This window comes from Candoia aspera, chromosome 1, assembly GCF_035149785.1.
Source record: "Candoia aspera isolate rCanAsp1 chromosome 1, rCanAsp1.hap2, whole genome shotgun sequence".
In the NCBI taxonomy this organism is placed as follows: domain Eukaryota; kingdom Metazoa; phylum Chordata; class Lepidosauria; order Squamata; family Boidae; genus Candoia; species Candoia aspera.
This window is the reverse complement of record NC_086153.1, coordinates 231,351,127-231,494,678: the sequence shown is the minus strand read 5'-3', so window position 1 is coordinate 231,494,678 and position 143,552 is coordinate 231,351,127. Positions and strand designations below refer to the sequence as shown.

At 39.3% G+C, this 143,552-nt stretch overlaps 6 protein-coding genes across 9 annotated transcripts; 2 read left to right on the top strand and 4 right to left on the bottom strand.

The window, feature by feature from the left end:
* The first annotated feature begins 2,047 nt into the window (after positions 1 to 2,047).
* BTBD18 (BTB domain containing 18) lies at positions 2,048 to 25,267 on the top strand. The gene is made up of 4 exons (XM_063289114.1): positions 2,048 to 2,201; positions 16,681 to 16,842; positions 21,940 to 23,959; positions 25,132 to 25,267. Exons 1-4 carry the CDS (start codon positions 2,150 to 2,152, stop codon positions 25,163 to 25,165), a joined length of 2,268 nt encoding a protein of 755 aa, XP_063145184.1. The 5' UTR covers positions 2,048 to 2,149; the 3' UTR covers positions 25,166 to 25,267.
* A 3,928-nt stretch (positions 25,268 to 29,195) lies between these two features.
* Positions 29,196 to 40,202, bottom strand: SELENOH (selenoprotein H). The gene is made up of 5 exons (XM_063289113.1): positions 39,954 to 40,202; positions 37,897 to 38,049; positions 36,621 to 36,766; positions 32,606 to 32,737; positions 29,196 to 29,474 (listed from the first exon to the last, which is right to left on the bottom strand). Exons 2-4 carry the CDS (start codon positions 38,046 to 38,048, stop codon positions 32,637 to 32,639), a joined length of 399 nt encoding a protein of 132 aa, XP_063145183.1. The 5' UTR covers position 38,049; positions 39,954 to 40,202; the 3' UTR covers positions 29,196 to 29,474; positions 32,606 to 32,636.
* A 1,744-nt stretch (positions 40,203 to 41,946) lies between these two features.
* Positions 41,947 to 53,477, bottom strand: TMX2 (thioredoxin related transmembrane protein 2). Its single transcript, XM_063289110.1, has 8 exons — positions 53,176 to 53,477; positions 50,856 to 50,916; positions 46,771 to 46,884; positions 45,933 to 46,009; positions 45,686 to 45,792; positions 43,765 to 43,830; positions 43,250 to 43,379; positions 41,947 to 43,109 (listed from the first exon to the last, which is right to left on the bottom strand). Exons 1-8 carry the CDS (start codon positions 53,362 to 53,364, stop codon positions 42,963 to 42,965), a joined length of 891 nt encoding a protein of 296 aa, XP_063145180.1. The 5' UTR covers positions 53,365 to 53,477; the 3' UTR covers positions 41,947 to 42,962.
* A 253-nt stretch (positions 53,478 to 53,730) lies between these two features.
* On the top strand, positions 53,731 to 60,441 carry MED19 (mediator complex subunit 19). Of its 2 annotated transcripts, none has more exons than XM_063289111.1 (5): positions 53,731 to 53,972; positions 55,837 to 56,093; positions 58,171 to 58,267; positions 58,406 to 58,500; positions 58,683 to 60,441. In XM_063289111.1, the coding sequence occupies exons 1-5, from the start codon at positions 53,768 to 53,770 to the stop codon at positions 58,749 to 58,751; spliced, it is 723 nt and encodes a 240-aa protein (XP_063145181.1). In that variant the 5' UTR covers positions 53,731 to 53,767; the 3' UTR covers positions 58,752 to 60,441. The 2 variants fall into 2 exon arrangements, with proteins under 2 accessions (XP_063145181.1, XP_063145182.1); XM_063289112.1 differs by lacking the exon at positions 53,731 to 53,972 and adding an exon at positions 54,137 to 54,583.
* Positions 60,442 to 73,204: 12,763 nt separating this feature from the next.
* On the bottom strand, positions 73,205 to 132,525 carry ZDHHC5 (zinc finger DHHC-type palmitoyltransferase 5). Of its 3 annotated transcripts, XM_063289107.1 has the most exons (12): positions 132,385 to 132,525; positions 116,479 to 117,754; positions 89,751 to 89,872; positions 89,038 to 89,195; positions 87,389 to 87,561; positions 87,120 to 87,222; positions 86,957 to 87,048; positions 79,540 to 79,672; positions 79,032 to 79,155; positions 78,211 to 78,323; positions 75,724 to 76,613; positions 73,205 to 74,846 (listed from the first exon to the last, which is right to left on the bottom strand). In XM_063289107.1, the coding sequence occupies exons 2-12, from the start codon at positions 116,580 to 116,582 to the stop codon at positions 74,681 to 74,683; spliced, it is 2,178 nt and encodes a 725-aa protein (XP_063145177.1). In that variant the 5' UTR covers positions 116,583 to 117,754; positions 132,385 to 132,525; the 3' UTR covers positions 73,205 to 74,680. The 3 variants fall into 3 exon arrangements, with proteins under 3 accessions (XP_063145177.1, XP_063145179.1, XP_063145178.1); XM_063289109.1 differs by lacking the exon at positions 116,479 to 117,754 and having other exon boundaries at positions 132,385 to 132,503; XM_063289108.1 differs by lacking the exons at positions 116,479 to 117,754; positions 132,385 to 132,525 and adding an exon at positions 102,057 to 102,079.
* Positions 132,526 to 136,278: 3,753 nt separating this feature from the next.
* Positions 136,279 to 141,722, bottom strand: CLP1 (cleavage factor polyribonucleotide kinase subunit 1). Its single transcript, XM_063289106.1, has 2 exons — positions 141,078 to 141,722; positions 136,279 to 138,546 (listed from the first exon to the last, which is right to left on the bottom strand). Exons 1-2 carry the CDS (start codon positions 141,681 to 141,683, stop codon positions 137,875 to 137,877), a joined length of 1,278 nt encoding a protein of 425 aa, XP_063145176.1. The 5' UTR covers positions 141,684 to 141,722; the 3' UTR covers positions 136,279 to 137,874.
* Between the last annotated feature and the right edge of the window lie 1,830 nt (positions 141,723 to 143,552).

The following is a 143,552-nucleotide window of genomic DNA, read 5'->3' as shown; positions in this document are numbered from 1 at the left end:
GAGGGAGTGTCAGGTATCTTCGCCACCGTGAGTTATTTATAAAAAATAATAAAGGAGGGATAGAAAATTAATTAATTAATTAATTAATTAAAGCCTTTAAACAAGAAGATTAAAAACTAACACAAACTAATAGAAAGGAAGAAAATAAGAATTCTATTTTGGTCCTTAGGTTAGGGTTACTAAAGCTACACACTGAAAAACTAAGGTACAGTATAACTTTCTTTGGATCTTTGTATCAAATATGTGGGAAGTAGAATAGGCTGGAAAAATTAATATGGTAGGAAACAGTCTTGAAGAATCCTTTAATTAAATATTGGTTTATTCACATACAGCCTTCATTTTTTTCTTATATCAAAAAAGATATAAGGATTACATGTGTGTGTGTGTGTGGGTGGGTGGGTGGCTGGGTGGTTGTATTTCCAAACTATGTAGAGTGGCATGAGTATTTTTTGTTGTTGTTGTTTCTGCTTGCTGTTTTTTAATGTTTTGCTTTATGTTATTTTTTATTTTCAGTATTTTGTTAATCACGGTATGATTTTAACAACAATCTAGATCAATAAATTCAACTCTTTAAAGACACTGGAATGGTCGAAACTGAAGTGTCAGAACAGAAACCAAGCTTGCCTTCTGAGCCAATTAAAAATTCTCCATGTGTCCTTTTACAATGCGAGTAAAGTGCGTAAACATTCCTTTTGACCACAAAACCAAAACTAGGCAGGATTATTGCGTCCTCTGACAGATTTCAGCTCTGTAATTTGGGCAGGTTTTTTTATCACCCTTTTCTCCAGCTTTGCTTCTGTCAATAAAACACCATTCTGACACACATAAACTTTTTATCTTTACTGTCAAAAAAGTATAAAAGCTGACTGATGGTCTTAAATATTTTGCTACTGACATCTCTTGCGGTTAATTAGGCAGCATGGTTGTGAATAAAGGGGACATCCATCCCCTTCAGGACCCCCTAATTAATCCTCTAGCCTTCTCCTCATGATAATAAAGATGATGGATACACAAATACGGTATAAGCCACTTTCTTTTGCTCTTACTTTGCTTTGCTCTCTTACCTCATCTGTTGGATTTAGCTATGTTGGAAACGATGTTTTGGCTTTAATTAGGGTTCATATACATCATTCTTTGAGTGCAGGATGTACCTTGGTTAAAAACAGCCTCGTGCCAATATAACATGTGTTCACATCTTGTTTGGGAAACTCTGTCTTCTGTAGTTGGACATAAAAATGTAGCTAGTTTATGCTGAGAATCTATTATTATTATTATTATTATTATTATTTTACTAATCACACAATAGATATTTCTCATGTATTATAGGAATAAATGTCTCAGCTTACAATGTTGTTGTTACGTAGTATCACAAGATTGTTTTGCATAAGTGTAAAAAGGTAGAAATTTTTATTTCTAAGTTCTGCATCAGTTATCATTGCAATAAAACCAAAAAATAGGAATTATCTTTCTATTGGCACTTTAAAAATATTTTGCTGTTTTATCTACTATTATTGCTTGCCTATTACCAAGAAACAGTGTAAGTGGCATGCTGCACACCATCTTGAATACTCCCCAGAATAGGGAACTAAGATATAAAGCAAATAAAGACTTAATATTTTATTTCATTAGATGGTGATGTTAGTATTCCCTAAGATTATTTGGGTGGAGGGGGGGGAAGTTGTAGTGCTAAAATAGGCTCAGTTTACTTTAGTTTTGCATTGACTTAACGGTTCAATGGCTGCAGCTTCTACCTGCAGTTTACAAATACTTTCCATTACTACTATGAACAGCGATAAGAATCTGGCTACATTTAAACTCAGGGTGCCTTAACATACCAACATCTCTACCTTCCATCTACAACTGTTTCTATAGTTCTACAATCCAGCAAGTTTGTTGAAATTCTCACCGTACCCAGAAGGTTGGCTCCCTGCAAGACTGAATACTGTGCTACTTGCCCTTGGGTAAGTAGTTAATTTTTGTGCACTCAGTTTCTCTGCTCTTCACATGCTACTGTTCTGTTTCTATTTTCATGCCTGTACCGGCTTTTGACCCATTTAGCTGTTGAGTCAGAAATCACTCACGGCGGCACAACATACATAGCTACCTTTATAGAAACAGTCGAACAGCAAATGAGTGTACGGTATAAAGGATGAGGCCTCACAGGAAAGACCATGGCGGGTACTTTCTCTGTGTGAAGAAAGGTGAGTGTATGAGGGAAGCATAGGTGCCATCTGTTGGAGAGTGTCTATTAATTCAGCTCAGGAACGGTTTTCTGTTGGGGTGGGTACAACAGCATTGAAACTTAAGTTTTGGAATTAGTAATTACTAAATATCTCACCCAAACCTTAAAGGCCATTAAGAATGTGCATTAGAATTAATCCTGAGAAGGGCATTAAGATTGATGATACATAAATGTCATGAACAAAGTATTCCCTAGGGAAAACTATAAAGGGAGTTTTACAGTGTTTATTGGTCGACTTTGTTCGGAGTATCAAAAATAATCACTCTCTTGCCCAATTTTTTATCGGTTCCTGCGTCTGGCTTCCTAATGCAATGGCAGCAGATTCCACTGAAAAGAAGGGCAGTGTTTTGAGAACTGAAGTGTTGTGTTCAATTGAAAAATTAGATTCTCAGAGTTCAATTTACTTTTTTTCCCAATAGCCTACTATGTTTATAGTGTTACATGATGATGATGATGATAGTAATTATGTAATTGAACCTCAGAGTTTATTTGCTTTAATAGGCTTTTTGTCAACCAGGTTTATTGCAGAGGTATGCAACAGGTGGCTGCTGAATGCCATATGTCATCTCTGGCATTTCATGTAGCCCTTAGCTTAATTTTGAAAACTTATGTAAGAGACCAGTTCAACTTTTTGATGAAAACTGTTTGTGTTTTGAAAAAGAGAGAAGAGGGTGTCAAAAAGTGAAATCAAATGAAGGACAGGAAGAAGAAGAGTATCCATGACAGAAAGGATGTCCTTGTCTGTTTTTGGCTCTGGCCCCACCCTTTCCATGCACTGGTCCTGCTCCTTAAGAGCTCCAAGCAGAGGACCTGTGAAAAAATTTCTTGGATAGAAAAGCAATTTTCCATTGTTGACCCTAATAGTTTGAAATGAGAATCAGCATCGGCCTTTTTAGGAGCTGCCTAAAAATGAAAGTGGTTCTTTCCAAGCAATAAGCCTCCCAGGATTCTCTTTAGTAAGATTTGTTGAGAAGAAAGGGATGGGATTACAAGAACTAAAAGTAATAGAACTGTTTCCCATTTAGAAGCAATATATCCCTGCCTGCATTAGGGCAGAGACTTTTTACATTTTCTTTCTAACAACCTTCCTGTGAGCCATCAAGGAGGTGAGTCTTTTCATGATCAGATTCCTGGATCTCAAAACATTTGTGCACTTCCTTCACATATAAAACCATTCTTCCCCCCATTTTGTCTGGCTTATTCCTTTTGAATAAGCTATGTCCTTGAATCCTTGCATTTCACACACGTTACGTCACATCAGATTTCAGTAATGTGTACAAAATCTAATTCACCAACCTGCATTAAAACTTCTACAGGTAGTCCTTGCTTACTGACTGCCTTGTTTAGCAACCATTTGGTTATAATGGTTGAAAGAAAACAGCTTTGCAACCAATCCTTGCATTTACAGCCATAGCAGCATCCCACAGTCATGTGGTCACCATTCAGGCACTTCACAACCACATGCATTTATGACCATTGCAGTGTCCTGCAGTCATGTGATCACCATTTGTAAGCTTTACAACCAGCTTCCAACAAGCAGAATTAATGGAGAATGCAGAAGTGAAATCACAAGTCATGGTCATGTGATATCTCGCTTAATGACCGCTGTGATTCACTTAACGACAGAAGTGGAAGTGACGTTAGTCTGGCATGGTCAGTCATTGGGTGAAGGGGTCACTAAGTGAAACAGCAACTGTGCTTATGATCTTACTACAGTTTTCCTTTGCTTTACAGATCTGTGAAGGTCGTAAATGAGAGGATTGGTCGCAAAGTTACTTCTTCCTCATCGTTGTACCTGCAAATGGTTGCTGTCCAAGGCAGTCGCTAAACAAGGACTACCTGTATTTACGTGTTCATTATTGGATGCAAGCACAGTTTGTGTGTGCACGTGCATACGCATGCTGAAAGATGCGCTCCTGATTCCTGATTATCATGCCAGAGTGGGAAACCATGTAATCTTTGTTGCGCCAGTGGTAATGTTTTCAACTGTCACCAATGAAAGTTTTAACCCCAAACTTTTGGTGCAAAATGTTTCAGTATCTCACATGGAATCCCAAGAACTGTCCCAAATTCATTTTGTAATGAACAGATCAACTATGAAGCAATCAAAGAGAGGCAAAATTCACTTAAAACTAGAATCAGAATAAACTAAATGCTTGCAAATTTATTATATCCCAAGAATCCTGGATGAAAGCCCAGCCTGCTCCAAAATCCCCATTCAAAACTAAATGCCATCCACAGTACAAATATGAATTAATTCCAGTTGGGTTAACTCATGCAAATCCATTGATTTTTTAAATAAAGACTTAACTGAATAAACCACAATTGGTTGAATTCATACAACACGCTAAGCCATATACCAGAGTTTATAAACCACCATGGCTGGCTTTTCACAACACACAAAACTAACGCCAAACGTAACATGTTTGTGCTTAGCTACATGATAAGTGAATTTATTCACTGAAATGTGCTTTGCTTGTATTTCCTTAGCCAATCTGGCTCAATTTTGATGGAAAGTACTCAGTATTTATCTGATTTTTTGAAATGTAGTTACTGTAATGGATGTTTAATTGCTTGGATTTTGTGGGCAACATCTCCTCCTCTATCCAAAGCCATGTGGTACTTTGGACACACATGTATTATTGGCCCTATCTCAGGAGACTGACTACTTCTTTTTCAGCAACAATCACCGTCCTAAATGTCCAGCACACACTGAATCCTGCTCCTATGTCCAGGTAGGCTGAACAACGCTAGTATTCCTGACATTAGAAAAGTCCTCTGTCGAAGACTTAGTGAGCGAATGGCCCCTGGAAACCTGGCTGCTAATTCCCATTGAGATTGATTGATTGATTGATTGATTGATTGCATTCATTCATTCATTCATTCATTTATTGGATGCATATCCACTGTAATTAATTCAGCCCTCAGTTGTTTATATATCACTGAAATGTAATAATCTTTTGCATGCATACTTAAATGCAAACATGCTGTGGCCTGCATCCCACCAACTAGGCGGTGTATGTGGTGTACTGACTCAGTAGCACAACTCTCCAAATGTTTATGGAATCTGCTTTATGTTAAACAAAAATTCCAACCTTTTTGTTGCCCTGGGATAGTAAAAGTGAAGGGCAATGTGCTTGCCCACATCTGTCAGCCAGGAGACCAGGGGAACCTCATCCCCTGCTTTTCTGCCTACCTCTTTCTGAAATGTCTGAAAAAGAAGAATGTACTACTTCCCATACAGGGAACATTTTCTTTCTGCTATCTTCTTTAGGAATCAATTCACATGTTTATGTTCTATGTGACAAAGTCAACACATAGAGACTCAGTTTTCACAGATATCTAAATTATAACCCATATTTTTCAAAATCTTCAGAAAAAAAAACCAGGAACATGATATTGATCATAAACACACTTGTATGATATTCAGAAGGATGGAAAGGAAGCGTGCATATCATTTGCACATTTTATTTATTTATATAACAATATTTAAAACCACCCCCAATCCTGATGAACTCTGGGCAGGGTACAACAAAGTAAAAAACAAAAAAACAAAAATAGACAGCTAAAATAACATTATAAAAACACATCAATAAAAATAATAGGTGCCACAACTAATTTAAGAGGCAAGGGCACATGGAGACTAAATTGCTTTGGCTTTTTTTTAATAATAATTTTATTAAAGTTTACAATTACAAATATAAAAACAACTAACACTAAGAAAAATATAAAAGAGTGAAAAGAAAAAAGTGCAAAGAAAAAATAAAAAAGAAAAAAATTATAGTAAAGAAAAAAGAAAAATGTATAAAGAAATGACTTCCCCTTTCATCACAAGTACAAACAATATCAGTAATTTATCACCTTCTCTGATACTTACAACAAAAGATCTCTTCTTTCCATATCTCATCTGTTATCTATAAACAAATTCTTAAAGCAAAAGTCCATTAAGAGTTACCAAAAGTAACAACATATATATTTTAACCTTAATCAAATAAACCAACTTTCCTTTATATTCCTTTCCTTTCGACACAGTGACTTATCACTTTCTCTGAAAATACAACAAAAGATCTCTTCTTCTCATATCACATATCTTATCTATAAACAAATGTTTAAAGCCTTGTCATTTGGTCCTGGTCAGCAAAAGAATTACCAGAAACAACAACATATATATTTTAAACTTGATCAAATAAATCACTATTATATTCCTGCCCTTTGCTTTTAACAATCTTGATCTTTAATCCCTTTAAATAGTGTCCCAGAACTTGATTTCTTTTCATTTTCCCTTTGTCCCTTCTCAGAAATTCCTTCAAAACTTTAACATGTCTCTTTTGTAAATCCAAAATAAGAAAGTTATCCAAGTCACTCTTCTGGTTTGTTATTTATACATCCCTTTTAATTAAGACATCAACCGGTTTCATTTGTATATCCAGTGTAACATCTTTTTCCATATCATTCTTGTAACCTGTCATTTTTAAATCCACATTTGAATCAGCCTCAGTCTCACTCATGTCCAGTAAAACTTGTTCTTCTTCTATAACCTCTTTTAAATCCATTTTTATGATCGCAGACAATCTTAAGAGTAACCTCTGAATTCATTGTTCCCAAATGTCCTTGAATTCTTCCAAAGTTAGACTATTTTGCTCCATTCTGCATTAGTTGGTCTCTTCTCCTTTAATTATAATCTTTAGTTCTTTCTAGTTCCCTCTAGTATCCAACCTGCAAAGTCCCGTCTTATCATCTTTTTTTCTAATCAACAGCATTTTACCATGGGAAGGTTTCTTATACTTAATTTCAAAATCTTCATATATTTTTATAGCATTCTAAACAACCACAGGAATGATTCTTGTAATTAATTTCAAAATGTTATTTCAAATCCATCTGGCCCCTTAGTCCGTTTATAACTTTCCAAAATCAACATTCCAATCACCCTTTTGCTGTTTATTCCAAAATAAGAATTTTTAAAGTCCTTAAACAGTCATAAAACGTTTTTCACTAAGGATTGAAGGAGACTCACCCGGTATAATGAAACTTGCTGTTCTGAAGGTTCCTAATATCCAAAAGACAGTTAGCAAGTTATTTCCGGAAGCGGTTAAGAAAGGAAGTATGCCAAGCTTGTGCCATAAAGGCACTGACCATGGCTTGGGCAAAGATGACGATCCCTTGGTTCCCAGAGCATGAAACCTGCTGGAGACCGCAGTCTTATGGTCTCCTCATGGGGAGCTACTGTATGGAGCACTTGTGGGCGATTCCGAGTCCTCTCCTTGTCTGGAGAGGAATTCCGAGAGGCCAATCCATTCGCTGGCTCCTTGTTCCGTCACAGTCATCGGAGCTGTCTTCTGTTCACCATTGCTTTAGCTTGCTTATGAAATGTCAGTAAGGTAAGGGCCATTCAAATCTCTGGGAATAGGGTATCTCATAAGATAGGGCTGCCACTGAGAAGGCCTGACCCATGCCCCAGGTTCCTTACAAGGAGAGAGGACTAATACAGTCTCCATTACTCCTTTGTAATTAGAAAAGTAATTACATTGCCAAAGGATTCTGATTTGTTAAAATTTTTCTTGCATTTTTGAAATTCCGAGAGGCCAAAAATGTGGTCTAATTTTTTTTTAGTTTTCTTCTCACCCCTATGGGTGGTATGTGTCTTCCTCAACCTCAGGTCCTCTACCAGAGGCCTGGGAGTTTGAGGGTTCTGTGCAGTATCTTAGCTGTTCCAAGCACAGCACTCTTCTGGACAGAGAGCTCTGATGTTGCTCCTGGGATCTGTTGGAGCCACTCTCCCAGCTTGGGAGTCACAGCCCTGGGTGCTCCTACCACCACTGGGACCACTGTGGCCTTTACTTTCCACATTGTCTCTAGTTCCTCTTTCAGGCCCTGGTACTTCTTCAGCTTCTCATACTCCTCCTTCCTGATGTTGCTGTCAGTTGGCACTGCTACATCTATCACCGCTGCTGTCTTCTGGTCCTTGTCTCCTACCACGATGTCTGGTTGATTGGCCAGTACCTGCCTGTCTGTCTGGATCTGGAAGTCCCACAGGATCTTAGCCTCGTCATTCTCCATGACCTTCTGTGGAATCTCCCATCTAGACTTCGGAGGGTCTAGCCCATATGCTGTGCAGATGTTCCTGTACACAATGCCAGCTACTTGGTTGTGCCGTTCAGTGTATGCTGTTCCTGCCTGCATCTTACACCCTGCCACTATGTGTTGGACTGCCTCTGAGTCCTCCCTGCACAGTCTGCACTTTGGGTCTGCTTGATCTTTCTTCCATGTCTGCTGCTGCTTCAGGCATTCTCTCAACATCTCATCTTTAGGTGCCATCTTACTGATATACTCCTGGATGCTCTGGGACTCATCCAGGACAGTGGCTTTGACACTCACCAGACCCCGCCCACCCTCTTTCCGGCTGGTGTACAGTCTCTGGGGTGGAAGCCTTCGTACATTGTGAGGAGCTTCTGGGTCTTCACATTGGCCGCCTCCATGTCCTCCTTTGGCCAGCTCACTATACCAGCAGGGTATCTGATGACTGGCAGGGCATACATGTTGATGGCGTGGATCTTGTTCTTCCCATTGAGCTGGCTCTTCAGGACCTGTCTTATCCTTTAGTGGTACTTGGATGTTGCTATCTTCCTTGCCTCCTCATTGTGGTTCCCATGTGACTGTGGAATACCAAGGTACTTGTAGCTGGTCTGTATGTCTGCTATGTGGCCTGCTGGTAGTTCCACCCCAACAGTCTTAACTACCTTCCCTCTCTTTACTACCATCCAGCCACAATTCTCCAGTCCGAATGACATCCCAATGTCCTCACTGTAGATCCGTGTCAGGTGGATCAGTGAGTCAATGTCTCATTCATTCCTAGCATACAGCTTGATCTCATCCATGTAGAGGAGGTGGCTGATGGTAGTTCCACTCTTGAACTTGTAGCCACATCCAGTTCTTGTGATAATCTGGCTGAGGAGATTCAAGCCCATGCAGAACAGTAGTTGGGACAGTGCATCACCTTGGTATATGCTGCACTTGATGACCACTTGTGCAGGCTATCTTGAGTTGACTTTCTGTGTTGTCTTCCACAGTCCCAGTGAGTTCTTGAGGAAGGTCCTTAGTGTCCTGTTTCTTGGCGGTCCCAGCAAATCAGCATGCCTCATTACCATGTGGATGAGTTCGTTCTAGGATGCAATTCTCTATGCGCTTCTGGCGGAGGCTGTTTGTTGTCCCTCCCACATTCTTTAGTCCTATCTTCTTCTACCATCTGAGAAGGAAGCATGCTGCTGCTGCTCCTTCCATCTGGGGGCCATGCATGGGCCTAGAGTCAGGAGGTTCCCCCTTTCTGCATGCAGCCTTTAGCAGTGATAAGGGCTAAGAGTTAAATCAGTTTAGGGAAAGAAAGAAGAACAGGAATCATTTTTCCTGAATGGATGTAACTGGACCAAATAAATGAATAAGACTCTTTTTGCTTACTTTTGAACCTACTTTGTCTAAGCGTGTGATTCTTTATGCTTGGGTGGGCTCTCTAACATGCTCATTAATGCTATTTTAGATAATATTCTTTTTTGTACACATATTTTCGCTGTATTAAGCTCTGCTCCATTCAGTGGTCCTAGCTGTCCACTAATGGCTTCACTGTTGACTTTGTATAGCACCAGGCATTCACAGATCCATGTGTGTGGCATTGAGTCGTAGGCTTTCCTGTAGTCAATCCTGGCTGTGCTCAGATTGGTCTGTCCTTGAGTCTCCAGTGACTGCTCTATCTAGGAGCAACTGGTGTTTGGAGCCTCTGGTGTTGTTCCCAATGCCCTTCTGAGCTGTGCTCATGTACCAGCTCATATGGTCCTGCAGCTTGATGACTATGATGCCTGATGGGACTTTCCATGTTGTGGGGAGGCAGGATATTGGCCAGTAGTTGGATGGTGTTGTTCCCTTGTTGAGGTCTTTCATGATCAGCACTGTCCTATCTTGTGTTAGCCAGTCTGGGTGGGAGTCTGCTGCTAGCAGCTGGTTCATAGGTGCTGCTAGGCATTTGTGATATGTATGTATGTATGTATGTATATAATTTAGCCCACATTTTCCATTCTAAATACCTTTAACGTAGCCAACAACATAATTAAAATGTGCAGATTTTATGCCCTGTAAGCAGAGACTTATGGGGAGAAAAAGATAAGAAGGAAAGGTCTTCTTAATACTTGCTGTTCAAACTGAGAATCAAATAGAAAGTTCAATGGCTGTAAAACTAAGAGTGGCTGGGTTCATAGTATTGGATTACAATCAGGAAAGGACATACAGTATGTCTTGTGATGTAATGCTGGTAGCTGGTTCCTGATTAGACAAATGAGTGTATTATGTAGAAAAGGAAGACATATATTTTGTAGGAAAACCCATGTACAGGAAAGGTAAAGTGCCCATTTGTGTTTTTACTATTGATAAAGAGATTTCTGCTTAACCGTAAATAAGGAAATTTGCCATAATTTTGAGATAAGAGAACATCTGAATAGGATGTGAAAAACAGATGTCCATGACAGAAGGAATAGGATATGAAAAGGGCAGATGTTCATGCTGACAGAGCAAAGGTTATTGTAATAGGCTGATGCATTCTGATTGGCTAAAATTTGGCCAAAATACCTATAAAAGGTTGAAGAAAATTAATCCCTGGCACAGCCACCCACTCAAAGAAATTTGACAACTTTGGGTGAATAAACATGTTTTGACTTTCCACTTATCGTCTGGTTATTCTGATTAAATTCCCAGCTTGGGATAGAACAATGAGAAGGAAGGAGTTTCATCCTTCTGACAATTTGCTATCTGTGATTAAGCATGTTGCATGTTCCCATGCATGTATTCAGTAAATCATGATTAAGCAAATCATAGTTGTGTGGTGTGAAACCGCCTGGTGTTTGCAATGTCTGAATTCCCTATTACGTAGCAAAGTTTACACTACATCGTTTCTCTGTAATCCTAAGCATATTTTACTTAATATTAGGGTCCACGGTATTCAGTAGAGTTTATTTACAAATAATTGCATTTAAGATAAAGGTCCTATCCCTATTTTAATGTGTCAGCAACTAGAGAGAATAACCTTGATTTTAAATAGATCATGTTGTTGTTTCTAGGAGGTGAGTTGGTACTCCTTGGCAGAACAGGAAGAACTGCAAGAGCTTACTTTTAAGCGCGCGGCTGCATTTTTCTGCTGGAAAGCGTTGCATGTTTTCCTCCTGATCTGCTGCGATTTACGAAAGAATTATTCTGGTAACTCTCATCTAGCCCCTATTTACTCTCAGATACTGCCCAGAATCGTTGAGAGTCGGACAGCATACAAATTTAATACATTATTAAATAATTATTATTATTATTGTCAGCTTAGTTTCTTTGCTAGTTAGGAACCGAACAGAACGGGAGCCCACCCGAGTCGTGGTTAACAACCGGGAAGGAACGAAATGATGGAGCGCCCCTTTAACAAGCTGAAAAACACTTTTGCTATTGATTCCTCCCTTCTCACGTCACTATGTACAGTTGCTAAGCGGAACTTTGACTTATAAGAGCGCTTAAAAAAATAAACAGCCGCAATTTAACTTCCCACCATTTACCTTAACACTCCCTCTTCCGTTGCTCTTTTTTAAAGCCGTGATTCATCCCGCCAAAAGCCAGCCTCTCTCTTTATTGGCTGGAGCTACAGCCAATGGGAGGGCTGTTTCTGAGACGAGGCGCCGGGAGGGGGCGTGACCGGCGCGTGCGGGTACGGTTTTCCCCCCTCTTTTGCTCGGCTGCTGGGGACGTTGCCCAGGCGGCGTGGTGAGGGTGGGTGACGGGGAGGGGCTCGTGCGGGTCTCCGCGCTCTCGAGTGTCGCAGGCGCCACTCTGTCACTGTCGGCCGCGGCTGGAAGGCAAACCCACGCGAGCGTGGGAATTGGGGAGCACGGGCAAGGGAAGGTCCCGTAGTGAAGGTGGGAAAAAGCTTCCGTGGGACTTCACGAATGAATGAATGAATGGATGGATGGATGGAAAGAAGAGTAGGGAAGGGACCACTGCCTTCTTAGTTTTACGTGGGGAAGGAGTTGGATCGAGGCAATGGAGTATTGGAGAAAATGGAACCTTCCCTGGTAACTATAAACCAGTCTCTCTCCAAGCTAGTGCCTTCTAGGTATGCCCTACTACAACTCCTATCATCCTCAGCCTAATGTGATGGAGTTGAAGAGAAAGGTGCTATAGATTCTCATTTAGCCATTCATTTTACTTATTTATTTAAAATTTTTGCTGCCCCTTTTCTTTCTCCATTTTTTGGGGCTATTTTTAGTTTGTTAGTTGTGAAGGTTGCATCTCTATTTTAGATGGGTTGTTTGCTGCTTTGGAGAGACATTTTTAAATATTACTTTAATCAAATTTTATTTAAAAGACAAAATTCAAATTAGAAAGATTGGTTATTACCAACATGGATAAAATTCCTTAGGTAAAAAATAAGCTAGTGTGGTTTCTCCCTGGTGTTAACCATTTGTGTATGTGTGTGGTGGTGAAGAACAAAGCATCCATAACTAGCAACTGCCTTAACTTTGGTTCAAAGATATAACACAAGTTACTGGTGGACTTTTTTCTATCCAGACATCACTTGTGGTGCACTCATACACATGTTCGATTGGAAATAAATTTAGTGGGACTTTTTCTCAGGTAAGCATATACAGGATTGCAGCATTAATGTAGATAAGTGCTGCTTAATGCCCATTAGCAGCTCCCTTGCTTTTAAAATGAGAATATGAGCAAAGATAGATTTGGGCCATTAATGCATATGTCTGAAAGATTCTGCTTCCTATTAGTGAATGGGCTCCAACTAAGAGCTACTACAATAACAGGAAAAATGCAAACTTTTAGCTGTTGGGTTTGCTGAATCTGCATGTGCAAACCCATCTGGAAGTGCTTCAGATGTTGCTAGATCTGCCTTATGACTAGAATGTCAGAAACAATATAAGTATGCAGAAAGGTCAGATAGGAAATGTATGATTGCCCTCATCTGTAATTGTTATAGAAAAGGTCAATGAAAATTATCAAGAGCACTGGAACATTTTCCTTTTTCTTTAAAAGTTCATGGAATTAAGAGAGGATTTTAGAGGGAAGAATGATGAGATGACGAGATTGTGATAGAGCGTGGAGAAATTAGCTAGGAGTTTTCATTCAGTACTAGCTTTATTAAGCACTTTTAATTAAGTGTAGGAGAGACATGGAATAAAACAACTGATACAACAGCATTAGAATCAACTGTATGAAATAAGGAGCCTCTAAACTAAAGTGCCATGGCATATCAGCATCTATGCATTTAAAAGAACAGATAAAAATTTTAATTTCAAGAGGACTGAAAAAGGAGCAGTTTTACTTTTACATAATGATAAACTGAGAGTTTACACAATGAAACTGGCAGGTTGTTGAGCACAGGCAAAAGGAAATTTTAGTTCACATAGCATGCAGTTTATAGACTTTGTTGTCAAAAGATGAGTTGATGGCTACTCACTTGTCTGCCAACAAGGAAACCCAGATAATATACCCTCTAGATTAAGGTGCATATTAAGTGCCAGGTAATGGGATTGGGAAGGAGGGATGTAGTGGCTGTTTTGTTTTGTTTTGTTTTGTTTTGTTTTAGAAAAAGCAAGTTGAAAAGAAAGAAGTTTACAAGCACTGTAAAATTGACCAAAAACATGTAAATGACATTGATATAAATTTACATATTAAAATGTCTTGATTTGAAAGTTAAAATAGTTAAATCAATATTAAAATCAGATTATTATATGGTAATTGACAACTTTAACCAGTATGATTGAATTTATAAATTGTAAGATAAAAAAATTACAATGAGCTCTATCTGAAAAAAATTGACAAATCAGACAAAAAGGAAAACCTAAATGTTACAATCTTATGGTAAGAGCAACCCAATCTTTGGATATGGTACAAACCCTTTTAGAAGATTATAAAGTGTGTGTGTTTGCATGACCACTAAGACATGTTATTGAACAGTATATCATGTCATGTGAACCGTGAACTTGGTCAAAATATGGTTAAAGTAGGGCGCCTAAGCCATGCTTTTTATTTAAGGTTTGTTACTGGGTAATTTACCTGGAACTGCCTATGTAACTTGTATGTGGAAAAGGAAGATACTGTACTTTGAGGACAGTCCAGGCTACTGGACACACAGGCAGGAAGCCAGAACAGCTGCTAATTCGGGCATCTCTACCTGTGCCATCTGCTTCCCTTTCTCCTCCCACTCCCAGTATCCAGGAGGAGAGGAACAAGAAGTTGGTGAGGGAAGGCAAACTGTTCAAAGCAACCCCTTAAAAACTGGGAAGTAAAGATTGCTGGACCACTAGCAAGAATTATTATTTCAGTATAATCAGAGCATGCCTGAATTACTTTGATTTTCTGGTGGTGGATTACTGCGTAGGTCATTTATTTGCAGGTAGTGCCAGACTTCAGAAGACCTGTTATGTGAATGTGCCCAGTGAATGGATTCATATGTTAAGCCATGGTTTGGTTAACCATGAAAAAAAACAACAGTTGGCTGAGTTCAAATGCTAAGCAAAAACCAAACAAAACATGGTTTAGTGTGTTTTCTGAAGGCATTCCATTTACAACAGTATAACTTCTGATAAAAGGGGACTTTTTTATTACTGAAGTATCAGGTTAAAAATATATTCTGCACAACTAGTCTGTTAAATAAATTAGTGAATGTCTTGCCTAATTTGATAGTTATAGGACTACTTTAACAACAGATTTTGGTGAGGAATATTTGACAGTTTTCTGATTTCTTTAATTATATGCATATTATTTTCTTGTTCAGTTGTGACTCTAAGCTTTAAATGAGTACAGAACTTACAATCTGTCTGCTTCCTGTTTTGGTCATCAGTAGATGAAGTGAAAATTTTGCTCCCTTTTTTGCATTGTTAGTGGGTTTGAGATAAAATGCTTAAGCCTTGCAAGAATGGATACGCCTTGAGTTTATGAAAGTTGCGTGGCCTCACTTTAAACAGGGATGCACAGGCCTAAGTCCCAGGGCCGTAAGTACCTTCCTGAGCCCCTCCAAAATTCTAATTTTTAATGTGATCAGAAAAGGAAAATTATCAAATATGTGGGAAATAATCATAACTTTATTTAGCAAATTTAATTTAATGGGATTTAATTTTTGTTTTAGCTCCACTCATTAAAACTTTGACCCTGTGCCACTGAGAAGCTGAGGCCCTTGCCTCCCACCCCAGACAAATCACATACCCCTGGCAGTAGAATGTGTGCCTTCCAAAAGTGGCAAGTTTTTTTTTCACAGTAGACAAAATTTGAACTATAGCTGCAAATGTGGTGAGAGGAAAAACCCTTCTATGTAAAGTTCAAATAAAGTTTTATTTATGTGATGTGAAGGAGTACAATTTAGAGCAGTGTATTACTCATGGAGTGCAATGGTTCTGAATTAAGCAGTGCCTTCTTGTTGAAGCCATTAGTGGACAGCTAGGACCACTGAACGGAGCAGAGCTTAATACAGCGAAAAGTCGTGCACAGAAAAGGAATATTTTCTAAAATAGTATTATTGAGCACGTTAGAGAAATATAGGTTATTGATCTTACACACTTAGCATAAAGAATCGCACGCTTAGACAAAGTAGGTTCAAAAGTAAGCAAAAGAAAGTCTTATTTATTTGGTCCAGTTACATCCATCCAGAAAAAAATTATTCTTGTTCTTTCTTTCCCTAAACTGAGTTAACCCTTAGCCCTCATTGCTGCTAAAGGCTGCATGCAGAAAGGGGGAACCTCCTGACTCCAGGCCCATGCATGGTGCCCAGGACGGAAGGAGCAGCAGCTGCATGCTCCCTTCCCAGATAGTGGAGGAGGAAGGACTGAGGAAATGTGGGAGGGACAACAAACAGCTTCTTCCAGAAGCACATAGAGAATTGCATCCTAGAATGACCTCATCTGCATGCTAATGAGGCATGCTGATTTGCTGGGACCTCCAACAGTTGTTTCATAAAGCTTTGAATAGAGTTGTGGCATTTAGCAAAATTGATAATACAGCAGTTGCATACCAGATTTAATGATGCCTGTAGTTTGAATTGTTCTCGTCCTGTGTTTTAGGACTTGTGCTTAACATCACGATCAGTCTGGCAAGATTGAAAAATCCACATGTCTCTTTTCTTCCAGGCTATTTAGGCAGTTCAGAAATGCTCTTTTAGAATATATTCATTGAGGTAAAACTAATATATTTCTCTGATGTTAGCAGAATACTGCAGGTAGAATTAAAGGCAAACTTTGACAGAATAACATGAAGGAAAATGTGCATGTATCTTTCCTATGCCAAGTAATGTGCAATTAGACAGTAAATTCTGAACATACTGTGAATTTACTTGGAATAAATCCTATTGAACGCAGTTCAGTGAGAATTAAGCATAGACTTTAGGTGCAATGCTAACCTGGGCAATATTTATTTCATAGAAGTCTGGTATATGATGAAGGAAGGATCTGCTACCATGAGTTCTTCAGCTGCAAATCCCAAGATTCTGTACAGGAATTCTCGTCTACTCCGTATGGTGTTCCTACAGCTCCATCGCCAGCAAAGGGCTGACTTATTTTGTGACGTTGTTCTACAAGCAGAAGGTACTAATGCTAAAATCTGAGAGACAGATACCTAAAATAAATAGAGTGGCTCAAGTTGTGGTATTTTGGCTGAATAATTTTTAGGGCTGTGCAAGTCCTGTAAAGAGGTGTTTTTCAAGTTGTAGAAGCCTATATGCAACATGTGTTTTTGAAGAGAGACCTTTTTTTCAGGCGCTTTTATAAGTTGTGCTATGTCTTTCCATATATGTATGTAAGCATAGCTGCTTTGCTGGATAAAAAAAGAGCAGTAGCTTTGGCTTTTTGCAGAGTACCCCTTTTATAGGATTTGCATAGCTCTAATAATTGTCCCAAAGATCTATTATTCATTTTGTTAGTGTAGTGGTTTTATTTAGAATATGGTGGAAACATGTCTTAATTGCCCTGTTCTCAATGCCATGACTCGCCTTGAGATTTGAAGTAATATGAAGTGCCCGTGAAAGCATTCTTCTACCTCCCCCAGTCTGATACCCCCCAGACTGTGATTCCTAGAATTTCTCAATCACATCCAGAGGCTATCGGGTTGAGGAAAAGTGGTATTTAGAATACTTTGTCCTTCCACCAAATACTTTGTCCTTCCACCCTCATCCCCACCCATTTTAAGGAAAGTGGCTTGCAATATGGAGGTTGGGTTCTGAGTAGGCATGGAGTATTAAGCCCTTGCACTTGAAACATTTAGCCATAGTGAAATTTTGCAAAGAAATACATGATAGATTCAGGAAAGTTAAGCCAGCAAAAGTTTGGAGTGCTGTTATTTTTACTTGTGCTTAATTCTTCCATTGAAATCTACGGGGGCCATTTGAAGTGCTTAATTTTAGCTGGGGCATGCCTATGGATTTGTTTAGTATATCTTATTTGTTGTGAATAAAATACATAATGGTAGTTTATACAGTCTGAAATTGTTTTTTGTTACTCAGTTGTCCCAAAATAACTAGAACAAATTGCTAAGCATTTGTCTTAAAGAAGCATCACTAACCCCGCAAAAATCAAAGCAAATTTACTTTAGGGAAGGTGTACTTATGCTTTGATGATGATGATGATGATGATGATTTTTATTAAGTTAAAAGAGATAAAAGCTACGAAAAATCAAAAAAACTATAAAAAAAGAAAAACTAAAAAGGTGTGAAAACACAAAAGAAAAATTTTACAACATTACAGAAAGATGTGACTTCCGACTTTTAACAGCAAGGATATACAAAAATTTTCCATAATCAATCTCTTACTCTATATTAAACCAAAATCACATTATTTCTATAAATCATTCCCCTTTAGCACATTATATCACTAAGTATAGTTACTCCTTCCCCTTATATTAAAATAAAGAAAAAAAATCGTATAAACCTCCTAAACAACTTCCCCCCCAAAATAACATTTAATTATTCCCTTCCTACTACTGTTCTATACATTTCTGTCTACTATAATAAAAGTCAAACTAAAAAGCACATAAATTGTCTGCCATTATACTCAATACTACAACAGTTTTAATAATCTTAATCTTAATAAACCCCAAAAAGAAAAGCAATTTGAAACATAATCATCTTAATCCATATCCTTAAAAACAAATAAACCCTAAAAGCAATCCAGGTAAACATTCTTTAACCCTTATCCCACTTCAGAATAAACCAGAGCATTTACATATCCCCACAATGTGCACAGAGCTTTTCTCTTGAAAAACGTCAAACAGCCCAACTGCCCCCCTCAAAAATTCCAACTTCTCTTCAGAAAACTTCCCATACATAATGAGCCCTTCTTTTTCATAACATTTCACCAAAAAGTCAATTTTATTTATTGCTTGCAGATCCCTCCCTCCGCTGAATTTCTCCAACTCCAGGACTTCTGGTGAGGATATGGTGAACAGCTGTGCCTGCAGGCTTAGCAGGCAGAACTGACAACGCAGCATTTTTTTGGGGCTCAGGCAGGTTTTTCCTGAAGCCCAGGAGTGTTTTTCCGGGAAAGGAAAACACTTGGAATCACCCCATCTGTCCTCCAGACAGCGGCTTGAAGCTAGAAGATCACAGTGTTCATGCTCGACTGGTAAGAGTAGCCGGGAGGCTGGGACATCACCATTTTCCAAGCCATGCTATAGCCTTAAAGGGACATTAAGACCGGCCACCCTATTTCTAAATCACCCAATTTATATATATATATTTTAAGTATATGTATCCTAAGAGAGGCTTTCTACAGCAAGGAGAAGCAGGTTCTCTTGGTGCTTATCATTATTTTTGGGATTATTATTTTTTTTAAAAATTATTTTTAAGCTTTGGCTTGTTTTCCATCCAAATACTAAGGAGGATTACAAGTAAATAATTGTCTCCCTGTTATTATTTTTGTACTAAATTTGAAGATGTTAGCATTTTCCTACACGTTGAATTGGCTGTTTTGAACTTTCAGTTTTCTGCTTCTACTTTCTCTGGGGAATTGTCTGCTTATACTTTCTCTTGTGTAAACACATTCTTTCATATCTTCGACTTCTGCTGGTTAAGCTCCTGGGGGCGCCGTAATCTACTGCTTGAGTCATGGAGGATCTTAAACAGACTCTCTGACTTCCACTGAGATTTTAAACAGATTCTTTCTGATTCTTGCCAGGTTTTTATGCAAGGCATTCAGAACATTGTGGAAAATATGAGTTTTAAAATGTGTCATCTGGTTGGGGATGTCATGGATGAAACTGAGGAATTTAACAGCAACAGGAATGTCTCTTTGATTTCTGTTGAAATGCTGGATGAAGATTGGATAGTTCAGTTGATTAAAGGGAGAAATCGAGTTGCAAGGCATAAGTGAAATGGATTTTTTGATGGAGTGCCTTGGAAAAGAAGGAGTTATTATGTATGAGAGGATTTCTGAAGAGAAGTCAGAGTTTTTGAGGGGGCAGTTAGGCTGTTTATTGAAGTGGGATAAGGGTTTAAGAATATTTACCTGGATTGCTTTTAGGGTTTGGCTGATTTCATTTATCTTTAACAATTTGGATTAAGATTAATGTATATAAAATATTGCTTGGTTTGGGGTTTAATATGATTATTAAAATTGTTGTATTATCAAGTATAATGGTAGACAATTTATATGTTTTTTAGTTTGATCTTTATTATAATAGACAGGAATGTATAGAATAGTAGTAGGAAGGAAATAAATGTTATCTTGGGGGGGAGTTGATTAGGAGGTATTTCATTCATTCATTCATTTAAATATAAGGGGAGGGAGCAACTGTATTTAGTGATTTTTATAATGTGCCAATGGAATGATTTATAGAAATAATGTGATTTTGGTTTAATATAGAGTAAGGTATTGATTATGGAAAATTGTATATCCTTGCTGTTAAAAGTCAGAAGTCACCTTTCTGTAATTTAAAAAAAATTTCTCTTGTGTTTCTGCACTTATTTAGTTTTTTCTTTTTTTCTTTGTAGTTTCTGTAGCTTCTATCTTTCTTTGAAACTTAATAAAATTCTTATTAAAAAAAAAAATTCTCCAACTCCACTATCCAATCTTCATCCAGCATCTCAACAGAAATCCCAATCTCATTCTTAGAAGAAACATTTCTATCATTGTTGAATTCCTCAATTTCATCTACTACATCCCCAACCAGATGACACATTGTAGACTTCATATTTTCCACAGTGTCCTGAATGTCTTGTATAAAAATTTGATAGGAGTCAGAAAATATCTGTTTAAAATCTTGATGGAAGTCCAAAAAAATCTGTTTAAAATCCTCCATGTCTCAAGCAATAGATTATGGTGCCCCCTAGGAGCTTAACCAGCAAAAGTCAAAAATATGAAAAAGTTTCAGAGTATATTTACACAAAGTGAACGAGATAAACAGGCAGTTTCCAAGGGAAAGTAGAAACAAAAAGCTGAAGGTTTAAATCAGCCAATTCAACATGTAGGGAAATGCTAATATCTTCAAATTTAATACCAAAATAATAACAAGAAGACAATTACTTACTCTCAGTCCTCCTTTATATATGGAAGGGAAAAGAATTCCAAAACTTCAAAAAGAGTTTTTTTAAAAAGTAATACCCAAAATAATAAGCACCAAGAAAGTCCGCTTCTCCTTGCTGTAGAAAGCCTCTCTTAGGGTACGCATACTTAAAAATATATATATAAATTGAGTGATTTAGAAATGGGGTGGCCGGTCTTACTGTCCCTTTAAGGCTAAGCGCGACTTGAGAAATGTGACGTCCCAGCTAGCTCTTACCAGTCGAATGTGAAAAGCTGTTCGCGATCTTCTGGCTGCAAGCAGCTGTCTGGAGGGCAGATGGGGTGATTCCTGGTGTTTTCCTTCATCCGAAGAACACTCCTGGGCTTCAGGAAAACCTGCCTGAGCCTGAAAAAAATTGCCCCATTGTCAGTTCCGCCCATGGAGCCCGCAGGCACAGCTGCTCAGTCTGCCGTGTCCCCACCGGAAGTCTGGTGAATGTATTGTATGCTTTTGTTTATTAAAATGCATATTCTAACACCATCCAGTAAGTTGATGTAAACAGGAAGGATAGAGTGAGCTAAAATATCCCCTTTTATACAGGAACCCTGTTCTTGCAACTTTATTTTAGAAGTATAACTATTTTAAATTAACAGCTGAAAGATGCAGTTTAAAATACCTAAACTTACTTAAATACATTATTTAAGTTAGTGTGATTAAAATATAAACCAGCTCAAGCGATCTCTGTATTGGGAATGGCAATATCTGGCTAATGGACCAGGCTTTTTCCTCCAGCCTGCCATCTTCCAATGAAGTCCAGATTCTTCTCTGACACCCTGCCCCTTCTGCTCCTTTGCACTTCCTCTGTTCTGTCAGAAAAAGGGTACAAAAGCAGTTGCTTGGGGAGATGTTATTTCAAGATGCATGTAGGTATTTGATTTAGCCAGGGCAAGTGAAATAGCCTTCCCAGAGAGCTGGAGTTTGATGATTCTAACTAGCTTCTGGTTAGCCACCCTGGGAACAGAATGTAGGACTAGATATGTCTTTGCCATGACCCAGTACAATTCTTATTTTTCCTGAGATTATGTATTCACTGTGGGAAAATTTAAAGACTAGCCCATGAGGAACATCCTCATTCAAAATTGATGGTCCGCTAGTAACATACCTGCTAATAATGGTGTTCTTTGTAGGCGAAGCCGTTCCAGCTCATTGTTGCATCTTGTCGGCCTGCAGCCCCTTCTTCACAGAGCAGTTGGAGCGAGAAATGCCCCCCAAGGGACACAAAGTGGTGCTGGAAATTCGGGGGCTGAAAATTGGGACGTTGCGTAAATTGGTAGATTTCCTCTACACGTCTGAAATGGAGGTGTCCCGGGAAGAAGCCCAGGATATTATTGCAGCTGCACGACAGCTTCAGGTGTCAGAGCTAGATTCTTTACAGTTAGAGGGAGGAAAGTTAGTAAAAAAAACACTGGGCCGGCGATTGAACAGGAACTGTTTGCAGCTAGCCAGTCCAGTGTCCATGTCAGAGACAAGTTTAATTCATTCTTCTCCCTCTGGAGGTAGCTTGACATCCTGGGTAGCTGCAGGCAAGCAAGCAACATCCAGCAGTGATTTTATACCATGTTCCAAAGAAATAAGTAGCCACAACAGTACTGATCAGAAGGACGTAAAGAAGCAAAAGCTTACTGCAGCATTGCTGAGTAGTGACAAACAGATTTCAAAGGGCCAGACAATTACTGCTGATCCCCTGAAAACAAAAGTTAAAAAACACCCTTCAGGCATGGTAAGGAATATAGAGGGCAGTAATGAGAATGGTGGTCTGCATAGAAAGGAGGCTGAGGCTGGAGATGCACACACTAGAGCCAGTTTGCAGGATTCAAAAAAGATAAAGCTCAGCCGTCCAAAGCTTTCCTCACTGCCTGTATCTGTGCCTTGTGCCACCAAAGACCATTGCACTGGGACATCCAGGAAATCCTCAAGGTCTGTTGGACGTCTCTGGAGACAAAAGTGTCCCGGCAAGGATGAGGCAAAAAGAGAAGATAGTAACCATTTGCGTGGCTTCTGGAGCCCCCCTCTCCTTCCAAAATCTACTAAAGGCAGAAAGCGCACCTCCAGTGAGCCAATGTCCAGCTCAAACCGTCCCCAAGAAGTAGGTCAGATTGGCCGGGTAAAGCTCAGGAAAGTTATCAACGGCAGCTGCTGGGAAGTGGTGCAAGAATCACCTGCTATGCAGCCCACAATGGTGGCAAATGCTGTGTGCACTTTGAAAGATGAGGGTTCCCAATCTCAGCCCAGACGTCCTAAACCAGAAGGAGCAGATGTGCAGCAGTTGGCTCGGTCTGCTAAACTGCTCCCTGCAACTGTTGAGGCTGCACCAGGTCCTGAAAAGAGTGTGGTAGAACTACCTGAGAACAAGGTGGCCTTAGATGAAGGAGATAGTGCTGCTGGGAATCATTATGACATGAATGCATTTATGCTAGACCATCTGACTAAGGGAGAGCAGTATGATAGTCTTGCTTCAGCTGGAGAGTTGGAACAGATGCTAGACTTGCTTCTGGCTGATGAGGATGCCACTGCGGGAATCCAGAGCACCACTACTGCACAAGGTCTGTGTGCTTCACCCCATGCAAATGAGAATGCCCTGCGAACTTTTGGAATTGAAGAAAAAGAGAAGTGTTGTACAGTTGGTCCACAGTTGGAGAAGATAAAAATTAGTCTCCCACAAGAGGCTCCTGAGCTGAAAATCACCAAAAATGCCGGTGGCTCAACAAATGGGGGCCCTTTGTTGGACCCTGTCCTTAGCTATCTTCCTCTTGTAACAGCTGAGCCTAACGGTGACTGTCTTTCTTTGTGCATGTCAGCCTCTCCCCAGCTGGGGGATTGGACAGCGGCTCAGTGTCAGCTGTCTGAATCCACAAATGGGACTGCAAAGTTTGCTGAGCCTTTGCCTGTCACTTGGATGGGTGATGAGAACCAAGGGCTTCTAACCTATGATGTGGGAATCTCAGATGCAGAAATGCAGTCACTTACTGAAGCAGTGCTGAGCAACGGTGTGCAGCACCACCTGGACTGCAAGCTGCCGTCCTTCTTAGCCAGCCTAGAAGAAGAAAACATAGACGTTGGTGGGGTAGAGGAGCTCTTTCTTAATATCGAATGTGTCCGGCCAGATCCTTCTCCCATATCTGAAACTGAGGTGGATGTTCTGAGCTAGTGAGTGCAACTGGTGGCAAGGAAGTGCTTTGACTACTTGGTGAGGTGGGGTAGCGGTCAGTACTGCACTTAAATTCCATGGCAAGTAGTAAGGAATCTGCCACAAAAAGCAGTTAATAGATTCCATAGCGTTTTGAGTATTTTGATCAGATGATGGAAAAGCCCCCTTTAAAATCAAGCTGGGGAAAGGCTGCTTCATTATCACCAGCTCTCAGCCTCTAATCGTGACCATGACATCGATATAATCTATTCTTGGCGTACAGGCCGTTCTTCCAGGATGCCGGGGTTCTTCTGGTCTCTTGTGGGATAGGTAACCTACAGGAAATCTACAGCATTACTTCTGTGAAAAGTAGTAACGAGTTATGTTGTGAGAGACATCTTGGGGTTGGTAATAATTTCACACAAATGTGTTCTATTTAATTTCCTTTATAGATCAGAGCATAACTGTCTTAGAGTGAACAGAAGACTTTAACTCCAGCCAGAGTTTAAAGCATGCCCTATACTTCAGGGGACAAAATTATGTTTCTTGGGAAGAGCTCTGTTGTGAAACAGTGTTATCCTTAACTGTTTAAGCTCCTGCTTCCCTTCAATATTTTTTTAATATTTTATTTAATGGCCAGTGAGTTAACCAAACCTGGAAATAAAACTCATTGCTGCTAGGATAATTGTTTTCTCCCAAGCTGGGGAGCTATTACACCGAGTTAGCAGTTCAAAGGCAATACAAAGGACTTGGCAACGGGGTAAGAACTGCTGCCCTCTTTGTACTGGCTCCCATCAGTTCCATGCTTCATTTTTTTGTCTGAAGGTCAGATTGGAACTAGGAAGAGCAGCACTGGGTCCGCTGATCTCACTGCTATGTTTCCCAGTTACTGGGGGTTGCACAGTACCAACTCAACAGCATTTACAGGAGCAGGTGCCTGGCTGCAAATGTTAATTCTCTCTCAAGCCAATGCGTGGCAGGAGGCAGCACTCTTTTCTCCTGCTACTTTTGGCCGGATTGTCCACTTGAACCGAATCTTCTCCTGTTAAGTGGCCTGCAATATTTAAACACTGATATAGGGAACTGAGTACCCTGCTGATTCTCTGTGTTTTAAATAAGAGAAGGCTCCCTAGAGGCTTGAGAATACATGCCAAGTTGCTTTTCATTGAAACCATCTCCCTTGTGTTTGCAGCTTCTTCACAGAGAAGTGTATTCAAGTGCAGTGACCCATACCTCCATGAAGCTGTGCCAAATACTTCCTTCTCTCACAACCCAAAGCTCTTCATGTATGGAGAACATTCTGAAGAGTAGATGGCACAAAGACTGGAATAAGTGTTGAGTTGTAACTTGTTCAAATAAAATTGCTAAGTTTTCCTGGTACTTTTGTATCTTATTGACACTGGAGTCCTCTTGTGGAGTTAGCTGTGGCTAAAGGAAATAAACTCGTCCCTGGGGGAGCTGGGGGTGTTGACGAGCGACAGGAAGCTCTGGCATGGGCTGGTCCATGAAGTCATGAAGAGTTGGAAGCAACTAAACGAATAAACAACAAAAGGAAATAAAACAATATATACACACAATACAAATTGTGGGGCAAGCACAGGGAAGGTTTTTAAACTCAGCATAGTAAACTATAGCAGAAGGCTTTTAATACAGCAAAGTTAACTATCTTGAGCAGGTATTTTGTGCATAAAGGAAAGCACGTGGATTAAATGAAACTATTAAAATCTCAAAGGCTGAGGACTGCTACCAGTAATGCAATAGGATAATTAACAGGAAATGTGAGCATTGAAAACTAAGTCATTACTCTTTTTGTTAGGAGAGAAAAATAAGTTTGTTGTTTATTCGTTTAGTCGCTTCCGACCCTTCATGACTTCATGGACCAACCCACGCCAGAGCTTCCTGTCGGTCATCAACACCCCCAGTTCCCCCAGGGACGAGTCTGTCACCTCTAGAATATCCATCCACCCTGCCCTTGGTCGGCCCTTCTTCCTTTTGCCCTCCACTCTCCCTACCATCAGCATCTTCTCCAGGGTGTCCTGTCTTCTCATTATGGGGCCAAAGTATTTCAGTTTTGCCTTTAATATCATTCCCTCAAGTGAGCAGCCTGGCTTTATTTCCTGGAGGATGGACTGGTTGGATCTTCTTGCAGTCCAAGGCACTCTCAGAATTTTCCTCCAACACCACAGTTCCAAAGCATCGATCTTCCTTCTCTCAGCCTTCCTTATGGTCCAGCTCTCGCAGCCATATGTTACTGCGGGGAACACCATTGCTTTAACTACGCGGACCTTTGTTGTCAGTGTGATGTCTCTGCTCTTAACTATTTTACCAAGTTTTGTTATTGCTCTTCTCCCAAGGATTAAGCGTCTTCTGATTTCCTGACTGCAGTCAGCATCTGCAGTAAGCTTCGCACCTAGAAATACGAAGTCTTTCACTGCTTCTACATTTTCTCCCTCTATTTGCCAGTTATCAATCAAGCTGGTTGCCATAATCTTGGTTTTTTTTAGGTTTAGCTGCAAGCCAGCTTTTGCACTTTCTTCTTTCACCTTCATCATAAGGCTCCTCAGTTCCTCTTCGCTTTCAGCCATCAAGGTGGTATCATCTGCATATCTGAGATTGTTAATGTTTCTTCCAGCAATTTTAACTCCAGCCTTGGATTCCTCAAGCCCAGCTTGTCGCATGATGTGTTCTGCGTACAAGTTGAATAGGTAGGGTGAGAGTATACAGCCCTGCCGTACTCCTTTCCCAATCTTAAACCAGTCCATTGTTCCATGGTCTGTTCTTACTCTTGCTACTTGGTCGTTATACAGATTCTTCAGGAGGCAGACAAGATGACTTGGTATCCCCATACCACTAAGAACTTGCCACAATTTGTTATGGTCCACACAGTCAAAGGCTTTAGAATAGTCAATAAAACAGAAATAGATGTTTTTCTGAAACTCCCTGGCTTTTTCCATTATCCAGCGGATATTGGCAATTTGGTCTCTAGTTCCTCTGCCTTTTCTAAACCCAGCTTGTACATCTGGCAATTCTCGCTCCATGAATTGCTGAAGTCTACCTTGCAGGATCTTGAGCATTACCTTGCTGGCATGTGAAATGAGTGCCACTGTTTGATAGTTTGAACATTCTTTAGTGTTTCCCTTTTTTGGTATGGGGATATAAGTTGACTTTTTCCCATCTGATGGCCATTCTTGTGTTTTCCAAATTTGCTGGCATATAGCATGCATTACCTTGACAGCATCAACTTGCAAGATTTTGAACAGTTCAGCTGGGATGCCGTCGTCTCCTGCTGCCTTGTTATTAGCAATGCTTAAGGCCCATTCAACCTCACTCTTCAGGATGTCTGGCTCTAGCTCACTGACCACACCATCAAAGCTATTCCCGATATTGTTATCCTTCCTATATAGGTCTTCTGTATATTCTTGCCACCTTTTCTTGATCTCTTCTTCTTCTGTTAGGTCCTTGCCATCTTTGTTTTTGATCATACCCATTTTGGCCTGGAATTTACCTCTGATGTTTCTAATTTTCTGGAAGAGGTCTCTTGTCCTTCCTATTCTATTGTCTTCTTCCACTTCCGCGCATTGCTTGTTTAAAAATAATTCCTTATCTCTTCTGGCTAACCTCTGGAATTTTGCATTTAATTGGGCATATCTCCCCCTATCTCTGTTGCCTTTTGCTTTCCTTCTTTCTTAGGCTACTTCTAGTGTCTCAGCAGACAGCCACTTTGCCTTCTTGGTTTTCTCTTTCTTTGGGATGTATTTTGTTGCCGCCTCCTGAACAATGTTGCGAACTTCTGTCCAGAGTTGTTCCGGGACTCTATCTACTAAGTCCAGTCCCTTAAATCTATTCTTCACCTCCACTGCATATTCCTTAGGAATATTAGTGAGCTCGTATCTAGCTGATCTGTGGGTCTTCCCTAATCTCTTTAGTCTGATCCTAAATTGTGCAAGAAGTTCGTGATCGGAACTACAGTCAGCTCCAGGTCTTGTTTTTACCGACTGTACAGATGTCTGCCACCTTTGGCTGCAAAGGATGTAGTCAATCTGATTTCGGTGTTGTCCATCTGGTGAAGTCCATGTATAAAGCCGCCTCTTAGGTTGTTGGAAAATAAGTTTAAAGATCCTAATTAACAATTTATGGCCCTTCACAGAATGATTTAGATACTCCAACTCAGTTTTTTTTTTTTTTTTTTTGGTACCTTCGTCAGTTTTGACTCCTGGTAGCTGCCTGGACAAGTCCCTGCAGTTTTCTTGGCAAGGTTTTCAGATGTGGTTTGCTATTGCCAGCTTCTTAGGGCTGAGAATGAGTGACTGGCCCAAGGTCACCCAGCTGGTTTTGTGCCTAAGGTGGGACTAGAATTCACGGTCTCCAGGTTTCTAGCCTGATGCCTTAACCACTACACCAAACTGGTCCCTGGCAGAATGGTTTAGATACTCCAACTTGGCAAGTCATTTAGCCACCAGGGAAACTGAATTACACTTAAGAATTGCTATATCAAGCCAAAAGTGCTCAAATATGGATAGGGCAGCAGTAGCTGCCTTCTGCTGTTGCTATTTAAGAGCTGGTATTTGAGGCTTGTTGCAACTGTGGTTCAGGAGGTAATAAGCAACTATTAAGATAGCTGATCTCTGCAAATTTGTCCCATCCTTTTTAAAACTAAATTGAGGGGTCAGCAGTGTTAGAATGTGTTAAGTTCTGATTCCTTAGTCAAATATTGAAGCCCCCACCAAAAAGGGGGGGGTTGGGTTTTCAGGACTCTCATTCTGTCATGACCCTGGAATTGAGGTAAATATATGCCAATCCTAACAACAAATCTCATTAAGAGGAACAAAATGGCAAAGTAAAACAAGTAGTTGTGAAGAATTCTCCCTTTTCTCTGCTGACACAAATTGGCTTCCAATTTGGATTATTTTCCTTCAATTCTAGATAATAAGGGACCAACTACTGTAAAAACTTTTAAGTACAACTTCTAAAAGGCCACTAGCAAACAAGCACATAAAATGTTTTAGGTTTATTGGGAAAAAAACCTAATAAAAATTAGCATTAAAATTTTTTAGGATAAAAAATTAACAAGGTAGCCTAAAGTGATGGGAGGGAAAAAATGCAATAGTGACAAATGTCAAATAATGTTTTCAGAAGTCATGTATATGCTTGGGAGGGCAATTTTAACACTTCAGCAGATAAAACTGGACATGTTAACACAGATGTATAACTTTAGTTTGCAAAACAATGGAGACTAAACTATGCCAGGACAGAAAATATTGTGACACCTTTATTTCATGGAACAGAATTAAGTAAGAGATAGAGGAGGCAGTCAAGCTTTACTGAAAATAAAGTTCTTCCCCAAAATGTTCCCAGGAGTAACAAACATTTCAAAGGATGGGGGGGGGGGGGCAGGAAAGAATAACATCTGGTCCATTCTTCCTTGTGAGGGAGGGGCAGCAGTTTCAGAGATATGACCAGAGTTTCTTTACTCCACTTCATCATATCCCATCATGAATGCTCCAACTCACAGGACAAACAGGGTCGTCACAGAGGCTGCAAAAAATAAAAGATAGTCATTGGCCACAGATCTTGCTCCCCAGTTCAAGAGCATCACTTACAAATTCCAGGTGGACAGTGGTCTTGTTTCCGTTTCTGAAACAATGTATTACAGATGCACATGGTTATCCATAGTACAATTATATACCCTAAGAGGCATTCCCACAGTGTTAAGAATTTAAGGTTCTACAGATGTAAACTACAACTCAAAATATTTAGGTACTAGGATCAGTGATGGGTGCTGGATACTACAGATTACCCCTCCCCAAGTATGTTTCTTCAAATACTGTACAGGACCCAGTTGGCTGACACAGGAGGTTCAAGACATTTTCTTTCAACAGATACTACTACAACCATGTAATTTCTGTATCACAGCCCAGTCATTTAATCTGGAACCTTCCACTCTAACACAATGACCAACTGTCACACTGGTACTACGTTTTAAAGAAGGTAAGTAACCTGTCAGCCTTATTTCTGAGAGGTAGATGTACAGTTCCATTTTCACAGGATAGTTAAAACAGCGAACAATTATTTCACCACCACCCTGCTTCTGTCTTTGATAGGACTTTTCCTAAAGGAAGAGGTGGCAATAGAGGAACAGCAGTGAAAGAGAGTTCCATTTCCCACCAATTAAATACTTAGGAAGCATGCAACAGGAACTGCTGGTAATTTTTGGCAATTGTACTGGGAAGGGGCTCTTGGCCAGATACTGTCTTGGATACTTGGGCTGAAATGAACATGGATTTTTTTTTTTTTTTTGGTCCTGCATTAATTTCTAGCAGTTCACGTGCTTTCCATAGTTCCTGAGACTTGCCTCTTGACCATAAAACCAGCTGGAACTCTTGAGGGCCTATTCATGCAGAACCAGTTCAACTCAACCATTTTGGATTTTGGTTCAGCAGGATGCCTGGTCTGAAAAACCCTGTGTGTGTAGTATCCATATTGTTTTGATATCCTAGCTGTTCTTTACTATTCTGAAATTCAGTCTTAAAGCCTGATGATTATTAAAAAAAAAAGGGGGGGGGCAAATTTGTCAACAAAACTCAGACAAGCATCAATAAAACCTTGTCTGGGCGTATCTGAACTATGTAAACTGGAAACATCTGGCTATTTGTATTTTGTCATCCTTGCAGCATTAGAACATTTAGATCTACTGTGGCTTTTTGATTCTTTGAGGGGCTTAAAAAGATGAAGCAGCAGAGACAGCTAGAGTATTGCTGGAGGAGGAAGACCTTTCTTGAATCTGTCCAGTCACTGGTAAGAGCTCATGTCTGAAAAAAGTATATTTTGCTGCTCATCATGTCTGCTGAATACAATCCAGCAGCTCCTTTTATGGTGATCTGCTCCTTCCTACAGAAGAAGGATCACCATAAACACCTAATCACCACTCTGAAAAATTCTTGCATTTGAGAAATAGTACCACCAGATTCAAGCCAAGCAGGACTCTAGCTGGTCAGTGCCAATGGCAATGACTAGGGCTTTGCCTTGTGAAGTCATCTGGGTTTAGTTTGAGTGCTGAGGAAGTAGATAGGGCTCTTTGTTGTGTCAGCTCCACCACTTCGCAGCTGGATCCATGCCCCATATGGCTAGTTAAGGCCTCTGGGGCAATGCAGAAAGTTGGATTCAAGCAGTAGTTAATGCTGCTTTGGGTGAGGGAGTTTCCACCTCCTGTGAAAGATGATGTGGTGTGCCCCCTGCTCAATAAATAATTGCTTGATTCAACTATTTTGGACAATTTTAAGCCAGTCTTTAACATCCCCTTTTGGACATGATAGAAAAAGTGGTAGCACTGCAATTTAGAGAACTTGGACCCATGGAAGTCAGGTTTCAGCACGGAAACTGCATTGGTTGCACTTTTGTATGACCTCTGGAAAGACCAGGGGAATGCAATTCTCCTGGTTCTTACCAGCCTTTTGAGATAGACCAGGTCAGGAATTAAATCCACAATACCAGGATTTGCTTTGATGTAGGTTATAACAACAGAATCTTTAAAGCCTGACAGAGCTTCTTCAACCATCTGTTTTATACAAAGAGACTCAGGGTGGGGCACTGGAGTTTACTTGTAATGTCTTCCTGGGCTAAGTTAATATTTTCCCAACATTGTAGCATATTTTCTTCAAGGTCATCTCCATACTCCTGTACATTCCTTGACCTCTCAGCACCTTTTAATACTTTCAACCATGGTATTCTGAACTGATGCTGACTGGACTGAGGGGCACCATTCTTTGATGATTCTCCACTTTCCTATGGGATTGGTTCCAGTTGGGTGAGAAAGGTAGGCGAGATCTGTTCAGAGACCTCTACTTTGTGGAGGGCCCCAGGGTTCTGCACTCTTAACATCTACATGAAACCATTGGGAATGGACATCCATCAGCACAGGGGTCACACAGTATCAGTATGCTGGTGATACCTAGTTACATATCTCAGTGACTTGGGCAGTGATGGGTGTTTCATGTTATACTTGGGAGACCCAATCCAGTTGATTTTTGGGTGCAATTTAAAATGTTAGTGTGACATTTAAGGTCTTACATGGCTCCAGATCTAGTTACCTGCAGGACTACCTTCCCCATATTCATCAACCTCTCTGATCAGGTCAAATAGAGGCAACTCTCCTATCTATCTCAGAATGTCATCTGATAGGACCCAGGAAACAATCATTTTCAATCGCTGCTCCCATGTTTTAGAACTTCCTTTCAGGGGTTAACATTTTTATTCACTGACAGTCACACAGTAGCTTGGCTTAGACTTCACACTAAGCCATAAACAGTTTTCTTTGTCATTAAGCTCAATGAATTGAAATGTTGTGATGGTTATTCCAGTTTTTGGTTTATCATAATGTGCAAGCCAACTCTGGCAGGATTCATCAGTTGTGCTAAGCTGCAAAGATCTGTTTGTGACCATGTGCCTGCTACCTTCTCCATGCCTCCCCCCATGGTTGTGCCTCTCTTAACTAAGGTTTGTAGCTTACTGTGTTGGCAGGATGTGGAACAAATGCCATCAGAAATGGGACTTTATAAGCTACAATAAGTATCAGCATGAAGAAACTCAAGCTTTACACCTTCATCTCAGGTGGCAAAGTCTCCCCACCCACCCCCCGCCATCCCCAACCACTCTAGATATGAACTTACCACTGGGGCTCCCACCCTATCATTGCTGACTTTAGTTTAAGTTGCGCTTCACCATCTCAACGATGTTGTTGGGTTCTGGGAACTTCAGTCTGCGGGGTGGCCCTTTCTTAAGGCCACTCCAAAGCTCTACCTCTAAAAGCAATCAAGACAAAAGGCAATCACCAGCAGTATTTGGTTTATACAATGTCAATAATACATCCCATGCATACTGCCAAGAGGCCACATGGTTTATAAGCAGGACTAAATTCATTGAACAAGTACCTTTACAAAGAAGTAGGGCTACTAGCAGCCAGACACTGTTCATGTCTGAACTGCCTCTTGGGTTTTTTTTCTGTCAAACTGGGCCAGTTTTTCAGTTAGTGCTGTGTTTGTGGGATTAAGTAAAGAGAAAAACAAAAAGACGCCTGAATCTAAATGCATGGATCAATGTCTGGCCTCGCTGGTCCGTAGGTAGATCAGATCAGTAACCTAAGTTAGGTACCCAGTGTAAGGCACCCTCAGGGCATGACAGCAATAGCTATTCACATTAGCCATCAGAAGCTGGGAACTGAGGAATATAGTTCCTGACTTTGCAGATTCCATATGGACCTTATTTGGTGAACAGACAGTGAAATTTCACTGCAAACTTATCCAACTCACTCATTCCATCCTTAAAAGTACCAAAAATGGTTGATACCCAATCATCAGCAACCATCCACAGCATAAGAAAAATAGCTGGCATGCTCTCTTCTGATCATTTTCAGACATTTGGAATGGAAGTGGGTTGGGGGAGGCAAAAGTTATTGAGGGAAGAAGAAAACCAAAACCCTATGAGGTCACATTAAGCTAAATAAACAAGAGTGGAAGGTAGTATCAATGAGGTTTTCTTAAATGATAGAGACCCTGGAATAAATGTTTGGGAGGGAAATATCACAGGAATGTTTATCTTATAAGGGCTTTTCCTATCTAGTGCTTCCAGATGTGATGGACTTCTTCCCTTATACCCATCCGTCTTGAACAGCGGCCAAGCTGAAAAATTTAATATCTTAGTTCAAAAACTTTCAGCAGCGTTTTTTTTTCCAGTCCAGAGAAATGCATGGCAAACATTTCCTTTAGGCTCTCCTGGATCTAAAAGCAAACAGAGGGTCTACAATCTGCAGTGGCAAGGAAAGTACCACAGCTTATATATCTTTCCATCATCTTGGAAGCTAACTAGAAGCATTTCATATACATAATAAATATTCTCCTAAGCTCAGGAAAAAAGAAGGAAATTGATTTCAGCAAAGTGCTGTTGTTTTAAATTTCCTGCTTCATGGATTTGTATATGAAGAAAACAGTGACACTTCCTCAATAGAGCTCATAAAGAGAACTGAATGCACCTGCAGCTTGTATTAAAATAAATCAGACCTTATGAAAACATGGCACAGCCATTCATTAGAGTGAATAATATATTGATCACCTTAGTTCTTCATGTCTAAAATACAACATTTATCAATTTCACCTGGAAGGAAGATAATCTTGAATGTAGAACAACCTCCCACTACCTTGTCAACCAGGGTTGTTAAATCATACTGAAACCATTTTTTCCTGTTTGCAAGAAGGAAGTAAACAAATAAAAGTCCTTGTGTTGTCCTTACTTGCAATCACAAGTAAACTTACAATCGTTTATTCTGTAGCAAGTCTCATTAAATTCAGTGGCTTTTATTCCCAGAGAAGTATGCTTAGGGCACCTTGTTCTGTTCATACTATGTAGTTTCACTTTCATCTGCATCTTGTTCCCTTCCACATACAGAGGGTGAGTATCTGTGACAAACCACCTCCTTAGCTGTGGAAATTCTCCCCCATTTGAGGATTCAGTTTTCCAAAGTCTTGACTGGTAATGGAGGGTTTCCACGGAGAAAAAAAGAAGGCAGACACTCATTGTATGCAGGGAGTGCCAAGACGGGGGCATGTTTAGTGCACTCATCCACCTTCCCTCCTGAAGATACCTTTTAATCACTTTGCATTTCCTGTTCATTCTGTAGTCAGTCAGTGCCATATTTTCAGTGAATACATGTAATTATTTGAAGGAGACTATCGTATTAATTGGAAGAGTCTGCTATTGCTCATTTCAAAACTGCATTAACACACAAAGTGATGCCCAGAGATAAGAAATGATGCAGCAGAACAGAATTAACCATCTTTCTAGGCTGTACTGCTTACATTTACATTAGATCTGAGCAACTCAGTCCAACTCTCAAGAGATTTCAGGGATACACCATACAATATTGTGCAAGAGTTTGCTGCTCTCATAGGAAATCTTAGCCATTTTCAAAATTGAATTCATTTTAGGGAAACGAAGGACTGTCTTTTAGGGGAGCAACAGTCTGGCACCCATGGGTTTTATGTTGCTGATTTCTGCAATGGGTGGTCTGATGTTGGATAAACTGAAAGAGCTACGCATCAATACCCACTCCCACACCAATACTGTGAAAGGGACACAAAGTTTGTGGGAGGGCTAATTCTCCTTTGATTCAGTCACATTGAAGACAGTTGATTCCCTGGGGAGAATCTGAACACTAATGTAGAAATAAAAAGTCAAGCAGTGACTCACACCCTAGTCACTTCCAGATTGGATTACTATAATGTGCTCTACATGGGGTCTACACAGGGCTACCCTTGAAGAATACCCAGAAGCTTCAGTTGGTGCAGAATGTGGTGGCATGGGCAGTTATGTGAGCTTCCAGAACAGCATGTTACACCTCTGCTCGGTGAGCTGCACTGGTTGCCAGTTTGCTTCCAGGTCCAATTCAAGGTGCTGGTTTTAACCTTTAAAGCCCTTCATGGCATGGGACTGGGTTATCTGAGGGACCGCCTCTCCCCAATTACATCTGCCCATTCCATTAGATCTGGCAGAGAGGGCATGCTTTAGGTCCCATCCACTAGGGGCTTACATTTTGCAGGTCCCAGGAGGTGGGCCTTCTCTGCCATGGCACCCGCCTTATGGAATATCCCCCACACCAAGTGAGGTCAGCTCCATCCTTGCAAATGTTCCATAAGTCCCTTAAGACCTGGCTTTGCTATCCAGCTTGGGGATCCCAGGAGACTGGGAATATTCTAAGATGACTCTATTATTAATTTAACTCTCTCCTGTACCTGATGGTTTGTATTTTTAAGAATGATTTATATTTTTCAGCAATGATTGTTTTTATATGTTTGTTTTATTTTATTGTTGTACGCTGCCCAAAGTCATTTCATGTGAGATGGGCAGCTATATACATTTGATAAATAAATAAAGGACTAAGAAATATAAAGACCAAAGCAGTAACAATAGATACAGCAGACAATGGTTTTCCCTGTGACACTCTATAGGAATGAAACTTGGACTTTGAAGAAGTAGGATAGAAAGAGTATTGATGCTTTTGAACTTTGGTGTTGGAGAAGACTCAAGAATGCCATGGATATCAAATGTCATATCCAACAAATGGATCATAAAACAATTCAATCCAGAGTTCTCACTTGAGGCACAAATAACCAGGCTGAAATTACTGAATTCTGGACATGTTATGAAAAGACCTAACGCTCTGGAGAAGTCTGCTCAGGTGGAAGGAAAGAGAGAAAGAGGACGACCCGCAGTAAGGTAGATGGACTCAGTTGCACCTTTGAAAGATCTGAAGGACCAGGTTGGGGACAGAGTATCCTGGATAAAATCAATTGGCGTGGTCACCAAGAATGGACACCAACTTGATGGCACATAATCAAGCCCATTCTGTAATGTCTTCCAGATAGATAGGACAATTCCTGAGAACTTTATCACAAGCTTAATTCATGTATTGTGCTACTTGCGATCAAGTTGTACAGCAAACTCAGCAATCTTAACTAGCATGTTTAATTTATGATTCAGTTGTGTGAACTTAGGAAACTGGGTTAATTTAGTAAACCACAGCTCAGCCAATTGTGGTATATTCAATAGACCATAGCTAAGTAATAGTTAGCAATGAGATTGCAAATTCAACACTGTCTCCTCCCCATTCCCACAAGCAACAGAATAACTCACTGGTGCCATCCTTTTTCAAGAGAATCACTTCAAAGCTATTCCTCCGGGGCTTTTCAAGGTTGACTTCCACAAGGATGTCAGGAAAGGCCAGGCATAGCTCTTGGCTGACAGCCTCAGCTCTGCGTCCAAAGACTCGTCAGCTTTTACTGTCAATATTGAAGAAAAATGAGGAAAAAACATTTTTATACTACAGAAGAATGTGAACTGTTATTTGAAAGTCCCTGTAGAATTTCAAAAGAAGCATGTTCCCACCATATTTAAAATTTCATCTGATCTTTCTGTTTTGTAACAAAAACCTCATTTTAACATTTTATTTGGTGGGGGGGGATTCTCTGTTATTCACAAATGTCCATTACACTCAAAAATACGTCACTGTGGTAATTTATGGCATTTGCATCATTTCATTACATAAAAGACATACTGGCATAAATTCAGGCACATCTATCTCCTAAATGACACAGTTTGTGTAATTAACATCACTGTATAAATGACATGAATGGCTGCAGCAATTTGGTTGACTGCATGCAAAGTTCATTGTATTGAGGCCCAATGTTAGAATGAAATATTTGATTCAAAACAGATTCCATGTAGGCTACAGGGTTTAATCAATTAAATCAGTTTTTCAAACTATGTTCTGTGGAATCCTAAGGTTCAATGAGAATTTGATGGGATTCTATGAAAAGAAAAGAAAAGAAAAAAGTTCACTTGAACCCAGCCAATTTTCTATTTTTAGAGCTTTGCCTCTTGAACAAGGTTCCAGAATTTTTAACTAACAAGTTCTGCAACCTCAAAAAGTTTGAAAACCCCTGAATTAAAAGATCAAGTGATTAAGAATATTAAGTATTAACAATGTATTTCTGTGGTCAGCAGAATTTATTTTTAAAGCTCTTTTAATACATTTACCTATAAGAACAGCAGATGGCATTCTCTCCTAATTTGGGGGAACAGGTATTTAAAATGAAGTCCCCAGCCAGGAATCTCCAGACCACCTAGCTTAGCATGTATCACCTAAGAGCAGGCAGCTCTAAGCTCCTGTTACAAAATATATGCATCATTTTAAAAAGGAATGAAATATCCTACTCCCACAAAACTTTTTTTCAATAAACATAATCAATTAAAATTCACACTATTCAAATGTTAACTTTTTTTTTTACTGGATACCTATCCCAGGTCCAGTAATCTTTTTCAGAATGGGGGAAAAAAAACTTATCCTAAAACAAGGTGTCTGACTCATCTCCTCTTTCAATATGTAGGCAATGAGTCAATGGTCTCTTACCAGTGCTCAATGGTCACACGAAGATCTCTCAGTCCTTCATGTGTCTTCCGTATCTTGGGCAACTTCTCCACATCATTGGCTCCCTCTCCACTGGATGCTACAGCTTCTGCTTGAGGGATATCTGCTTTCCTTTTCCGCCCTTTGGGAGGCATTCTACAAGAGAAGGCAAGAAGGAAGAACAATATTACTTTTGTCCTCTTGGACTACAGATCTCAGTATATGTGGCAGATCCTTCTGGGAAGAACAGACCAAAGAAAGGGTGCTTAGAGAATGTTTATTTATTGTGCTATCAATCTGCTTTACTGACGATAACTCTCATTTGAAATCCATCCACTGCATCTTCTGCCTTTTTTCCTTTCACAGGAAGATGGAAAGAGGAAAAGGTAGAATAACTGCATACTCCCTATCTGGAACCATCCAAAGATATTGCAGAAGCCAAGCAGCCTTGATTCGTTCGGTTCAGAAGTGCAAAAAGCAGGGCCAAGAGCTCATCAGCATCTCTTTTGCCCCCTCTCAAGTATTTTATCTAGTGGCACTTGGCAGGGATTAATATGTGCTTAAAGGCATCCATCCAATCCTTTAAAACTCCAGAAAATATGGCCCTTAACATTCCATGGAAAGCCTGGTGTTGCTCTTCAACCAATGGAAGTTACTCACCCCTCATTTAGTTAATACTATCAACTGCAGTTCCCAACCTAAACCCTCCAGATACGCTGAACTGTAACTTTATTATTTTTATAAATAATTCAATAGCGGACATACCTAATACTCCTTCCTCCTCCTGTTTTCCCCACAACAACCCTGTCAGGTGAGCTGGGCTGAGAGTGAGTAACTGACCCAAAGTCACCCAGCTGACTTTCATGCCTAAGGTGGGACTTGAACTCACAGCTTCCTGGTTTCTAGCCTGGTGCCTTAACCACTACACCAAACTGGCTATAACTTTCCATGCTAGTTGAGAATTACGGGAATTGTAGTTTAACACATTGGGAGAACATGGGGGAGGGGTGATCTACATACTACTGGCTGCAATGGTCCAGGATTTTCAACTGTCTTATCGAAGTGTACTTGGATGGCAAGCAATGAAACCATGTTTTTCTCCATGCAAAGCACACTCTTTTCTAGTGACCTGTTCCTCTGTCTTTTCTGCTAACAGCAAAATATCAATTAGCTAGAAGCAAAAGAGCCTGATGCCATTACAGGACTACAAGAAAGTCTTTGGTGCTCAGTATTCAAAAGCATCACCAAACTTTCGGCAAAGAGTGTATTAGAGAATATGGGTTTGTGTTATTACCTACAAGCTTTTCATCAAAGAGCAAGCAAGACAAATATATATATATATATATATATATATATATATATATATATATGCACACACACACACACACACATATATATGTATGTATATATAAAAATGATCACGATTTATTTAACCAACGTATACCCAAGAAAGACCCAGTGTAGGGTAGTTTAATAATGTTGGAATTTGCTGGGGAGACCAGGGTTCAAGATCCCATTCAGCTATGGGGCTCACTGGATGAGATGCTGAGCTCTTGGAGAAAAGGATGGATTAGTAAATGCAATGAATAATGACAAAAACAACAGAATAGTCTTGAACAACGCTATGATAAGAGATTTAAAATCTTGAAGAAAGGAACGAGAAATGGCAGTAACCGCAGATTAAATAAAACAGAATCAGTTCAAAAACCCTCGTTTGAGAAGGCAGAAGAAGAACGAACCGCGGAGATGTTTGCAAAGAAAAGCATTTAGATTAAACCTTAAAACATCACGGCTCCATAGTTGACGGAATTTAGGCTAATTAAAGTGATGACTATGACTAAGAAGAGAGCAACTCCGGCTTTTCAAGAAGCAAAGCAACCTTGCCTGCTTTTTTTACTACCGACAGTGCAGCCCGCGTAATGGGCAGCTTACGCTCAAGAAAGGAAATCTCCTGCAGCTTCAACCATTGGCGCTGAGTGGAAGAGAACTAGGCACATTAACGATAAAGCTGCAAAAGGCAGATGAGCAACCAAATACAGCGAGGAGCGCTCCCGGCTCACCTTCCAAGGCGCCTGCGACAAAGCCACAACAATCCCACGCCCTTCAGTCCGCCACGCGCCAAAGCGTTCCGTAAGATGGCCGCAGCCGCAGTCCTCGTGAAACTGGGGCGTTTTGAGTGACGTTCCGCAGCAACCAATCACGACTCGCATTCGAAGGGTGCTGCATGAGCAGGTCGCGTTTTCAAGTACTACTGCAAATTGGTGTAGCAAAGGCTGCGACTCCCCGCTGGGCAGACCATAGTCATAATCCCGCCTAGTCTAACGCGGTGGGCGGGACGGGCAACGGCGCATTTCAGCTAAGGAGGTACTGGTGTCTGTTCGGCAGGAGCTTCGGGAGAAATGGGTTCTGTATTCCGCTGCTCTTCTGTTACTTTGAGCTTCCTGGCGTAGCTTTTCTTTGTGCAATTGTCCTGCTTCATTCACGGAAGTATCTCTGCCCTTCCGTGTCGCCCACCGCTTCACAGAGACAGAAACAATTGAATCCAACTTGCAGTTCAGTGGAGAATCTTGCAATACAGTAGGAGATGCTGCCCAGCACTCTAACGAGGGAGAGTACATCAACTGCTTCCTGAGAGAATCTGTCCCGCTGCCAGACAGCGCTCATTGGCTGAGTTCACACAATATGCTAAGCCAGAATTGATGCATTGTGGCTTAATGTTGCGCAAAATCATCCATTAATTAATTAATTGACTTATAAGCCTCAACTGCAACTCTGGTTAGCTTATATAGTATAAATCATTAGGATTTTTTTTTAAAGGAAAGATAAATCAAGTTAATAAGATTGCTAAGACTCATATTGGGGACACAAAAAGACCAGTTATACCCTTTAAAATATAGATCAATAAGTAGGGTCACAAGCTGTCCTGTTGAAAAAGCCAGGTCTCCAAGGTTTTTTGAAATTATAATAGGATTGAGGCCAATACAGACTTCGGAGGGATGCTGTTCCAGAGAGTATTGTTAGTTTACGGATCACTGTGTTGTGGAAACAGGGAGTTTCTCCTAACATTGAACCGAAATCTTCTGCTTTATTTCCATCAGTTGGTTCTAGTCCTGCCTCTGGGCCAAGGCAACTACTGCTTAAGACTGTCTCCTTCGGAAAAGAGATGGGCAGCTGAAGAAGACTTGCCCCTTGCCACTGCTAAAATAATATCACATCCAGGTAAGACATCTTCATTTAACACTGAACAGTTTTGTAACTGTACTGTACTGTTACATATTCTGAGAGCAAGAAGGGCATTAGCAGTTACACTTCTGAAGACAGAAGCAAGTCCTTCACATCTGTCAAAGCAGCAGAATCCATACTAGCTAATCCTTGAACAGGGATTCTCATTTAGACAGGTGGATGATTAGAAGCAGTGTTTAGTTAATCCTTTTAACCCAAAACATGGTAGTCTGCTAGGAACAAGGTGGGCTACAAATATTGTGAAATAAATAAATAATAACATGTCCCTTTTTTACTGTCTGCTTGACTCTAGGATACAAATAATAGGATTTTTTTAATGTAGACAATGCTTGATCAGGCAATATGCTGAAATTCTAACTCAAATTCATTTTTAAGAAAAGAGTAAATAGCACAAGACTAATTACAGTTGCCCCCAGCTACCAGATTCCTCTAGTTTCTTCATTGACTTGTTCTTACACAATATGCTAACCCATACTTTACTGCATTAACCTAACTGGGCTAGCACAAAAGTGACACCCGTGGGCAGGATACGTACAATACACTCACCCACAAACTAACCACCCCCATTTTAACCTAGTGAATTGTGTGAACCCATCCACTGCGAAACTCATTTGTTTTCTGCAGTATCGTCTATAAATGTACCCTGGCAGAAAAAGCAAAGGCCTGAAAATGCTGCTGAATAAAGAACGAGTTAAGCCTTGAGCAAATTGACCTAAACATTAAAAAAAACCTGTAAGTTTTTTTAAAAGCCAAACAATGAAGGTGGGAACTCCACCAATCATATAATAAATCAGTAAAAAGTCACAAGGATACAACACTCCCAGATTTATTAAAGGCACCTGTACAAGACCATTAACAGAAGCATGAACATGGATGAACCGTGAGTTTGCAGCATTTCCACCGACAGGCAGGCCCTCCATATTAGGAGTGCAGCAACTAAAAACTCTAGGACAGACTCGCCCAACCCTTGCTCTATCCAGATAGCCATGCTGGCTAGGAATTTTTGCCAATGTAGCCCTGGAACATCTGCCACATCAGTTAAACCCTATTTGTGCAGCATTAGATGGATGATAGAAGCAGCAATTCCTCCAAGTCAAACAGTTGCACTAAGCTACCAGCTGTTACTATCAAAGACAGGAGATCTTTTAGGGCTGCATAGTAGCCGCTGCTTCTCTGGCACAGTTTCAGGTTCAGCAAATATTCTACTATGGCCCATTAGCTTCTAAAAAGAGAAGAGACCACAAGATACCACAAGACCTTTCTAAAGAACAATAACAATGACCACAATAATAATAGGGCGATGAGTAGTAGTAGCAGAAACTGATCAGTAATACCAATATCTTCTCAAAGCAAACTTTCAGGAGTGAAGGGAGCTGATTTCATGCAAGATGTGGGTTTGTCTAATTTTGCCACTGAAATCATATCAATAAAACAAATAGATTTATCGTCCCCATTACAGTGTTTTTCTTAGCAGTTCATTCCCAGAGAAGCAACCTGCACCTAATCTCTCAGAGTTTCATGGGTAATACTCTCCTTAAGGAGGTCACCAAGATTTTCTCTGGCTGGTTCTAGTGTATTAAATGTCAGTAGACTGTTCCAGACTCCTGGAAAGAATCTGGAACAGAAATATAAAAGAAAATGTCCAGGTCCAATGGCCAACAGCAGAGCCCAGAGTGATAAACGCCTTAGTGACTACACTCAACTCCCAGCACCATCACTGTTGGATGGAAGCAGTCTTTGGATGATGTCCCAGGAGAAATATCAGGAAGGAAACAGAGAAATGGAGAGCTTAACAATAAGGGCATTATGGTCCAGTCTTACAGGCACTATTTGTCTTTCTTGGTCTCTCCATTAAGAAGCTCTGTGACAGCAGACTGTTCTGAAAATTCCTCAAAGTTCTCATCTACATGCTTGGATATTTTCTTGGCTTTCTGGTATAGCTCATTCAGGTTGAATTCCCGGATCACATTCTCCTGTAAGAGAAAGACACATGACTGTTGCTTTATGCCAGCCGTCAGCCCTCAACGTGACAACTCAACTTCAATAATTTAGTAATTATCAGCCATTTTATTAGGAACCTTTGCTTATTATCAACTATGGCCAAAGGGAATACCTCAGAAAAGTTCCATGAAACTGCTCGTCCCTTTTTATCGATCTGTGGCCGGCGCATCACCTCTTTACCGCCTTGGAAAAGGATCAAGGTAGGCAGCTGCTTAGTGAGAGGAGAGGTACTGATTTTGTACCTGTGAAGAGATGAATGAGTCCAAAAGTAATTTCTGAAAAGTAGTGTCTAATCAAGGTTGGTAACCTTTTCTGGCCTCCAAAAAAAAAAAAAAAAAAAAACAGGCCAAGAGCATCTCTTGGGTTCCAACAGAATCTTGGTATTTGCAGGCACTACAGTACCCATAGCTGTGTGTAACTATGAGATGCACAGCCAGCATCTCTTCTGCAGCTCTGAGCCTAACCAATTATATCATGGGAATACCAGCCAGGTATTGGTCTACGATGTCCTCCCTTTTCCCCAACACCCTGCTATTAGAAAGCAAATTTTCCCAATGTTCTCTCTCACATATCTGGCATGCTAGTCTGTCTAACCACTCTAGAGGTCAACAAAGGCTAAGGGCTTACTTGGTGCTGACGTCAGGGTAGCGTCCCACATCAACCTTTCCAAAGTTCAATCCAGTACAATTGTATCTGGTAAAATATAACAGTAATTAACATGTCCACAGAAATGCCAGCAAGTAAAATATTTGATAATAGCAACAATTATCCTCCTCTTTTTCTTCAGGCTTACTAGAATGTGACTTCCAGGCAATTTTCCATTGAGGCACTGTCCAAATTAAAGCCAAGTTATTTTCAGCAAAGTTGTGGCATAAAGTGCCTTCAGGCCAAACCTTGGAAGTATTATTCCTCAAGGAGAATATAATTTGGGCTGGGGAAAAAAAGGCTTGTCCCAAAGTCACATAATAAGCTTTATTAAGTAGGAATTCAACCTAAGTTAGACAGAGTCAGACCTAAATTAGTCCCCAGTTTAACCATTACACCACAGAACTGAATTACTCTTTTTCTTTTAAGCTGCAGTCACTGTTACCAGGAAGCAGGGATTTTCTCCGTGATTGGAATTTTTTTTTTTCTACACTGTGGCCATCTGCTGGCTATTGTTGGAAACAACATACACTACCAACACAGCCAAGAGCCCCGGGGAGACACTCCACAGCACAATAGTAAAAACACACTGAGTGGGAAGGCTATATCCAGGTTGATTCAGGGATTATTGTCATTCTTTATCAGTTCTGCTTCTAGACCTCTGTTCCATGTCACAATAAAATCTCCACAAGGAAAAGTATTTTTCATTTTCATTTACTTTTCTCAACAATACTGTTTTTGTACAACTCCAAAGCCTAGTCTGTGAGCCCTTTTTAACCATTTGCATTCAGTGTTTCTGACAACCTCAATCCGAAAAAACACCAGTACATCAGTGCTACTGTCCCAGTAACCCAAGGGCTTTATCTTCATTCACCAAACAACATAGTATTTTGTCTTTGAAATGATGCACAGGAATGCAGACTTCTGAGGTAGTCTTCCTTGACCAGGATGTCTGCCAGGTGCATTGGTTTCTACTCTCAGAATCCTCAGGTATGGCCATGTTGGCTGGAGACTGCTGAGAGTTGAGGTCAACACATTTGGAGGGTGTCCAGGCAGATTTAAGGCCAGTGCTGCCATGGTGAATTCTTGGGGACTCCCTGAGCATGTTTTGGGGATATGGAATCATGATTAGTAGAAGAGACAAGGCTGGGGAGGCTGGAATGGAGTGATGAAAACTAGTACTTGTTTCAAGTCCCACTTGTCCTATCTAAATACCATACGTGGGCTAAAATGGATGGGGCCAGATATAGCCACCTAATTTAAGGATAGCTGGTGCCTGCTGGCTCTCTGCATGCTCTTCCCTTCCTCTTTGCACAATATGATTTCCCTAAAATTACTTAGAATGGGGTGACTTGGAAGAGAGAGGGAAGAAGCCTGCCCTAAAAATATGATGTTTCTTCTCACCTATACATTTTACTCCACCTTCTTCCTAATTATAGTTCAGGCATATTGAGTACACATCATTACTATTCCCAAGTCATAGCTACTGTGGACACTTCAAACTTTTATTTTCAAACTGTAGCTGTAACTACTGAAAAAGACTCAGTGCCAGTTTTGTAATTATTATAGCAAGGGAAGAAGTCTTAAGTCCAGCATTAAGGCATTAATTAAGTAAAACTGTAGAAGCTGATTGTCAGGGGCTGCAACACACAAAGCTAAGCATTTTTAGGTGAGGGAAATGGGTGTACCTTAAAGAATACTTTAGGAAGGACAGAGATCTTACATTATTTATTGCTATCTTCAGGAGAAGATAACCACTATATGTTTTGCAGTATGAGGCAAACAACTACAACTTATATAGTTCCATAGCCAGTGCTTTATGATTGACTACAGTACGTGAGTCTCTGCTCCATCTCCAAAGTCTCCCCACCTCAGAATATTTAATTAGGTGCAAATCACTCACTTGAGAGACAAATCAGCATAGATAGGAGCAAATGACTGACACTCATTGGACCAGTTAGCAAAGAATTCCACAATCCAGGTAACTCGCTTGTCCCGTGCTAGTTCCTCCTGTAAAAGAGGGATCTTGTTGACAGCCTGCTCATCACTCAGAAGTGAACATGATACATGATATTATGGTAGCTGAAAGAAACCAGAAATTTATCCAATTCATCCCAAAACAAATGGTCTGCAAAAAATAAAATACTCACATCTATGGTTTTATCATTGAAATATTTGATGTGTTCAGGACCCAAGTACAAAGGTGGCTTGCAAGTCATCAGGAACACTGAAAATGCACAAGAAGCAGATTTTAGCACTATCTGGGATAAGATGAGGAAGCTGCCCAGCACACTGAGAGCCACACTCCACAAGTGGACATGGTAACTGTATTTAACTTTTTTGAAATTATTTTAATTTCTTATTTTGCATACTGTATCTGCATGCAGGGTTTTTTCCCTCATTAAAGAGCACTATGACACTGCCATTCGTTTTTTTCAATCTCATAATATCTATTAGGGATAAAAGTCTTGCACTTGTTTGGGGTTTTTTGGAAGGGACAGGAAAAGCTGCAGGTGAATTAGTAAGGAGTTGGAGAAAGAAATATAGACAGGCTGAAGGAGAATGGGCAGGAAGGCAGTTCACTAATTCACCTGCAGCTTTTCCTGTCCCTTCCAAAAAAGGAGCAAAGAAGGCAAAATGTGGAGACAACAGGGAAGTAATCAATAGAAAGGGAGGGTTGGTGAGACAGAGAAGTTGTGTTTCCTTCTACCTAATACAGGTCGACAATATCAGGCTATCTCAGACATGGAAATCAGGGAAAGTTTGTCCTATGGTAACTAGGAATGATTGATGGACCAGACACACACACACACACACACACACAGTGGAAAAACAAAGTAATGTTTTCAAAAATCAAAATCCCATGCATAAAATCAATGATGCAGGGTGCTAAGTGGTAAAGGGTATTTTATAGCTCAAGCCCAATTATTTCTAGGATCTAAGCCCTACATGAAGAATGTAAATTCAGCCCCATCCCAGAGACCTCACCTAAGCAGAGTGTAAGATACAGCAGCCCCATCCGGATATCAAGACGAAAGAAAAGGATGACGTTGGCCACTTTGCTGAACATAAAAATATTCCCCACATGCTGGTCCACAGTAACTTGAGAGAAAGAGATATAAAACAGATGGTTATCAGCAGGATTATATGAAACACTCCTGGGTCAAGTAACGACTATGGCAAGCTAGGACAGCCTGAAAAGTCAATTTACAGCATTGTATGTTTATAATTCTTGACATCTGGGATCCTCAAATTTTAGAGTGCTGTGCTGTGACCCACTATAATGATATATGAATTTGTGCAACCTTCACTCCCAAGAATAAAACTAAGAACTTCACTGGGCTGAGGACTGGACAAAAATTTACCACACTCTATTAAAAATGGGGTTTTAATCTGTATTATTTGGTTGAGATGGGCGGCTATTGAAAACAAACAAACAAACAAACAAAATCAAGTAAAATAATAACAGAACCCTGCAATCTTATAAAATGAAACCTTTTCATTGGTAATAAACAACAAACAAATTTAAAATCCTTTCTTTTTTAATAGCTAGGATGAGTTTGCTTAGTTTTACATAAAAAACAAAACCTGGGATATTTTAAAAAGCCACTCTCAGTTACTATTCGACTTTTAATTTGGACTGATATTTGTTTTATGTAACAAAAACTCTAGAAAATCCTGCTTTCTTGTTGACTTTTCCAGCATAAAGGGAACAAATTCTTTCTCTGGACACACTGGCTGCTGGTTTGTCCAGGCCAAACAGGAGGAAGTAATGCCAATGATCCAGCTTATTGAGTGTCAGCCATAGCCCAGGCTTTCCTTGGATAACTAGAAGCAAGCAAGTTCTGATCATGATGTGGCTGGTATGCAAAAGCCAGAGTCCTGTCAGGTTTCTTGCCTGGGAATAAGCAATTCAGGGAAGCCCAAACTTTTGTGTCTAGTTACTCTTAAACAGTATTTTAATAAATCACATTTAAGAAATTTGTTCGCATTACTCTATAGCAAACTTAAGATGCAAGCCACAGGAGTGCATAAAAATGTCTATATACACCCAGTGGCAAGATGTGGATATAGCTGCAGTAGAAGTAAGACTATTAAAATATGCCTTTAAAAGATAATACCAGTCTGCCACTTCCCAAAGCCTTAGTGGGGCTCACTTTAATAATTAAGTTTATCTTTTTGGAGGCTTGTGTTCTTGCTTTCCCTTCACCTGTACAAGCATCTACTAAAGGAGTGATGCAAACACTAAAATTTAGGATTTGTCCTATGGCAATCAAGGGCACAGCTAACTATTCTCCTTCCTTGAACTTTTGCAATAGCAACATTCACCACAAAAAAAGCAACAAACTGGCACTAAAACATTACCTAGGACCTATAGCAAAGAAGGGTTTCCTCTGATAACAGTTATCACTGATAGGCCACTTCGTCTGCAAAAATTCAGAAAAGCACTAGATAGCAGCAAAGAGATACAGCAAGTTTATTCTTTGCTAGCATCTACTGGTTGTCATCCAGATTTCTGAAACTTAGATTTGGTAGCGCTATTTAGAATAGCCTTGTATTTGATTATTACCTGGGTTCTGGTATGTTTGGGTGTGTATGGGAAAAAAAATAAAGAGAACAAATGTCATTCTAGTTTGAGGGGGTTAAATCACCAGATGGTTACCAAGCAGATGCAAACCTGCATTACTCAGATCCCCTCACCATCAGTAACTGCTAAGTAACATTATTTGGAGAGTGCTCCTTTAATATTAGAAAAATGCATGTATGCAGGAGCATCATTCTGGAGGGCTTTGAAGGATATAGCTCAGGACACCAAGAATTATTATAGACCAGCGGTTCCCAACTTTTTTGGCACCAGGGACTGGTTTCATGGAAGACAATTTTTCCACGGACTGGGAGGGGGGGAATGGTTTCGGGATGATTCAAGCGCTTCCTCTTTTTCCCATTTTATTCTTTTTTCTTTGTGCTGTTTGGAGATAGCAGCCAATGGGCTTGCTTTCCCTGACAGGAGACAGAGCTCAGGCGGTAAAGCGAGTGATGGGGAGCAGCTGTAAATACTCAGGCTGTAAATTCGCTCACTCGCCCACCACTCCCCTCCTGCTGTGCGGCCCAGTTCCCAACAGGCCACGGACTGGAACCAGCCTACGGCCCAGGATTTGGGGACCCCTGTTATAGACATCTCTTTAAATGCTCTTGTTCTCTAAACACCACCCAACTCCAACTGTTCTGGGCTGTTCACAAATAATAACATAAAACAAAACAAAAACAAGATGGCATCTGGGCACAATATACAAACAAAAACAAAAATAACAGACACATCCAACAAGGGGCCCCATCTGTCTCACCCCAAGGCCTGGGAGAACAGCCAAGTCTTCAAGGCCTTACAGAATGTCAACAGGGTGGGAGCTACACAGGTTTCAGGGGCAATCTCTTTCCAAAGGGCAGGGGGCGCTTCAGAGAAGGTGTACTTCCTGGGTCTTGATAGATCACATTGTTTAATCAAAGGGCCCCAGAGCATGCCAACTCTGCTGGCACATACAGGTCAGAGAATTACTCTTCCCTCAGAGAGCAGATGTTTGATATTCCCAGGAAGAATGCAGGTTTCTGTTTCAGCATCTAAGCCAAAGAAATCCATTGCCCAAAATGAGAAGTAACTTACATGCTATGGCCCTTGGTGCCTGCCACCTCTCCCTCCTCCAATATGCTTACAGCCGGTTCCCTGTTTAGGGCAGCCTACTTCAACTCTCATTCACTCCTTGGAATCACAGCTTTTAACTGCATCTCTGGGTTACTGCACAAACTGCCCCACACCCCAACACTACAGGCAAAAGAAAGCCAGTAAGAGACCTTAGACAGGTTTCCTGCTTGACAATTTCTGGTAGTAAATGCCCAGAATGGGCTAAACCTTTTGATCCAGACTACAGCATCTTTACCCTGGACAATGCAGAGAGACAGGGGTAGGCATTAAACTTGTGCACATAAAGCCAGCGCTGTCAAGATTTGCCCCACTCTTTGCTTGGACAATTAGGCTGCTGGCTTGTCCAGCAAAGCAGGAGCAAGTTCTGATAGTGGCACAGCTTTGCAAACTAATGTTCATAAAAAATGGTGATTCCCCTCTCACCTCACAACTTCTGATCATAAAATCTACAAAATAATTTTATGTATTTCCATTTGAGTATTTATATAGCTTTTTAAAACATAACTTCCTTTTTTCAGCTCTCATTTCCATGTTTTGTATCTGATAGCTTCCTACATTTAAGGAACACAATACATCCACTGGAATGAAACTAATGAATGTGCTATTTTGGGAAGTACAGGTTATTTATTCTGCAGTTCTGCTCCCATACCTAACTCATATCCCAGGGACTATGGCTCTATTTTACCCTTATTATCCCTCTGATGTCCTTTGCTTGTTCCTACCCATAACATACCTACATTAAGTACATAAAAGCTTTGTTAATCTTCATGTCTTTAGATTGTTCCTATCCATATATGAAGGAAACAGCAAATTCCTTTTAAAGCCTTTCCTCCAATAGGAATGCACAGAGAAAATTAAGTCATTGTAGTCTAGGAGCAGGTGCCTTGCAGCTCTTTGTCTTATTTACTGTACAAAGATAAGACCACTGCTTAAGTTCACACATGCATTCCATTTTGTAGCAGCTATTTACTCAAGTTGAAGTGATCTGATTATCCATTAGAAAAACTTCTAGTACAAATAAAAGCTATCACTAAAGTTTTTCTTCTAAATATTTCAAAAATGACAATTGAAAATTCCTCTGCTGCATAATACAATGATATGTTTAGAGCTGGAAAGAGATTCATATTCTAACCAAGTGTACATTCCTCCCCACATAGTCTAACCAGGTGTACATTCCTCCCCAGTTCACAGAAGAGCCATGAGTAAGGGACTGAGAAATTAACCTTGGAGATAAATTTCATTTAAAAGGGGGAAAACAATCCACCTAAGATTTCTGTAATATCATCCTATCTTCTTTGAATAACTCTTGAAATTCTGGAAGAACCTTGCTTTCTGTGGAGGTGGAAAGACCAAGAACTTGAACAGTATTACTCACTGGATCGGCGATTCTTCATCATCACAATGGCACTCAGAAACATCAAGATCTCCACTTCCCGCTAAAAAGAAAGCAAAGCTAGGCACTTAATGACTGTCAAGTAAGGGAGTAAAAGACCTAACTAGGCACAAGGACTGAATTAAATACATCATTTCAATATCACATTATAACTACTGCCAATTAATCCCTGGCATCATTACACAGCTACCCATCCTGTCCATTTGGACCAAAAAACAAGGCTACAATGCAAGCAGATGGATGTGTGGTCTTTCAGTGTGTGAATACAGCAGCACTACCATACATTGGAATCTGAATATCTTTGTGATATTTATTAAATCATTTACATAATTTAGATGCAATAACATTCTGAGACATTACACTATTTATTCAGTAACTACAAAGTTTATTAAACCATACAAATGATTTATCTCCAATAATGTTTCTACACATTACACCATTTATGCAGCAACTGCAGAGTGAAACACTATGCTCTCACAGAAACATCCAGCTCAGAAAATGTTTCATAAGAGAAACCATGTTAGTTTTTTACAATCTGAACAGATAATACTGTAGCCTCTTAAACATGATACGAACATCTGAACATAGGCAGTGACCTGCTGGATCAGACCCCTGACCCAAGTAATCCAGCAGTCTGATCTCACAGCAGCCAACCAACTCTACAAGGAAGCTACTAGTCTCTCAGCAGATGGCCTTCAGAGATAATCACGCTACTATCAAGGTTAAGAGCCACTGATCCCCATGACTTCTGTGCATTGGTCCAACCCATTTTTGAGGCCAGCCAAGCTAGTAGCCAGCAGCCACATCTTATGGTAAAGAAATCCAAAGTTTAATTACGCATTGTGTAAAAAAATTTTTTTTTGTTCTGTCCTGGTTCTTCCAAGATTCAATTTCATTGGGTGACCTCTGGTTCTAGCATTTTGGGAGGGGGAAATTAACTTCTCCTTCTCCACACTATGAATAATGTTGTACACTTTAAACATGTCCCCTCTCATTCACCTCCTTTCTAAACTAAAAAGTCCCATGTGCTGCAACCTTTCCTCATAGGGAAGCTGCTCCAGCCCCTTGATAATCTTAGTTGTTCTTCTCTGAACCTTCTCTAGCTCCATTATATCATGAGGTGTGAGTTACCAGAACTGCACACGATATTGCAGATGTGGTCACATCATTAATTTATATAACGGCATTATGATACTGGTATCATTATTTTCAAGCCTGTTTCTTATTTTCTATAAGAGGCTGTTAAAAAATTTTTATAGCAGATGCACACTGTATATGTAATGAACTGTTCACCATGAACCTTCAAAATGTTCTTAAGATGACAAAAGTTGGACTTCGATTAGATTTTGAAGATATTGCAAATGTATGGTTTTGCTTTTATAAGCAGAAACCATTGGCTGGTTCCTGAACAAGTCAGAGCCCATTCATAATATATTGATCACATTGATGTATGTGTCAATGTAACTCATGCCTTCACATGGGCATCTATATATAGAATTACAGAGAGATGATCCCTCTACTCCAAACCTAAGATTAGGATATATACAGCTTCTAAAGAACTCCTGAAGAAATCTTTTTGAACTACTTTTGTAGATGTCCAGCCTCCTCAACCAAACATCTACAATCCCACCACAGATGATGGAAATTATTTTTCAGCGCATCTGGAGAATGTTCACTTGAAGAAAGCTGACTTGAGTGGATTGTAAACTAGGTATCTGCTTATTATGCTGTGAAATGAGCAAAGATCACAAGCACATTCTGAAATCTGAACGAAGTAATTTAAAACAGACAGGTGGAAGCCTCCACCACTTTAACGACTATGCTTAAGGGTCACATTACTAGAAGTGAAAAGTAAGAACTGTGTGATACTACAGAACCCTTCTCAGAGACAGAGAACCGCATTATTTCTGCTCATGTTTAATGAATGTATAGCCTTTTAATTTTAGAACATTTTCATAATATAGGTTTGAACAAATACATGCAAAGCATCACGACGACAGGCTCTTTGGAAACAGTCAAGGTGCAAGGACAGCGCAAAGCCACGAACACGAGTTGCTCGGAATCCGTTTGTGGCGCTAAGAAGGCTATGAGCCGGTTAGGGCTTTTCGCTCCCGTTTCCGCTCCTAGGTGAAATGAAGGAGACCAGGGGAGCCTCAAGGCGCTGGAACCAGGAATCTGAAACATGAAAGGCCTGCAGGCACATACTGAAGAAGCAGACCCAAGGAGCGATGGGAAACCAAACGCGCGGCAAGCCCAAAGGAGAACGCCTGTGGGGAAAGGGGGCTCCGAAGGCCGCTCTTACCCAGTCGAAGTCGCAGGAGTTCCCGTCCTCCCGCTGGCTGGGCAGTCCGTGGCATAACGGTGGCACTTTGCGCACCAGCAAGAAGGCTGCCGAGAGTAGGAGGGAGAGCGGGTAATAAGGCTGCGCCAGCCAGCGGCAAAGTCCAGGCACCGAATAGAACAAGGCTAACAAGGGGGCCAACACCGCCATCTTCACCTCACACTGACCGACACCCGGCGCAAAACGGCCTCCCGCCCACCTGAGTCCCGTTCTTTGCTTTTGATTGAGCGGTCGATGCCAACGTCAATCAAAGAAAAGGTGGAACTCCGCGGACAACAGTGTGTTCTTATTGGCTGATAGAATATCACAGCTAGTTTTTCAGAATAGCAACAAAGGGACTGCTTTCGGTTCCTGACGCATCGTATTAACGTAGCTCCGCCATTTAAAAATATGTCATTCGGCTATCTAGCCAATCACAGCATAGTCGAGTTTCCAGGTGAGCTAGCCAATCGTATACAGAGGAGGAGTCATCGCCTTCCAATGACACCAAAGCGAACGCAGGAAAGCGCCGGATGCGAAGCCAATAGGAGGAGACTGCGCAGAGCACGCCGGGATGATGGAGAATTTTTCTGCTCTCTTCGGAGGGACAGAGCCTCCTCCGTCTACAACAGCTGCCGCGCTAGGCTTTGGCCCTGGAAAACCAGGAGGACCCGGGACTGGGCAGCCTCCTGTACCAACGGTGACTCCGGTCGGAGAGGAGACAGCACGCAAAGCGGCGACCGCCAGCGGTCCTTTTTACCTAATGCGCGAGTTACCAGGTAGTGGCTTGTGGGGGCGGGCTTCAGGAGCCTCTTAACCAACCGCCGCCTAGAGGCGGGCTTTGCGTTTTTGCCAATGCTGTTTGGCGGCCTTGGTGCGTCACGGGGGAATGTGCCAATAGAATGGCTCGTTGCAGCTGATGAGCACTTGCCCCGCCTTTGCGGGAATTCAGGGCCGACGGCTGGCGAAGCTGGCGACTGGGCGGAAGCCTCGTGAGTCGTAACTTGCGTGACGGGCAGCTGCTCGGGCCAGTGAATCAGCTGGGAGGAGACCAGAGGGGACGCCCCAAGTTAAAAGCCGCTGAAGTTCCTTGTGGAAACCGTGGGAGAGTTTTGCCTTTCGCGATCGGGAGTAGACGCTGCTGAAAAGAGCGCGGGCAGGCTTGGGCTCCCCCTCTCTCCCTCCCTCAGCTGCTGCTTCCAGGTGGCTCACTGGGCTACAGGCGCTGCGTGTTCGTTAGACAATCGTTAACAACTGAGAGCTTTGGTTCTCCGTGGGGAGCGAACTATAAGAAGCCTATTCAGCTTGGAGAGGATGGAAACCATGGGCTTTACCGTTTCTCCTCAGCCTCGGATTCACGTTGGAGTTTGCAGGAGGCAAGATTTTCCGGGTATCATCGAAGTAACCTGTTTTCCAAGGCTAGTCTGCTCCTTAGAGGAATAGGGATGAATTAACTAAGAACTAGGCTAAGTTTGGAGAACCAGTTTGGTGTAGTGGGTAAGGCATCAGGCTGGAGACGGTTAGTTGTAGTCTCACAATGGGCATGACTAGCTGACTTTGGGCCATCCTCTCTCTTAGCCCTAGGAAGGAGGCAATGGCAAACCACTAATAAAAAACCTTGCCAAGAATGCTGCAGGGACTAGTCCAGGGTGTCTCCCTGCAGTATACTGTTTGAAGGCCAAATGCATTCCTTTCCACCTTTCCTTGAAAAGTTGTACAACCCCACCTTAGACAATATGCTGAGTTTCTACATATGTTCATGAAATTTCTACCACTAAAAGAGTAAATATGCATAGGGTTACAAGGTTAGACTTCTTCTCAGGATGCATCAACCTATATAAAGAGGAGTATTATTTTATCTTTAGAAAGCTGTGTAGCGAGGAACATCATTGTCCCATGGCTGGGAGGAGACTTCTTTATAGTGGACTTGGCTTTAGAGGTTCATTTCCTTGGGCGTCATTCAGCCCCTGCATTTGGGACTTAATTCCTAGCTGGACTAGACAATTTATTTCTTGAGTGCCTTTCTGTCATTGTCACTTTTTTATACCGCCATTCGTTTAAGTGGCTACCTTGTTTAGCGACCATTTACAAATATGACAGTAATTTTTAAAAAAATATTTTCCAACCAATGCATGTGCTTACAACCAAATTTATGCACCTGACAACACATGCTGGAGTGAGAGTAACACTGGCATTGCTGCATGAAACAACTTTACCTTAATGAGACGGCAGCAACCAGTGATCTTCACAGCATCTCTCCCTCTTTCAGTCGTGTGTTTGCTTAGTGACCATTTTGCTTCCAGTTTAAGGAACGGATTGTGGTCACTGAACGAGGAGAGGGTGCAGTTTTTACTTGGTTTTGTGCTTTTAATTGTGCTTTTAATATCTCTTTCTATGGATTGTAACCCATCAAACAATCTTATGAATAGAGGCCAGGCTGTAAATATTTTAAATAATTCCATTCTCACTGCCAGTATTTCAGGGCATATAGAATAGGACAGGTATTGTCATCTAGGGAAAGGATCTCATTCCAAAATCAGCTTCTGCCAAACTTGAGGGGTTACTTAAGATTTTTTTCTTCTGGACTGTTAATTTAAGCAAGACAATCATTGTTATTTTGCAATGTTCTTCATTCCTTGGCAGGTACCACTGAACTAACAGGAAGCACAAATTTGATCACCCACTACAACCTAGAGCATGCCTACAATAAATTCTGTGGCAAAAAGGTGAAAGAGAAGCTCAGCAACTTTCTGCCAGACCTGCCAGGAATGATCGATTTGCCAGGTTCACATGATAACAGCAGCTTGCGTTCTTTAATTGAAAAACCTCCCATCTGTGGTAGCTCATTCAACCCCATCACTGGTACCATGCTGACAGGGTTTCGTCTCCATGCTGGCCCGGTGAGTTAGTGTTTTGGGTAAAAGACACATTGTACAAATGAAGATTTTTAACTATTATAAGCAAAATACACAGTGATTCCTTGAATGAAAAAGAAACTTGTCAGACTGGGAAATAAGAATGTTGCAGTTTTGTTAAGTTACAGTCTGACAGTTATTGGAGTGGTATCAATTTAGAACCTGAATATAAATTTACCTCTAAGTATATTGATTATCAGCCGTATGACAGTGAGCACCTTTGTGGGATTACATTGCAACATAAATGCAAATAAATCAGTAATTTAAATGGCAAAGTGGCAAGACTGCAGAAATCTTGAATAATTTGGCTAATTTATGAGATTTTGACCATGTTGTACATTTTAAAAAAGGAATTCAAGGTATTTTGGGGCGGTGTGGATGCTATAGTACAGATAGGTTGCCAGCCCCCAGAATAAGGTGGACTAGAATCTTGTTTTAGAATTTGGTATATGGCGTGTGTCTAGTGATTAAGGTACTGGACTAGGAATGGGGAAGCCTGCGTTCTACTTCTACCTTAGGCATGGGAGCAAGCTGGATGATTTGGGGCCAGTCACACACTCTCAGTCCTAGGGAAAAGGCAGTAGCAGTCAACTTCTGAAAATATTGCCAGAAAAAATGCATGGACTTGTCCATGTACTTGCCAGGAATCAGACTGACTTGAAGGCGACCCCCCTCTCCCTGCAAAATCTGGGGTTATATCGTCTCTATTAGAATAGGTTTAAGTAGGGTTGAAGATAGGAAGAGGTCCCAGGCAAAAAGTGAAAGAGGCTGTCCTTACAGAAAGGAGTCCTTCAAGTCCTGCACCTGTTGCAAAGTAGGTATCAAGTGAAAATCCCTAGCTGAACTCCAGATGGAGCCTCTATTCATAGGAACTGTATACATGATATACTAAACCACCAAGTTTGCACAGTATAGGGAAACGTAAACCACAATGGCTGTCTAGTTGTGGTTCAGAATGTTGTGCACAGGTGAGAAGCAATCACAAATGCCAAATCCTTGTTAAAGTCGTCATCTCAAACAACTAGCAAATCTATCTTTGTTGATATATTTGTCATAGTTATTAGATTGGTCAGAAATGGCTAGTGGTCATTCTCTGTTGTAAGTATTTCTAAGACTTATGAGAGATGTGATCATAAGGGGAGCCTGTGTGTACATTTCATGTATTCATTGATTAGATTTATATCCTGATTTTCTGTATCCTCGGAACAACTCTGAGGAGATTGGGCTGAGGGTGAATGATTACCCCAAGGCCACCAAGTAAATTTCTCTGGCTGAAGGTGTAGTTCAGGTTCTTAGCTCTAGTCCAAAATTGTAATCACTACTGCGCTGGCTCTCCTTTTGAAGTCGTAAGGCTTTGCACTGCTGCACTGCACTGTAAAGTTGGAAGCTGGTGGGGATGAAAATCTATAGACTGGGTACAATTTTGCTTTAGCGTAGAAATTCTTAATTTGCAATAGGCGTAAACAATAAGCTAAGTGAACATACAGGTGATCCTCACTTAACAAACACTTGTTCAGTGACTGTTGAAACTTAAAATGGTGCTGAACAAGTAGGACTTACAACCAACCGGTCGTCATAGTTACGTTGGTCACAGTGTCATCCAGTCTTGGCACCCGGCTCACAATTATGACATCACAGTGTCCCACAGTCACATGATTGCCATTTGCAACTTTCACTGCCAGCTTCCAGCAAGCAAATCAGTAGGGAAGCCAGCAGGCCACAAATGGCAACCACATGATGTCACACTTAATGACAGTGCGCGATCCGCTTAATGACAGCAACTGGAAGTGTTGGAACTGCTGTCACTAAGTAGCACAGTCACATGAGGTCACGCTTTACGAATGCATCACTTAGCAATGGAAATTCTGGTCCCAGTTATGTGAGGACTGCCTGTAGTAGTAATTTTTCTAATGCAAATTTTCATGGAGGATATTATTGGACCAGCTTGCAAAAAGGCATAGACCTGAAAGTCCTGGCTTGAGGAATTGCTCATGTTTTCTGCAATAGTACTTGGGAAGTTCATGTATTAATGTGCCTTTCTGTTTCTATTATACCACCTCAGCTGCCAGAACAGTGTCGCTTAATGCACATCCAGCCACCTAAGAAAAAAAATAAGCATAAACATAAGCAGAGCCGAACCCAAGACCCTGTCCCTCCAGGTGAGAAATTTATTTCTTAGAACATATAATAACATTGTCCCCCCAACACATCTTGCTAACATATAATTTTTCAATCTAGTAGCCTAAATTAAGTCACTCCTGCCCTTCTAGTAGCAAATTGCTCTCTTATTTTACTAGAAACTCCCTCAGATTCTGATCATAAGAAAAAGAAGAAAAAGAAAGAGGATGATCCTGAAAGGAAGAGAAAGAAAAAAGAGAAAAAGAAAAAGAAGGTAAGTTGGAAATAGTTTTCAGCTGCTGATCTTGATATTTATAACTTCAGTGTAAAACAACCAAGTTGAGTACTTTGCTTAGTTTGGAGTGAGATCTAAGATCTCTTTTGGGGCAAAAAATATCTCCATAGCTATTTTTTATTGCCTCTAGAATTTCCCATTTGTGTCTGTTTTTTTCACAGAACCGCCATAGCCCTGAACATCCAGGTGTGGGCAGCTCACAAGCCAGCAGCAGTAGCAGCCTCCGGTAGAGTCCTGCCCAAGATCATAGTGCACAGAGTTCTCCATGAAAGCGCTACAGACTTGTTGAGAGGAGGAACAGCAGCAGCAGCAGCAAGGATGGGAAAGCCACAGCTACCTTGTATATCTCCTCTTCACCTTTCGGAGCAACGTATAAAACTTGACTGTTGGATGGACTTCAGGACTTCAATAACTTTCTCCACAAAGAACACAGACGTTGCTTTGGGACACAATGCAGGCTGATGCCTTTATATGGGAATTACGCGTATTGTTTTGTGTTTTGTAAAAAAAAAAAAAAAAATGGTCCCGACTAAGTTGGGAGGTGTTTGTCTCATATTTTAATTAAATCTCTGTTGGAGGAGATGTCAATGATTTGAAGGAATCCCGACTACTGGACTCTTCCTGTATTGTACTGCGAACAGTTCTGAATTGTTTTGCAATTAATAAATTGTGGGCAGAAATTCCAGAAGTGGTTTGAGATGTAGGATGGATAAGTAGTCTGACAAAAGAAAAAAAACTTGATGTAAGCCTTTTTTGAATAGAGGAGAAGAAAAGGCAGAGTTTTAAAGTGGCAGTAGAGACAATATGAGGTTGGAATTCACTTCCATGCTGTTAGTTGTGTGGGTAGCAAACCTGCTTTAGAATAACATGGACAGCTAGTGACGAAATGACGACCAAAATCCATGTAACAGTAAAAGATGTCAGCAGGAAAAAGATCATTTGTCAATTAGAGGATAAGATAGTTGCAAAACTCTTTTCTAAGGGCTCACTTATCAGGTAAAGGTTTTTTTTCTCCAGTCTCTTGTTTAATTAAGGAATAAGATTTAATTTTTGCCAGGAGGAAGGAGAAATATGTTGATTTAAATTGAACATATGAAGCCATTTCCAGGAACTTTTTTTCTTTCCTCCTCCTGCTAGCATTCTCTGCTCTGTTTGATATCACTACCTCATTAGGAATATGCTGGCAAAAATTATTACTTAAATCATCTTATTTGCTTCTTTCCTGGGTCTAAACATCAGAATAAAAAATCTGGCTCCATTTTAAGACAGCAGCTGGAGGAAAAATATGAAACAACGAAAGAAACACGGCTGGAAAAAGATTTGATGTCTTTGCTGCCGCTTCTTGCTTACAAAATAATGCTTTCAGCAGTGCCTGTTACAGACAATTTAGCTGTGATGTGGGAGACCCCTATTAAAATGCCCATGCCATTTCCTTCAAATAAAAAATGTGAGTGGGCATTTAACATGGGGCAGTACATGGGCAGCTATGCAGCAGTGTCTACATAGGAATTCTTCGCATTGAGCAAAAAGATGTAACGCGGGTGCCTTCACCTCCCTCCACATATATAGCTGAAATTGTTTTTTTAGAGGAACTGTTTCTATCACAGAAATAGTGTGGGGGATGAACTTTCCCCCATTATTGTGGCCTTGATAAAAAAAAAACCACTTCATTTTTAACCAAAGAAAAAAGTTGGAGAATACTTTCAGGGACCTCCCCTATCCCATTTAATTGGCTGTTGATTTTTTTTCTTTTATGGCACTTGAAAAGCAGCTGGAGATGCTTTGGTTTACAATATTTAAACGCTTTCTAATAGATGGATCTATATTCTTAGTGACTTTTATGCTACTAGCTTGTACAGAGGCAGCTTGCTTCATCCCAAAATAAATGAATTCCATGAAGTAGAGAAATGGTTACACCAATTTTGTGTCCAAACTCTTATTCCTTGACTAATTGGCTTAGGGGGTAGATCTGGCAATGTATCTTACGGAACAGCCTTAAACTTGGTTATTTATGAGAATTCTTATATCCTTCATTGAGTCAGATGGGGAGGAGGTAAAACAATAACAGAAATACAGGTGTTTACTGTTGGATATCAGAGAAGGTAGGGGTTGAGTTTCTTCCCTCTTGAATGGATGGTAAGCTATCTAAACAACTGGAAGGTTAATTCAAATTTATAATCACAAAGTTAGTGATAGTAGATTGTGAACAGCAATTCATTTATACTTGTTATTAACAACTCTTGGAGGTTGTTGGAAGTCTGCTTGGGCAGGGTGGAGGTAGACTACCTTTAGTTCTGGAGCCTCAGGTTGTGCTATGTGAACTATGACAGCTGAATGAAAAGTAATGCCTCCACTGTTACAAGGTGCCTATGGATGATAGTATTGATATGCTAGAAACTCTGACATGTTCTTTAGCATCTGTTATTTCACTTCATTTGGTAGGAAGCTGCTGTGAGAAACGGTTGTGTTGCTACTGTTCATGAAATGGAAGCCTGAAGTGAGTAACCATAAGTCCCTTTAAGCACCACACCATGGTTGAATTTTCAATTACTAGAAGAGTCCCTCCAATTGAAATTACCACCAAATGCAGGTTGTTTATGGCAATTATTTATTCAATTTTATCCCGCCTTTATTACTTTTATAAATAACTCAAGGCGGCAAACATACCTAATACTCCTTCCTCCTCCTATTTTCCTCACAGCAACCACCCTGTGAGGTGAGTTGGGCTGAGAGAGAATGACTGGCCCAAGATCACCCAGCCGGCTTTCGTGCCTAAGGTGGGACTAGAACTCAACAGACTCCTGGTTTCTAGCCCAGCACCTTAACCACTGGACCAGCTGGCTCTGAGTTAGCAAGTTGATGTGAGTACTATGCATCACTGAGCCAAAAAATGTAAATATGCTGGGAAGAACTGATTTGTATGATCAAGAATGAAGGAGATGACCTGTCAGCAACCTAGGAGTTTCACGTGAGAAAGGTTGATGAACTGATTGGGTTGCTCAAAGAGAAACTGCTGTCAAGGTTGGCATTTCACAAGAATGTGTGGTGGTCACATTGTTTTTCAGTATCAAAAGGTAAATGCAAGATGGATTCCTTGCAGGCTGATGGCAGAGATAAAAGCTTTGAGTTGTAATCTACCAGCAATTGTCACATGTTGAGAATGAAGCTGAGGAATTTCTTTACAGCTGATGAAACATGGACCATCATTATGACCCAGATATGAAGGGTCAATCCATGGAATATCATTACTGAGCTTCAACTGCTAAAAGAAAATTTAAAACCTAGGCTTCAGCAGGAAAACTCTCAGTAGTTTGGGATGCAGATGATGGATTTCCTTGAACCTGGCACAAGAACCAACTCCGATTACTACGCTGCAACACTCAGGCCCAGGCTAAGCTGAGCAGTTGTGGGGAGTACGATGTAAAAAGAGCCATCTTCTTTTTTTCAGTTTTTTTTTTTAACACAAACTAAATTCTGGGAGCCATCCTTGGAATAGGGGTGAGATTAGGTTTTATTATTCAAAACATTACACTAGAGCCATTGTTGAGAAACAGGCAAAAACGTGCTCACCACCCTGTTACTTCACATAGTTGGAAAAACTGTAATTGAAATACATAATATCACTCTATGCATAGCAATACGCTGGTAATACAAAAAACAATTCTGAAGGCTATTATAAAAGCACGGAGACATTTGAAAGTTGCCAAACTGTAATGTACTGGAACTGTATACCTAAACATCTGCAATGCTGCAATTATTTTTAATAATGAGATCAACACCCAAACTTATTAAGCCTAAGTATCAGGTTAGTGTAAAATTTGCAAACTATTTCCAACTCAGCAACATCATACCAGAACCATCCTTTGAAATGGTTTTGCTAAAGTAATGGCGATTTCAATGTCTCTTGCAAAATGGCCCGACTCATTCATCAGGTATCCTTTGATAGTCATAAAAGTCATACTTCATTAGCAAGCAGAACTTGGTCACACCTAGTGCGATTAAACAATTTTCTCACTTGGCTCGATTTCATTTTCTATGAAGTGATATACTTTTCACTCCCACTGCTGTCTCCTAGGCTATTTGCGTTGAGCTACCTAACTTAGTTCTAGCCCATGAAAATGTATGCTACAGTACATGTGCCTTTAAGTATACTGTAGTAAATGTCTCTTGTTAAAATTTACCTGGGTTATTTAGGAAGGTAGCAGAGGCTACCAGCAATAACGACCAACAGTTTAAAACTCTTACCCTGTGAGGTAGGTCACAATATGCTACTCAGTTTCATAAATGGAGGTCAAGAATTAATTTCTCAAACAAGGTCATAGCACAGTGGGAGGAGCTGGCATCAGTGTTCCTATGGAGCTCCTAACCTTGCTTACTCAGTAACAACTTGCCTTTCTACAAAAGCAAAATTAAAAGCTTGGGAGCATGTCCTGGTTCTGGTGGATTACTTTTTTAGTACTTAAACTGTTCCAAAGGAAAAGATTAGTGGGTTATGTATAGCAAAACATCTACAATGTTAACATTTTTACTACTAAGCAAAGTGTGTTACTGTGCCCAAAAAAGGTTCAGTGTTATGATCTTTTAGACCATTTAGCTATATTTTATGTACTATGCACAAAAGAGAGGTAAGCAATATTGAAAGCAGGAAATTATTTGATGAAGAACTAAGAGGAGCCATGAAACACAGAATACAAGTCATATAAATAGCAGCTGAAGAATATGGGTACCTTTAGCCCACAGAATAACTACAGGGCAGGGATATGCAGAGACCTCTTTGGGCTAATGGAGGCATTTTAAGGCATTTTACACTGAAGGTATGAAACGAGTGATCTCACAAAATAATTGCCATAAAAGAAGGCATAGCTAGTTGCAAATAGCTACCATGGTCAATTGTGAGGGTTCTCTGGCCCCAAATTTCCTGTCCCTCTCTTGGACAGGTAGACACATTTTCAAACAGGACATCTGGGCTGCAATCATCCATCATTAATATTTTTTAAGCCAGTGCTTCTTAAATGTTTTCCTCTCAGGAACCCTTCCCACTTTTAAAAATTAAGGAGGATCCCAAAAGGGCTTTTGTTTGTATGTGTTATATTTATCAATATTTACCATATTAAAAATTAAAAATGATGTATTTGTAGAATATTTATTGAATCATGTAAAAATAACATTAAACCCATTAGATATTAACAAATATTTTTCATGAAAAAACCCTATATTTTTTAACAAATAAAAAATAATGATGAGAAGAGTGACATTGTTTTAAATTTTTGCAAATACCTTCAATATCTGGCAAATAATTTTGATTTTATGGACTCTTGAGCGGGTCTTGGGGGACCCCCAGGGATCCTCCAACCATACTTTAAGTAATACTGGTTTAAGCCTATGGGGTCTATGTTGGCTCAGAGCCCTTCTTGTAAATGAAAATGCTAGACAGTTACACTTTGCTTTACAGCATGCCAACTATTCATATTTTGTGTTAATTTTAATTAAAAGAATCTACTGTCACTAAAGCAGGGAGTGTCACAGGAGCCAAAGGTGGTGTCTGGAAACAGACTGGTGCCCATAGCCACGATGTCTACCTCTGGTTTAAGAGATGCTGTTGGTAATGTTCGATGAAGTCACCTGTACAGCAGGCATTATCAAAGAAGTAAACTGAAAAGTAAAGGGAAATTGCCTTACAGGAAGAACTGTTGAGCAATCTAACCAGTTGTTCAAGAAAATTGGAGAACCTTCTTAAATACAGCCAAGGAAATATTATACAGATGGATGTGTAGGCCCAAAGGCCAGGAGGTCCAAATAAGGTAGGACCTTTGACAGAGTTACAATATTGCAAATGAATTTATTTATATAGCACCAGTTATGTACACACAGTTAACAAAGGATTGATTTAACAGCCCTCTGTCCCAAAGGGGCTTACAGTCTGCACAAACGCACACACATGGAAAACAGAATGGAGGTAAAAATAAATGTGAAAGAATATGCAGTAATTTTGAGCATATCTACTTTGATTTAAAAAGAAGGGCCAAATCAGATAGCCAGTAGAGATGACAGTTCCAAACAATTAAAGGAAGGCACATTCTGTGGGAAGGACTCACCACCATCTCCCATCCTAGCTGATCTGGGAAGAAATAGCATTTGCTTTTCGTTTTCCTGACACATTGTATCTACAGTATATGTATTCCATTGAGGTTGAACTGGTGCACCATCCCACACATCTTTGCAATTTAGGCCAAGGAGTGATTCATTTTGATATAGGCTGTTTTTTTCCAACTTGAACTGTACATAAATTAGCCACATTTCATGTGGAAGCCTCCCACAGCAAGAAAAATATAGCCACCATTGTCCTCTACCAAACTGGCCAAAGAATAGAAGCTAATAATGAAAAACAATTTAGAAATTCTAAAGCAGCCTAAAGATTTTATGCATATGTCATGGTCTTAAGTGGATTCACTTCCTGTTAGTCTGGACAAGACCTTCTTCTTCTGCTTCCTCCTCCTCTTTATAGATTGCTGCCATGGGGTTTATGTCAGCTTTTATGAAAGCATTCGAAAAGTAAGAGTAACTACCATAATGTCCTTCGCATACTATATTCTTATTCTTCCTTTCAATCATCCTGCTTACAGTAACTCCTCCCAACAAGCCAACATCATTTCAAAGCTTTAGTATACATTGATCAAGCACTCAAGTTTTATATTTTGTTTATGAATGCCTGGCTATTAACATATCAATACAGATCTTTCAGGTATGGTATTAAACTTCAAGCCAAAATACACACATCACATACCTGCACATTATTCCTATTTCAAAATTCAGAGATTGCTAAGTTCCTTGCATACTGGTAGTACTTTATTAATATTGGACATAGCCCAATCAATAACGAGTTAAAATAAAATTAAAAATAGGTATGTCTTAATACTCTCCTTCTGAATTTAAGCCAATTGTAAAGTGCTTAAATTTGCCTGGATTGTGTCCAACATATACTATAGCTATATATTACCACAAAGATTGCTAGACTAGTTTCTCACAGCCCTTTAAACTTACCTCTGAGAAATCCTATTATAACAATTCCTGGGTTTAGCTGAGCCACATCTTTAAAAGCAATGGTTTTTAAAAGACCCATAAGGTAAGCAGGATGTGCTCCTACTAGACTGCTATACTGAAGCCTTGAACCACCTGAGTAATGATGGCATTATGTCAAAGCTAAGGGAACAGAGCCTTCCAGGATACACATAATATAGCAGTAATTTATGGCAATGTGCAAAGCTTTATAGGACATCAAAGCTTTATGAACAATGTTGGAAAATGGACCAAGAATCAGCAAAATAAATAAATAAATACACACACACACACACACATACATATACATATACATATACACATATAGATAGATAGATTCAGAAGTAGCATGTTCACAAATGGCTTGTGGAGCCATTCTATGGGAACTGCACCTGCCCAAAGTAACTGAGTTTAGAATTAGCACTGAAAGGGTTTCTAGCCGTTTCTTTTGTATTCTTCCTGTATTTTGTTGCAAGTTTTGAACACAGGGTGAATGCCTTCTTTTACAACTGTCTACGGAAAATATGAAACTTTCTACAGATATGGATTTTTTCTGCAGCGCTAAATTTTTCCTTAATCTTCCATTATTAGCTTGTTCTGATCATCTTTCATCTGGTCATTCAACATTTTTTAAATTATGTTTCCTTAGCTCACATATAAATCCTGTAGGCATGCCTGTACAAAACTCATAAATCATACCAATTTCTGATAGCTTTATTTTAAAAAAAAATTAAGGTGCATCCATAATGAAAAATTTAGGATCACTGGAGACACACAATTTTGCCTGTTAAGTATCCAAAATTATCTGAAAATTTACAATTCTCTTTTCTAAAAATCAGATTGACTTTAATTGTAGGTTACCCTTGCTTGCAAATTATTCTGTATAATATGCTATGTATATCTTCATCAAAATATGCAGAAAATAAAATGGTTCATGCAAGCTTGGTAATGTGGATAGATAAACCACCAGCTAAGCAAAAAATATCCATTTGAAATAATCTGTAGTTACATTCTGTTTAGATGGAAAACATACTGCTGATTTTATGGCATAATATTTGATCAAGTAGAAAATACATCAGTAGCAAATGGAACTAAGGAGTATTTATAAACTTTTGGACTTAATGGCATTTAAATATTTGATTCTATTGCATTTTTCTGTTCTATAAATCATTTTGAATTGGGTAAAAGTTTAATAGGGTAAAAGTTTAAGAGCAGAATTTCAGACAAAGAGTGGAATTTTAGTTTACTATGAAGAGATTGTAAATTAACAGCAACACAGTTAAGACTTTGACCCATAATAGGCTGAAACCATAACAAAGGAGTACATTCAATTTTGATATTAGAATTTTTAAATTAGGAGTTAATTCCTTAGATCATTAGAGTTTCACTCTAGCTTGAAGCCTACTAGATTGTGAAATTAATTTGTAATCAAATTCAAGTTCCCACATTACCATGATATTCTAGGGCAAAACTTAAATTAGATCTATATAAGGATCCTGAAATAATAAGGTTGCTACACATTGAGTGAGGGTTAGTTCCACTTCCCCTGAATGACGCAGTGGTTTGCCTTCTCCTCAAGAAACCACTGTTGAACCCAACTGTTTTGCATAATTACTGACCAGTCCCCAATCTTAGGGAAGGTTATAGAGAAGGTAATCAGGCTACAGCTTTAGAAAACCCTGGAGGAAAGGAATTGTCTGGATCCCTCTCAATCAGGTTTCAAGCCTGGACATAGTATTGAGATAGCATTGGTTGCACTCGTGGATGACCTCTAGTGGGACTTAGGATGGAGGTAGTGCATCCATCCTGGCCCTTCTTGATCTGGTGGTTTTTGATACCACTGATCCTTCTGGACCAACTCAAGGGATTGGGAATAGGGAGCACGGTGTTGTAATGACTCTCCTTCCTTTCTTCAAGACTAGTTCCAGGCTGGGGGAGGAAGAAAAGATTGACCCCTTATATATGGGGTGCCTCCAGGTGTGACATTTTCTCTGCTCCTATTTAACATATACATGAAGCCGCCGGACAAGGTCACCTGGCAGGATTGGATTAGGTATCATCACTATGCTGATGATTGCCAGTTATTTATCTCAACTCTGGGCTGACCAAGTGATTCCATCAAGGTAGGTAGGTAGGTATTTTTATTTAAATTGATTGATATGGTCATCAATCTCACTAATGCAACTCGGGATGGCTAATAAATTTAAAAATACAATACAAAAAATACGTATCATGACCAACTAAAACACAAAGCAGCTGCCAAAGATATTATACATCAACAATGTAGGCTCACTTACTCTCCTGACCCCATGCCTGGGAAACAGCAAGGTCTTCAAGGCTATCCAAAAGATGATCAGAGTCAGGATGAACCTAAACTTGGACAGTATGTTTGAGAAGGCAGAAGCAACTATGGAAAAGGCATGCTTCCAGGGTCCTGCTATATGACAATCCCTGATCAACAGGACCCAGAGCATGCCCATCCTGCCTGACCTAATGGGATAGGTAAAAACATTGGAAGGCAGTATTTCAAATCCCTTGGCCCCATGCCATGTAGGGTTTTATAGGCAGTAACCAGCACCTTGAATTGCACCCAGAAACATATTGGGAGCCAATGCAGCTTGTAGAACAAAGGTGTAACATGGTGTAATGATCTGACACATGGGCATAGCAAGGCACATTTATAATTGCCTGCACCACCACATTTTGAACGAACTGAAGTTTTTGGATCTTCTTCATGGGCAGCCCCATATAGAGTGCACTGCAGTAATCCACCTGGGAGGTGACCAAAACATGAGTGACCGTGCACAGTGCCTCCTGATTCAGGAAGGGTGCAACTGATGCACAACATGAAGCTGTTCAAAAAACGCCTCCCTCCTGGGCCATGACTATCACCCACTCTTCAAACAGGAATTGTGAGCCCAGGACAACCTTCAAATTGTACACTGGTTCTTTCTGGAGAGTAGTGCAACCCCATCCAGAACTAAAAATGGAAAATCATCAAATCCAAGAGGCCCTAAAATCCAAAGCCACTCCCATCTTGCTAGGGTTGAATTGAAGCCTGTTCTTCCTCATCTAGACCTGCAGCCCCAGGCACTAGGACAGAACCTTTACGGCATAACTTGACTGGCTGAGGGAGATACACAGCTGAGCGTTACCAGCATATTGATACCTTACACTGTGCCATCGAACGACCTAACCCAGCAGCTTCATGTAGATGTTAAACAGGAGTAGGGAGAGTGTCAAGCTCTAAGGCATCCCACTCTCTCCTCCCCATCAACACGGACAGGAACCCCAAAGGGAGGAGAAGCACCATAACACTGTGCCCCCAACTCATAACACATGGAACTGGCCCAGAAAGATACCATGGGATTTGGTTGTTGGTATCAAAAGGCACTGAGAGATCAAGGAGAGCAAGGATGGATGCACTACCACCATCATGCTCCCTCCAGAGGTCACCCGTGTGACCAATGCTGTTTTAGTCCCGTACTCTGGCCTGAAACCCATCTGAAAGGAGTGTGGATAATCTGCTTCATCCAGGGCCCTCTGAAGCTGCAAAAGGGAATGTTAATGACGGAACCAAGTTGTCAAAATGCATCTAGAGTCTAAGGATAGCTTCTGGAGAAAGTGATGGTGGAACCACCGCCTCTCTCAAGGATGCATTTGCCCCAAGAATCCTGTCCACTTCTTTGAGACTGAGCTAGGATGTCCTTAATTCAACTCCATGGGACTTGCACCAAAGCCAGAGTCCAACGTGGAGTGAACTCTCAGTATCTGGATGCAATGGGAGTCTGATTGGGACAAAAAGGCCTGGGCTCAACATTAGAAGGGCCAAGTAATTGTGGATTTGGGGAATACCAGGCTCCAGAGATCTTTTGTAGTTGGTTCTGGATGAGGATGTAATACCCCAGGCAGAATTGATGCACAATTTGAGAGTCCTCCTAGATGCCTGGCTCCTACTGGTAGAGGGCCTTTGTGCAAAATAATCTTGTGCACCAATTGTGCCTGTTCCTGGACTGGGGGATCGTATTCACTCATTCACATCTTCAGTATCTCTCATCTGGGCTACTGAAACATGTTGTATATGAGGCTGTCCAGAATGTAGCAGCACAAGTACTTATGGGTGCATCTCAGTACACCCATGTAACACGGCTGTGTGAGCTGCACTAGTTACCAGTTGGCTTCTGGCTTCAATTCAAGGTGTTAATAGTCACCTGTAAACCCTTCATGGTGCAGGGCCTGGATGTTTGTAGGACTGACTCTGCCCGTCCTGTAAGGTTCAATAGGGTTGGCATTCTGTAGGTCCCATAAAAAAACAATGTCACGTTATGGGACCCAGAAGGGATGCCTTCTGCGGTGGTGCCTCCCCCAAACTTCAGTTGGCGTGAACCCTGCCAATCTTTAAGGCAGCCCTGAAGTCCTGGTTCTCTGCCAGGCACCAGCCCAATTGTAAATATATGAGTTGAGCATCTGGCCCCAGCACCATATTCTTTATCTTATTCCTTTGTTATTTGATGTTTTTAAACCTTGTTGGCCACCCAGTCACCCAGCTAGTGGATAACCATATCAATGAAATAATAAATTAATAATCCTTTATTGTTCTGAAAGTCAGTTCTAACTGCTGTTTGAAGGCAAAAAGTATAACTTTATTCAATTTTTAATGATTTTAAAAGTGTAATAGTTTTTACAACAGCACATCCACTTTCCATAGTTGGTTTCTAGCAAAGTGACATGGTCCAGTGCATTAAATGTTTTGAGTGGAAGCATTTTCATCGGTTCTTGGTCAATCATATTATACATGCACATTCCCCTCCCCTATATGTTTCTGAAATAATTCATCAAACCATTCAAGGAAAATTTAGCACTTTTCTCTGTCTCACAACATTATCTAGTCAATCACATTTTAAAGTTGTGTGGTGAATGAGGTTATACAGTGTTCAATAACTCAAGTCCCCATTTTTAGTATTCCAAATGAATTAAGGTCTCAGCAGAAACTGTGCTTTCAAACCTTATTTTTTCACTCTTAGTATAAAGTGTAGTTACTTTAAGCCTAGGTTCAGGACTAAAGTTCAATTACATACAGAAGCTCCTAACCAACAGATGTGCATGTTTTTCCATGTGTATTTAGCCACAGCAGGATCAGGAGCATAGTTGCACTGTAAGGAAATTTAACTACTTCTCCTTGTTTATGGTCCCAACAAAAATACCTTGGCCTACGAATTGTTTAAATTAGGAGATAAACTCCCACTGGTGTCAGTGGGAAGGCAATGTGGCGTACAGGTAGTCCTCCACTTATGATGGCAATTGGGACCAGAATTTCCCCGCAGTCCCAGTTGTCATCATTAACTGAATCTGACAGTTGATAGGCGAGATAACTTCCTGCTGGCTTCCCACAACAAAAGTCAGTGGGGAAGCCGGCAGGAAGTTGCAAGTCCCAGGCCCACAGCCAAGTAAGTGGTTGCTGCCAAGTGGGGGAGGGAGCAAGGGCATGCGTCGGGGTGTTGGGGAGGGTACACAAGAGCTGCTGTGCCGGGGTGTTGGGGAGGGTGCAGGGGTGTGTGAGGGGGTGCACAAGAAGCATGGCATGGGTCAGGGAGGGTGCATGAGAGGCACTGTGCGGATTGGGGAGGGTGCACGGGGATGCAAGAGAGGCACAGCATGGGTCAGCAAGGATGCAAGTGGCTGGTGCGGCGTGAGCGCAGAGGGGCTGGGAGGGTGTGCAGTGGGGGAGACTTACCCCAGCAACTTGTGACCTTCTATGCTGGCTTCCCCACTGACTTTCTGAGGAAGACGTCAGGGAAGGTTGCAAATGGCAAACACATGATTAAAAGGCACTTGCAACCGGTCATAAGTGCAAATGGGTAGCCAAGCACCCAGATTGCAATCACATGACCGCGGGGGTGCTGGGATGGCTGGAACTCTGAGGACCAGCTGTAACCACCATTCGTTCAGTGCCATCATAATGGTCGCTAACCAAATGGTTGTAGGTTGAGGACTACCTGTAGTGGTTAATGTGCTGCAACAGGATCAGAGAACTCCACATTCAAGTCCATCATCACCCACTGCAGCTCAGTGGGTGACTTTGGGACAATCATTCACAGGCTTCTTGTTGTAGGAAAAAAATCAAGAGGAATGTAATGAATATCACCTTGAGTTCCTGGAAGAAAGGTGGGTGTTAAACAAACAAACAACAAACAAGCAAAGTCTCACTGGCACCAAAAAGTAAAGTGGAGGAGAGTTTATAGAGTCCTCCGTTGTCTTTGTCTTGCTTCTCCCCCACCCCTTTAGATTTTTTATCCTGCTTTTATTATATTTATTAATAACTCAAGGCGGGGAACATACCTAACACTCCTTCCTCCTATTTTCCCCACAACCACCACCGTGAGGTGAGTTGGGCTGAGAGTGAGTGACGGGCCCAAGGTCACCCAGCCAGCTTTCATGTCTAAGGCAGGACTAGAACTCACAGTCTCCTGGTTTCTAGCCTGGTGCCTTAACCACTAGACCAAACTGGCTTTCTTGCCTACTGGGACTACTTAAGTTTCATCCTTAATTTGATTTGGATTTGAAAAACGCCTTCCAAAACCTTATGTCACAAGCAATTTGTTATTTTAATGTGCCATAAGACTCTCTGGTATTATCTAATTTGTATTCTAAAGTCTCAGAACCCACTTGGCTGAGCAAGGTGCCTCCTCTACATATAATTTAGCATAGGTAAAGGTAAAGGTTTCCCTTGACGTAAAGTCCAGTCGTGTCCGACTCTAGGGGGCGGTGCTCATCTCCGTTTCTAAGCCTTAGAGCCGGCGTTGTCCATAGGACACTTCCGGGTCATGTGGCCAGCATGACTCACGGAACGCCGTTACCTTCCCGCCGAAGCGGTACCTATTGTTCTACTCACATTTGCATGTTTTCGAACTGCTAGGTGAGCAGGAGCTGGGACGAGCAACGGGAGCTCACCCCACCACGCGGTTTCGAACCGCCAACCTTCCGATCGACAGCTCAGCGGTTTAACCCGCAGCGCCACCGCGTCCCTTTTATAATTTAGCATAGTATTGTCCTAATAATATGACTCTCAATAGGAGTACAGCCTGAAGTGAGATGAAGCCAGATTTAATAATAAATCAAAGAAGCATCTTGATCAGTGCCTGACAGTTTCCTCACTGGGAATTGGAAAGGCATTCTTAGGCATAGTGGGTGGATGGTCTTCTACCAGAGCTGCCTCCCCCAGCCTAAATCCCTTAGTCATTATAATTAATTGTCATGCTGTCTAGTGATGAGTCTAACACATTCAGAAGCACTAAACTGGCAAAACTTATCACCTGAAAATACCCATTACGGGCATAATCACTGAGGCCATCAGAAACTATCGGAACCAAGATCTATAATCCAGGTTATAAATTCCAGGTTACTTCATAATTGCTTGTGTAATTCTTGGATTGCAGATGTTAGAATGTGTAATCCTCACTTACCTGTTTAAGAAAACCATCTGAATTAGCAGAATGGTTGCAGTTACAGTGACGAAACTCCACAACAGAGTGATGAACTACTGAACAATTCTGGGCCCGCTGCAAACAACACTGAAGCACAACCACCCACACTTCTTCCAGTTAACAAAATAAAAACTACACAAGAATAGAGGAAATGGCTCATTGTATTCTTTTATTCCTCATTTTAAAATGGCTAGTCATAATAAAAATAAAAGTGTGGCTTAGCGGAGGCCACAGTTTAAGATATTGCCATAAAGAAAGATTCAGTAGAGACTTAGAATGTTGGATTCTTGGGCTGCTGATTTCTACTGCCATGGGCTTTTACACCTGATGAGAGATTTTTGGCATATGGAAAAAATATTGCTTTTTGGTTAGTTTTTTCTCTCTTCTTTCTCTTGCCCAGTTTGGGAATAAAGAACTGTGATACCACAAGAAATTCATATGGAGCAATTCATAAAAGCAAGGTAAAAAACACAGGAAACCACTTGGAGGATAGATTTACCAAATGCAAATAATATCTCCACACAAGGGACTCAGGCCCACTGCTACCCTTTCCTCTTAGCACCTCAAAGACAACCCAAGGCTGTAAAGATACATAACGAGCATTTCACATGCGTCCTGGTTCAGAGAGAACAGCACTTTCTCTCTGGGAGTCATTCTTAATAAAGAGATCTGTCTGGACACTGAAAAAGTGTGAACTCAAATACTCCCCTAGTTTTCCTAAACCCTTCAAGTCCTTCAGGAAGAAAAAAATTCTATTCACGGGGATATCTTACACACCAAAATCCAGAGACAATGAAAGTGGTGCCTTTGTAGGCTCCCTCCTGGAGCAAATAATCCTCCTCACGCTCAGCCAGAGGCAGAGAGGACCAGGCCGGATCAAATTTCATGTTGGCATTTCTTCAGCCCTATCAGGGTAGTGGTTTTGCAGTGGTTTCTACTGAAAATAAACCAAGTGGCTATTCTGCTCTATCCCACCAGATACTCCTGAACATGGTTTATACATGGTTTCCTCAGGCCCAGCTGATGAAGTGTGACTGGGCCTGCCTCCCTTAATATGGGTAGATATAATTTCTTTTTCTTTTTATATTTATATATTTATAGATATTTATATATACACACACCCAGTAACTCAGAAGAGGAAAAATATAGAATCCGTAGCAATAATAAAAAAAATTAAAAATGATCAACCCCTACCGCACTAGGCGAGCGATTGCACAAGGTCCACAATTGACTGTTCTGTTGGTAGCAGGACAGGCTACAGCCTGCACTTTCTTCCATTCCAGGATGCTGACACCAAGTCCTTCCCTTCACTCTCGGCAGTGTGCTACAAACTGCAGTCTCTTGGTGGCTGAGAGGAAGAGTGCAGGCTGTGGAGGTGAGCAAGGCTGAGATCCCATTGTAGTGTTTAGAAACTCTCTCAGATAGTTTAATTTGAAAAGGTAATTGTCCCCTCTGTTCTCCCCACCCACCAAAACCTGGATTTATTTACTTTTTTTAAAGAAGTCCATGCATGTGATGGAGCAACCATTTGCTGAGCAAAATCCATGGCTCCTGTTCATCAGGGACAGGACATTTGGAAATCAGCCAAAAGAGGAGTAGACAGTGGGGAGATCAGCTCCTCATACAGAAATCTCATATGTGGTCCCACCCACTCCAGAGACTTTCTTGACTCCTCCACGAGTGGGACTGTTGAGAGGTGGCTGGCCAGGGATGGGTGAGGTTGAGCCCAGAGTCCTGGGCTGTCCATTAGACTTGCTGTAAGAGGGTCTCATCTGCACCTCGTCTCTGGGAAAAGGAAGGATACAAGGGCATCAGGAAGTGAGCACTCATTCAATGGCAATGGAAATGGAGGATGCCTCACAGGCAGATAGCTTGAGGAAAGGAAAATTTGGGATACATAACTGGCATTGCCTGGGATATAAAGGGGAATGCAACAGTGGACTGTCAGCCCACAAAGAACTGACAGGGCAATACAAACATTTTAGCATCCTAGGAAGATGAAGCTAAACACAGCAGGGGATAGGACCCTACACACCTGGAACTTGAACAGATTCCACATTTAGCCGAAATACAGCACTTTATGGAAAGAATAAAAGAAAGTGTATTGTAGAACAAGAAAAGTTTGCAGGAAAGGACACACATATTAAAGGGCTATTTCTTACAACCTGTTCCATCTACTTGCTGAGCATGGCCTCAAATGTATCTGAAGAATATAAAAGAAATGGGGAAGAGGAACACAGAAACATAGGAAGATGAATTATATTACATATAGTGTTTTTATATATGAGGTAGTAATCAGGCAGGCAATATAAAGATTCAAAGATCTCATATGAAAGCCAATGATCATCTCACAAAGCCACACAGCTCACAAAAAAGAATGTGATCTTATGTAATGTACCCTGCATAATACAGCTAAGGGTGAGGAAATGGACTGGTTCACACACTGGAGAATGGGAAGGAAAGGGGAGGGCAGAAAGGGTCAGACGAGAGCAGACACTATTTGTAGATCACTCCCAGCTGTTTCCTTCAGATGTTGCTGGAAGGAATCACAATTATCTTGGAATCCTTTGTCAGAGCAGTGATGGGGCAGATCTTAATGTGGTTCATCCTCCACTAAGTCAAGGAACACTTAAAGAATGGGACAGGTGTCACTTGTACTTACTTTGGTGCCAGTAAAGGCTGCAAGGCCACCTCCTCAGTCTCTGGGACGACAGCCTGAGGCGACTGTTTTTGGCTGCTGTAAGACATAGATTTGCCCATGTGGGAGGCTGAAAGCTGGTCTGGTGAACCCAGCGCGCGCACTCTAAGTGCATGTGGTGGTTCTGGTTTGCCAAAGCGAGGTGCCACTGGGCGGGTGAGTGGGTTTTTGCCCAAAGGTGAACGTTTTGAATCGTCCGAAGAGGAACTCGTTCGTGGGGCATTGCTGGATCCTGGTGTGGACTGGATGCCAGAATCCCCCAGGCCTGTATCTTCCTCTTTGGCCAGGGATGGTGGCAAAGATGACTGCTGCAGCAACTTCTCCCGTTCCTGCATGGAAGCCACAATGTGGCGCGAAAGATTGTCATAGAGGACTGGTGAAGAATCACGAGGTTGCTGGTGCTTGGGTGAACCAGAGCTTGGAAAACGACTGTGCAAGTCAGCCTCCCGTTGTTGAGCAATACGGGCTGAAAGAAAAGGAGACGTGTATCCCATGAGCGGGTCTGGCTCTGGACCTGCCTGCACCGACTCAAAATCAGGGCTATCTGATGGTGTGAGAAGACTGTCATATGACAAACTCCCATTGCGCGTTTGGTTCACCAAGCTCTTGTAAGAGGTGGAAGTAGTGCCTTCGGAGCGGATTGACTGAAGATGGCCCATTTCAAAGCCTGTGCCTTGAGCTGACTTGAGGCTGGAGGAGCGGGAACCACTGGATAGAGGATCAAAATGGAAACTCTTCCCAAAAGTCGGTGACCGAAAACTTTCTGGTTCCAGGCTTGGTTCTGAGCGGTAGCTGGGGTTTCGGCTGCTTTCAGCAATAGATGTTGGCTCCTTCAGACTGTCTCCTCGACTTAGCTGCCATAGGGAGTAAAAGATATAGGAGTCATTTGATAGCTTCCTGGGCTGTGCATAAGAAATGAAAAATAAAGTACGTAATTTGCTTCTTCAAGGTGTCCTATAGGCATATTAGAAGGGAAAAAAATCAGTTTTCTTAATATAGAAATTGTAAATTTTCAAGTTATTCAAGTTACAAATTATAGTCATTTACTTATTGAAAGTCAGTATAATGCAACAGAATCCTGAATTTGGACCTAGGATACACATATTTAAATTCTGCCTCAGCTATAAATGCCCCGGATGATACGGATTCAGTTATATTTCTAAGCTTAATCTGTTTTAATTATTTAATCAATTCACAGTGCATTAAAATATCAAAAATCTATTTTAAAGCAGTGTACAATAAATTAAAAGAACCGTTAAATACATAATAAATAATAATGCAAAACCTTAAAACATTTAAGCATTTAAACTGCTAATTTTTTTCTCTCTCAGGCGCACACACACACACACACACACACACAGAGGAAATATTGTATGATTCATACATAGCTAAGACAAGACGGATGATGGGGAGCAAAACTATGGAAAGGTATAGTACGTGCTGGCTGCTGCAGTCCCTGACTGTCTAACTTGGCATCTAATACAATCATGGTTACTCTGCTCTAAATAAACTCAGACTTAGGCAACAATGATTCTATGGTTGACAGCAGCTGAAATTTTGTTAGATTTGTCTGTTGGGCTTCTATCCCACTTTTGTTCAGGAGCTCAAGGTGGCGTATAGTGTTTCCTTTTCCTTGGGAGTAAACCCCTAGAACTTAGTACGGTTTCCTTTTGACTAGACAGGAGTTCACTGTAAAATGATCAGCTTTTAAAAATACCACAATACTCCTGCTATTTTTCCTGCACAAGGTAATACAACTATCCCTGTAGAAGTTAGTTATATATAACACTTTGGGCAGCTTGGGTCTCACTGCAAGAGGCTGCAAACTAAGAACAGGAAGGAGGTGATGGTGAATATAATACAACCTTGAAAACAAAAACAAACAATGAAATTAACAATGAATTTAGGACTACAATGTGTCAAAAAAGACAAGGAGATGAGAAAGGCAAAATGATTCCTTGGAAATAGAAGATTCTCTCCAAGATGTTTTATAGATCAAAGCTTGCAAACGGACACTTTTTAAAAAACGATTCAGAAATTGTAAGACCTCCATTATAAAAAAGGACTGGAGGCTGTAATTAAATAACATGTTATAATTACCAATATATATTATTTTAGAGTTCTGTATTTCTGGCTTAAGAGAAAGTATTTTATAGAGCAGTAGTGAGCAAAAGGATCTCTGGAACAGAGTTTCATTAATGTTCTCCAAAACATTAGATGACTGGTTCCTTTCCTTGACCCATTTTTTTTCTGCTCCAATTAGTAGGTCTCAGGGTTCTAGTAAAAAAATAAGGCTGATCCAACCAGCTGAGGTCTTCTAAGCCCTCTTATAAAAATGCACATCAATCCAATTGAGGCACTATAGTCTCAAACCAAATTCCCCTTCCAACCTCCCCCTCTTGCACGATCATCCACTGCATTCCGTTCTTCGTGCTAAGCAAGCTTATTTACCTTGGCGCTAGTGGAGTGAGGCACTGCAGCTGAAGCACTGCTGCTACTATAGCCAGGTCGATACTTATACATAGTTGGAGTTGGAGGGCTGTCCTTACTTAGCAAACTGCTATCTGTAAAGAGAAAGGGAAAACAGGGTGTGTGTCACATATAATATGTTTCAATGTTGCCCTGGGAGTTTCCTTGAATCCCTGTCTCAAGTTCCATAGATAGCAAATGACTGAACCGTGAGAACCAAGTAACAGTAATCTGTCCTGAAGGTTAAGAGATCAGCCAGGAACTAAAAGATGCATAGAGTGGAGATAAAACTTAGCAACAGGAACATTTTCCCATCTAAGAGATCACATCCACATACATCCTATGCACGCAAGTCTCATCAGCCCTTACTTGTTAGGCTCTCAGTTTTCAGCACCGCGGGATGGAAGGTACTCAAATGAAAACCTTCAAAACTAAATGCTGAATACATATTTTCCTGTATTGTATACACACGGATGTGTTCTTATAATAATATAACCCTAATAACAACTAAGATCATATCCTAGCTGGCAAATGTATACCTGTTCCAGGAATTCATGTGGACTCTAGAAAAGACAGCCGATTGTATCGTGAACAAGATGACTGCCTCAGAACCACATCAATAGTATCATGAAACTGACCTACTAATTACTTCAAAAGGAACCATTACGTTTTAGTTCAATAACCGCAAGCACTGCTACCTGATTTTGCAGTGATGCAGATCCAGACACTCTTTCCCTGGTGCAGATCACTGCACAGGCACTTAACTGACTGTGTGCCCTGTCTTTCTAGCAAATCCATCTTACCCTCATTGGTGGCCAGGGTTAAATGCGTCCTCAGACCTGTGTAGCGGCTGAGGTCTGGCTTGGGGGGCGGGGGCGGCTCAGCATCAGCAGACTGGCTTTCTGTTACTTCAAGGCTTCCTTTGGACTGCAGGGACAAAATACAGAGGTACAATCAGAAGAATGGCAGGAATCAAAGTTATGAACATTGTCTTTGGTTGGATAAAGATTCAATGCTCTTAAAATGACCAATAACCCCTCCAGCATTTCCAGAAATGTTCTTGTAGACTGTGCATGTCTCAGTTGCTGGGTGAGAAGTGAAAGGGAAAAACTGAATGATGTAAGATACAACTTCTATGTTGTGTTAGTTACACGGGGATACTGAAACTCAGTTCCTGGGAAATGCTGAAACAAGGAGTGATATTAGTAAGGAACAATGCCTGAGATAATCATCTGATACCTACTCACATTGCAGAAACACCAAGAATATTTTGAAGCTGCTGCTTGTGCAGCATTTTCATGTCCTCCTCACCTTTGTTCTCTTCAACTCAGCCTGGATACCATTATCCATGATCTTCACAGCAACCTGCCCATCTGATATTTCTGGCCGTAAGAATGGAGGCCTCACTAATACAGTCTGTTCTCCCTTTGGCCGCCCAAGATACCTAGTGATCAGTGATGAATGATTACATAAAACATGGTAAGATAGTGCCCCCCAAGAAGCATGTTATTACTTATTTGCCTAGCTCAGCAAGACAGTTTAAAGTCAGAATAAGGTTTGAGATACATACTTTTTGCAATTTGAAGAAATTTGTATAATGGAATCATAATGTCAACTGTAAATTCATGGCAAAACCTCAATCCCATTTCTGCAGTACAGAATACCCACATACACATGCATTTCTGTGGTACATAAAAAGCTGTATGTTATATTCTTATGGGCTTATGATGCATGGACTGGAAGACATATTAATGGTGTGTCAACATCTCAAGACAGTTTGTATTTCCCTGAAGTTAATAACGTTCATGTATTATCTCAATGGAATAGCATTTTATAAATAAAAATGAATTATAACAAAATAAATACATAATTAAAAACTAAGTACAAAAATAAACTTGTTTATTCTCAAAATCAAATTTTATTTTACAGCCAGAAGGCCCAAAAACAAGTTACAAATATAATCCAGACCTAACATTAGATAAAGCAGTTTAACAGATAAAATATCTGATAAATATTACATGATTCACTTAAAAGCCCAACTCAGTAACAAAACCCCAACTTTAGGGTTTTCCTTGACGTAAAGTCCAGTCGTGTCCGACTCTAGGGGGCGGTGCTCATCTCCGTTTCTAAGCCTTGGAGCCGACGTTGTCTGTAGACATTTTCCGGGTCATGTGGCCAGCATGACGACACGGAACGCCGTTACCTTCCCGCCGAAGCGGTACCTATTGATCTACTCACATTTGCATGTTTTCGAACTGCTAGGTGAGCAGGAGCTGGGACTAGCAACGGGAGCTCACCCCGCCGCGCGGTTTCGAACCGCCGACCTTCCGATCGGCAGCTCAGCGGTTTAACCCGCAGCGCCACCACGTCCCTTCCTACCCCAACTTTAGTAACAAAGAAATTTGTTACTAAAAACCTTGTTTTTATAACCACAGTTAAAAACCTGGCTGTTGCCATTGTGATCTCAGGATTTTCATCAGCAAGTAAAATTTTTACGTACTCAGAAGTATCCCTTTCTGGTTTAGATTTTAAAATAGGCCAGATAACTTCCTGCCAAAGACTCTTATAAAATTCACAATGCAATAAAATATGATCCAGTTTCAGGATCAGGATCATTACAGGGACAAAATCTTTGAGAGATGGGAATTTTTTGAAATCTACCATATAGCATATTTGATGGCAATACATTTAATCTGGCTTTTGAGAAAGCTATTCTGTATTTACTTAAGTATAAGCTATCCAAATATTTAGGGAGTTGAAAAATATATCTGTAATTAAAGCCAAAAGTTACAGGTGAACACAATACTTGTTTTGTCTTGTTTATTCTCTTTCTTTTGTCTGTCTGTACAGTTAGGTTTAAAAACCCTTGCAGAACCCTTGCAGTCATGTGATTGCGATCTGGGTGCCTGGCAACCAGCTCACACTTAGGAAGGTTGTGGTGTCCCACAGTCACATGTTCATGATTTGCAACCTTCCCTGCCAGCTTCCCACAAGCAAAGTCAATAAGGAAGTCGGCAGGGAAGGTTGCAAGTTGCTTGGGTAAGTCTCCCCCACTCGCACTCCCTCCCAGAGCCTTGCTTTGGTTGTGCCACACTTCCCCATCCGCTTTCACCCCCTCCCTGGCCACTCATGCACCCTTTCCCACCTAGCAGCAGTCACTCCAAGCCCCGCTGCACTCGCACCATTCCTCCCTGTCTACCCACGCACCCCATCACTCCCTCTTCCAGCAGGAACCACTTACTGCCAGCAAGCCTCCTGGGACTTGAAACTTCCTGCCAGCTTCCCCACTGACTTTGGTTGTTGGAAGTTGGCAGGAAGTTGTGAGGAGGTCTTCACTTAACAACCCACGATCCTCACTTAATGATGGTAATGGGGACTTGCAGGGATTGCCGCTGCTAAGCCATGTGGTCACAAGACAACAGGCTTTATGACCACATCACTTAGCAATAAAAATTCCAGTCCCAATTGCCAAGGTAATTTGAGGACTACTTGTTTTAAAGATAGAGACAAATAATAATAATTTATTAAATTTATATGCTGCCTGATTCCTAGCGGCTTCAGGTGGTTTACAATAGTTAAAAACGTTTAAAAACAAAGAACAATACAAAAAACAAAAACACAAAAACAACAGAAGACAAAAGAACAACAATGGGAAAAAACCCCAAACCCGGCAGTTTCTAGAAGTAACTAGGAGCAATGGAGAAAATCACAGATAAAATGATTGTTTAATAAAGTTACCTTGCAATTCCAGAATAAAGGAATAACATAGAAAAACATGGAAATGTATTCTATCCTTCCAGTTTTTTTTATTTATCTTATGAAAAGAAATTGCTTTTGCACACAACAGTTTATTTCAATACAATCTTATAAATGTGAATAAATTCATACACAGAATTTTGGTAATGTTGGGCAGGGGAATATAGTGCTAGTAGATTCTGATTCATTACAAAATAGGTATGTTGTATACAGAAAAATAATCTATATGCAGTTGCACAGTTAAGCAGCAGAAATACATGCCTACTGAAAGCTGTACTGTCCTAATACTATTTGTCAACATTTCAGATACTGGCAGAGCCTGAAAGGGGAAACTTGGTTTTATGGCAACTCATACAGTGTTCTTCCTCTTTAATTATGCACAGAGATGTTAGTAATACAAAAGCATGTTGCAGCTGGAGGCCTCAGTAAGAATACCACATATTTTTAATTTGGAGCTAATTAGTGTTCCTTATTATATAAACTAGGAACACTAGGTATAACTCAGAAAGGCAGTTTTTCCTAAGAAGTAGAATGCTGGGAGCAGCCAAGGAAAGCCTTAGTTCAGATGACCGAAGTCAGAGAAATAAAGTTTAATTGTATTCTTTAATTTGGAAAACAGGTCAGAGGCACTTTGAAAGAGATCAGTCTCCAAAAGTCAACCTTTATACCAAATTAATACTCCCACATCTCTAGATACTGATCAGCATGCACCCTTTACAATCTACAAGGGGGAGGAAAAACATACAGCTGCTCTGTCAAACAACAGTTCCCCAGGGAGAACTAGAGATCTCAACTCAGGAAAACAAATATGATGTGATAGCCATCGCTGAAACTTGGTGGGATAATACTCATGATTCATGCACAACATTAGAAGGCTATAATTTATTCAAAAGGAACAGACTGAATAGAAAGGGTGGGGGTGTTGCACTGTACATGAAGAGAAAATAGACTTGCATAGAAATTCAGCAACCAGAGGATGGAAATCCTGTGGAAAGTATCCAGGTAACAATAAAAAGAAAGGAAAGTGGTACCACTGTGGGAGTTTTTCACAGACCACCTGGGCAGGAAGAAGATATGAACGAGGCCTTTCTGCACCAGATGACCAGTCTTTCAAAAAGGCATGCAATAGGGATAATGGGGGATTTCAATTAGGTCTAATCAATTCTTGTCATCTCTTGCTGTTCACTTTGTCAGAATGTGGAAGAACAAACAAGGGGGTCTGCTATTGTGACTTAATCATCACCAATGGGGAAGAATTGGTTGAAAAGATGAAGGCAGCTGGCACCTCTGGGAAAAATGAACATGTTATCCATTTGTGATATCCAGAAAACAAGGAACTGAGAAGAGTCAGACCTGCGTACTAGACCTGAGAAGAACAGAATTTGATGAACTCTAAGGGAAGGTAGATGGCATCCAATGGTTCCAGGAAGGATGGGATATTCTACAAAATAAGATACTGAAGGCGCAAGGGGGAAAAACCAAACATTCTGAAGATACCGGGGTGGATGCATGCAGAGCTCTAAAGTGCTGACAAGAAAAAAGAACATGTTCAGGAAATGAAAGGAGGGGAACTTTAGCAAAGAATATAAGGTAGTTTCATGTCAATCCTTCAGGGTAGCTCAGATCAGGAAAGAGACTCCACAGACTACTGGAATTTTACTGTTGCAGGTTATAATAACAATAGAATTTTGAAAGCCTGCTAGTCTCTCTCTTCCCACTATTATACCAAAGACAATCAAGGTGGGGCAATCTTGAGTTTCTTTTTCACTCACTCACTCCTCTTTCAGAGTTAAGTTGATGTTTACTTAACCACTCTCATTCCTTCTTCAAGGTTACTTCTGTACTCCTCTCTATCTCAGTCAGAAAGGCGAAAGCTCCGAATGGTCTGAGGCTTGAGAGAGATTCCAGAAACAACAAAAAAGGACCCTTTGTGTGTGTGAGAAACAACATGAAAGTCAAATAGGTTAGACCTATACAATGAGAAAGCAGTGAATCAGTAATGAGTGATGGTGACAAGAGGGAACTCCTCGGCATCCGCCTTCTCTCTGAAGTGAAATGGAGCTGTATCCAGCCACTGTTGTGCCACTGTGGACAGAACTGCAGCTTGGAAAGACATGGAGAGAGTAAAAAAGAACTTAACAAATTTAAATGAATTTAAGTCTCCCAGGCCAGATGGATTACAGGGCAATGACTGCAGAACCATTCTCAACTCCTGGATGACTGGTAAGGTCCCAGAAAAGCAAATGTTATCCCCAAATTCAAAAACGGGAAGGAAGAGGACCCACAAAATGACAAGCCTGTCAACTTATCATCTATACTAGGCAAGTTCCTCAAGCAAATGAATAAACAGGGAGCAGCTGAATAATTAACTAAAGCCACCATGGGTTTGTCACAAACAAATCATTCCAGACTAATCTTATCTCCTTCTTTGGTAGAGTTATCACCTTAGCAGATCAGGGGAATACTATCAACATTGTGTATCTGGATCTCAGCAAAGCCTTTGGCAGAGTGCCTCATAATATTCTCCCTAATAACAACCAGGTAAGAAAAATGTAAGGCACAAGTATAGGATACCTGGCTTAGAAGTAGTATACAGTAGGTGAAAGCAGTATCCTTACTGATCATAAGTTAAACATGAGCCAGCAGTGTAACGCAGCTACTAAAAAAGCATCTCTCTCAATCCTCCAAGTGCCCTCTAGAGGAGTTCCATCGTCAACTGCTACTGGAAGGCAGCCAAAGCTGGGGCTAATCAAAGTTCAACAGAAGGTTATTCAGACTGATGCTACTATGTGCAGTGCCTCCACGTCTTACCCCCCTCCCCTCATCTTCCAAAAGTGGGGAACCACCAGTTGCTTTTCCCATTATCAGTTCTTCAAAGTAGGCTAGCTCAGGAAACCAACAGCACAGTAATTACAGGACACTATATTGTTATAGGGTACAGCTGAATCTTGAAAGCCTGCCAAAGTTTCTTTCTGCCCCCTCTAATATCAAACAGAAACTCACAATAACCCCACCTTGAGTCTTTCTCATGCCTCCCTTCTTTCCCAGGGCTGAGTTTTTTCGTATTTTGCCTTAAGCATTCTTGCTGAGTGACCCTGAACCAGTCACTTTCTCTCAGCCCTAGGAAGGAGGCAATGGCAAATCACTTCTAAAAAACCTTGCCAAGAAAACTGCAGTGACTTATCCAGGCAGTCTCCGAAAATTGGACACGACTGAACGGGTTAAAAAAAAAAATTCTTGCACACCTTCTTCAAGGCTGAGGAGCCGGGATTCTTTTAGCCTACAGAAAAGACAACTGTGGGGACATATGATACTAGTCTCCAAATACCTGAAGGGTTGTCATACAGAAGAAGGATCAGATTTCTTCTATCACCACAAAGGGGAGGACCAGAACCAGTACAGGTAGTCCTTGGTTAATGACCACTTCTTCAGTGACTGTTTGAAGTTACAATGGGGCTGAATGAGTGGTGGTTATGACTGGTCCTTGAAGTTCTGGCCATCCCAGCATCCCTGCAGTCACGTAATCGCAATCTGGGTGCTTGACAACTGGCTCGCACTTAGATGGTTGCAGCATCCTGCGGTCACATGATTGCAAATTGCGACCTTCCCTGCTGGCTTCCTACAAGCAAAGTCAATGGGGAAGCTGGCAAGGAAGGTAGCAAGTTGCTCAGGTAAGTCTCCCCCACTCATGCATCCTCCCCCAGCACTTCTGCACTTGCGCCACCCCTTGCTGGCCACCCTCATGCACACTCCCCGAGCCTCACAGCACTTGTGCCATGTCTTCCTGGCCGCTTGCGCGCCCTCCCTGGCCACTCATACACCCTCATGCATCCTCCCCGAGCCTCGCTGAGACCACGCCGTGCCTACCCAAGCCACTCACACATCCTTGTGCACCCTACCCCACCCAGCAAAAGCCACCTCAAGCCCATCCATGCCATGCCTCCCCTGCCACTCATACACCCTCCCTGAGCCTTGCTGAGATCGCACTGCACCTCCCTGCCACCCACGTACCTGTCAGGTCTAGCCCAAGAATGGCAAAGAATCAGTCCAGCCAAACTTCAGTTATTTATTTTCTCACACCATATAGGCAGAATCTTGCCAGACTAAAGCTATTCTACCTAACCTAAGGGGAAATAACCTGGGAGGCCCTAGGGTGGGGCTAGTCCGAAGCTCTTAGTCTTCCCACATTCCAGCTCTGGACTGTGTTTCCTCTTATCTTGCTCCCCTCCTTGGAATGTGCTCCCTTCTTCCTGAGAACCAGCTGCATTATTATAGTCCATCACATCACCCTCCCCGAGCCTCACTGTGCTCATGCTGCACCTCTCCAGTCACCCACCTGGCAGCAGCCACCCCAAGCCCTGCTACACTCGTGTGCTGCCTCCCCCCACCACTCACACACCTTGTGTACCCTCCCCCACCCAGCATCAGTCACTCACCTGCCTGCTGGTCTGCTTGTGAGCCTCCTGGGACTTGCAACTTCCTGCCAGCTTCCCTCAACTTTGGTTGTTGGAAGCCAGCAAGAAGTTGCGAGGAGGTGCTCGCTTAACAACCCACAATCCTCGCTTAACAATGGCAATGGAGACTGCAGGAATTGCCATTGCTAAGTGATGCGGTCACATGATGTCACACTTTATGACTACACTGCTTAGCAATGGAAATTCCAGTCCCAATTGCCATCGTAACTCGAGGACTACCTATAGGTTAAAATTACAAGGAAGGAGGTTCAAGCTAGACAACAGGAGGAACTTCCCAACTGTACAAGCTATCAGCCAGTGGAACATGCTGCCACATGAAATGGTGGGTTCTCCTTCAGAGGTCTTCGGACTGGATGGCCATCTGTCACAGCATCTCCTTGTTACACCATTCATATAGTTAACCATGAGAAACTCCCCCTTACTTTTCACTCTAACAATAAAGACAATAATTCTTATTTTTCCTCTTCTCCATCTTACTTGGGTGGAACAGAATTTACCTGGGAGCTGGAGAGCTGCAGAGGACACGACTGACATTCTTACAGCAGCCGTTAGTAAATGGGTTTACTCCACCTCGGAATTTGCCCGTAACCTGCAAAGACCAAAAACTGGTCAGACAAAATTCAGTGAAATGAACAACAAAACAAAATGCAAACTAGATACCTGTTCATTTGTAGTACGACCCCTGGCTACTAGTACCACATGGAATCCTGTAAGGCCAGCTACAGGAATAAAGAACAAACCAGCCACACACATCACAGCCATACTGCCAGCAAAGTCAAGGAACAATACCCAAGGTTCACAATTCATTTCTTATCTGGGGATTAGCTTCCCACCTGGCAGGTGGCACTGTGTCAAGAAGGCCTAACAATTCATAGCCAGGGTTCATTTTTACCAGGAAGTTCCTTGTTCCTGAAAAAATTAAAGGATACGTAACAGCCATGCGGATTCCAGAGAGCTCTTCTACTTGATACAAGACATACAGTAAACCAAAACCAAATACACCCATGATATGAGCGGTAAGCGAGAGCAGGAACAGGAAGAAATAGCGGTAATTGCGTCTTCCTATGCAGTTGTTCACCCATGGACAGTGATGGTCAAACTCCTTCCAATTAAAAAAAAAAAAAAAGGGTTAGGAACAATCCCTCTAGAAAGCCATTCTATAGTTGTATAATATTAATAAAACTATGCTAAGCTACAGTACATCTGACTACAATTCAAATATTTACTTCCATACATGACAGAATGTAAAACGTAACTCCTGTAAGAATGGTATAGTCGTAATGAACCGGTAGACTATTGATTTGATTGATCTCATGCCTTTCCTCTCTTTTCATGCAGTGTGTGTGTGTGTGTGTGTGTGTGTGTGTAGAGAGAGACAGATGAGTTTTGACATGAAGAATGCCAGAATATGCATTCTTCTACATCCAGTTCTCTGTATATAGTTTGTAACATCTATCCAATTTCCCAGGCCTCACAAACAGAAGTTACAAAGTTACTGAGCATGTTCCCAAACATTTCTGTTGGATTGTTCAGCAGAGAAAATTAGGTTCAAATAGCTTGTTTCACCTCAGATAAACTTTCTTTGCTTCAAGTCCAGAGTGGAATTCTGGACTGTAACAATGTTCAGTCTAGACTGACTGTGGTGAAACAACTGGGGAAGGGTAATCCCACTCTTTGTCAAAGACTCTTGGAATGCTTGCCTCCTTGGGAGATGAATAACTTCCTTCAGACACTGACTGTTGAACTGCATTCCACTCCCCCCCACCCCCGAATATTAGCCAGTGGAAATATAAATGTCTCTCTAGGTTTACATCTGAGGCAACACATTCCCCACCTCTGTATTCCCAATATGCCTTGGAAAGCCCCCTCCCCCATCACAATTTTGGCAAAAGGGTTTTTGCTATGGGAAAACTTTCCTTCCAAGATGCTTTTAATCTTTCATAGCTACCCTGCTATACACCTTTAAAACAATCCTTTTTGGCCTGCCAGTCTAAACCCTACTCTGAATGTCCACAAATTCTCAATGCTATCTTTAGAGCGGACCACAGGATCTTAGAAGAAGCATATTGTAGCATCTGACAACATTGGCATTGAGCTTGTAACATGCTGCAGTCTGGATAAAGTATAGTGTCCCATATGAACTGGTATTGCCTGAAGACAGGAGAAATAAGCCTGCATGCAATGACTGTGTAATATGTATCTTATGACTATGGTATAATCTGAAAACATGTCAAACAGCAACCCTACTGAAGCTAAGTAGGTCTGGGTCTGTTCAAAGCCGGGATGGGAGGAATCTGAAAAGCTTATGGGTAACACCTTGAACTCCCATTTTGGAAAAAAAGTGACATAAAAACAAGGAACAGTACATTAAGATCCCCCCTCCTGAAATTCCTATGAGTTCCCTTATTCCCTTCTCCTTCCCCTTTTCCTTCTCCAGATTAGATTATAAAACCTGACACTCAATACTCAAGTTCTAGACTTGATTAAAAGCAGCCCAGATTATGCCGAACATCATCCCATGTAGAATAAGCATTTCCAATCTCTTAAGTGTAGCTCTGTTCTCTTTTTATCTTCTTACCTCCACACAGTTGTCACAGACACTGCAATGGGAGCAGCGTGGGGGCCGGTAGAATCTGCATGTTGCACACCATTTCATGCGCACCTGAATACCCTTTATCTCCACAGTTTTGTATAGGGGAGCTCGGAAGTCATCCTCCTTATCCTCATCTTCTTCAGCTAAAGCAGAAGAAAGCCATCAAACCCAGTAGGAGAGGACAAAAAGAAAAAAGAAAAAAGAAAAAAATCATCACATTCCCACCTTCCAGATTTGTAATGATAAATACGTTGTATTGATGGTAAGGCAGATTTCTTGCTGAAACCAAAATTTATTATTAGCTGTTGGCTGAACCAGCCAAAAAACATGGCTTATATGATATAAGCAGTACACCAATAATCAGAACCAAGCGTGTATGCCAGATCATCTGGCAAAAGGAACCAGGCAAAAGGAACAGAAACAATCCTATGCATTTACTGGTAAAACTGAGAAATTCCAATTTATTATTACAGGCAAATATGGTCATGGTGTCCAATGACACTGAGCAATGATTTAAAATTCTCAATATTCATTCCTGGTCCTGTAATAGAAAGGCAAATATTTACATTTTTATTAAGATAAAAAATTCTTACATAAATGTAAAAAGAAAATGCCTCGAATATGGAAAATTGAAATAGCCACAGTCATAATCACCATTTTTACATCTATGTTTTGCAAAAAACTGGAACAATGCTTACCTCTAGGGAATATGCCAGGATCCATGAAAGTGGCCATGCTGAAGTTCGCCAGCACAAAAAGGAAGACCACAGCATTGTAAATGGGTATGACTGGGGAAACGTAAAAGCTGAGTCCTGGACACCTGTACAAGAAAAAGCAATCCGAAACAAAACAAAACAAAAACATCCTTTCAACTATATAAATTGTATTTAATTTTCAAACGTTTTCCTTTGTAACTATATACTTGCAATTTGTCACTTCGTAGCAGCGTTGCTCGGCTAAATCACCGTTATCTAATCAATTAACAAAATTACTTAAACATGTAACATCTAATCTAAAACAGAGGATGAATTACTTAAATTCAACCTCACTGGATAATTTGTAGATGAACTATCTCAAAAGTGCACCTTCAATCTGTAGTAAAACTACACAGAGTAGACAACTCCAAGGTGTATACTCCTTCAACATGCATTACTGGTGTTTATTATTTATTGCTCACATATACAGTATATACAGTATATATGCCATCTCACACAAGGCAACTCTGGGTGGCATACAACAAGCAAATAAAAACAGCAAATAAATAAAAAAACAATCCTTATAAAAGATAAAAGTAATTATTAAAAAAATATTATCATTTTTTTTAAAAAAAATTAAAATATACCAACCCTGCGGAGAGAACAAGAATGTCAGTCATAGTGGAGCCATCTAAGAATGTCTCCTTTTCCCAAAGACCCCCAGGCCTGACAACATAACCAGGTCTTGAGGGACTTCCTAAACGATAGCAGGGAAGGAGCAAGCCTAATTTCAGGGGGAGAATGTTCCACAAGGAGGGAGCCACAGCAGGGAAGGCCCGCCTCCTGAGACCCACTAAATGCAAGTCCCTGCCAGATGGAACCCGTAATATGCCTTCCCTGCTTGATATAATGGGACGGGCTAAATGAAATTGGGAGAGGTGGTCCCTCAATGTATACCATGTCCACTATGCAGAATAAGCAGTCAACCTACAGAGCAATAATAAAGGCCTCATATGTTTTTCATAACACTATAAGTAACAATTTCCCACTTACAGATTCAGCTTCTTTAGTCATGAGAAGATCAAGGCAGTTATATATTACCTACTGAAATATTTCTTCATATACAAAGTGCTAAACTTAGTTTCTGTTCAGTGATGAGCATAACAGAATGAAATAATTCTCTTTCAACTGATAAAAGCTCCTCAGCAATGTTGAGACTACGTTCAGCTAAAAAGAGGGAATATCTATTTTTATTTTTTATTAAATGCAATTACATGCCATCACTGACAATAAATTCCTAAAGAGGTGTAATGGGGTACATGCACACCTTGGATGTGATAGATTGGGCTCTACACAATAACAAAGATATTACTATATCCTACTGCACCCTGTCCTGGGAAGAGCCACTTTGGTAATGCTGCCACCAGCCACTTTTTTCTAGAGACATCCCTTTCTGTCTTGGTTTACTCAGGAGGAGGAAAATAGCAACCCATTTCTGTCAGGAAGGGGGACATGCTAAAGGCTTCCCACAGAATGAGTATGTTTATTAGGTATAAAACTAGAACAAGATTTATAGTGAAAAGGTGCAAAAGGACAAAGGGAAAAAAGAACGAAAAAAACAATGACTTCTGGAGAGGTTGATTTCAGGCACTGTCCCTTCAGCCAGAACCTTCCCTTGCCCACACATACCCAACAAAAGCCTCACAGATCAAATCACAGGCTGTAAAGAACAAACTAATTAATCTGCATCTAGCCTTCACTCATCCCTTACCTGTTCTGTAATCCCGTTCTCCAAATGGATTTCTCTGGACTGGAGTTTCTTTTCTTACCTAGCTTTCAGCTAGCCATTAGATGGGTTCCTCCGTATTTGATTTTCTCAGGCCCCCTATTTGGATTAATTGGTCAGGTCATTTTTCTTTAACTCCTTTACGGCCTGATTTCCTTGGCACATTTCGTCTCAATTGTTGCAAGATGACAATATGCTTAATCAATATTTATGTGAATTCATTGTGCATGCTAGGTTTTTCTTTCATTCAGCTCTATAATCTGGATACTGTTGTTGGGCTACTTTAATACTATTGCAGTACCACTTAGATAACATGAAAAGTGCTTTGAACACATACTTTGCACACAGAAAACACAGAGACTAAAAGAATTTAAGAATTCCTTCAAGTGAACTATAGTTCAAATAAAAAAAGCAAAATAAGGCCAGTTATGTAATCTTTAAATCAATAAAAAAGCAGCATTACAATGAATAAAAAGTCTAACAAAACAGTATACTTTTCTCTGCAACTCTAGGACACAATAAATGCTGAGCCAACCAATCTGACCTTCGTGCAGAGAGAGTTCCATCTAAGGAGTGCTTCTAGAGAAAAGCCCCCGTTTTATATACGTACCCACTATGCTAACTTCTCAGTGGTGAAATACCAACAAGAAACTGAGGAAGACTGCAAATCATTACAAAGACTGTATTCCAATTATATAGCATTAGTAATTGTAGTGAATGAGAGAAATCCCATTCCAAGAGGTTCAGACACTGACATGAGTTGAGCAAAAATTAGCAGACCTATCAATCCAGATAGTGGCCAGAGACAATAGAAGCCTTGGGAAAATCAAAGGCTGAGAACCCAAACAAATGAGCTTTAACTTGAGCTGAAGGCAATCTCCACTTTGTTTCTGTCTTTTTTTCCTCTATCTCTCAAGAGGAGTAGAAGCATCTTTTCAGTGTGGCTGATTGAAAATCAGGTAAGAAAAGAAATACCAATTCCTAGATATTTGAGTTAGAGATCAGGGAATTATACAGCATGCTGGAGACTAGTGAAAGCTAGAAGCAGATCAGATTATTTTATTATTTGATAGTAATTTTCACTGCAGGAATGTGTGCCTGTGTGTGATTCTGACTGAAGGACCAGAAATTGAAATCAGTATCTAAACAAGTCATACTTCATTTCTTCTTTCTTTCTCTGTGTCTTTTCAATTTCCTTCTTTAATCTGGGTATACCATTATACATTCTTGAATTCTTAATGGATCAGTAATATTAACTTTAGCACATATTTTTCCTTCTCCAGTCAAGCTACTGATTAAAGGAGAATTGCCACTTGCCTCCTCCCAGGCAAAACAAGGCAGAGAGGGATATTTTTTGGGAGAAAAGGGGCAGCTTTCCCCCGAAGTTGTGAGGAGAGTGCAGTAGGATTGTGGGTGGAAGATTTAGAGACTCTCTCTCAAGAGCCAGTAGGCCCCAATCCATCATGTGGTATTGCTGTAGTGTGCGTGTGCACCCCACTACAGCAATACAACAGAGTTATATCACTGATATTGTTACCTTATAGTTAACTACTGAATACGTTTGTACAGGCAGTCCTCACTTAATGACCCTAATTGGGACTGTAATTTCCAATGCTAAGCCAAGCAGTTGTTAGGCAAAACATCACATGACCGCACTGCTTACAGTGGCAGTTCCGATTGCAGTCCTTAGGCCAGGACTACACTGTCATCACGCTTCTCCTACCCCGTCACACTCACCTCTGCCTCAATTCCCCCTGCCTATCACTCCCGCATCTCTGCCCTTTTAGCTACCCGCCCCCAGCTGACCTTCGTCACCTTCTTCTTTCCACTGCTAACAAGGTGCACCTGGCTGAGGCAGCTGCTGGCCCTTTGCAAGGCTGCCCTGAAGCCTCTCGTGGGCCTTGTGAAAGGCCAGCAGCTGCCTCGGCCGGGCAACTTCAGCAGTGGGAGGAAGAAGATGGCAAAGGTCAGCAGGGGTAAGGGGCAGCAGAGTGCAGGGTGGCCAAAAGGGCAGAGATGGTGGAAGATAGGTGGATGGGGGAAGTCGAAGCACACGCTGCAGTCATAAATACGGTTGGTGTGCCAAGCGCCCAAATTTTGATCACTGTGACTGTGGGGGTGCTGCAATGGCTGTAACTTCGAGGTTTGGTCACAACTACCATTCATTCAGCACTGTGGTAACTTTGAATGATGACTGAATGAATGGTCATTAAGCGAGGACCACCTGTATCTTTTTCTTCAACTTATGCAGTGCAATGATGTTATCATTACTGATTTTTTTACTATAAAGAGTAACAGTTGGGTACCCAGACAGAATACTTTGTTTATAAGGTTGGATATCTTGAACTTTCTAAAAGCAGCTGTAACCTGCTTTGTCAAGGAAGACGATTTAGCAAGAAAGAAAAACAAGATAAGCTAGTCTGACTAGATGGATATGGAGAACGAGAAAGGTGCACTAAAAATAATGCTAATGATTGGAAGAGAAGCACAGCAAAAGCCTGTTTTGAACCAAGCCAGATAATCCTTAAATGTTTACTAATGTACTGAGGATATTAATGGATCAGAGATGAAACTATATTAGAGCTAACTCATTTTAATTTTTAATGGAACAGAAAAAACTCTCTTATGATTGAATGAAATATGGGAATAGCCTAAAATCCAAGGCAGCTACCTGAATGTAGATATAATGAAGTATGAAATTTTATCACAGACGATTACTTCAGACTTTTCATTAATAATTAAGTACAATATTGCTTCCACCATAAATTATATTCCAAGAACGCATACCTGCTTTTGCAGCTAAGATACAAATGATTCAACACTGAATGGCTGCCCTTTTCATACGTAACTACTACTTTCTAAAGTGAAAGGATGAAAAGGATATAATTTTTCAGCCTTCCAGTGAACAGAAAAAAAATAAACTGGGATTCAAGTTTACAATAAAAAATACAAATTAAGGACCTGCAGGTTATTATTCTGATTTAACTGGTCCAAAGAGCATGATTTTTTTTAAAAAAATCTGTTCAATCATGTCTGAATCTCGGAGACTACGTGGACAAATCCCTGCAGTTTTCTTGGCAAGGTTTTTTTGAAAGTGGTTTGCCATTGCCTGCTTCCTAGGGCTGAGAGTGACTGGGCCAAGGTCACTGAGCTGGCTTTCTGCCTAAGGTGGGACTAGAACTCACAGTCTCCTGGTTTCTAGCCTGATGCCTCAACCACTACACCAAACTGGATCTCAAGAGTATGACAGTGAGTACAAAATATCACAGCAAGGATGAACAAACAACCACAAAGACTCAAATGCATTTAATAAAGTTAATGAATGGCATCATAATAGTGACTATATATTTTTTGGGTTCAAAGAGTTTGACCACAGAACATGGATGAGACTTAGGTAAACTTTAGATGATCAACCTGGAAAATAACAGGAATTATACAGCAAAATAGTTCTGCACCTAGTTCTACACATTGGTCTTGTTCCCAAGCCTATATAATAAAATCATAATTATTTTAAATCTTTGCAACAACAGAAAGAGGAGGAAATAATGGGCTAAGTGCTGTACCATTTTTTATAAAAACCTTGCCTTGTTGTAAGACAGCATACAATAATATTAAATATAACCTGACCAGTCCTAGCAAAGGGTCAGTGAGGTTTGAGGCCAACCTTAGGATCTCAATAACTTATTTTATTGCCCTTCATATAAACTGTGTACTCCTAGTTTGGCTTCAGTACTGGGACCTGGAGGTCCTCCTCAGTGGTAGTGCTGGTCCTTTGGAATGACCTCCCAGTGGAAATCAGGTTAGCTGCCATTTTAACTACTATTCTCACATGTTGGACAAAAGAGGTAGTAGACACATGTTGGATAATTATCAAGAGGTGGTAAACATGTCTTTAGAGGCACCAACTGTCTATAGCAATTACAGGATTGGTATATGATCTTACAGCAGGGTTCCCCAAAATGGTCAATATCAACCCCAGAGGGCCGATGGGACTATCTATCTATCTATCTATCTATCTATCTATCAATCAATCAATCAATCAAACTTCTCGACCACCCAACTCATGTACGACGACTCTAGGCGGTTTACAACAATAAAAATAACATATCATTAAAATACAATCTACATATAAATATATATAAATATAATATGGTTAAAGCTCCCCTGTGCAAGCAGAGTCATGTCTGTCCCTTTGGGGGGATGCCGCTTTCACGACATTTTCTTGGCAGACTATAGCGGGGTTGTTTGCCATTGCCTTCCCCAGTATGCTGGGTACTCATTTTACCAACCTCAGAAGGATGGAAGGCTGAGTCGACCTGAGCTGGCTACCCAAGAATCCAGCTTCCGCTGGGATTGAACTCGGGTCGTGGGGAGAGTTTCGGTTGCAATACTGCCACCTACCACTCTGCGCCATACAAGGCTGTATATTATAACATAACATAACACAACACAACACAACACAACACAACACAACACAACATATTATATTATATATTATATATTATATTATAATAAATGTAATATAAATATATATAAATATAAATATAAAAATACGAATATAAAATATAAATAAGTATACCCTATCCAAAGGGTTAATAAATGTCTGGGGGTCAAAACAGGGTCAGTAAATGTCTGAGGATCAATAGGTGGTCAATAAATAATGGAAGGTTGATTGGGGTTAATTAACCTGTTGGGGTCTCTGTAGAACTCCACGCCAGTCCCTGGTCCTAAAGGTGAGTTAGCTAGTAGCAAGACAGTATTACCCAGGATTGGATGAATCAATGTTTCACCATGTAAAGGGCTGGATGAAAGATAGCAAACTGAAATTTAATCAAAACAAGACAGAAAAGTCCCTGAGTAGGAGAGGTCCCATTTGGGGATAGGGATTTATCTCATTTTAGATGAAGCAGCATTCTCCTTTGAACAAAATTGTGTGACATCCTTGATTTCCAGATAGCTATGATCAGGAAAACTTTTGTGCAGCCTATACTGATATGCTAGATCATGTATTTCTAGGAAGATTAGGCCTGGTAATATACAACACATGTCTTACTTACAAGTTGTATTATTTCATTGTGCTCTTTGGGGCTGTCTCATAAAAGTCTCTAAAAATTTTAGAGATATCCAAACACAGCAGCAAGAGTCTTGGTAAGTGTGCATCCCTGGAAGCACACAAAAACAATTCCGATGTAGCTGCACTGCCCTCCACTTCATTTCCAGGTTCTTTTTATTATCTTAAATGTTCTCTTTTTCCATATCAGCATTTCTACATGGAACACTTTCCCCTTTATTTTCACACCACAATCCCCCACAAACCAGTCTGAAGCTGACCTTCAACTGTTTCAATTCTGCTGCTCTCTGAAATTGTAAAACAGTTAGGAAACAGCTCATGAGCCAATCAGTTTTCTTTCTAGCCGACCAATAAGAGAATTCAAAAATGGGACTCAAGTAACATCTCTCCCTATCTGGCAGCCTTAACTCCTAGAGTAACAAGCAATTCCTTACCTCTATTCTCTATCATACACAAAGAAACTAAACTGCTTATATGCTCTGCTTCTGATTTTTCAACCCATGTTGTCAATGTATCTGCCTGAGCACTTGTAACAGAAAAAAAGGAAAAAAGAGCAATTGTAATGGGGAAACCATTCTGTGGTGAAGGTGCCATTTCTTTTACTTTTAATAAAAGTCTGCTACCTATGCTGCTGGAAGAATATATGGCACCATTTTTGCAGCTTTTCACAATAATTGTAAACATAGTTGTTGGCTGCAGTGTAAGGCCTCTATGTTGTTCTGGGAGTGGGGCAAAGGGAAAGGAGTATGTTTGCTTGCTTGAGCCCAGAGGCTGGGTGAAGCAAACATCTGCATGCTGTGTACATAAACATGTAAAATCATGCTGAACAGTTGAATTTTTAAATTGTGGAACAGACTAGAAGGAATGTGATAGGATTCATTTATAAGCACTACTTATAAAAGCAAGAAAATCAAGCTTCATTAGTAAGGTTCTTTGAATTCCTTTGTTAGCACAGTTGCTTGCAGTAGACACCGAATAAGAGCTTACTTGTGCCCAGGAGCTGGAAGTATAATGAAACAAGAGCAAAGTCAATTTGAAAATAGCCTACAAGCCCCAGTATTGAAAAACAAATCTGATTTTGTTTTGGTTTCAGATAACTAGTATAGCACTGAAACAAACAAAAACAAGTTCAGCTTTCCAAACCAGTATCAAAGAGATGGGCAGATCCAAAGTCAATCTGGAGCTGCACAAGGAATAAACAATCAGATTTTAAGGATAGAGGAGAAAAGACTGTATTTATTTATTCAGTAGCACTGAGATGCCACTATGGAGACTAAGAGTGACTTACAAAAACTCTTCCAGTTAAGAGGAATAAAAATAGTACATCAAAATAATAGAGAAAACAAAACAATCAATTACAATAAACTTTGCACCAAAGGAATAAACAATCATCACACATGTTACAGCATGAGGCCTCCCTCCTCACAATTCCTCACCATAACCCCTTTGAAACAGCCAGGTCTTAAGAACATAAGGACACAGGCAGGGCCCTGCTGATCAGACCCGTGGCCCATTTTGTACATCAGTCTGTTCTCACAGTAGCAAACCAACTGCGCAAGGAAGCCTACCAGTCTCCCAGCAGATGGCCTTCAGGGGCAGTCACACTGACATCAAGGCTAATAGCCATTGATCCCCATGACTTCCATAAATTGTTCCAACCCTTTTTTGAAGCCAGACAAGCTGGTAGCCAGCAGATCTTGTGGAAACAAATTCCAAAGTTTAATTACACATTATGTAAAAAAATATTTCTTTTGGTCTGTCCTGATTCTTCCAGTATTCAATTTCATTGAGTGACCTCTGGTTCTAGTATTTTCGGAAAGGAAAATGTTTCTCCTTGTCTATTTTATCCACACCATGAATAATTTTGTACACTTCAATCATGTCCCCTCTCATTTGCCTTTCTAGACTACCACCTTCTCAGCCCTCACCACCTCTCATTCTTGATCTTGTTAAGGGCCTTTAGTTTATTGTAAAATTGCCTCGAGTCTTGCCTATTCTCTTTGAACTGGTGTAAACTCTTTTTGCCAAGCCTGTTATTTCAGACTCCAAACAAGGGATTCTCGACTTTTATACAACTACCTATAGTGAAAAATGAATACATACAACCCTCCCCACACCGTGAATAGAACGAATGATTTCATGGGGGTTATGGTTGCACCTTAATATACCACTAACAATTAATCATCTCACAGCTGAATGTGATTTACATGGGTATGACTGAAGACTATTCAGAAGCTACAACTGGTCCAGGATGCACCACCTTCTCAACAACCATCCCTAAAAAGGAAATATTTGAGATTGAACAATAGTTATGTAACATTGCTGGGCTGAGCAATGGCTTTTTAAGGAAGAAGCACACCACTGCCTCTTTCAGGGTTGGTGGCAGCAACCCTTCCCCCCCACAAGGATGCATTAAACACTGATCTGACCCAATCTCCTGTTACCTCTCTGACTTCCACCAACTAGAAAGGACCAAGATCCAGACTACAGGTGGCAGAGCTGATGTCACATGGACCATCCACTTCTTCAGGATCAACATTTTATGCTGTGCTAACTTCCACTGTACCATATTTTTTTCTAAATAAATCATACCTAACAATACCATACTATTATATTGCTACGTGCTAGTTCCATTCCTCAAACAGAAATCTTACCAAATAGAAATCAATACTGTAGTATTCCCCAATTTACATGACCTCTCATGTTTCCTCTGGTAGGATAAATTCTTCCAGATTCTTCTAACAGGCTGGGGGGAATTAAATAAAAATATATCCAACTGTAAGATTGCAGGGGGCAATAGAGGAAATAAGAGTAAAACTGTGGTCCTTGCTTGCAACTATTTGAACTGACTCACTGTAAGCACTGGATGATCAACAGGGAATCAGACAGAATCGTATTTATCAGTATGAAGCCATCAACTCCACTTGCTTCCTTTGCTCAGAGTAGGCATTTATCACTATGCTAAGTTCTTTGCAAGAGCAACATAGAAAAATGGTACAAAATAATATGACACTAACCCTTGTTTGTTTTTTAACATTACATGTAACTGTTTTGAGCCAAATCCAGATATACATCAGAGAAAATTAATCTTGCTATGTCATTCTTTTGCCCACAAAGAGGGCAGCAGATAGCCAACTTTGACTGAGTTTAGAACCTATTAACAGGATCAGCCATGGCTAGCATTTGGATGGGGGCTCACCTAGGAATTCTAAAGCTACTGCTAGTCTGGGAAGGTGGAAAAACGTTCCAGATGACAACAGTGGCAAACCACTTCCCTAAGACTACCAAAAAACTGCATGGATGTAGACACCAAGAGCCAAACTAGATTGGAGACTGTCATTTTTTTTTTAGACTACTTATTTAGGATGCCACAAAGAAACATAAGTAGAATTCAGGCTACAAAGAACTTACTTCCATGATAGTAGGACGTGATTAATGATAGAGAAGTCTGTCTTGTGAAATAATGAGATTTAACTGAAAACAAAACAAAAACAGGCTGGACAACTATCCAACAGTGATGCTGCTGTTGCAAAAGGAGAAACAGAGGAAAGAGTTACTGTAAATGAATTTTCCTAGAAGACCTCCAAGGTACCTTTCAACTCTAAATATCTATGATAAAGTTATACTAAGGAGTCCTTTCTGTGGAAAAGCCTGGGCTCAAAGGCCAGCAGTTTTTTCTCCTTGAAGCTGATGGTATAATACCTTAATCTGCTTTGTTGCTGAGAATTTAATCCCACAGATTTAGGGCAGCATCTGTCCCTCATTCCCAAGTCAGAGCATTCTACACAGAGCATTCTAAATGAATTTATACAGCATGAACCAACAGCCAACAAGGTAAATGTATAGGTATCTTGACAAAATGGCATATGTAGCAAACTAGGTAGTTTTTAAAAGTTGGTTCTCAAGCTGATAGGGATTCAGCAACTGTTATGTAAATAATCTGCAGCTACAGACTCCTACTTTATCAGAAAACAGATTCCCACTTCTTTCCTCTGCACCTTAAGACTGTGAAAAAGACTCAAAAAATTTCTGCCCTAATGTATGCATAGATATATTGGTTCTAAATTACATTAGTTCATATGACAGAATTCTTATCAGCTGTCACCTTAATATAGCTTGCTAAAGAGACTTAAATGAGCTTTCTGCTTAGGAAAAATCACTTTTAAGTTTAAAGCAGCTCCCAAAAGTGTGAATAATGTGAGAGCTGGATCAGAACCCACAAAGGTTGTCCAACATGCACACTATATTAGCCATGGGGATGAAATACTCCTTCCCATATATTTTAAATCCTCCCCATGATCAAACTATCTACAAGGCAAAGGCTAATTCAATTCCTTCTTTCTTTCATTGTGGGTCAGTAGGAGGCAGACAGCAAAACAGGAGCAATGGCAGAAACTAAACAGAAACCCTGCCTACTGGCACTATAAGTCTGTTCATCAGTAATCAGACATGAAATCTTTATGTTACTTTTTTTTAATGCCTTCAAGTTAGTGTTGACTACTGGTGACTGCCTGGACAAGTCCCTGCAGTTTTCTTGGCAAGGATGCTTTAACCACTACACCAAACTGGCTCTCATTAAATTACTAGAACAATCTTTTTCACATTGTCCAGATATTATAGTAATATGTAATTTGAGTATGTGCATGGTCAAGATGGTATGTACCCATCCTCGAGGTACTAAGTATCCTTGAGTATCATTCTAAGTAGAAAAGAGACAAGAAAGGACCACAGACACTTCCCTCTTGATAAGTGACATAAACAGCAAAATATAATAGGAGTACCTCTGATATCAATCATGCTGTATTCCTTTTTTTTTAGATCAGACAGGCATCTACCCAGTGGAACTTAAAGTAGTCAGTGTGCAAAATTTAAAAAAAAAACTACTTTTTTGTCCACCATTCAAAAGAAATCTCCACATTTCTTTAATGATAAAGCCTTCAACCATAGAAAAATAAAAGAAAATGAAGAAAAAATAAAATAAGAAATGTAAAGATAAAATGAATAGTGGCAAAAGTGTTCAAGGAAGAAAAGTAAATATTGGAAGTTTCACTGTGGAGGCGGTAATGTATAAAGATATATTTAGCAGGCATTTTCACATTCTATCACAGTAATTATCTCAATTATCTCTCTGCTCTAGCAACAAAGTTTATCTAGACCAGATTTCCTCCCAAGTCTAGTAACTTAAACTTATCCAATCCATTTGTAATTTTTTTTTCTTGCTACAACTGACTAGAATAGAAGATTTGACTCATTCAGTTCCACATGAGTAAGTGAATTACTTCTAAGCCTCCAACAATATTAATTAATGTCTAAACTTACGTGGCTGTTATAGAAACAACTTTTTGGAAGATGACAATAAAGACACTGTTTGGGTGATCTCTATTCCAATAATAACTGAAGTATGTTTGTACTGATTACTTATAAACATGAGTGAGAAAATTCATTTGCCAACCTTGGCATTCAACTTCTTTAGAATATTGACAAGTACTACAAAAAAATGTTGTTTTGATTTTGCACTGATAGATACAGCATGATGGCTTGGAACACTGTTTAAATGCAAAACAAAACAAATGAGAAACATCTGATCTATATGAGAATTGTGGGTTGAAAGGCTACTCAAAAACGAATATGCTACATACATAGTTTTTACTCATTACCAAAATCACCTTAAAGAAAAACATTGCTTCTGGAATTAAATAAATGACTTTTTTTAGTGTCACATATTTTTATTTCAACATTTTGTTGGTAGAGATTCAGAAAATGAGTCTTTATTTCTTATAATATCTTGTTGCTGTAAAGCCATCAAAAAGTTGATTTTGAATTGATTACATGACTGCATTGAATATCACCATTTGTAAGCTGTATCAAGAATATCTATTGGATAAAGAATCTATCAGTCAATCTAAGATCACTGTACTGGACTGTTTTACATGCAGGTAATAAAATAAAAATATGCAAGTAATAACAGTTGGTTCAAAATGCAAACACTGCCACAGAATGCTATGGATAAACTCTAACCAATAAAGTTACAAGATGACAGTGAAAGTGACTATTCCAAGCAAAAGGTTTAATTCTTTAATATAAGACTATTTTTTTTGATAAACTGCAGACTTGAGCCTTCATAATGGAATGAAACTCATTTAAAAAGACTAAATTGTAATACATAGATGGAAGGTTTAATGCTATAGCTCAGCAGTGACATCCCTACACAGCTGAAATCAGAAAGAATCTATTTGAACATCACTCTAATTTTTTAAGTAACAGTAAATTTAGGTATAAATATTACTATGAAATTTTGAAGCTTATTGCATACAGTACAACTGAAATTAAAAACACGTACTGGAACAATCCATAAAACTTAGTGGAGTTTTATTTTAATTATATATACACTGACTTAATGTACAAGCATCACCAAAAGTAAATATTACATATTCTTAACTCCCATTTATATCCTGCTCCATTCCAATAGATCTATTTTTGGAAACTACAATTGATTTCTAACTAGAACTTGTTTTGGGACAAAAATTAATTCTCATCATTCATTCTGAGCTTGATGGAAAGGTTTTTTTATTGATCGGAATGAGAGGTTTTATTAATATTTTTATTATTTTAATGGAAGGGTTATTTTACAACAAGAATGACTAGAAAATATACAGTTTTCCATTATGGTATAATTATTCACAATTGTCTCATTCTTGAAATTTCAGCTATTTTAACCAGCCAGCTCTATCATCTGAATAGTCTGCTCATTTGAAGATTACACTGCTGAGCCAATAAAACTGCCTAGATCGTCTAGACAGCCTAACAGAGAAAGCCAAAACTAAACAACTGTCAATGCAAACTTCTACTAGATGGATACCCCCAGAGGAAGAATTCATGTCTTGATAAATCAACCTCATGCATATGAAGAATGTAAATACTTCTTACTTTTTATTGTATCAATCATTGTTAGTGTAATGCTGAGATGGATTGTTGTGAATCCCCATCAATTTATATTCTAGTAAAACCAAATCAAATCACATGGATTAATCTCTACCATTTTCTTTTTCTTTACATCTTCCCTCATTTGTTTATCCTTCATTCCTTTCACTGAAAGCTTATTCTGACCATTCAATATGTTAGATGTGCCTTGCTCAAAAACAGATAACCTGTCTATATTCTTTTTCTTTTGTTTTGCCGCTTTCTCACTTGTCTACTTCTTCTGTACACCTTAAGGGGTTTTTCTTCAGGTTTGTACCTTCTTCCCCATCTCCCTTAAATATGCAAAGTGTTTTTACTATTTAATGAGAGGTGACAATACAGGTCATATCATCTATAGTAACAACTATCTTGAATGAGAAACTCCTATGATACCATATACAGTAGACTCTCAGTTAACTGGCACCCATGGGGAATGATAGATGCTGAATAAATGTAGTTTCTGGTTGCTTGAGAATTACTATTAAACCCTAATACCCACTAGATGGCAGCAGAGAGATACAGATTTTTTTTTTGCCAGTTGCTTGAGAGTGCCAGTTGCTTGAGTTCTGGTTAACTGAGAGTCTACTGTACTTACCGTACCTCTCTGTTATTCTGTGAAATACATGCAGCTTTTTATCTGACACAAAATTATGTGGCTAAGGCCTTGAAAGTAGAAAATACATACGATTTTTCACATGTTGAGTTTGCCTTGGTGGCACAGAGGGGGGAATTGGGAAGGGAAGAGAAGATAGGTTGGCTACATAATCAGTTAACAATTTTAATGTGTTAAAGTCACAGGGTTTTTAATACAGTACAATAGTTAAATTGATAAGCTGTTTCTAATTGTCTCACACATAACCTGCATTTGCATAACTAACCTGTCTTACCCTCCCTTCCCCACACCTCATCCCAATCTAAATCCTGCATCAATCTAGTCGCTCTATGCATGCAATGAAGTGAGCTGCAGCTCACGAAAACTTATGTATTTTAATAAAATTGTAAGTCAGAAAAGGAGCTACCAGATTCTTGATTTGTTTTCACCACAGACTAACACAGCTCTCCTTCTACAAGTGATTATCAGTATCTTATAATAGTTTGTCACATGATCAATAGGTGGCAGTTGTTATACTCTGCAGAAATTAATTCTGTCAATTTCACAAATTGCTCTCCTGCCTCCAGGTTGCTTGCAATCTCATGGTTTGAGAACCCTTATTTTAAAGAGTTAACATAGTATTTCTGGTTTTGCTTTGGTTCAGGAGTAGGTAGCCTACACCCCTCTACGACTGTTGAAAATACTCATACAGGAATTAAGTTACCTTCCCCTACAAAATAGGCTAATGGATCTATCCAGGAAAAAAATCACCAGAAAATAATTACTAAAAATTCAATAGGACAATATATTCTATTTTCCTCTTTGAAGGTTTTTTTTTTCCAATAAAATTCTGTTAAGCTTGCATTGTGTAATTATTCACTAATCAGCCTTCCCTTTCTCCATAAAAGATGCATAAGACTGTAGACTTAACACAGAATAGTCAGAATTTCAGGATGGCAACAAATACAAGAATGATTCCAACATGAAAAAATCTTTGAATGAAAAATATATTCTCAGAATTAGTAAAAATTATTTACTGGAAATATAATGATGTTCCAGTCTTTTCATGGTCTTTTTACCCTACTATTTATCACAAGGTTACATATAAATTGGATTAGATAGGGATTACTTTACTATTAGCCTTAATCCATCTGAAGACATATTTTATATCAATAGAGTTGACAACAAAGCCTACGGAAAATTGCAACAGTTTAGACAGAATAGTCTCCTTTGCATTGGGCTCAACCTGTGGTGATTCCATGTATATTTTTTTTACATCAACACAGAAGTGGACTGCCACTGCTTTTTTCAAGAATATTTTTTTCAACTTAGAAATAGATGGATTTCTACAGCCCTGAAGTTTCTTGGAAGTCTCCCATCCAACCTCTAAACTGGCCCAGTCCTGCTTACTTTCCCAGGCCAAAAAGGCCAATAGTTCCAAAACATCAGCAAGTCATCCATTTCCAATCAATTGACTCTTCCAAGGGACTTAATTTAGAAACTACTTCTGTGATAGCAGATGAAGAAACAGCTCTAAAGTTTGAGCTAGGACAGGAGTTTTACATCTTTTTCTTCATGACTATCCTGATTCACATTTTTCCCGCCTCCCCCCTGCCCACTCTTTATCTTGCTGGAAAAGAGAAACTCTATAGGAAAATTCATCTGGAAAACAGCCCAAAGTTCTAAAATAAATCAGGAAAGTAAAAGCAGCCTAAAGTTGTCTAGAGTTCTTACATATGAATCACCATCACAAAGGACAGTAGAAAAACAGCTCACAACAGTTAAGATCAGTTTCTGACTGACCTGATACAGAATGTTAGACTTGCAAGACTTGTCTAAGCTCGGACACATGTTCAAAATGATTTGCCTGTGTCTGAATAAAAAACCAGCCACAGCAATGCACAAAGCACAAAGCAAAGGCTTTTGCCCATTTCAGTCAGAATTTAACAGAGCTTTAAATTTAACTCAAGACAAGCTATTCCTCAGCTCCTAGAGTTTGTAGTAAAAAATGTTTTCTTTCCACAATCATAAGGAAGTTTAAACCAGTTTTGGAAGAAATGTGACACTCTACTATAATCTATCAGCTATGAACAACTACGTTACAGAACTAGAAATTATTCTGCACCTTATAGCAAACTATGAGAAATACAACAGTACAAAATCATTATCCTAAAGAACATTCCTACAATGATGAAGTTATCTCTGGAACGGTAGAAATATTCCTTAACTTGATTTGCATGGGGTCTCTCCACTACAGCAATCAAGCAAACAACTGCAACTAATTTATCTAATGCGGCTTTAAATTAGATTCATAAATTAAAATTAATTTCTTGAATTAATTTCATATAATTCCTAGATGAGGATTTTGGTGAGCCAATTGAATATATTCAATTAGTGATTTATAAGGATCTTATATAAGTAAAAATGAGATCATGCCATTAAGTAACTTCTGTAAAAATACACAGTTATTCAATTGAAACTCTTTTTCCCAGGCATTTCACATTTTAGTCCTGCCTTAGACTGGGTGACCTTGGGCCAGTCACTCTCTCTCAGCCCTAGGAAGAAGGGAAATGGCAAGCTACTTCAGAAAGTCTTGCCAAGAAAACTTCAGGGTCCAGTCCAGGCAGTCACCAGGAATCAATACTGACTTAAAGGTGTACACACACATATTTCCTAGGGACAAATGCTTTGCAACAGAACAAGTACTACAGACTAATGCCTTTCTCTGAATAATCCTGCTGGAGAATATATGAAATCAGGAGTAATTGGAGTTGTTCTCTAAAAGTTAAAAAAGCAGAATGAAATACCAAATTTAAAGAAAAGCTTCACTTAACTGCTGTTTCACTCCAGTAGCTCACTAAACAAAAGAGTAGCCTTGTTAGGAAAAAGAGGCATTTAAACAAGGAAACATATTTGTTTGTCAGAATCACATCTTAGATTGAAGATAAACTCTGGCTCACAAAAATTTAGAAGTCAGAATACTTTACCACTGAATTACAATCACATTGAAAATGAGGGATGAATAACTTCCATCAGCCTGAGGGCTACCCAGAGCTGTGTGTGACATGTTGATGGCTCCATTCCAAAATTGAGTGGGACCCTAGTCCATTTTGAGAAGGGTTTCAAAAGTTTTAAGGAATGAAATTGGCACATTAAGCCTCAAACTTTAAAAATGCACCTAAAAAGGTTCAAGGGGGTTGAAGGAGGTGCTCTTTGGACCACAGAATGGGTTATATGTACACCCTCATTTGAACATGTGCCACCACTGACACAATCAGATAAGAGTTTCATCTATTTTCAGTTAAAATGTTTCAATTTAAACAGTTTACTTTTTGCTGCAAATTATGAAGTACCTGCATGAATGAAGTAGTCCAAATTATATTTACCTTTTTATCTTGGTATCATTCTGTACCACATCTGTAAGAAACCACTGGGCTGCACTTCTACACCTATATCTAAAAATTTGTAAAAATGACACACCCATCTTGTGATGCTTCCAGAGGTAGAAATTTCTTAAATGGTTAAAACCACTGTTTTTCCACTATGCAACAAACAAAATTTCAAATAACTGTCGTCCTCTCATTGCATATACATCTTTTTAGGTTATGAACCACACTATGTCCCACTCAAAGCAATCCCTTTCCCCACACTTCCTTCTGAAGCAGCAAATGTTCTCCCCTTTCTTCACTTAGCTCTTCTCCAGACATTCTGAAGATGTTGCTTGGGCATCAAATCATTCTATTTTTGCTTCTACTTGAAGATTAAAAAGGTTATAGCTATGATCAACCTGGAAACTAACAGGGTGGTAGCCTATGTTCCCTAAACTGTGCATGCATCCCATGATGCTTAACTGATGACTTCATAGTGCACACTGTATATCTGTATAGAGAAGGCTGCCACCTGCAAGGAATAGCATCTGTATTGATCAATTGCTGACTTACTCACTGGCCAGTTTACCTGCCTCCTTCCTCTGCAGAGAACACCTGGAAAACATAAGGATACCACCTCTACTGCAAAAATCTAGGCAGCTGCTAGATAGCAGCAAAGAATATTCCCCCTCCCCCACCCAACTGCTCTTTCAGTGGTTGCAATCACTTGTTTCCCTCAGATCAAGAGATATTTCTAGCTATTCTCAATTTTTAATACATTTATAATTCTGCCAATAATAAGCTACTACATTCCTTCTCTCTGGCTGTATAAAGAAATGGTCATAAGTGCAGCAATTTTCCCCTTAACTGAACTGAATTCTGCTTCTTCTTCATCCATTAACAAAGAACCATATTCCAGACAATGGATCAAAGGATCTAGGTGGTTCAGTTCTGTGATTATCTTAATTTCCATCCACAACACAGAACTGAAAAATATCTTTGTGACAGTTCTATAGCCAAGAACTGAATGCAGAAAAGGATCTGGGGAGGGAAATTGGGAAGAGGTTTTAGTATGTAATACTTCAGTTCATAACCAAGCATACTAGCAAGCCAGAACTTAAATGAGATAATACACTGAATGTACACAGCCATGCAGGATGTCAGTTCTGGAATTATAGTTTATCTCCTGAATGTACTAGGTGGAAGACGACTTATCAAGGTTTTAGTCTTCTAAATATGACCCACGAGATTCAGGATCGAGTCCAAGGTAAGGATTTTTCACCTTTCCTCTAGCACAGTCTCTAAAATCTAACATTCTCCCTAAAACAAATGGTAACAAGGAGGGAAAAGAAGATGCTATTGGGACAACTGAAAGGTCTGAACTACATCTCTATGCAAATTGACTCAAATCCTGATTAACCTGTGCACCCTCCATAATCATTATTACAGTACTAGCAAAGGGCATTACCTCCTATGCCTTATATAATTGTATCTGGAAGACAGAAAAGGGAAAACTGTAAAACACTATAAACTTTTAAATATAAGAAACATGATAAGCTAAAACTTAAATGTAAGTTTTGCTTTTTCTTTTCATAAATATAATTGCTAAATAAAATAGTAATAAAATTGTTCTTCATTATATGTAAACAACATATTGTGCTATAGTGATATATATCAGCAACAAAATTTATTATGTGACCATTCACCGGTTTCCCCTGAAAGTGCCCTTTTTGTAACCAATTTCATAAACTGACTTTATAAAAGAACCTAATGTAATCAATTTCATAATCCCTTCTAGATGTTTCGCAAAACCAATAAACCCACCAGTCTGCTTACTTAATAAGCATGACTCCTCCTCTGATTAATGCCAATATACTGTCACTAGCATAGAAGGCAAATAATTGTATGATGCTATGTTATAGGGATGTTATGCAACTTTATGCCATGTAGGTGTATTAAAGATAGAATAGATGAAAAAGGCAGTAACATTTGGTCAGGAAGATTTCAGTTCACATGTAATATGACGAATGAAAATTCCAAAGATGACACAATGATGTATGAAAAAAAGAGTTCTCAAAACAAAACATGGTTTCTAAACCAAAATATACTTCTCCTGGGAGCCAAAAAGGAATAGTTCCAGCAGAAAAGTACCAGGAGATGTGAGATAAGTACCAAAATGGGACTAGCTAAACTTTGATGGACTAGCCTTGTTGGCAGGTAAAAAAACGTATGGGAACTGTAGTACTTTGGAGTCATTATACAGAATAAGGTGTGTGGTAGTGTGCATAGTGGGTGCCCTACCTCAATTCTTCTGAACTCAAATTTAATCTGACCAGCTAGATTTAAAAGTTGGGTTGGTATGCTTCAGTATGTGAATGAGTGGAGGTATGAGTTCATACAACAATGAAAGCTATAAACTTGCATTTGCTTCAATGTGTCTCTGGGAAAAAAAAACTGCAGGCACTTTCTGGCTCTCAATGTGACAGAATGATTATTTTTTATTTTCAGGAAGTCTGCAGGATTCTGATGTGAATCAAGACTGCTGTGCATGAGTTGGGGAAGGTCACACTTTCCTTCAAAGCCACTTCCCTTGTTAATTCTCCTTCCCTTATGAAATAAAAAGAAAAAGCCCAGCCACAACCATTTTTCAAGGGAAAGGGTCTTGTCTCAAGTTCCTGTTTTAACAGAAACAAGGAATGTCCCTCTCTGACATTCAAGACACAGAAAATCTCTTTTTAAAGCTTCAGTTCTTCTATTTTGTTAGAAAAAAACATTTTGTGAATTAAAAAGTAGAGAAGGAAAAGATATGATGGGACAAAGCAAGTATTCCCAAGGGACAATACTGATAGTGGAATGTTACAAACAGAAGGCATCATTTGGAGTATCTCTAACATTCTGTGAATGCATCATAGCTCCTGATGTATTCAGTACTGCTGTCCTGCAATACAGAGTTCATTGATTAAACTTCAAATATTATACTTTTACCATTTTTTTTAATTTATGGGAGAATAAACTTAAAATGCACCAATAACTTTCAAAAAGAGATGAAAGATCAAAGCAGCCATTAGAAATTAAAGGTGATAGTTACATGTAAAATATCATGCAAAGAGGAAATGCCATCAAATCCATGGCTCTCCATCCCAAATGGCCCTGAATGAGTTTGAATCTAACAGATTTGATCATACACAAGATCTCAATTTTTATTTGATGCTGTAAAGTAAATCAAGTTTAAATGACCTAAAATTAAGTTATTCTACAATGTGCATTCATTTCCAGCAAGAAACACAAGGGATGTGCCTTATCAGCTTATATGCTATGCTGCAGAGTAGACAATGTTCTCTTGGTTATAACACATTAAATCTTTCACAGTACCAGACACTTCAAATACTAACATATATTACAGATTCATAAAAGCTACTGTGTACAATAGTATATAACATAGAAAGTTGAACATACAAGTACTCTGAATGATCCTGAAGCTAAACTTCTTTTTCCATGTTTTGGGATTTCATATATACAATTAATATATCAACAATATATTTGTTTTAAGTCAATGATTTATTTAGGTAGCATGTTTCCTTTAGAAACTAAGCAGCGTTGGCCTTGGTTAGTATTTATTCAGGATCTCCTTGGAAGTGCAGGGCTTTAGACTAGAGTGTCAAGGTGAAAAACATTCTAGAATGCAGTGGCAATCTACTCCCATGCTGTTGCCAAGAAAATTAATGGCTGTGTCTGTGAAGTCATCAGAAGCTGAAATTGAGTCAAGGAATCTCTACTGATCTTAAGTAGTGATGGGTGGTATGTTATGTATTTCTAACAAGGTTTGTTCACCTTTGTGACATAATACTGATGTTCCAAGTTGCTGTTCATATCTATTATACCTAATTTGTTACCCTACTTAGCTAGAAACAGAATACTAGTTCATTTAGCCAGTATGAGGTAACTAGGTAGCAATGTATTTGTTTCTTTGAAGTATTTATACAACTGCTTTTTATTTTAAAAATCCTGAAGCCAGCAGGATTTACAAAAGTGCTGCAATTACCATTGTAAGTTGGCAGTCACATGACGTTGTGCTTTATGACTGTGTTGCTGAGCGACAGAGTTGCTAGTCCCGATTACCATCATTAAGCAAGGACTACCATACTGTAATCCAGACTTGATATTACCACAGCATGAATTACGCTATCCTTATCGAGGAACAAGTAGAGTTGAAATATCAGCACCCCAGCTGGTAATAAGTGTTCCAAGGTCACCTGTGCCTCCAGCAATAAAGATGGAGCCAGGAACATTCTAGATTGCAAACCTCTACCTTCAGAGACAGAACTATCAAGGGATGTACAACTATTTGGACTGAAGGTAAGAAAGGTGCTTTAGATCTGGCATGGGCATGCTTGCTACATCTGTCTGAATATCTTTAAACAACCCTTGTTTTTCTTAGGTTCACATAGTAGCATATTATTCTTGCCCATTATGTGAGGCCAGAAAAGCTTGTACAGGTAGTCCTTGCTTTACAACCATTCATCTAGTGATGGTTTGGACTTACAATGGTGTTGAAAAAATGACTTACGACTGGTCCTCACACTTACAGCCATTGCCACGTCCCCGCCATCATGTGATCACGATTTGTCTGCTTGGCAACCAGTTTACATTTATGACCATTGCAACATCCCGTGGTCACATGATCACCATTTTCAACCTTCCTGAACAGCTTCTGGCAAGCAAAATCAATGGGGAACTGGATGATTCACTTAACCATGTGGTTTGCTTAATGCCAGCAGATTTGCTTCACTGCAAAAAAGTCTGTAAAATCGAGTCATAATCACTTAATGACCGCTTCGCTTAGCAACCAAAATTGTGATTGTTAAGTGAGGACTACCTGTAGTTTCTTCAAAGTATGGCAAGTATGGCAGGCGCACTCAAATCACATCTCAAAAACCTTTCCTGCTTTTAATTTAAATAACTGCACATGCCATTCAGAGCTAGCCCGTAATTCCCAGGTCCAAGAACTATTCACAATAACACTTCCATCCTAAGATTTAATTTCAGGTTATTAACTCTCATCCAGTCTATTTCTGTATTTCAGTACCAGTTTAAGTCTATCTGATGTCATGAAGAAATAGAGCTAAGTATCATTAGCATCCTGGTACACTCTGCCCCAAATTACTGATACTAGTATCATAGATATTACTTTAATGCTGCCCAAACTGACTTAATCCTTAATCAGTTTATGATGCTATTTTGTAAATTTTTGTTACGATTATTTATTCAGCTAAAGTTGAATGAAACCTATTCATCCAACTAAATTTTAAATAAGACTCTGAACACTGACAATAGGTGCAGAAAAGGATTATTCATGTTCCTTTGTATAAGATTAGACCATCCAATAAAGTTAACTGGCAATCTACTATAATTGTTAATTTATACAACTTTTTAAAAGGATTACATAATCCCTGGAAGAACAAGAAGCCTGTCAATTGATTTGGTTTATATCTATCTATCTATCTATCTATCTATCTTAAAAGCAGCATTCCTAATGAAAACTGAAGGCAGCACCCTCATTCCATGTTCTGAACTTGCTGGCCCTTATGGTGAATGCAAAGCTCCATGAATCCCTGAATTACTCTAATCAGGCTGCTTTTATATGCAGAAAAGGCAATTCCCCACGGAACAAAATGACAGAACAGAACATGCTTTCCTATGCCCCTAAGAATTTTTTTCTCAGTATCCTAACACCATAATTTGGAATATTGAGGAATACAGAATACAATGCATACAGAATAATTTTTCCTTCTAATGTGCCCATTCTTATCACTATACCTAAAATTAAAGATTTTAATTTTAAAATTGGAAAGGAAGATGCTTTGTAGCATGCTAGCTTCATTCCAAAAATGCTGTTAGATTCTACATAAGCCCCTACAGACTCGACTGGACTTTACGTCAAGGGAAACCTTTACCTTTACCTTACACTCACTGTGGCTGATAATTTCTTCAACCATCCACAGTATGTTAGTAAAATGCCAAATTTGCCCTTGGCTCCCAAAAGTTGGGTATCCCTGATCTATAGCATTAAAGAATGACAGTCAAACAATGCCATGTTTCAAATGAGCTACAGTATATGCTATGTTTGCTGAGCAGATTTTTATTTAAGTAATTTGTTCTCCCTTCCTTTGCATTCCCAAATTTATTTGCTAGAAGAGCTCTAGAGGGGGAAGCAGACAGTGATGGGAGTAGGTGGAATCCATTTTACAGAATAGTATACAACTATTATTGTTACAAAGGATAATTGCTTTGTGCTTCCTGACCTTAATATGATAGCTGTATGAGATTGTAACTGTATCCATACAATACAGTAAGCAAGAAATCTTCAGAAATCTGGTTAACATATAGCATGATAGTGCATTTTGCTCTAAATATGCTGTTGTTTCCCTGCAAATCACAGAAAGCTTCTTCCATAGTATGTCATGCTGTAAGAACGAGAAACTCTGATGTGTTCTTCTTAGAACAAACCAGAGAAAAAACCGAACAATCACATCTTTCTTCAGCTTGTGTAGAAGCATGGTTTGTTGTTGGCTTTCTTCCCATCTGGTTTATTTCAAAAGAATCTGTTATTCCTAGTTCAGATCAGTGACATACCAGGGAAGAACTAATTTAAAAACGTTTAGCTCTGCATGCTCTCAACAGCCACTGGACATGATTAAACTATTATACACTAATACTATAGCTCCTTTGCAGTATTGGATTTATTCATATTTTTGCATGTTCAAAATTAAACATTGATACTTTGTAGGGTATCTGATATGAGCTTTTTTAGGAGAAAGGTCACTATGTTTCACTATTACTATATAAATATATACTTTGATATGTAGGTAAAATGTATGTATACACAAATATGCATGTATTTACACAGAAGGGGAGCTACCTGGAAAGGTATTTACAAAGCAGAAATTTAACAATATTTTAATACCTCTAAAAATTTAATAAACAGATGGAATAGTATAATTTGATATGCTAAATTATACATGGCTTTATGTTTTAGTTTTTAAAAAATATATATATTATTTTTAACTCAAAGTTTGTTTAATGCCTTCAATGTTTAAACATATTTTCAGTTTTGAAAAGCATTTTGAAAATATGAACTTATGAGAAATCACGTACATTTTTTAATTTTTGGAGAGCCCAAACACTTGTTCTCTATAAGTGAAGCTTTTACTATCATGCTCATTTTTTTCTTTTGTAAGTTTTTTCTCTTTTCTTTACGTTTAGAAAAATATAAACATTTAAAAAAATAGTTGAAGTTTGTTTGGTTTGGAGGTAGTCTATCCCAAAACTTACAACACACATGAAGATAGAGCCTCCACACATATTCATAATGTGTACGATGATGTGCGACACATCATCATAGGGCAGCATGCGTGAGGCAGCTACAGCCTGTAAAACTGGGGAAACCACTTGCTATTAGTTAAGCTTCTCTTCAGCGTATGTACCAATGCAACAAGCAGTATATTCATATCCCTGTTCACTATTTATCCAGATACCATGTAATATAATTTGTTAGAGAAGCAGTGTCTAATCCATTCTCAATAGTTATGCAGTTAACAAACAAGTTATGTAAAAATGACTTCTATAGTGTATTTCTTAGCGTACCCAGTCTTCAGTAACTTTAACTTATGTACAAGAGTGTGTCACTCTTAATATCACAGTCATGCACCCATGCACACCAATAATTCTTAAATGGTAGACTGGTACCCACTGATGCAGCTTAAAACATTTGGGCTATTAGAATATATTCACAAAGATTGCTAGAGATAAAGCAGCACATCATACATTTGCTTGGTTCAGAAAGTGGCTCCTTATTCTAATTTCAAATGCTAGTAGAAAGTCCACTACTGATCTGGGCTATGGCTGTGCAGTGATTTAAATTCAAAGGGGAAAAGTGTGCATCTACACTCATATGTATAATGTGTGTTGACAACCCCTTAAAAAACATTGTTTCTCCCTGGATTGTAGCAGAGGATCTTCACTGTGTTACACATGGGAAAGGATAATTAAGGCTGTCTATAAATCTGAAATTGCCCCCATCTTGTATGACTAAAGAAATAAAGTTAAGAACAATTAAAAATGTCACGTTATTTAATTAAATGCACAGAAATAGTACAAAGTTATTCTTTTAACTGTGTCAACTATTTATGCTACTGGTGTTATTTAGTATAAAGGGAAGTCACAATATTAATAAATGATCAAAAACAAAACCTTAAAAGATCACACTTGCAGTATTTCCCTGCATACTATTAAATTCAACTGCTGTTCTGTTCCAAATAAAATGAAAATATTCACTGAATTCCTTAGATAGCTATATACAACAATACTACCAACATGTTTATCACAACATGCTTAGCACACTTTGCACACTTCAGAATAAGGTGGGCTTCTTTTCACTATTAAACAGCCTTCAGTTGAATTTTGCAGATAAGTGTCCTTGTAAAATTATAGTAAAAACTCTGATTATTATGCTAACAAGTTTCTTGCTGCTAAGACAGCAATTTTCTTTTGGGAAGTTGCAGATTGTAGCATGCGTTTTTGACTTTTGGCAAAGACCATTGCCATTCTGCATTGCAAGGGAGCCTAAAGCCATATATCATTCTCACACATACACACACAGCCACCTCAGCACTATTACCAAAACTGGACTCTTTCATTCTTTCCTACCAAAAGAAAGATTTTGTTCTATACTGATATATATTTCAGCACCAATTCCTCTTATATAAACTATATATTCTCTTTTTATTCTGCTTCAATCATATTACTACTTCTGCAAAGTCAACACAACAGAACGCACCTCTGGTTTTTATATGCTATAATAATGGATTCTCAAAAAGAAAGGCATCAACTTTGCATCATTGTGATTCCCCAATCCATTCCACCACACCTCCCAATAATAGATGTTTCTCACTCACGTAAAAGCGAAGAAGAGAGTGGTGGCTCCTACTAAGAAGATTGCAGCAGCTGATACTGGGACATACTTGCTAGGTTTGAATCTCTTTCCAGATGCTGCTGGCATGTTGGAGCTCTGGTGGATGATCTGCCCTGCAGCATAGCCCAGGCCCAATAGGAGTCAAAAAGGGTAAGAAAATTAGGGGAAGAAGCTTTCTAAAAAAACAACAACAAAGAAATCAGGGGAAAAGCTTAAATGGTTATCCAAGTTCTTGAAGTTGTCTGTTAAGAGCCCGATCAGATTTACAATTGCAGATCAAGATAGAATTGACAAAAAAGACTAAATCTGGATAGAATTATGAAAGGAATAATATAGTATCCAATCAGGGGAATAATACACTTAATCCCAAGATTCCTCTTGAAAAATAAAAATGTAAAATTAAATTCTGGTAAAATGTAGTCGTCATGTAGCTTCTGGAGAGTGTCCTCTTCTGAAGGTGAAAAAAATAGTTCAGAAAGGCAGAAAATAGCAGCTGGATTGGACTTTTTAGTGCAAGAAGACAAGATGGGTTGGACAAAAATTCCAAGAACGATGGTCTACAAGATACAAGTTCTCCAATGGTTTTTGATGTATTATTATTTCATATTATTTTCAGAAACCACACAATGTTCAAGGCAGAGTTTTTCCTTTCAAGTCTGTTCTCAAGATAAACAATGCATTCTGAGTGATGTTCGGGGATAGTTACATTACTAGCAAATAAGGTAGTCTAGAATACATATTTTTCTGCTTCCAAAATGTTATTTTTTCCCCAAGGCAAGAACAGTGTTCCCTGATTTCATCAGGAACTAGGGCTGACTGGCAGTTGCTTGCATTTATTTTTCTCCTGAATGCTAAATCCTGGTAACAGCTGGTAGAAGGCTGAGCTGTAAATCCTTTTTGTTCAAGAGGAATTGTGGGGAGCAAACTGGAGGATTGGTCCCGTTTTAGTCTTCTTAAACCCTTAATATAATTTTTACTTTTTAAAATAGAAAGTAAGGTTTGCTTCTTTAAAGATGCATCAATTGTAAATAGAGTAAATCCAGACTGGGAGTATCACAATTTTCAAATAATTTTTTCTAAAAAAAGCAATTGACAGAAAACAAAACTGCGGTCTTCTTCCAAACCTATGTCCTATAACATTCCAGACTGATCCATTGTCACACTTCCATCACACACAATATTAGTCTTTATTTATTCATATTTGCTTTAATAATCTTCTCGTATTTTAAAAACTTGGCATCTGGAACTCTTCTCTTTGCCTAGGGGGAAAAAATATTTTTATTTGTAACATTTTCGAAAGAAAGCATGATTTAAAACAGAATTTCTCACTGAGCCAAGTGGTAAGAGTTACTCTCACTGAAAGCCTAAAATAAATAATACTCTTTTGTGATTTGGTTTCCACATCTACAAATCTGGGAAATTCTGACTTTGTGAGATATGGCACACTTTGTATTCATGTAGCCTCAAACTTGCAATAATTCTCTTTAATTTGGATAAGCTTAATATTAATGTAAGTAATACTGAAAGATTATGCCTAACATAAATGGAAATCATTACTCTTCAAATCATTCACTTTTCAAATGTTGACAATTGAAATATATTAAGCAATTATACAATATTATACATCTGGATTTCCCCTCATTCTTTCCCTATATGCTGAAAACCCCTTTTTAAAAATTTGAGGGTCCCACCAAAGCAGATATAAGGAATTTACAGTGGAGAGGGGAAAAGGAAAGTGTTCTGCTAACTTATTTCTTCCATTAGCAGGCAGAAAGCATTAGATAAACATTATACTTCCAAACTACCTATTCAAAGAAAGACCAAAACCTTGTTGGTCAAGAATTCCATAAAACCTCTTGAAACCCACATTCATTGTTAAATCAACTTACTTTTAAAACACACATAGACAATCTACTTCTCTTATCCGCTTCCTTTATAAACACTTGCCATGTTCTCTGTAACTACTCTCTACTTCTGCCATACTATATTTTCAATTGTAAGCTCTTTTCTTTTTTCCTCTAATCACATTATCCAGAAGTATGGAACCAAGAGGTGATAAAGTCTGTGAACCTTTTAGAATTATCCATACTCCTGCAGTACCATCACTTACAATATGATCAGAGATTCATTCAAGTCTTATTATAAAGAGATTTTAGTGAAACAAACACCCTAAAGAGTGTAATGTCTTTATTGAACTCATGGAGCCAGTATTAACTGCCTTTGTTAGAAAAAAAAATGTAAAGACCTGGAATAATCAACTCTCTTAAGAAAGTGAGTTGAATCAGATGTTCCAATCAATGAGATCAGGTATGAGTTTGAGGGGCGGACTCCAGAACAAAAACAAATCTTTTTTTATCACCACTGCAGCCTGTGCTTTACAGCAGAAGTTTGTGGAAATGAATCATATCCTGATCAAAAACAGTATTTGCAGATGGCAAAAAAGGGCTATCTATGCATATGAGGTAACAATGCTTTGAGGACAGATGAGACAAATGTGCAACTTGTTGGCATTAAAGAGAAATGTTATACTTGAAGAAAACACATTGCATTCCAATGAAATAAATTCATCCCAATTATGACACATTATGGTAGAATTATCATCATTTGGTGGTGCTTTGCAGGTTCAGGACCTAGATGGCTTGCAATCATTGAGGAAACAATTTACACTGGATTTACCAATTCTACAGGAGATGGTCAGAGCATATGTCTGTAAAGTGAAGCTCAAAAGAATGTGGATATAACACAACAACAATCTTAAACATACAAGCAAATCTACAACAAAATAGCTGAAAGAGAAGAATTAGTGTGTTTTGGAAGATATGTGAGTTGAAGCAGTTTTGCAGAGGAATGGGCCAAAAACAATGCTAATCTGTGGGATTGATCAATAGGTAAAGAAAATGTTGAGTTGAAGTCAGTAATGCTAAAGGAAGAGGTCTACCAATTATTAAAAAAAACTATGTGAAATTTAAGATTTAACAAATACAACTAATGTCAGCTCAATGTGTTGAAATTCTGGTTAAACAATATATAAGAACAGTGTTGTATTTTTCTTAAACCAGAATTTCTTTATCTATTAACAGGCCTTACATGAAGTTCAAATCATGCTGCAAGTCACAATACCGCATTATTATGGATAATTCTAAAGGGTTCACAAAGCTTCTCACCACTGCAATCTGCCTTCTTGGCTTGCTTTTGCAGGTTTGACCACAGAATCTTTATATTTGGGGCCTTACAGTGCCTACCATCTATAATATTGCTATGTATCCCTACATTCTAATAAGAAAATCCTGTTTAATTCCTAAAATGGAATTTAAAAAAAAGCAGTAAAGGAAATATTTTATTTTCTTTGCCCCATTTCCAGAAGATCTCTATATAATATATAAAGATATAAGTTGTTTTGTAGACTCTAATTTCCTCTTTAAGATACTGTGAATTGTTAGGAACTCAAGCACCCTTTTCTCTCTTTCTTCTTCTTCCTAGCATTTTTCCTGCTATTGCAGGGTCTGCTTTTTGGATCCTGAAACACCACTTTGCCCAATCGTCCGCATCCTCAGGGTGCAGGCCCTCAATCTGCATGTCCTTATTGATGGTGTCTTGCCAACTCTGTTTTGGTAACCCATGTGGCCACCAGCCATCAATTTTAAGATGGTAAACTATTTTGGTGACAGTGGAAGGTTCCGCCCTAAGGACATGTCCATACCAACAAAGCCGGCTTTCTCTCATCTAGTTTCTCTCTCAACTAGACACACCTAGTTGTTGTCGGATGGCATCATTTGTGATGTGACTGAGCAGGGAGATGCCTGATATCCAACAGAGCATATGCATTTCCATAACATGGAGGCAGCTCTCTATACCCTTTGTTGCTGCCCAACACTCGGTTCCACACAGTGCCACAGGGCGAATTCTCTCTCTTTCTAAATCACATCAAAGTATTTCACAGCTCAATTTTTCTCTACAGCCCTTAAGCCCTGGAAATCAAGCTCTTGTTGGGGAGGATTTAGTTAAAATTAAAATAAAATATTTCTAAGCCATATTTGTCACTCAAAAGCAACCATCAACCTGCACCAAATAGCACTATAAAAATAATTTATATATATAATATGATAAAAGCCAGCTAAAAGCATCATCTATAACTTATACTGGAGGACAGGTCAATCACAGTAAATGTTAGATCTAGAGAACATTGCATATTGTCATTCTATATGTCTGGCAATGTTTTACTGAGCAACGTGAATGATCAATCTTGTAAATTATTCATTAGGAACAACAGCTACTTCTGCTGGCAAAGGTGACTAACTATTACATGTAAAATAATAGAACATTTTCTGAAAACCTAGCAATTTACATGGGTAGAAGCCAAGAGGCAGTAAACTATTAAGGATCAGAGCAGAATGAATGCAATTTCATTGCTGAGTCTTGTTATCACTGCAATCCTAGTCAGTTTCATATTCCCTAGTTTCTCAGAACTTTTTCACTGCATCAAGCACAAAGTCTGTGTCAGTATCAGTAATAATCTGTCCTATGCACTCAGAAATATTTTTGAAAAAAAAAATACAAATACAGAACTTAAAATACGAACATAGGACAAAGAAATATCAGCACAAAGCATGAAAGCCATGTGAATACTTTGCTTAGTAATACTCTCAGAGTCTTCTAGGCCTTTACGGTGATAGGTATATACTCCTAAAGGCCTAACTTTTGGTTTCATCAAGTGGTGATTACCTGAACATTCTCCCAAATATTTTAAACAAGATTGCTGCAAATCTGATACTACTATGAACACTTACTGACAGCTTATAGTTGTTCCAAATGTATTAATTCCGTTTTTAATTAAAATTACCAAGAGGAACACGTGAAAAAAAGAGATAAAGTTAAAGAGAACGTTTCTAAAGTTCTTTGTTCAGTTGTTTTATTTTGTTATATCTGATTGTGTTTTTAATTGCCTCCTGTATGGTATTGTATTTAAAAAATAATTCGAAGTAACCTGGCCCATGAATCATTTATTATACTGGTGTGGATTTTCTGGTGAGAACAGAGTTTCTTCTTATAGTATCCCTAGTTTCTACATAGTACTATTAAATATGTTTATTTTTTGCAATTAGAAAAAACAATCTTATTTGGAAAAATGAAAAAGTTACGTTTTCATTTTAGGTACTTTATTCCATAAGAAAATATTTATATTTTTATTTATACAAATTATATGTCTATGATTCAGTTTATTTAGGTAATAATTTTGACATTTTAAAAAATCATTTCTGATTGAATTCATCTGTGATATAGCAAGAGCTATTTTAGTTTTGTTTCAATCTATTACTAAATATATTCTGCTGGTACTACTAAATAAGGACAGCTCTCTATTTTACAAATGATATTATGATTTAAATTCTCTTAAGGATTTGCTAGTATCTTGCTGAAATTGAAAAAAAATGAGGATCACTTTTTCCCATCAGTCTCACTAAGTTGTTAATATATTATTTCTAATGTATAATTTATTTGTAATCTTAGGCCTACATCTTTGTTCTGAATAAACAGTACAGCTACATATCATAGTTCCTTAGTCACCTGTCATCCATAACACCTTAGAAAAGAGGGAGCTATATCCAGTCATTGTGGAAAAGCAGCAACAGATATACTAATCCCTAAACTGAAATCCCTCAAGTGCAAAATATTCATGGAGGAAAAATAGTGATTCTATTTTGGGAAGCCCTGAGTACTATTCTTTAAACAACATAGAATTTGCAGTATATTATCATGAGACTTGATTGATTCAATTAAGAAATCTATGGGGTTAAGTTATTTGAGAAACCATATCAACAATCTTAAGGTCTACATTGCTTTTATATACAAACAGAATGGCAGAGTTCCTCTTTCAAAACAATGTGAATGCAGAAAGCTTTGAAAAAGGAGATATTAACATTAATATATAAATGATAAAATACTTTCCTTCTGCCCCCTAGATTAAGAATATTGACAGGATTATTCAGATCTGTCCTAGAAGGTCCATATATTTTGATCACTCCCCCTTCCCACCTTCAATCTGAAAAGAATTTCTTCTTGAAAGAGAGTACAGTATCAGACTGGAGTTGCACCAATAGTGGAGAATATATGTAGCTCAGGATTGAATTGTTGAGTTTATTGTCTTTTCTAAGCTTGGTTGATTCTTCCAGATATTTCATTACCAGCCTTGGTAACACCATTTGCACCAACTGGACAAGACATAAAACATTTTCAAAGTCCAAGAAAACAAAGTAGTAATTAAGAGGCACCTATGACTAGGCTGAATATATACTGAGAGAGGCTGGACTGGAAGAAGAGTATGGTTTTAGAATTGGAGGAAGAAACATCAATACAGTAACAGGTAATATGCTGATGACACTACCCTAATAGCTGAAAATACAAATATCCACAGGCTCTAATAATGAAAGTCAAGGAGCAGTGTGAAAAAAATGGGATCAAGATTAAATATAAAGTTGACCAAACTAATGACAGTAGGTATAGCAACCAGCCTTAGAATTGACAATGAAGATATCGTGGATAGCTTCTACCTCTTAGAATCAGCTATCAAAAGAACCAGCAGCCAAGAAATACGCTGCAAACTAGCACTAGGCAGGGTAGCAAATGAAGACCTTGGAAAAGTTATCCAGATGTTGTGGCATGTCTTGTGCAGGCAATGATTTTCACTGAGACATTACAGAAGCAAAATTTAGACTTTGAAGAAGTAGGATAGAAAGAACATAGATTCTTTTGAACTTTGGTATTGGAGAATGTTCCTGAAAATACCCTGGATAGCCAAGAAAACAAACAAATAGGTGATAAAAGAAATCAATCCAGGGTTCTCACTCAAGGCAGAAATGACTATAAAATTATCACATTTTACACACATTATGGGAATACACAACTCTCTTGAAAAGTCCCTAATGTTGGGAAAGGTGGAAAGAAAGAGGATGACCATCTGCAAGGTGGGTGGATTTGATTACAGCAGTAAAAGGTACACTGTTAAAAGATGTGAAGGGACAGGTTGGGCAAAGATCATCCTGCAGAGGTTCTATCTATGTAGTTTCTTAACAGTCAACACCGACTTGTTGGCACATAATCATAATCAACCCAAAATAGTTATATAATATATGATGGGATATAAAATTGTTTAAAAAAACTAATTATCTATTTAAGAGAATGAGATAAAATCTGATATATTAGTTTTCATTAGTTTCCTATGCTTAGTGGTAAACAAAGAACCAGAAGAGAAATGGCAATATACATTAGTAGTGTGAAGGGCTTCAGGCTGGATTCCGAAGAAGTGCTCTGAAGCAGAAACATGGCACCTGCCTACTATTCTTCAAAGCACTTGCATAATTCCAGCAAAAGGCAGGTCTACTTGAAAGAATCCGGAGAGGTCCTAGGTTCACTCTCCCATGTCCTAAGGCCTTTAGGAATCAGTTCCAAGGCACTGCACATCCCCCATGTGTGTGTTGTGCCTATATGTCCATACATATATAAACAACTGAATTATAAAGTTAAATGTTGATAAACAGGAATTGAAATACTTCCTTTACCAGGTGATAAAAACAATTAAAAACAATTATGTTAATGAACATTAATGCTAGCATATAACCCCAAACTCTAAGGGCTATAGCTTACAGATCTGTGTAAGATACAATAAAAATGATTGTGGAATATCCTACATCCACAGAGGCTGACAGATTTACTGTACTATATATATAGAGAAAGAAAATTCAAATGGAAAATCCAGTAAGAGACCAATTTACTAAGTGGAAATTAGAACAGACTCTTGTCTACAAGAAAATGGAAAACCAGGAAAGGAATGGAGCAACGCCTAATTACAAGAAATATGCCACAAATCAGATGCAAAGGTTCTTATAGCCATCTGAAAGCTGAGAAGGTAGTTTATAGAATTTAATATAAAACAACGTAAACAGGGGTAGAATGCCCCTTCTGCAGCTAGAGAACACACCTCTTAAAATTCAGCTACTAAGAGATCCAGATGTATATATATTTCCAGGAGCAGCTGAGCTAGAATCTTCAACTAGAAGAATCCAAACAAGGATTTAACATACTTTTTTCTTTTAAAAAAAGTGCAGAAAATCACAGCTATTTGGAAATTTAGGACCAAAGCTCAGGAAAAACAAACTTGGGTGGTTCTGGATGCTACAAAAACAAAAAAAAAACAGTGAGCAAGCCATCTCTGTTGTAAAGCTGTTTCATAATGTTTGTTTTCCCTTTTGCTACCCTCAAAACCCTCTCTGACCTCTGAACAGTATCAGTAGTTTCTTGCTATTTTGAAGCACAAACATGTGTGAAAACTGAAACATAAACATTTAATTAGGCATATTAAAGTAACCCCCTTAATATTTTCTTAAAAACCCAACTCCATCCATGCGTATGTAGTTCTGTTTAATTAGTAGCCATTGGGTTCCCAGAATTAATAAGTGAAGTCCTTGGCCAGAATATGTGGCCCACACCTAATATACAGTTAGAGAAAAGACTGGATTTTATTATTTACGTTAATAAATGTTTTATATGAAACTTGTAACACTTAATGGATAAACAAAAAATCTGGGGAAAAATCAAAGGACATTTTAGTGAATGAGAGAAATCAAAGAAGGACATTTTAGTGAATGAGAAAATCAGCATGAAATACATTGCTGGGTGAAGCTACTGTTAACCTGTATTCTATTCTATTTCCAACAGAAAAGAACCAAGACTTTTTCAACCTCAAAAGTAAAACATGAAAGTTTTCTTTATGAGCCCAGTAACTGGTACTCTGTTTATACCGCAATCTCCCTGTCTGATTTTAGCATCTAGTATTCAGGGGGTATTCTGTGGCTGTACATGAGGGTTGTATTTCTGATTGCAAGCAGCGATTGCTACTGATAGATTCATTTATTTATACATATAATTTATACAGCTGCCTATCTCACACATGATTTCGGGTGGCTTACAAGATTAAAACAAACAACTGCACGAGACGATCTCTGGTGCCCAAGAAAACCACTGACTCAACTCACCACCAGAGCACATCTACCCACTGACCCAAATGTCTGTGGGAACAGCCAGGTCTTTAATGCCTTGCAAAAGGCTAATAGGGTTGGGGCCATCCAAATCTCTGGGCAGATGCTATTCCACAGGGTAGCTGCTACCACTGAGAAGACACAACTCCTCTAACAGAAATCTGTATCATTTAAAAAAAAATTAAACTAGTTGTAATCACTTTAACTTCCATGCAATTATTAAATCTTATATTAAATAGTTCCTAAAAATTGTCCTGAACAACAAAATCACCCTGAATGATGTGAGATGGGGCATCAGAGACTGCTACTAGAAAGTGATTCTTAACAGCCCCACATATAAAATCTGTTAAAAAGAGGAACTCAACCCTGAAGCCTTTCAGAATTACCGAGGTGAAAAGGGGGCAGCGTATGTTCTGTGAACTTCTATTTATTTATTTTACAATCCATGCCATTAACCTTGTCAAATTCTTTCAATTGCTAAAATTAAGCTCAGAGGGTTAATATTTTTGGTGAAATTTCCACCAAAATTCTAAAGCTTCTGGAAAGTTACTATTAGTTTACCTAATCAGTGTTATTCGAGAGATCATTTCCTTGCCCCAGAATGCCATATTTTACTTCTATTTGCACCAGTTCCCTTTATACCCTTTATCTGATTGGATTTTTTTCTGTTACCATTTTTCTGTTCTTTATGCTCTTCACAATATGTATTAGATTTAATAATTTTATTAAGATGAATAATGTTGTGTCATTCATGAACTTGGCTATCTCAGTGTCCAGAAAAGCATCATTTAAACAGTGCATATGTGGTTTTTTACACCACCTTTTCCTACATTATGCTCCGTTTAATTAGCTCCCAATCTATTAAACATTTCTCCTCTAATCCTAGAATGTGTGTTTGCTGAAAAAATGCTTTCAAAAGACTTTTGAAAATTGACCTATTGTAAATTATAAACTGCTCATATATAATAAATTAATTGAAATAAATAGAGCTATAATTTAAGCTTTCTGGATGCTATCAAGACAAATAATATGTCTTGGATAATTACTCTGTAAATTAAGGGTTCCATCCATTCAAATAAGAGATCCGAATACTGCAACAGATTCTGCAGAAGAAAAGGCTAGATTTGCTGTTCTACCTGCACCAATATTAGTCCTCCAATGTACTGTACTACAACTCACCAGATAGGCTTTACAGGGAGCTGCATATAAAGGAACAATCAGAAGAATCTGCCTCCAGCAGAAGATCACATGGTTGGAGTTCTGAGAGGAATTACAGATCCCAACTAACATTTGACATATCACATCTTCCTATCCATTGCTCTCCAAAAACTTAATAACATTTTCTACCAGTTAGTGGTGATTAGAAGCTGGGCATGTGATTAATTGTATCTTAAAAATTAATGTTATATCAGCCATCAGCTTCAGACAACCTGGTAATTCAATACATGAATAACTTCTAAGTGACTCCAGGCTCTGCAACTAAATCATATAGCAGATCTAAACCTTCAGAAGTATCAGTACACTTTTTAGATGTATTCTGAATAAAAGTTTTATTATTTCTCATATCATATCTCACCATTCTTTCTCAATAAAATTGTTCAGATTTATATATTACATTAATATTAATTGCAAAAGAATGCCTTCATTCCAAACTAAAGTTAACCTTAAGGTAAAATGTCTTTTTCTGCACAGCAATATAAAACAGAAAGTCTCTTAGAATAATGTGAGATGAGATGGGAAGCATGCATTCTGCTCATTCTCTTATTTTAGTGCCCATGCCACAGCAAACAGTTATTTCAAATGTTATCTACTTTTACAGTTCATACAGATTAACATATTTAAAGCAAGGACAAGACCTTATCTTCCCAGGGTACAGAACACAGAAAAAATGGTCTTAAGTTGCAGAAAAACAGTTCCTAAATAAATTTTAGAAGACTTTGACAACATCCCAAAATTAATTCTATCACTTGATGATGGGTTCAAGCAAAGGCTAGATCCTCACTTACTAAAGGCTCTACAATTTGGATTCTTGCATTGGATTCATTAATCTGAATGGCCTTGTTCAAGTCTAAAATAATTTGATAAAAAGAATGTAAAGTTTTTAATTTTCTTCCTTTCTGTAAAATTTCCAGTTTTAAAAATTCTTCTGTACGTTAAACTTCAGCTATTGTATTTTACCACGCAGACATCTTTTTGTCTTATCTGAATCTCTTCCCACAAGGGACATACATATGAGTTTCTGTAATGGATTTAAAAGGCTGAAAGGGCATACAGTATAGCTTCCTGATGACATCTAACAGTCATATATTAGGACTGCCTTTTAAAGATCTTTAATCTATATGCCTCCCCCATGCAACACGGGCACTTTTACATTCATACACAAATTTAACGAAAAAAATAGTTTGTTCTTTCCAAGCAGCGTGACAATCAAGAATTGGCACAATGGAGTTTTTTGGACAGTGTAATAGATATCTCTTCAATGATTCTGAGACAGAGTACGGGGGGGGGTGCTATGTAGAAATTTTATTCACCAAACTTCATGTTCTACTTTAAAGCTTTGTTTGCACTTTAACAACCTAGTGAATTTCACAAGTGCATGCATGGTTATATTTTCATCTTATATGCTGCTTGAAGGAAGCTGCTGCTAAGAATCCAGAAGGCAAGTTATTCTGTTTAAAAAAGGCAGAACTTGATGGTATAAAAGAATTGAAAACTTCATGGAAAAACTATATTGATATAATGTGTCATCCCATCAAGATTTCATTTTTCCATCAGGTGTCATAGGCAACTGTATCTGAACTAGACAAGCTACTTCCAGAATATTTATTTAATCAGAATTTTACATTATTTTCTGCATGAGTCCATCTTTCTCCAATAGAGAGCAAATAAATTCAGTGATTGTAAAAAAAACATTCCTCTGAATACTTCCATATTAAGTTACTTCCCCTCTTTAAAATGGTATTTTGACTCAATACATACAATTACTATGTTGGATTTCAATTACATATAAATACTCCTTAAATGGGAGGGGGAGGGTTAGCCACCCTAACACATTCCTTGTTTCAATACCACTTGAGGGCACACATTGCAAATATATAGACTTGTAAGCAGAATAGGAATTATTCTGGTAGTGTAGAAAGCCAAAAAGTTAACTTTTTGATGAGGTTTCTGGATGGAACTTTATCTAAATCAATCTTCAGCAGTGATCTGCTTATTGTGTAACCAGCTACTTATTTTATAGGAGTTAACTTTGGTAAAACACTATGGTTTTAAACATTTTTATGGACTTCCCATCTAAAATTGGTGGGAAATTATGCCAGCTATCTTCAAAAGTATGGTAAAAATGGTTTTCAATAGCCCCAAAATTGAAAATAGCTGGGGGGGAGTACATGTAATCTACAATTTGCACAATTCTATACAGGGTTGTTATTATTTAAACTTGTATGCTATCCAACTCTCAGTGCTATCAGGTGGCTCACATCAAAGAAATTACAATAAAATCGATAAAAGATAAAGATAAAAGATGGCAAGTGCAATGAAGCAAGGGGTCTCACTCTCCCTACCAAAGGCCTGGGTGAAGAGCCAGGTCTTCACAGCTCTACTAAACAACAGCAATAAGAATACATAGATTAGTTATCTTGAAATTATGCCATATTCTGTTTTGAAAATGTATTAGATTTCACACTCTAAGTTCAACTAAATCAGGTATCTAAAGTTAGTATTTTATACTATTGTGTTGCAGTAGATGAAGAAAAAATACTGATGCTTTTTATCATACAGCTTACCCTTCAAAATATCATACAAACTCTGACATGTAAGTTGCTATTTCAGAATGGGCAAAAGGCAACCAGATGCCACTTATATTTGGAGGGTCAAAACCATTACAGTGGCTGACCATCAAGTTAAATTGATTGGAACTTGTAGTCTAAAACATTGAAAGGGCATCAGAATGCCTGCTTCTGTTCTAAGTGGGAAACCACCCATCAATACTAATTGGCCCAAGAGCTAACAACAAAATTACCTAACAGCAATCACTATTAAAAGCTTATCCACAATTTGTGTTAGCTGAGAATGGCAGGTGTAACAGATTCATCCCCGTAGCTTGCTCACTAGAAGAATCTAAAAAAACAAATTCTGGAAGAAGTAAACGTCATTCAAAATAAACCAAAGCTTGCAAACTTCTCCCAAAAAGTTAGGCCGTACTCACACAAAACAGCTAATCTGGTTTGCTGCTACCCTGGGGTAGCATTTACTCCAGCAACATGATGGCAAGCAAATGAGAAGCAGAGCAGCCATCTTTGCAGGAAGTCCAGCCATCAGGAAAGTGGCTGGGAAGCTGTCACTTCCTGCTTTATGTTCCCTAAGGAAAAAGAAAAAAAGGAAAAAAAAAACTGTGGCGGCCTGATTAGGGCTGGTATAGACTGAAAGGGAGATTATGCATCCCCACACCTTTTCTCCTACTGTTTTAACTGCCTCTGATGGCCAGAGGGGTGGGAGATGAAAAGGAGAAAGCTCTGAGATAAGCAGTACTTAGAGGTGTACCATTTTTGTGGAACCACTCTAGGCGCTCCTCCCTTTACTAGCAGCAGGAGGGAAGTATCAACACTCAGTCAACTATCCTTCCAATTTCATGCAACGAAGGAAGGTCAGTTAATCCAAAACAACATCCTCTAACCATAAACTGATTAGGTTATGGTGCTTGCATTACATGCAAACCACCCCTTAGTTAAGCACTTCAGCAAAATACAGTTTTAAAATAGCTTTTATTTCTACTGTAACAGATTGGTTTTCTTCTAGTTTTTCTCCATTAGTACATTACAAATAGCTACCAAAACCTTCCACTACAGCATGTCATTGCTTGAGTACCTGCTATTACCTATTCACTTTCTTATCTACAGCAAAACAAGTTTCTCCTCATGCATAGGCTTTTTATTACAAAAATCAGCTTATTGGCAAATGTCCTTATCTGTGTCTACCTTCTGTGCTATATGAGCCAAGACCGCCTAACAACTGGATGACACCTGGGAAGTATATACAAATATAACCTATTTCTTTACTTTATACTTCTCCTGACCAAAAAGCTCCCTTTATAAACAAATTGTGTTGGTCCCAGTTTAAGCATCATGCATATAAACTATTTAAATATATCTTGTTCTTCTAGAGTGCAAAAGCAAGATGAAAGTCTTACATATGGGGCAACAGGATATTAAATTTTAATTCATTAAAAATAGAACTTAAAAATAATTATAAAGCTAAATAATTTAAAACATCTTAGTGCAAAAAAAAAGATAAAAATGTCAGCAGCAAAAATACTTCTGGGAGCAGAACTGTATAAACAGAAATCAAGACTGAGAAGGTTGTCAGAGCACCCATCTTAGCTCAGATGATAAAAGCAATTAGAGAAAAACCTCTAAAGATTACTCCAATGAAGAGACATGTTAATATGGAAAATTGCAGATAAATAGGAATTCTGAATCAGAATTTGCAATGAGTAACCTCAATACTGTACTCAAAGAGTTCATGGACTATGGGACTAAAGCAAAAAGCATGACAAGAAAACATCATGAAGTATCATGAGTGAAAAAGAACAAGAATTAACAGAAAGAGACTAAAGAGGCTTGCAGTGCACAAGAACATGTACACAACTTGGAAATAGGAAAACAGTGATTAATAGAGTATGAACTAAAAATAGACTGTTAGAAATCTTTTCATTTTTCAAGATCAAAACATAACTCTCAAAAATATTTTCTGCATATTTACTCTGTTCTAATTTCAACTACTGAGCTGCTTTTTAAAGCAAACTCTACTACAGGAAGGTCTTCTCCATCAATTACCAGTGTGACTTTTTGTATAAAGAAATTCTTACAACAAATTTCCCTGAATGCAGACTTCCTTGGTGAAAACGTGGGGTCTATCCTGCTATTTAGTTAGCATGCAAGATAAAGAAAAGTTCTCCCAAACAACCCTAGAGAAGTAACAAATACTCTTCATTTTTCTTATATGTGGAACTGAAACTGAGTTCACATATGGAAGACTGTGTGCAAAACTGAGTATAAAATATCAGCAATGAAAATAAATACTCTTAACAAATAGTACCCAACATCTCTACTTCTCAAGCATCTACATTAAACTGTTTAGGGAATAATTATTGTAAGATAATATAATCTGTTTTTTATAAATAGTGGTCATACACTCCCAATACAAAATGCAGAGACTGAAACAGAAACCCAATTTCCTATCTTTCAACGAAATACCTACACATCCCCCGCGCACCTCTAGATGTAGCCTACAACTGTGAACTCCACGCGTAATAGTTCCTACAAGTTATCCTTGGGCTGTAGCCTTAAAAAGATTACTGGGTAAGTACCAAGGTTTATGAAGCAGAACTCGAAAGGAGGGAAGGGTTATCGGCAAAGTTTGGATAAGTAACTTATCCATCCACGCGTTATATCGGTAGGACAAACTACGTCTAGCAATAAAACTCGGAGTGGGGTGGGGAACCTTCGTAACTCAGAAGCAGCGGCAGGCGGCGTCGGAACCCATTCGGGGTGTGACAAAGAGCAGCGAAACCACCGAGAAAGGTGGGAGACGGGTGTCTTATTCGTGGGAGAGGCCCTCAGGGGTGCTTAGCTAAGGCAGAAGTTACACTCGCGGCCCGAGCATGAGAAGGAAATAGTAGAAGTTAAAGGAGGCAAGAACTTTTCTTGCCTCTCCCTCCTCTTGATCCCGAGGAAGAGCCGAGAGCCGTTAGGCCCACGGAGCCGTCACCCCACAGTCGGGAACAGACCCCTCTCCACGCCCGCCACTCCCTGAAGTGGAGACGAAGCTCTTCCTTTGCTGCCTTCAACCTTGGCACCTACCCGCGAGCGCCGTCCCTTCGGTAGCCGCGCCTGGCTGCCGCTCCGGGAAACGAAGTACTCGGTCGGGCGGCCCAAGCAGTCACAAGAAACACAGCACGGGAAGTAGGGCGCGCATGCGCGTTCTCAAACCCACTTGGGCTCGCCGGTTGGTCAGACTGCTGCCCGCAGGCGCGCGCGCAGTCACCCTGTCTCTACACCCCTCCTTCCTTTCCTTGCGCACTCCCGCGGACATGCGCAAGAAGCTGCGTATACGCGAAAAGCGAGAACGGATTCGTTTGCGTAAAGGGGGCGGAAACGCACCACTATAAATCACGACTCAGGGAACGAGAGCGCAAAAGCTGGAGGTAGAAAAGTAGAGTTATACGCATGCGCATGGGTGACGTTAAGCGTCTGAAAGCATTCGGACCAATGGTTTGATAGATGAGGACAGGGACTGAACTGCACAATGGGCATGCGTGAATTGTAGATAGGTTGCGTTTTTATTTCACGCTTGGGCGACTGCGGATTGCTGTGTGTAATCGTGTATTTTTGTTGCTAATGCAAAAAGTCTATAGTGCCATGGATTTACCGGGAAACTGCTTAAAAGTGCTGCGATTTTAGCTTAGGTAGCATACTTGCCATTACTATATATATTGTAATTTCGTTTCTAGATTTATTAAGGTTTCTAATCTTTGTGTTGTGGATGTATTTTGATACTTCATTAAAGAATTTGCAAAAAAAATTCACCTGCAAATTAAACTGTTTAAAATGTCTTGAGCAGGGTTTATTTCTGATAGAGGACATTATATGTATGGAACTCATGCTTCTAGACTCTAAAATGTCCAAGATAATTTCGTAGTCCTGCTATCGGTATGAATGAAAAGAAATACATCTGTGGCCTCTGGTGTTATTTGCATTGTTGTAACTCAGAGCTTTTAATTTTGTATGTATAGCTTCTGAAAACCTGTATTATTTTTTTTTATTCGTTTAGTCGCTTCCGACTCTTCGTGACTTCATGGACCAGCCCACGCCAGAGCTTCCTGTTGGTCGTCAACACCCCCAGCTCCCCCAGGGACGAGTCCGTCACCTCTAGAATATTGTATTATAATTAGTATTAATCCAAAAGGCCTAATAAGCATGATCATATTCCACCTACACATTTGTCAAGTTCTTTCCAATTAGCTATGAACATTAAAATACTTGCACTCTGCTTCTCTGTGCACCAGAAAAAACTCACAGAAAACTAGGAAAGGAAATTTGAAGAATGGTCGCTTAGCTTTCTCTAAACCAGGGTTTCTCAACCAGGGTTCTGCGGAACCCTAGGGTTCTGCGAGAGGTCACTAGAAATTCCCTGGGAGATCACAATTTATTAAAAAAATTATTTCAAATTTGGGCAACTTCACATTAAAGAGGTAAGTTTCATTCTTTATTTTCAGTTTAAGGACACTGTTAATGCATGTACACAGGCCTACCCATGAAAGGAATATAATAATTTTGTAACTTCTGGCCTATATTTGAGCCTGAATGTGCAGGGGTTCCCCAAGGCCTGAAAAATATTTCAAGGGTTCTTCCAGGGTCAAAAAGTTGAGAAAGGCTGCTCCAAACCATTGTAAAATTATTCTCCTTTCAAGCTATCTGTAGAAGCTGTGTTCTGCAAAGGATTCTGCATCTATAGAAAATTTTGCTATGCTGTTTACCAGGTTGGACCTATTCTCTTATACAGTATATGGCTTATAATGGCATCTATATTCTTTTTCTTCCTCCACTCAGTACAATAAAAAATGTGTACTTCCTAATGTATTTTTGTTTTTGAAAGAAGGATAGGTGGTTTTTTGAATGGGCTCATGAGCCAGCATTTTCCTGTTAAGACAGTATCTAATTCCAGAATAAAGAGGCTCGGATTGTCTCTTTATACCCTTCACTATTACTATTGTATTGTGTTTCTCCTGTGTTAGAGGAGAGTATTCCTATTTTCAGAGAATGGGGATCTGAGTCTCCCTTTTCCTTGGTTAGAAAATAGGTTCCAATTCCATTCACATCAAAGGCATAGAACACAGTGGAGTTGCTTTGTGATTAAGTCTCCAGATTCAAGGTTCAGAAATTCCCTTTTAGGCTAACAAAAGTTGATCTCCATACTAGCTGTACCCTGCTATATTGAAAATGCTGCTCACTACATCTTGTCTAGTATGTACCTACTTCTATATATAAGGTTGTAATTATCTATAGATAGAACTTCCATCATGTTATAGTTAGTTGGTTTAAAGCAAAGGTATGGCTAGATAATCTTGGCTTAGGGAGAAGAATATTGTTTAATGGGAGATGTTAAACTGTAATTGTAAAGTTAATGACGGTAAGATTTCTTTTGCAGATACAATTCTTGCATGCTTTAGAACCCATAGTGTTACAAAATTGGTGCATGATATGCAGATATGAACTACTGTTTTCAGAAAACTATTTTGTTAAATAATGTTGATTTTAGAGAGGCAACTACAGATGTATGGAAACATGCTGAAATGTATGGTGCAATTAATAAGTTGCAAAGAATAAGGAAAGAAATATTGTTCTATGAATTTCATATCCCTAATGGTCTTTGGAGAATAGGGAAGAATAATAAGGAAGTATCCCAGGGTTTTGCTGCAAATGATTTTGATCTTGGCAGGGTTTCTAGTGTGACCCATTGTATTGATTTACTTATGTTCCATGTTAAAAATACTTTGTTATTGCAAAACCTTTAAACAGCCTTCTGATAATTGAGAATAGGTTTCATGGAATGGAAGAGAGTGTCCTAAAGGAAGGAGAAATTCAGCATGTTATGAGGCTTTTGAAGCTTTAAAATAAATTGACCACTGCACCAATCTTGGAACTTGCAGATTGGAAGTTGCCATATTGTATATTTTATACATAGATGCCAGGACTACTGGCCAGGAGCAGCCTTGTTTCAAGAGCAAAACAGAATACTTTGTATTACAGCTTCTGTTAGTAGGAGACTAAATCATGGGAAATAGAGTTACCAAGTCCATAAGTGTAATTTCAGGTCCTGAAGTGGGCAATTCATGACACGATTTATAATTTCCTATTTAGTATCCACAAAATGACTGATAACCTACTTGCATACATACTATCATTTGGAAAACTAATTTCAGTTGGCATCAGTGGACTGCAGAGTTATTGTTGTACAATCTTGGGATTGTGTAGTGATCTGGCAGAGCAAACGTATTTGAAGATACTACTCTGAGAGGAGGAAGCAGAACCACAGGCAGAGAGAATTGCCCAAATAGTCCCCAAAATCTAAAAGAAACCTACAGAATGAAACAGGTGGCAATGACATCTGCAAAGCACCTATCCAAATTCAAATTAACTTGCCAGATCAGCAGTCTCACACAATTTACCATTCTCAAAGCAACTCAGCTGAAAGTCTGAATCAGACTCTAGGCATTTGAGAAGCAGACAACGCTACACAGAGAATATACATACTGTATATAAAACCATTTGCGCATTAATATAATTGTACTAGGAATGGCAGTATAGAAGTGTCCCCTTGGAAGCCAGTCACTCTTACCAGCTGATTTATACTTTGGGACAAAACCTCCAGGACTAAAGATAACTCATCAACAATGTGTGAAGACTTAAAAGTACAGATTGCATTATCGTATGCCTACGAGTTAGCCATTTAACATGTCAAAAGCGTCAGCAAACTAATAGAAGGCAGTAAGATGCTAAAATACTTTGATTCACAATTGAATTTAGGGACAGAGTTTTAGTATGTAACTTTAGTCTCCAGAAACACAAAAGCTTGCTGGCTGATGGGAAACTGATGAATATTGTTCTGAATCAACTGGATGAATATCTCTGAACATCTACCAGTGTGCGGAGTACAACAGGAAGACAAGAAAGCTTCACCTAAACTCAACACAGTTATGTTGAGACTCTGAATTTATTTCACCATCTGAATGAATGAGTTTTCAACACAGTCCTATTAGCAGTACGACTAAAAAGCATTATACAGAAAAAGAACCAGTATCAGAATCCATGCAGAGTTCTGGACTAAACTCTTTAGTGGGAGAATTCACCCCATCTTCATACTTTGTAAGCGATTGTGATCAAGATGTGGGGAATGAAAAGCAATCTTGTTTACAGGAGGCGGTTCCATACAACTCCATAATGCCATTTGAATTAAAAGAAAATATTGATGTACCTTAAAAATCAAGCTAGGTTAAAGTCAAACCAGTTTAATGATTATGTTTTAAATGTTTCTATAACATATCAAACTGTTACAACAATCATTACTGCACTGCAATCACTTCTGATATCATTAAATCTAGTGAGAGACTAGTGCAGGAAAGTATCCTTAAACAGAAGTGTGCTGTTGAGATAATGGTCTTTTAGTTAGTAGAGACTGTAACCCTCCCCAAGTTAAGGTGGCTAAATAAAATTACCTTGGCCAACAGAGAAAGAATAGCGAGTTTTGTCTAATGAGCAGAGTGTTATACTATCCATCTAGGAAGAACCAGCATTTTGTTAAACCTTGTTTTAAAGATGCTGCTGAAGTTCAGTAAATAAGAATTACTAGTGGATCAGCAGGGAATCTTTCTGGGTCATCTGATGAGAGAATTTTTGTTGCTATCAAGAAAGAAGGGACAAATGGGAGTAACTTGGCTACTTGGACACTGTGAAATCTGTGTCTCATGTTTCTTGCATGTAAAAGTTATGTTCTCTACTATAACCCCCTAGCGCAAAGGCAAAATAACTTGCAAGATTTCTTTTGTAAATTGAGTTCTTGCAAGCCCTAGAAATCATAGTGTTACACAGACAGGGACACAAATATGAAACTACTCACATTTTTGGAATTTACTGAAAGACAATAGCTTCAGGCTTAAAAAAAGATCTGTAATGTGAAGGGAACTGGGGATCATGAACAATGCCCCAACCTCCTCAAATCAATGGAAAATAACTTAATTTAAACCACAATTATAGTTCTTAAGAATAGGAACCTCAGTGCCATTGAAGTTCCTAATCCTGTAGAATTCTGAAATTATGCAAGCAGAATGCAAATACATCTATTCTTCAGATATTCTCCATCAATACGGGGAGGTCAGAGATAGAGGGATAATTCAGAGTGTACTTCCCTAACTGCTTCCATGCTTACACATTTTGGATGGATGCCCATGTTGGGCAGAATCCCAGTTTCAAAGAATGAAAATATAGAGGAAAAGAGACACAAACAAAAACACAAACCAAATAGCTTGTTAGCCCACAACTCTTCTATCCATTATAGTTGTTCATGAGTCAAAATCTATGAATCTTCTCAGCTTCATGCTCAAGAATTCTTTCTAATGACTGATAAAAACATAGGATTTTTTTTCCTTTCAAATGATTCAACTTGTACAGTACTCACTTCTTATGTCTCTTTTCTGTCAGCTCCATTTTGTATGGCAATTATTCCATTTAGGATTGTAATTTTATTTGTAAAGGAGCTACCATGGACCTGGTAGAGTTTTTCCAGTCTGGACACTACTTGAGATCCATGAAACGAATGTCCATGATAAGCAGGAAATTCTTTGGCAATGGGCGAGGTGCTGGTGAAAGCACTGTGAACACCTGGCGTTCCAGATCTACTCCAGTTACCACAATGAAACCAGCCACACTGGTCTCAGAGATGTTCTCATCAGTGCCATCAGCAGTACTAACACTTAATAGGTGGTGAACCATGTCACGGCCAGGTGTAACTGGTACTAGCTTGAGTTGATTGTCTTCTTGTGACATGCCCAGAGGCAGACATGAGTCAGGGATGGTGGGAGCTCCCACTTTATATATCTTAACATCAGAGAACTTGACATCAAAAGCATGTGGATAGAAGCACCCTCGGAAGCCATAGAAGTATTCACGTATGCGGTCATCACGAAACTCCCGCCGGAAATCTTTAGAGCGCTCCACTACTCCACCAGATTTGGGAAGCAGCACAGTTCGAACAAAGTGAGGCAGGTCTCGCTTCAGTTCATTGTAGAGGCGTTCCTGATCCAACACTACAACAACATCAACTTCAAAAGCAGAAGCAGCATGTACAAGTGCCTGATATCCAGATCCCTTCACCCAGCCACAAGTATTGATGATACAGCCACTGATTGAAGCTCTGCGGTTCACCTCACAGCGCTGATTAAACACATCAGCCAAGCGAGATGTGATCTATAGAAAAATTGGAAAAAAAGGGGGAAAAGGTGAAGCTGGCCCTTTTTGGAAGCCTCAGCCCTTAGAAAGTTCATACTTGTTCATCAATGGCTAATTTTTAAAGATGGAAAATATGAGACTGCCTTAGGCAAAGACCCTTAATTTGTCACCATAGCCCATTAGAGCCTAATTTGGTTTCTTAAGCCCTCATGTCTTGTTCACAATACTTTAGCCAAAGACTAAAACTCATGAGCCAAAATAAATACTTTCCCATTAAGTTATAATCCTTTCTCTCTTCTTAACAATTCAAAATAGTTGCTTCCACAAAGATCCTGAAAACACTACTCATATTTCAAATCTCTACTCATTATGTAATCTTGGATAAATCATTACACCTCATCCTGATATATTCAGGGCCACCAAGACTGCATTCCTAAACTTCTTTATCCTGAACATAGCAAGACTTAACCTACAATTATACCTGTAAAGGATTGTAATACAGAATAATGCTGTTCTAAGGATTTTGGATAAAAGAAGGGAAGACGTAAATTCAAACAGTCTTGATGTGTTGATAAAACCTTCACTGTAAGCAAAAACTTGACTCACTTTATAAACTTCAAAATATACATGCATGCAGGCAAACATAGCTTCACTTATAAAATGGGAAGACATTTAGACTGAATAAATCAAAGACAGAAAAGCTTAACTGGATACTGAAATGTACTTAGAAGTAACTTAGGGAAACAAGTAGTCAGTAACATTTTTTGTCTTGGATACTTCTCTTTGATTAAGGCAATTTTTAAACAAATTCTCTAGTTTATTTCCTAATAGGTGGTGCTACCCCACACAAATATTAGATGAAAGCAAAGAGATACTGTACAGAAAACTCAATATTTTGTTGCCATCTAGTGGTTGACTGGACTTTTGCAATGCAGATCTGGCAGATTTGTTTCATGTTGCTCTTGGTGTCAGAGAGATTTTTCCCATTAATTCCAAAGCCATCTCTTTCAACAGATATTCAAAAGAGTTTATGTGATAACCACGGGATTAAATCTGAACTTTCCGTTCCAGAGATGCAAAATACATGCTCAAGAATTCAGCTACCCTCCTCCCCTTTATTTTTTAAAGTTATTTATCCTTTTTTAAAAAAAGAAAAAGTTATTTTATTCTTATTTCTTACGCCTACTGTACTGCACAACATGCTCTGGCTTTACCAATTATGTCTTAGCAAGCTTCTGTAAAACATTGATTATGCATCAGAAACAGAATTCTGTAAAAACTGAAGACTCCATAAGTTTTGCTTCTATACACTACTTGGAGTCTCTCTGAATGAAGTGTATATATACTTATGAGTAAATAGGCTAGTAATGGGTCAAAGAGATAATTCTAATTTTTTTTTTCTTTTGCTTGGTATTTCCAAGTTATAATCACTATGCTTAAAAAGAAAATAGGTCTGCCAGATTTCAGCAGCAGAAATGTGGGTGACCGCTAGACATCAGCAAAGTTAAGAGTTTTCTGTGTTTTGCTACTTTGTGCATCCCACATGGGATAATTCTAGGAAATAGGGAAGTTACAAGATTTGCCTTCATCAAAGATAAGTACCTTATCCAAGGCAAAAAAATTAACTAATTGTCTTATGTATATTACTTCTAAGTAAATTTCTGTATCCAATTTAGCATATTTTGCTTTTCTGTCTGATTCTCCAAATCATAATCTTTTATATAATGATGAAATTATATGCCCATGGTCAGTTGAGTCTTGTTATACATATCCAAACCAAATCAATGATGCTAGGCTGTCCAAAATCAGGCTTCCAGTTAATCACAGTATGATGAATCAGATTAACATGCTTAATTATAAATAAACATTGATTATGGATTAACAGGACTGCTTTTACCTGGCCCTATTCTCAATAGATACAAGCTGTGTTTATATAACATACTAAACCATAATTCACAGCTAACAAACCACAACAACTATGTATGCCTGAACAATCTATTCTTTTTTTTTTAATTACTCATGCAAATCACAGTAGTCAAAGCATCAAAGATGAGTTTTCATACCTTTTCAAAACTTTAATTAATACTTATCTAAATAGTTTCTACACATCAGCTCCAAAATTCAAGAAAGAAAAGTTCTACTCTTTCCTCCTCTATGAGTGAGTTTTGTACGGTAAACAATTCATCATAGTAATTTCCCTCTCATAAGGATATACTATGTTAGCACAGGCTATTTCTCTGATAGTGGCCAATCTCAGCCCAAATGGAATTCATAATCAGAGCAAAATGATCATAGTAACCTCCTGTTTAAATATACCCTTTGGTAATCAAGGGAATGATGAAATTTGATTTATAATTATCATACTTTTTCTCTGTTAAATGAAAACACAAAAAGCTATTCCATAAAAGTCCAAAGAAACAAACAATGGTGCAGTTAAAAATGGTGCCTAAAATTTCTACCCTAAAGTTCTATTCTGAGATCACTTTTGGAGCCAAACTTCATGCAGAGATTCACCGTATCATACCTTACTCCAAACATATGGTACTTACTTTGTTATAGAGTTTGATGTTTGTGCCAGGTGTGGTGGACCCAAAATGATAAACCAGGGGGGCTTGAACTGAGAATCCTTCTTCAACATCTGCAGGTCGCTCAATATAGAGTGCTCCCATAGTGCCTGGGATTGAGATTGAGCCCTGGCCTACATCCAGCTCCACAAAAGTGGGTCGGCGTCCCAGACGCACAGCATAATTCAATAGCAGGCGGCAGACTGTTGACTTGCCTACATCTGTGGGGCCCACCACCATCACCCGAGGTCCCCGCTCATCTTCACGCTCAGCCTGCCACCGCATCTGCTCCAGAGCTGTATGGGTGTTGAGGTAGAGAAGCATGGGAGTATCTTTGGAGATATAGGCTACTTCAGTCCGACCAGTCAGTTGCACAGAACAGCCATGCCAGGTAAACACAGCAACTTTAGCACCAGCATCAAAGGTGAATTTCTTGTTTCGTGTCAGCTCAGTTCCAAAGATTTCAGCCATGCCTGTCATAAGTTCCAGCTGGACAGTTTGTGAGGCTTCTACTTCAAAGCGGAGCTCTGTCTCTCTCTCCAGCTCAAATTTGGCAACCAGTTTCTTTTCATCTCCAGCTTCCTCTGCCATCTTGTTTTATTCACAAATTCTGAGGACAAAACATAATTTAACAAAATCATTTTTAAAACATTTGTTGTTGGATGTCATTCAGAAATATGAAAGATTCTTTCAAAATCTCTTTTATATGAAGCAGTTAAAGGGATTTCCTCCCCTAAATATATTCTCCAAAAGATGAACAAATTTTGATTTCATATTTATGGTCTAACTTACTATTCCTAACTTGGATCTCTTTTTGTATGTTGGATTACAACTTATCAGTACCAGATACTGGTGATGCTGGTTGAAACTCATGGGAACTTTAGTCCCAAATATCTAAGAGAACCCAATTTGGAGAGATTTGGGATAACGTAATATGTCTGGAAATACATAGGAAATTTTCCCAAGAGAGACCAACCATTTTCCCTGGTGGCCAGAGATGTTGGCCTAAACTACTTGGATTGCTTCATTATGCTATTCCTTCTAATTTAATGACCATATAAATAAAAATGAAACATTCATTCCTCTTTCTTTCTGGAGCACATGGTAAAATGGAGACTGTGTATTGAAAACTTGCGTACAAGTTTAATATACTATTAGTACGATTATTATTAAAAGAAACTCTCTTGAGACACTGTGGGCTTATGTTACAAACAGACAGCTGCTCTTTTCAAAGTACAGTTCTAATTTCTGAGGCTGCAGTTAAAGGTAAAGTCTCTTGCTGATGACTTTGACAAAAATGCAGAAATAGATTCCTACTGCAGTCTTCTAGGATGCAGTCTCGATTACAACCCTGAGATTTTGTAGTGGTCTCCCAACCAAGTCCTAATCAAGAGAGATCTTGCTTAGTTTTCAAGATTGGTTAGGGGTTTGCCACGCAGCTAAAAGCCAGATTTGGCCAAGGGGTGAAAACTGCTAAGCCGTAGTTAGTTCTAGTCAGTTACTTGATAGTTGCTTCAGTATCACAAAAACTCATGAGGAAAATCTATCTATGTGGTCGCTACGAGTCGACAACGACTTGATGGCATGTAATCAAGCAATCATAAAAACAATCACTGAAAAAAAGTTAAAGATTATAGTGTGAGGCTGATAAAAGCTAAGAGGCGCCTCTCCCAAAGGGATTCCGATCTCCATCCCATCGTTTCAGCGACTACCAAAACGACGTACGGGAAAAAGCGAGACTAAGGCAGGGCCACGAATGAAGCGTTCCCCATAAAGAAAGAAAGAAAGAAAGAAAGAAGCCACCCGGCAGACGGAACGGCTTAAAAACTGAGCATCCCTATAACAAAGAAGTCAGGGCCGTGAAGAAGCCACCCACCGATTAAATCCAGAGATCCGATCGGACTAGACAACGGAAGTGTCCGTTGCTCCGGAAGTGAGGAAGCATGACTGTTAGGCAACCACGTGATATCCGCTTGTTTCAAGACCGCCTCCTCTCCCAGTGGCACAAGGGAAATGTAGTTTATCCGTGTATAATCCATGAACTTCAAAATGTTAATACCATGCAAAAGGCTTTTTGAATTTAAATGTGCCACTGATCTCTATTTTCATATTATTACCCATAAATAAATGCATTATTGGCTCCTTGTATTTGTGAGACACTTTTATGTGATATTTCTACAAAAGGGAGAATGTTTCTAACTCAATGCTTCTATATTCAGTAGTCTCCTCTGCTTAATAAATATTACTTGGTGGTTTGGCCCTTGCAAAATGCATACTGATTTCTCTATATTGCTACATTACAACTGGCTGTGTTTTTGAAGGGAAGAGCTGCTGAACTTTCAGGTTCCCAATACTAAAAGAGACCTGCTGCTTTCTATTCTACAGTTAATCAGAAAAGATGTGCAAAAACCAAGTAACTGTCCAGTAAGAAGTTTCCAAATGTTCTGTTGCAGTTGTACT

Bases quoted from the DNA above. Each gene is read 5' to 3' on its own strand.
- BTBD18 (XM_063289114.1), top strand. From the start codon at position 2,150: ATGAGGCCTCACAGGAAAGACCATGGCGGGTACTTTCTCTGTGTGAAG. The intron at 16,843-21,939 runs GTACTAATGCTA...TGTTCTTTGTAG, and splicing joins CGTTGTTCTACAAGCAGAAG to GCGAAGCCGTTCCAGCTCAT. The intron at 23,960-25,131 runs GTGAGTGCAACT...TTGTGTTTGCAG, and splicing joins GAGGTGGATGTTCTGAGCTA to CTTCTTCACAGAGAAGTGTA.
- TMX2 (XM_063289110.1), bottom strand. From the start codon at position 53,364: ATGGCGGTGTTGGCCCCCTTGTTAGCCTTGTTCTATTCGGTGCCTGGA. The intron at 46,010-46,770 runs GTGAGGTCTCTG...GTGCATTTTCAG, and splicing joins GTATCTTACACTCTGCTTAG to TGTTCCTGATGACTTGCAAG. The intron at 45,793-45,932 runs GTGAGTATTTTA...CCTCTTTTACAG, and splicing joins TCAATGATAAAACCATAGAT to GAGGAACTAGCACGGGACAA.
- MED19 (XM_063289111.1), top strand. From the start codon at position 53,768: ATGATGGAGAATTTTTCTGCTCTCTTCGGAGGGACAGAGCCTCCTCCG. The intron at 53,973-55,836 runs GTAGTGGCTTGT...ATTCCTTGGCAG, and splicing joins CCTAATGCGCGAGTTACCAG to GTACCACTGAACTAACAGGA. The intron at 58,268-58,405 runs GTGAGAAATTTA...TTATTTTACTAG, and splicing joins CCAAGACCCTGTCCCTCCAG to AAACTCCCTCAGATTCTGAT.
- ZDHHC5 (XM_063289107.1), bottom strand. From the start codon at position 116,582: ATGCCAGCAGCATCTGGAAAGAGATTCAAACCTAGCAAGTATGTCCCA. The intron at 79,156-79,539 runs GTGAGGAGGACA...TTGTCCCTGCAG, and splicing joins CTGAGTTGAAGAGAACAAAG to TCCAAAGGAAGCCTTGAAGT. The intron at 78,324-79,031 runs GTAAGATGGATT...TTCTCTTTACAG, and splicing joins AACCCTGGCCACCAATGAGG to ATAGCAGTTTGCTAAGTAAG.
- CLP1 (XM_063289106.1), bottom strand. From the start codon at position 141,683: ATGGCAGAGGAAGCTGGAGATGAAAAGAAACTGGTTGCCAAATTTGAG. The intron at 138,547-141,077 runs GTAAGTACCATA...ATTTTTCTATAG, and splicing joins ACATCAAACTCTATAACAAA to ATCACATCTCGCTTGGCTGA.